Raw genomic sequence first — 125,024 nt, 5'->3', positions numbered from 1 at the left:
ATAGGTAGTCACATATGATATGGACAGAGTTTAAGATCCAGTCTAATGTACTGTGTATTCCCTGTGTGATTACATGTACCATGGGATATTTCATGTGGTGGCTGCTCCCATCAGCCTCTCACAAACTCACAGTAGTGAACTCCCCTCCCACTGTAGGAAACATGTTCACTCTGAAAGGGATCAGCGAAATCCCTCTATGCTTCAAATGTCTTAATGGTGACGATTGTCTCTGTGTGAGTGTGTGTTTCATTAGAAGACGGGAGAGCAGTGGGTATCTTACACACTCAATCGTTATCAATGATGCTTGTTATACATAAAATGTGCTTTTCTATTCTACAACAGCATTCGCTAGAACAGGGTATAAATGTAATCCACTGTTATTATAGTTATGATGATAAAAGTAATAATATGATATGATGATTAACAGCATTTATCTCGTACCATTTATCTATATCAAAGAACACTCAGTCAAAGGCACCCGGCTCTCGAAGTATGTCACTCATCATTTACAAAGTTGCTTTAAAGAAGAAAAAAAAAATTATGATCTTATTATCCAGGGTAGCCTCTTCAGTGTTACTGTTTTTCCAGAGAAGTCTATCATTATTATAACCTCTGAGTAACTGCCTGTGAAGAATTAATTTGCAGGCACAAACCCTTGTTGGTCGTAAAGGAGTCTGCGTGCACCAAGACTACTACACGCACCACTGGTAGCTGGCACTGCAGCCTCTCCCAACAAGGGAGAAGCTACAACACAGGGCCTATGGGACAGTGGTGCATGTGGTAGTCTTGGCGCAAACTCCTTGCGACCAACAAAGGTTTATGCCTGCAAACTAAGGAAGAATGGCCAACATGCCAAAATGGCCACACAAATTTCTATTACTTTCAACCACCAAGAATTCCAGTACACAGTGACCATAATTATGCACAAATCAGTCATGTACTACCAAACTGTAATCCCTTGATCAGTTTCTGACACCACAGTGTGGGTCAGGTATCCTTGATATGTTCTTGTTCTCTTCCGAGCTTGAGCTATTTGGATCATCTCAAGTATTACTTTGTATAACCTCAGATTTGATGCAGTAAATAGATTTTTAAGAAATAAAAGTTATCTGCAAGATGTTGATTCATTACAATATGTATTTTTCTGCCAACAATCTCAGTAGCTTAAAGGGATGGTACAGTTTTGGTGGAGATGAGAATTAGGTTTTTAACTTTTTGCGAGATACCAAGAAAACACTTATGATATAGTACAGAACATACCATTTTAAGAGGAATTCAAAATTTATTTGATGAAAATCGGGTTTGGAATGACTGAAACATCAAAAAACAAAGTAAAACAAAGCGATCCTAATAAAGTGTGGGTCCCGCACTTTATTAGAATCATTCTTTTTTGATATCTCAGCCATTTCAAAACCAATTTTCATCAAATAAACGTTGAATTCCTCATAGAATTACATGCTATTTCACATTTTATCAGAGGTTTCTCATTATATCACCAAAAAATGTTAGAAACCTGAAATTAGGTCTCAACCATAACTGTACAATCCCTTTAAGGTAATTGATCAGCAGTTGATATTTTCACCAACAGTATGATGCCAGGAACGGTTCACAGAATCAAGTTTGTAAAATGCATTGAGATTTCTAACTGTGATTTATTAACCTGTTCCTTGCGGGAACCTGGTATACCAGGTTCCCGTGGGAGCAACCCGTGGGAACCTGGTTTACCAGGTTCCTAAGATGGAGACAAGAGTGCCAGCATTCTTAGCCTAAATTCAGGTTTCTATGTGTTAAAATGCTCAGAAAAGTGGGGAAAAAGATCAGAGTTTATTCTATCAGCATTTGTTCTCCTTCTGTTTGAAAAATGCGTATTTCACAGTATTTTTTACCTTTTTCCTGATTTAGTTTTCGCTTGTTCTGCTGTAAACTCGTACGAACATGTACATAGCGATCAAGGCTGAGATCAGATAGATTTCTGTGTTCGCCGACCCCAGTCACCCCATTCAGGTACCTGGTTTTGTGTAGAACAAAAGATTCTGGGAGCTCATCAGCACACGCTCTATTCATACCTCGCACCTGATTGATATTTCCATTGTTCACTGGCACATGTAGTTGACCCTGGAAAGGGGGATACAATGTACCGCTTGACTGCTTTCACACAGGTGGATTACCAACCTGTCTGCCTCTCTGTCAACGGGCGAAAAGAATCTCGTTTGCGGGCATTAAAGGCACTCAGAGAATTGCGGAAGGAACGGGTTAAGAGAAGGATTGTCTGGAATTGTGTACACTCAAGCTGTTGATATGTTTGTAACTATAAAGACTGTTTATTCGTATATTGGCAAAATGTATAATGTGCATTCTGAGCCGACCTTTTATTACTATGAGAGGATTTTAAAGCCGACACTATTACCTGGGTGTATTTATCTTCCTGAGCAAGTACATGTCAATGCATAGTGGTATAGTGGGTGGCACATTGAACTTTCAGCCGAAATGTGTACGGTTCAAGCCTTGCTGTGACAGTTGCTTTCCTTGATTAAGATCTTTTATTCACAATGCTGCCCTCTACTCAATAATGTCAATAGCTTTGCTGGTACAATTTGGACAACTAACATGTCTTGATGGGGCATTTCAGTCGTTTTGATTATGGCTGCAAATTACATGTACCCACTAAAATACGCCCTGCATTTCAAAAACCATGGTTTGATGTCACAAGTTAGTAAAAAAAAAGAAAGAAAAAGCACTGTATGGAGTACAATATTACAAGAGCTATACATGGTACCAAGTGATGTCATTCAAACCCATTGTATCTATGTGAAACATGAACCTTCATTGTAGCCATATCTAGCAGTAAGCCAACAAAATGTGGTGTATGCCTTTAGAATGGATTGGTGCATACACCAGGGCTAATAAGTGCACATGTAGCGGTAGTCATTTTCATTTGGTACAACAACTGTTATTCATGCAAAGATGTGTCCATGACTCGTAAGAAAAGGCAAAATTATCAAGTGAAAAATTGAATGGTTACAAATAATGTGAATTTGCTTGTATTGATTCGTAAGTTGTGTATTGCTAGATGAGGACATTCCAGGGTTACTACTAGCCTTTTGCACACGCACACGCACACGCACACGCGCACACAGCACACGACCGGCGAGCTCGCTCTCATCCGATCGCCGCGTGCGCGCAAGTCCATGGCGAGCCGCCTTTCCAAAAGGCTAGGTTACTACAAGATACACTTATTGGTACAGTGGAAACGAATTGATATAAAGAGATCTGATATAACAAAATACCCGATATAACAAACTACGGTAATTTCTCTGGTCCCAACAGATTAATTTCCTGTTTTTTTTTGTATTTTATTGACTAACTGATATCTGATATAAAGAACAAAGTGTGTGTCTTGGTCCCAAGGATCTTGTTATACTGAGTTTTCATTTAGGGAAGACCCAGTAGTGGGGAGGCATGGGTGGCCAGATTAAAGGGATGGTACACTATTGGTAGAGATGAGAATTGGGCTTTTAACTTTTTTGCGAGATACCAAGAAAACACTTAGGAAATAGTACAGAGCTTACCATTTTAAGAGGACTTCAAAGTTTATTTGATGAATATCGGGTTTGGAAGGACTAAAACATAAAAAAAACAAAATAAAACAAAGCGATCGTAATAAAGTGTGGGTCCCACACTTATTCGAATCGCTCTGTTTTGGATATCTCAGCCATTTCAAAACCAATTTTCATCAAATAAACATTGAATTTCTCATGGAATTACATGCTCTTTCATATTTCATAACAGGTATCTCATTATCTCACCACAAAATGTTAGAAACCTGAAATTAGGTCACAACCAAAGCTATACGATCCCTTTAAATTGATCTTCATTCGCTTCCCACAGGGGTAAATTTGTAAACCACAAATAGCACCCATCAGCGAATATATGCATTGAAGCATATGCTCCTCGATTAAGGTCGACTTCATTTGAGATACTTCAGCTTTGTGTGAACTTACACAGAGGTCAGTGATAAAGTTGTACATAATTCATTACAGGGATTCTTGAATACATCCAAACCAGGCCAGCCTTCCCTGTCCATGGTAGCCTCATGCTACTCAGTCTTTAAAGGGATGGTATAGTTTTGGTTGAGACCTAATTTCAGGTTTCTAACATTTTGTGGTGAGATAATGAGAAACCTGTTATGAAATATGAAAGAGCATGTAATTCCATGAGGAATTCAATGTTTATTTGATGAAAATTGGTTGTGAAATGGCTGAGATATCCAAAACAGAGCGATTCTATTAAAGTGTGGGACCCACACTTTATTACGATCGCTTTGTTTTATTTTGTTTTTGGATGTTTCAGTCATTCCAAACCCTAATTTCATGAAGTAAACTTTGAATTCCTGTTAAAATGGTATGCTCTGTACTATTTCATAAGTGTTTTCTTGGTATCTCGCAAAAAGTTTAAAGCCCAATTCTCATCTCCACCAATACTGTACTATCCCTTTAAACTCAGAATGGCAGGGTTAAAGAAGCCATCTCAATACAAGTTAAGAAATAGCTCTATGTATTTTTTCTTTCTTTCAATGTATCTACACTGTAATAGGCTGTGAGTAGTAGGCTTTGAACATCACTGAAATTCTTCATCATGAGGCAGTGGCGGATCCAGAGGGGGACGCACCGGGCGCGTGCCCCCTCCTTATTTTTTGTTAAAACAAAAGAAATAATTGAAATGAAAGCTGGAAGTAGCAACAGAAATATTGTTTGCGCCCCCTCTTTATGGAATTCCTGGATCTGCCCCTTTGAGCTAAATGTGTATATACTGTATATAAGAAGCTCTTGAGGTATATACTGCACCTGTGACTGCTCCTCCCCCCCCCTTCTTTCTCTCCCTTACTCTCTCTCTCTCTCTAGTCTCTCTCACATACAGTGTTTATATGATCAAGCTTGTCGATCTTAATGTTGAACCCATAGGGACTTGAGACAATCCATTGAATTTCACGAATTCCAACTTGCACAGTAGGATTAAGTTTACATCAATCTGGGATGAAATTTTCCTTCAATTTCGTCAATTTTTCAACTTATGTGAAGTGTATGTAGGCAATGTTGACTATGAATCTGTCCACTATACCATCATATGCTCAGTGCTTTGTTAACCCATTGAAGACTAGTGGTGAGTATACTGTGGCAGGTGTCTATGGGAAATGTGCTTTGTAGCAAAATCAGTTTCTCGTTAACAGGTTAATGGACTGTCTATATCTCAGACAGGGTCATGACCTTGACTCAGAGGAGGATCAGTGCTGAGAATTTTCTTCCTGTAAAACATTCATTACTACAGAACCTCACATTTCTGTCAATCAATCTATCAATCTGTAGTCAACCTTCCAGCCTACATTTGCTTTCTTCTTTTTCCTTATATCGTTCCTACTCCTTTTGTCCTTAATCATTATTTTCATTTGGCAAAAATTGAACAGAATGACATAATACAATATTGTAAGTTTGTAAGTCAGAATTAAAGAGAGTAGGCCTACTAGAACATGATTGTACTCTCTTTGCCAATTATTTTGTAGGCCACTCCAATAGTGCTACAATTTCAGCAGCTGATGTAGCATGAGATATCACCAAACCAGTCCTGGGTAAATCAGTCTGTCCCATGCTTGGAATCGGTCTCTCCTTTTCTTTCTTTCTTTCTTTTCCCCCTCTGTTTTCCTCATGGTCTGTATGGTATTCCACTGATTTCTAGATTCTGTGTGTTTTGAACACCTCTGAAACAATCTTATCTATCATTTCATCTGTCTTTATCTGCAACAGTTTGCTTCAATGTGCAGTAGATACCCGTCTTTCTAATTTCTCTGTTTTACTGATATTTTGCCGATATCTGTCGTTCATCACACCCCATAAAGATTTGTGTTCATTGTGATATAGCTAATTTGAGAATACAAAATTTCTTTTATACCCATGCCATGTGCCATATTGTGTGTCTACAAGAGGCAACTCATTGAACTGTACCTCATCGCTTGACAGTAATCAAAGTAATATTCCTACTAAATGGAAGAGATATTGCTACCCAATGGCTGTATATGTTAAACAGTCCAGACCTTTATCCGGTGTATCTACTCTTCTGTGCATAATGTTATGGCTCATTAAAAATAAATGGAAGAAGAGTCTATGAATCTCAGTGTTGTACTTGACAGTGACAAACTCCCAAATTATGTAGCATTGATGTTGGTAAAGGAAGAGGGATGGAGTAGGATGCCCCATTGTATGATGTATTGGTCACCAGGGGTGATGATTCTGGTGGTGGTGGTGGTGATGGTGGTGGTGGTGGTATGATGGTAATGATGGTAGAGGTGGTAATGATTGTAAGGGTAATGGTGGTGATGGTGGGGTGATGATGGTGGTGTGATGGTAGTAGTAGTGGTGGTGGTGGTGGTGGTAGTGGGGTGATGATGGTGTGATTCTAGTGATGGTGGTGGTGGTTGTAGAGGTGGTAATGATTGTAAGGGTAATGGTGGTGGTGATGGAGTGATGGTGGTGTGATGGTAGTGATGGTGGTGGTGGGGTGATGGTAGTAGTGGTGGTTGTGGTGGTGGTAGTGGGGTGATGGTGGTGATGTGATGATGGTGGTGATGTGATGGTGGTAGTTGTGATAGTGGTGGTATTGGTGGTGGTGGTGGTGGTGGTGGTGTGGTGTGGTGATGATGGCAATGATGGTAGTACTGTAGTAATTATGGTGGTAATGGTGATGATGGTGGGAGTGGAGGTGAAGATGGTAGTGATACTGATAATACAATCATACAGGTAATTTTGGAAGGTTTATCACAGCCGTACAACATTAGTGATTTGAATTATATTACACTTGTATATACATGTGGGCCATTCTCAGATTAAGTGTTCAATTCCATGTGAGTAAAACCGAAAAATCAACCACAAAGTAATACATTCAAAGATGTGTTTTCGGAAACTTCAAAACCGGTCAAATACGAAACAAAAAGTGGAACATTCTAAATGATGGCCATTCATTGAGTAAAAATGAATTGAAATAGAGCATCATATATGATTTTTGATCACCAATCAGATACGTTACCGCAAATTTACATGTTGTAATGGACTCCTAACTCTGAATTAAATTTATTGTTTTGATCCAATTTCTGTTCAGGAAAAGACATCTGTCCCCCCTAAAGATATTGGGATTTTTCAAGAGGTAAAGATGTTGTCATCCCTTGCTAATTGGTAGAAATTATTTCTGTGTGGTAGGTTGAAATATGCTTTTTGCTGAAATGAAATATAACCTTAAGATTCACTTTGTATTTTTTGCAAATTTCGCTTACAAATAAAGTTTCGAATCCCACAAATCATACAAAGGGAACGATCCGATCTGGAATTTCCACAGGAAACAAATATGAATTGCTTTCCCGGGGAAATAACTATTGAAAAACATCGAATCACCTTTGGTAACGTATCTGGTAAGATATAAGTAATAATTTTAGTTGTGTATGAATTAATAAATATCACCTGTTTAATTATTTACCTCATGAATTGATGTAAAAATGAATAATGTAAGCCCAAATTAACCATTTTAAACATTGTACGTAATATTTAAACTATGAAATGTAGTGGAAAAGAGCCCTAAATGTGAAAGCTGAGTTCTTCATTCACAGAATATTCTCATCTTACGTCTGAATGTATTTATCCATCTGACTATAAATATTCATTAAGTTTTGATGGATAATGCAAACAAGGTTTAAAATATATATTTTTGCAGGCACTTAGAAGGAAGTAGGTACAGTCTCTATGAACTCGATGTGCTAAACAGTTGTTTGACCTATGGTAACGTATTTGGCTCATTCCTTTTAATGAAAATGAATAAATAATTGTTCAACTTATCAATGAATCTTGAGTAGTTCTTCATATTTTGAAAAACACTAGAATAAAAATGCAACAGAACACTGGAACTTTTCTCGGAAGCGTTTCATAAACTACTTTTTACTCTTTCAAAGTTTGGTAACGTATCTGGCGTACCGTAAATGAATCTGTCGGTGAAGTTACAGAGCAATATCTACTGAATATTCTTCATTTGAACATAACTTTAATTTTTTATGGAAGCGTCATTCTATGCAGAATTATTTTATAAACACTTTGTTTTACATAACATTATTTGTCACCGTGGGTGCCCTGAATTATACGTAACGTATCTGCTAAATCTGAAAAGCAAAAAACTGATATGCTGAATCTTAGCTTCGTCTTGTAAAATAAACGTTCAAAGTTGTTGCATAGAATATGAAAGTGGCTGGGTTTTATAGAATAGAACTTTGGAGTTTATGAGCACACAACGATTTGTTTGTAAAACCATTTACAATTTCTTTTCAGCATTTTGATTATGTGGTAACGTATCTGTCGGAAAACTTGGCATTAAGTTGTGAGACACTGACGCACAAAGAAAAATCATGTGGAAGTGTTGCTCTTTTTCACCTCTCTGTCCTTTTGGTGTAAGAATATAATCCTGAGGTCCAACAAAACGAAGCATGTAATGTGTAGGGATGAATTTTGACCAGATTTGATCCCCAGAAAGCACAAGACCAATGAGCAAAATTCGGTCACGTATCTGGGGTAACGTATCTGTGGTAACGTATATGGTCGATCATATTATTATGAGAGCGATATCTACCAAATATTTCTCACTTGTACTAAACTTTAATGTTGAATCGATGCGTCATTCCGAGGAGTAATGTATAATATACAATTTGTTTGATATTGCAATATCTGTCGCCGTGGGTGGCGTGAAAAGTATGTAACGTATCTGTCCAAATAAAAGTGTAGAAAACCGATATTTCAAACATTGTACCGTATTCTCAATAAAGAGCTGTTGCACAAAAAATCTAAGTACTTGCAGTGTATGAAGTATATCCTCAGGGTTTCATATACACAGGGTCATTGCATAGTCTTGTTATTTTCGCAATGCTGTAACACTAAAGAAACTGGTAACGTATCTGGCGGTGAATTTGGCGACAGGTTTCAAAAGGCTATAAAAAAAGAAGTCAATAAAAGTTTTGGAACTTTTTGAGTATTGTGATTAGCACATATGATATGCTCATCGTCCATGAAAATGATATTTGGAAAGTATGTTTGTGGACGGAGAGGAGCAATAAAACATAATTCTGAAATAGCCGGCGACACTGCGTTTTGGGGGTCTTAACGAAGTTTAACAGCAAAATTTTATACAAAAAGGCAGACAACCGCATTTGATCGTGTTTATTTTTAACAAATAAAGTCCTCGTGATATATTATAAACATTTAAATAGTATCTAATAGGTTTCAGGGAACCGCAAACTGTCATGGAATGTCGGCGACACCAAAATTCCGTATTTGAACGCTTTTACTGAGAATGGGCCATGTACAAAATGAACAACAGTGAGAGCATTAGTAAGAGATAACCATGCAAGATACATTTCAAACAGTCTAAAACGTCCAAGGTGATGGTCAAAGGTGTTTGGACTGTGATTGAAGGTACCAAGTGTGGTTAATTAGTACACTAATGCCTACACAAATTGTGTATTACAAGATGTATTTGTGTTGCTTGAAGGTTGCTTGAAGATGTATTTGTTCTATAAAATGATGAAGCAGATCCATTTTATTTGATAGATTATGAGTAGGGGCCTACCCTCATCTCAAAGTCCACACATTACTGGATCTACATCTTCCCAAGGCATTTAAATTCCACAACAGCCTTTGTATGTGTGTGTGTGTGTGTGTGTGTGAATGTACTCATCTATGAAATCTCGCCTGTTAACCATCACAACATGAAAGTGCTATTGATCATTTGTAAGCAATATTACATGATGGGCAAAATAAATGCCTGTATACTCTCGACCAATCACTTGATACGGACCTGCTTCACTTTATAATACTACGTATCCACATGGATACATGAACTTGGCCTTTTGCACGGGCAGCTCGCAATGGACTGGCATATGGCAGGCGGTGGACTCGCACACAGACAGAGATCGGATGGGAGCGAGCTACTATCGCTGCTCGCCATTCGCACGCTGTGTGGGTGTGCTGAAATTATTGCGAGCTGCCTTTGCAAAAGGCTAACATGAAGTTGATGCAGCATCAATGGCTCTGGTTTCACACTGTCACCGATATTCACACACGATATCTTCAGCCTTCTGGGCCCCCTTTCATAAAACTTGTTATCAGTGACAACTGCCACATTTCTATGACAAATTTGCTCTTAGCCAGTCGGATGCAAGAATTTCAGTACCCGGTAGCTTGTAACAACTACTACAACTTGTCACTGATACATGTAACAAGTTTTATGAAACGGGTCCCCGGTCGAATACACAGTAGAAAACAAGGGATAAAAAAATTCCTACAAAATCATATTTCATAATGCTGTTCAGAATTTCGATTCATCTACATACTTGTAACTGTAAAATGAAATCAAAATGAAACAAAATGTACTAGAAGTCAGTTTAAAAAAATACAAGAATGAGGTGGAAAATTCAACTACAGTATGATGGTTGGTGCACCACAGTGGAATGAGTTCACCAAATTAACAGCCAATATATCCAAAGATCAAATGAGTGGAATACTGCACAAGATGTTTCCAAGTAATAAATGGAGAGTTTATTGAACATAATTTGCCACAGTCGCATCAAATAAAATTTGGCAAACCAATCATGCACATGATTTGTCCACTGACAGATCCTTTCCCTCAGGTACCTTTCACACCGAGGCCAACTCTCCCCTCATCTTAAATGATTTCTTGATTATGGGTAAATCTAAAATATAAGTGAATAACTGCCATAGAATTTTATACAGCTTTCAGAAAATCATGGGACCTTTATGACTGACTAAATTTCATTTTACCAACATTCTAGGTTTTGCAATTTTGCATACTTGATCTACTGGGAGGATAAGGATTTTCTAGAATCACATGACAATTTCCCTTCTCGCAAAATTCTTTAGGAATATAAATCACATGAATCCATCACTTGACATTAATGTAAGCACGAATGTCAGTTTCCTCAATTCATAAACTCATTTGATGACTTTTTTTATACAAATTACCAGCTAGCCTAAAATTGAATTGCCCCTTCATGGATTGAGGTGCTAGAAAAATGTCATTTACCAGGGCTTAATTTTCCAATATCCTTGTTAAATGTGGATCGCTCTTTGTAACTACAGCCAACCTTAAGTCTTCCTCGCATAAGTCGAAGTTATTTCTTCAGTCCAAATACATGTAGATTGGACTTGGGCAAAGTTAACAATATCAAAGGGGTGAAGTACTTGGGCAAAGTTGACTGTATCACAGGGGTGAAGTACTTACATAAAGTTGACTGTATTACAGGGGTGAAGTTATCATGTGACATGTGCATAAAAAGAACAAGACAAAAAACAAACAAACAAACAAAAAAACACAAGAAAACTGAGCGCTGGTGTTCATGTTGCCTTCAATACATGATGTGCCAGTACACTTGCACAGGTTTGAGTTGATTAACAAGAATTGAATGTACGCATTAACAGTGGAATGCCACTTTGCAGCACTAGGTTTTTAAAATAATCTGTTTCCAAAGTAAATGAGTGCTTCTGATATCATGAAATACATGTGTGTATATGTCTTATAAAGAGGAAGCATAAACTTAAAATCGCAAATATTCATTTTCTTTTCTTATCTTGTGCCTGATGCAAAAATGTACTTCAATGTACATGAAATGTGTCGGATCATTGCACAGCCCTGCACAAATTTATCTGCAGAGTTTCTTTCAAAAAGAATCTCTCTGACACGCTGCTCAATGATGTTAATGGATGTGGATTCCTATTGGATTGGTAAAAATATTTTTATGACAATCAGCCAATCATGTTGCTGAGATTTAAGACCCATTTTTAAATAAATGTATGACACACATGGACATACAATAGTGTGCATGCCATGGCTGGTGCCAAGTTTTCAAAAGTGTGGGTGTGGGGGGGGGGGGGGGGGGGAGGGTAGTTTATATTTCTGATGCCACTTCCAGGTTTCATCAGTTGACAAGCAAAAAATAAAAATAAAAATAAAAAAATTACAACAACAAACTAACAACTTTTTTGGGTGCCACTTCCAGTGTCAGAAATGTTCATATGCAGATTAGATTAGATTCACATTGGGTACAATTATCACAAGAGCTGCACTGAACAACATTAGTAAACTAGAGAAATATTGAGGGAATGCAAAGGGCAATTAGAAGTATACCTCTTAACATTCATGGACAAAGACATTTGGCCTGGCTATGTGACGGCAACATCCATGCCAGAAATACAGCTGGGGGTCACACAGATGTTTAGCTGAATCCTATCTGTGCAGGGGACTTTGGGACAGTGTGTACAACACCAATATATTCTTTGCCAATTGACATTCACAGCACTATTTTGTGGTTTGCCTTGGACACAATGAATGAGTATATTTGTCTGATTTTGGCTCAAACTTTTTACGGAACCATCACTGATGTTCCCATGCCCTACAAACAGCTCTTTCCCATTAGTTCCCTTTTGAAACATACAAAAAAAAATTACTTAATTTCAGTCATTTTATACATTGAGGAAGCCACGAGAAGAGATGATGTCTGGATGTCTAAAAGATCACACCCATTCCATTTGATGTTTATGCTTTTTCTTCTTTTTCGGCAAGGAAGGGGAAGATTCATCCCTGGTCCTACACACTTCATTTTGCGTAGTCCTTTCAGAATGGTACACTGAACCATTCATGTCATTTGCCAGTGGGCTATGAGTCCGTTTAAGGTTTGTAGGCCTGTTCTGCACCTTGCTCTCAAGAACATCCTCCATATCTCTGGGCGTTCTGATCAGTGCTGCACTTTGGGGACAGTCCATGTCTTTTGCCTTGTTCTTCTTCTTTTTCTTCTTCACCTGATGTGATTCAGCAGTACTCTCTTCTGTCTTAATCTCCAAACTGTGCTCTTTTTCCTCCATCCCGCTTCCTCTCACGCAAAGCTTTGATTCACTTGTCACTGTGTTCTTGCCTTTCCTACAGCTCATAGCAATGTCGTTATCTTCCGGAGAGTCTACCTCTACTTTGATATTCATCAAGATTTTATCACCACCATCCATCTCTCTTTCTTTTCTTTTCTTTTTCTTCTTCTTCTGAATTCCTTCTCCTACCAATTTGCTTCCCTCTTCAACTTTAACATCCCTCTGTTCACTGGCAGAGAGTCGCTCTGTATTGCAGATCTCCTCAGTGTGAGGTTCTACTTTGATTTGTTTAATCCCAATCGCACAATCAGTTCTCTCTGTGTCGGACTTTTCCTTCTCTTTCTTTTTCTTCTTTTTCTTCTTCCTCTTCTCAGCGTCATCATCCATGACTTCTGAGAAGCTTTCTTCTGGGTTGCTGAAGAATCCACTGTCATGTTTCTGCTTCTTGTCCAGAGCAGTGAATGTTTGTCCAACTCCTGCATCCACCTCATCCAAAGGTTCTTCTTTGGGGACTATGACAGGTGGCTTGGAAGAGCCTTGAAGTTCTGGAAACCTACAAAAAAAAAAACAAGACATAATGAAATGCAACACTTTTTTGTCAATGCTCATGAACCATCCAATTTCCGACAAATTACATACAATATACCACTATCATTTCTATTACCTAACAACATCATCTAGTGGGAGTTTCTTTTTCTTTTCATAACAGATAGAGTACAGTGGAAACTCGATATAACGAGATGGTCGGGACCGAGTCATTTTCCTCGTTATAGCCGATATCTCGTTATATCAGTAGGCATAAAAGAAGGCATAAAATAAAGACATTAATTTGCACATGTGGGACTACCCATCATATTTCAATCAATAATGATAACTTGATATTGTGTGTGAGGGAATTACTCACCTTTATGGGTAAGAAGATGTTTTTCGCCAAGGAAATCCAATATCAAGAATGTGTTTCTTATTAATTGTAGATGTTTGAATTTGTAAATTTATATAGCTTGCGATTGTATCAAGATCGTCTGTGGATTGGTATGTGGTTATCGTATGGGTGTGTGTTGTGTGGAAAGCTTGAATATGGTCTGCACAATGCTGTGTGTGTATGTGACACATTCTGTATGTACATTATGACTGCGTGTGTGTGAAGATGGGGAATTCCCTAAGTAGAAGGCCAATCACAGCATCAGATTGCCTCACACCTTCTAAACGTCATGATGATGTCATGTATACATATGGCCGTCCCACCACATTTTCTGCATGTATCAGTGTGCGTGCACACACACACTTCACACGTACAACATGCAGTGCTAGCTGGAGTGCACTGAAGAAAATGATTATGTGTGTACAAGACAGTTTTTGGCGCATCAAGCTTTACAATCTCGGAAGATGATAGCACAGGCGAAGTAAGCTTTACCGAAGGCATTTTGCTTTACCTCGCTATAGCAGGTTTGATTTACTATGTTTTTCTTTGTTTGGAAGTCACAAAATTTATCTCGTTATAGCAGTTATTTCGTTATAGCCGATCTCGCTATAAGAGTAGCATTTTACATAGACTTGTGTGGAAGGAAATTTGGGACCGAGAGAATTTCCTCGTTATAACCGATATCTCGTTATAGCAGTGTTCGTTATACCGAGTTTCCCCTGTAATTATTTACCTCTACACAGTACTGATATCAGAACATGAAGTTTTCCCCCTGCTAAACAGCATGGGCGGATGTGGAGAACACCAAGCTCTTGACATTAAAGTGAGGCAGTCCTCACGAATTTCAAAAAAATATGTCGTTGTTGGTACCTCCAATGAACTACTTTCACCAAAAACAAACTTTCAAATCATCAAATAAGCTCGGAAATTTTGATTGAAAAAATGTGAATCTGCATGATGAATACGCTAATGAGCAAGTCTTGGCGGAGAGTCAGACGTCACCGAGGCACAACTCTTCCCAGCCGTGTTCTGCTTGTCATGCGTACGCTCCCTAGTTATTTATAAATACATGTTTACTATTTATTTTCATATTAATTATAAATAAGCTTGAAATATTTTGTTGGAAATAATAAAACCACATATTGTCACATTTTATTAAAAAAATCAGATATGATCATTTTGAACACTTAAATTGGTTTTCTGAGGCACGGCTGTCAACTTGAGAGTAGGGCATCAATGACGTTGCACCTTTTGGCAGGCTCTTACACGATCGCTTGCAGGAATTATTTTCTAAAAATCGCGTACAGAGACAGTGTTTGCTTTCCACGTGTATAAATTTGTGAAAGGTTCTATTTTTTACTCTTCTTAATTATCATACAGTGAAAATTCTCAGGACTTCCTCCCTTTAAGAACCTCCTGTCGCTTGAACGAACACTAACATACACTTGTATTGCTGGACGGGCATGCACACTCTCCTGTTACTACTCATTATACATACACTGTAGTAGTCTCTTTTGAGACTTATGAAATAAAATACTTCATGTGAATCATGGTATTATTTGTATTGGACTTGAATGCATTTCTGTACCACCAACTTTTCTTGTGTATTTGGGAATTTCCAAGATAAAAGGGTCAATTTCAGGGATGTCTGGTTATTTTCTGTTTCCAATGTGCATTACCCCCTAATACAATACCATCTGTGAGAACACTTTAATGAGAGATAACTTTGCTCCAAAATACTTAAAACAAGCAATTTACCAGAATTTATCCCAAAATCTGATTATGGGGTGAAAATAAGAAACACTAGATTGAAGTACTAACATAATGAAGGTTAAATCATACACATTCATTGAAAATTGTTTGCTTTTCAACTGAATGGCCTGACATTGCTTATAAAATAGAAAAGATAACAGGCCTGATCTACCTTAAATTCTATTGAACACTGTGTTTTTATTCATACCATTTCTAGACTTAGTAGAGAACATACACTTCCTCATGGACTTACAAAACTGACACACTTTTTGTCAGTGCTGCATTACGAACATGTGCAAGTGTTCTTACTATCTACAATGTAACTTGCACAAAAATTTCAATTTTTACAGTTTCTCAAATCACATTCCATGAGAGAGTGTCTCACCTGTCACCAGTAGGCGTGGCCTTGATGGCTGTCAAACCATCTTTAGCCTGGATGTGGGTCACCATGGCCATGACCTTTGACCCACGAGGTAACCTCTTTTCCAGGTCGGGGTCGTGGAGAGGGAAGGAGAGGTTGAACCAGTCATGGACCAAGCAGCTGACATGATCGCCTGCATACTCGTTTACCTGGCACTGCAACAAATCACAGACACTTAAAATTAAGAGAAATGCAACATATTTGAGTTTAAAGGCATGGTATAGTTTTAAGCTGAGTTGGAGCTTCAAGTTTCGAACTTCCTTTTTTTTTTTTCTTTTCTTCTTTTTTTTTTTTTTTTTGGGGGGGGGGTGATATTGAATGAAACCCACTGAAATATCAAAGAGCCTACAATTCTAAGAGGAATTCAAAGTTTATTTCTCGTAAAATGGCTTAGATATCCAAAAAGAGGTCCTTATAAAAGATTAGACACACTTTTATGAGGACCACTTTGTTAACTTTGATTTTTTTTTTTGAATGTCTGCCATTTCAAAACAAATTTTCTTCAAATGAATTTTGAATTCCTTTCAGAATTGCATGCTCTTTTCAGAATTGCATGCTCTTTAATATTTTATTAGAGGTTTCTTATTTTCTTGCAAAAAGTTAAAGTCTGAATCAACAGTTTCTACTAAAACTTTACCTTCCCTTTAATAGTGGCCTCATTTTCTGTGAAATAAATATAACATCAGCATTCTACTGTATGAGATCTTAAGGCTCCATAGACCTACATATTGTGTATCTCAGCTTTAATGCCAGCATGAAACACTTGAAACAGCCCAAATATCAATATGAATGTAGGCAATGGCAAACAAATTGCAAATGAAGTTTAATGGAACAATACTTCAGTTCATACATGTACACAGTGAAAGATAAGACTCTCTATTGAGCAGAGGGAAGTCTGTTTGAATGGAGCATCTCATTTTTGGCTGGTGTATCTCTTTTGAAGGCTTACAGAATTAGAGCTCATGTTTGCCAATACCTCTGCAGCCCTGTCAAAAAATGATTGATGGCGAGATAGACATCATATCCTGCAACAATGATTCATAAATCGCCTTATAAAAAGTTATTTTCAGCCATGTGTTGTGTAGGAAAAAAAGATAAGAACCAATAGTAACTTTGCTGTGAAACAACATGATCTAAACAAGAGTATCATTTCTAGAACAATCGAGAAAATGATTTTCTCTTTTAAGTGTAGTAAGAAGTCACTGTATGAACTGAGAGAGAATTTAAGAAGATTTACATAAAATCCTGAACCATCAGATTTCTTACATTTATCGATTTTGGTGTTCACTTATCATGGTTGAGCACAATGTTGAAAAGAATGAAAGAAAGGACATGATAAGTACATTTAAGAGATGTATTTCCCATAACACTGCAAAACATGTGACACTGATAAACTTGCTTTCTTGCAAAATCATATATATTCAAATATTTATATATTAATTTGTACAATGCTTCATTGAATCTTAAGAATAATCCACTTACCTTCAAAACTGAACCCAACGTTGGTTGGAATACAACAGCTTTGAATGTGACATCAAAGTGAATAAATGGCTGATCATCAAAAATGGAGCCTGTTGACTGCAGCAACTTGAGGTCTGTGTAGGCCAGTGGGATGGCTTGTAGGCTACAGAGCAGAAAGAGAGAGAGAGGGAGAGAGCAGAGGGACAATGATACTATTACTGATGGTACAATGGATCACTACCATACATACTGGCTGGTTTAACCCTAAAAAGACTGGGGGGGGGCCTAAAAGGCCCCCCCCTCGACATTTCGCGCGATTACTCAGCAACACGCAATGCTCTCGCCGCGATGCTCTATGACTTTTTTCTTTCGAGTTTCCCACACATTTTGACACCAAATTTGTGACGCCCAGGGGTACGGTTCTGAAGTTACATAACTCTTTGTACATGCATGTGAGACCGAAAATGGCTCAAAAATGTGATTTTGTGTACAAAGTCAATACAAATTGAGTTTTATCACATGGTTCATATACAATTGTAAATATGCTTATTTTTACTCTCAATGGCTAAAATCAATTTGTTTTTAATAGTAGTATTATGCTTCAAAAAGGGTCTGCCACAAATTTTGCTGAAAAAAACAACAAAAACAAAAGGTCGAAAAAACAGAGAAATACATAAGAAATTCATAAAACAATAAAATAAATAAGAAATTAATTTTGATACCGAATTTTTTTTCAAGTACATTTGCTAAGAATGCTACAAAGAATATCTAGACCAAAAATTAGCACTTTTGGAGCTTTATTTAGTGATTTAGATAAAAAAGTCTGATTTATCGCATAAATTAGCATAATTAATCAAAATAAAATAAAAGAAGACTATTTTGGAAAATTTAAATATACGATCTTGTAGATTACATCACACACTACCATTGTGCAAATTTCCGCGGCGATCGCGCGATCCACGGCTGAGATCTTAAGGGGGGGCCCTTTAGGCCCCCCCCCCCCCCCCCCAGTCTTTTGAGCTACCAAAATAGCCCAGTCTTTTTAGGGTTAATGACAAACATTTCTTCTTTCAATAAAAAGTACAGGCCACCACTGTGCATTATGACTGAGGCATACTAGTGACTGTGCTCTGTGTACTGTTTACTTGGAGTTTACTTGGATGTAGAGACGTAAAGCGTTGCTTATTTGCCCCTCCAGGTTTCACTATCCCTCTGATATGGGCTGTACTTTAGGGGATGGCTGTTCCAGTGTTTCTCAAGGATAGATTTGAATTGATTAACACTTGTTGCTCTGACAGCTGCGTCTGGCAAGGAGTTCCAATTGTTACAACTACGAACAGAGAAGGTTTTTTTTTGTAGCAACATATATTTGGATCTGGGTTTTCTGACTTTCATGCAGTGGCCTCTGGTTCTGGAGCTATCAACCAATTGAAAAAATTTGTGTACATCAAGGTGGTCAATCCTGTTCATGATCTTATAGATTTGTAGAACCTCTGCTCTTTGTCTCCTGTATGCAAGCGTCTCCAAACCCAGGGCTTTCAGTCTGTCTGGATATTCCAGGTGGCAAAGATGTGGAAGTTGACGTGTGGCTCTTTGCTGCACTTTCTCTAACAAATCCTCATCTCTTTTGAACATAGGACACCATACTAAGTTGCAATATTCTAGTGTGGGTCAGATGATAGACTAGTAGAGCTTAAGCCATCCTCTTTCATTCAGGCTAGAAAAGGATCTGTTCAGAATGCCAAGCTTGGTATTGGCTCTTTTGGTTAAAGCACATCAAACAACAATTAAACATGATTATATTTCTTGCCGTCCACAGCAAACTTTCGCATGTTAAACTTTAAAAGTCAACCTCTCACCTCATCAAATTCTAATCCAATAAAGCCAAAGGGACATCAGATATTACAACTTGATCGCATTTCAACTTACACAATACACATACATTTTATAGTCAACCAACACGTTTTACAGTTCATCCATCTGGGTGGGTAGATTTTTTTTTTTCTTCACTTTGTCACATGATCTGATGATAGCAAGATAATATACTGATTGTGTCTTACTTAATTAAATACTGGAATACTATACCTACATAACATTTGGAACTCTATGGATACTTAATTTTGTAAAACAATTAAGTTAACAATAGAATTTAGGTATGCACAGATCAGTCAATTTTACACCTTCTCCTGTAGAAGTGGCTGTGCCCTGCTAATGACCAGCATATGTAATGTAGCAGTAGCATATCCACCCCTAGCCCCGGAGACCGCGCCGCCAGGCGCGGTCCTGGCGGCTTCCCCGCAGATTCGCTTATGTTAGTTCAAGTATTCTGTGCGCTTGTGCAAGTGATTGTGAATTCTGTGAACATCGGTGAGCTGCTTATAAGACATCATTTTGTGCATCACAAGCAATGAAATGCATCAAACAGTCGCCGATGATAGTCATTTAGGTTTCATCGACCCATGTAAGTATTCCTAGTAGTTTCTGTTGAAAAATTAAGAAAATATAGCGCCGCAAAGGCACCCGTTTGTTCAACATGAAGATCTTTTATGGGAGCACGGCGCAGCCGCCACACTGCGTGTGGCGGCTGTTGCAGTTAATCCACCCCATGACAGGTGTGAAAATGGAAAGCCAGAAAGCAGGCAGGCACGGCACTAAAATTAAGTTATTTAAACAAATCTCAGCAGGGCCAGGGGCAGGGTGGCATGGTAGCATCTAGCAATAATAGCGTCTGAGCATATCGTTGACATTATAACTGCCAAGTCATAAATGAGTAAACTGAGTACTTCAGTCACTTCACACGACGTCCATACTGGAATTTTACGAACCTCTCCGAGTATCGCCCTATTTCGCCTTCCAATGTCTCCAACGCTCCCTTCTTCAGACGCCCGAGGTAGCGGGGTGAGAGAGCGAAGTGTCGCTGGGACTGCACAACACGGCAGCCATTCGTGGGATCCTTCGTCAATTTTACGACCTTCTTGAAGATACCAAATAAGCTGGCGTTATTCATGTCGAGTCCTGAATCAGTCAAATACTCTGAAATTCTGGCATCCCTTTCCTAGACTTTACTGATGTGGACAGAACAGAATTTACAGAGAAAAATAGTAAAAAAAATCCCACAATTCTCCTCATGGCGCACCTCGGTACAACACGCGTGCGTGCATCGCGTGAACGTCACCGATCGTCTACACATCCTATACGGTGTGTTCATGTGTGCCGCGTTGTGCACTGCTTGCTCTCAATGCACACCATACCTACATGCAACGACTAGCTCAAAGCTAGCAAACTGGCTAGTTTGGCCTATTATCAGGCCGCAAGAGGTTTTTAAGTTGCTTTCAAAGCAAAAATCGTTACTTATAAGATTTTTTGACGGCTTAATAAGCTTTATTTTAGCTATGTTACTCATGATTTATCATTAAGAGAAAGATTTTTTGCAATACATGAAAAATTGTAGGCCAGAATTAAATTTTGCTGATACAGTTCATCTTAAGCGCCTGTCAAAAGACTAGCTTCTCCGGCGTTAGGTTCGGCTCCAGGCAAGGCTAGTTTAATTGTTGTACTGACCCCTGAATACGAGGGATTTTCATCATGAAGTAAAGCTTGTCGTGTAGGCCCCCCAAGTCACGTCAGTGCTTCAGTCACACCCGTGCTCCCATTGTCAACAGTAGTAGTTCTTTTAAATTCAGTCATCTTTGACTTTGTCATTTCTACAATGTTAGTAAACGTTTGCAACATGTCGCGTATATATTCCAGGCTATTTCTAGCCACTTCTGCGTGTTCTAGACGACAGGGTCGCAACATTTACAGCATGTCCACGGTCTGTCGTAAATCGCCGGTATTAGGACCAGGCCTGATGTACGAGATATGCCCCGCATCACCACGGTGCCCCGCGGCCCCGGCCGCGTACAGGTATGGCATGGCGGGTAGCGGTAGCGGGTGCAGCAGGTGTATCGTTACGTTGATAGAGGGGGAAAAGAGGGGAAAGCTAAAAAGAAGTCTCTTGTACTCAAACACAATTGTGTTGAAAAAAAAAAAAGCCTGTTAAGTGTAGATTATATTTGTCAAAGAATAAATCCTCTGACACTGCACTGATGTACTGAAAGTGCACTCAAATCTTCCTGTGTCGTGATTGTGCTGATAATGACAGAAATAGAAAGTCTAACTTAGACTTTTACTTTAGAGCCTAACTGTTAGTGTTAACTGTTATTGCTGTTGTTAATTAATCATTGCCATTAGCATAATGATTATTCATCATGGCAGCCATGCACAAGGTTCAGACTATTATCAAAATGCAATCCGAATCATCATTTTAAGGGTCAATAAATAATAATAATGCATAATTACTTGTATAGGCGCTTACTGGTGCATGGTGTTTCTTAACTATACACAGCCCAGTCGCTGTACATGGTACGTCTCTATAGCGTAGTGACAGCGTCTGGTCGGGCTAGGTGTTTCTAAGCGCACTGGCGCCATTCATACAAAAAGACTAGAAAACGAAATAGCATTAGGACAATTCAAAACCAAAATAACAGTAACAAAAGTAGTTTTATTATGATAATCAATGGACGCTGATTCAAATAGTTTGTATTCTCATAACTTCCAGCACTTTTCTTATCTGTTTTTCCTGTAAATTACATTATCTTCCAGGACCAGTCTTCCCATCAGGACTCTGGCATCCTCCCCAGGCATTCCTGTGGAATGGACGAAGCTGATGAAACAGTTCCAGGAGAACAAATTGGAAGAAACCGATCTCGTGAAATCCTACATCAACAAGGACCTGGGCTATGGGGAATTCAACAAATTTGGTAGAGATGCTTACAAACTGTAATTTGTATTGAAAATACTACTTTATATGGCTCTTTTACAATGGATTATCGAAACCATCACAGATTTTTGTTTTGGCAGATGTGGCTTTCTTGTAATAATCAATGTCATATTCTTTCTTGCAGTCTTTCAAAATGCAATTCCAAACCATTTTGAAGTTTGCACTAATTAAGTGCATCGGAGAAATTGTCATGGTTGCATCAAAATTAGACCTTAATTACAACTCAAGAACTAAATGGATTTTTATATTTTCCCATAATTCACAATTCTTCCTCAGCTGACCACTAAATCTAACTCCAGGCCTACATTATGAGAACAATATGGTTGAAATGAACTTTCTTTTATATAGGGTAAGAGAGAGGGATTGATAAAACATGGAAAAGAAAGACAACTGTCTCTCAAAGTGCATGCATGTATGCATGATTACTGTGGTGGATGTGTATATTGTACATTTACAAGCTTTATGATAGAAACGGTACTTGAATAAGGCTGAGATTGTAGCAAGTGCTAAGATGCTAATCCTACAGTTACATTTTGATTTGAAGACTTTTAGCAGGAGTTGGCTCCAGCATACAGCTTGTTTACAGGTCAAAAAATAGATAACTACATATGGTGTGACAAATTACATTTGTACCATAAAAGTTATATCAGTTTTGCTTGTAATCAAATGCACTATGATCAAGGGCCATAACAAACGATAGGCTTAATTAAACAGAAAATGTTTATTAGACATTGTATTTTTAACCTTCCCAGCAAATATTTACATCCCACTCTGTGTAAGGCTACAGGTGTATTAAAAGAGACATGTCTACCCACATTGGCCCGAATTCACGAAGGTGGTACGAAAGAAACCATGGTTTAAACCATGGACAAAAAGCATGGAGCGCCAAGTGTCGCATGGAATATTTCGTTACGAAATCAGTCATTTCGTCGATGAAATGATTATTTTGTAACGACATGACAACATTTTGTCCACGAAATGATAATTTCGTTAACGAAATGGTCATTTTGTCGACGAAAGGAACAATTTCGTAACGAAATACTCCATGCGACACTTGGGGTTCCATGGTTTTTGTCCATGGTTTAAACCATGGTTTCATTTGTACCACCTTCGTGAATTCGGGCCATTAAGTTTCTCTGGAAAAAAAATAATAAAAGAATGCACAAAGAATAACAGACTTTGTGGCAAGGGGAAGGGTCCCTCAGAAATAAAAAGAAAAAAAGAAGGAACATGTACTTTCTTGTTTCTCTTGTTCATAGGTAAAATCAACCCATGGTGCATGGCAGATTACTTTGAGGGCAGTTTGAACTTGTTCGATGTAGAATTCGAGGAGGCCTCCGTCTTTGCACGCAACACTGTGATGAACTTCGCACAAGGTCTGGAGAGGAGACTACACCTTGATCACGCCCTCAAGTTCAATGCCAGGATCAGCTTTCTTGGGAAGAGCACTGTATGCTGGGATACACAGTGTGTAGATCCGGACACCAATGAAGAGCTAGCTACATACACCATTCAGATGGTGACAGTGGACATGAAAGTGCGACGACCTGCTCCCTATGCCCACCATCTGAAACATTTTTGTCCAACAAACGTACGGGAAGCCCCACCAAAAGGCTTTGACCTGGAGTTCAAGCCAGAGAATGCTTACAAACATTCCTTCATCGTCAACTGGAGTGACACCGATTTCAACTCGCACCTCAATCAAGCAGACATGCTGCGAATGTGTATGGATTGTGGGAGCTTTGCCTCCATAGAGGGCGCCCTTTCAGCCTTCAGCCAGGAGCTGGTCGCGTATGACCTCAAACGCTGCTCTATTATGTTCATGCGAGAAGCTCGTCCTGGTCAGGAGGTAGTAGTGGAGTGCTACGAGACGGAAGGTCGCCCTCTTGAGCTTAACTTTACATTCTCTAAGAAGGGAAACCTTATTACCGCGGTGCAGTTAGAGTTTTATGATGGAGATTCTGGGTCTGGTCAGTAAAGATTAGAGATTACAGTCCTTCCATACTGATTTATGTGTGCATGATAAAAGGTCAGTGTATTTGTACCAATCATGCCTTAGGACATGTCTTCTTAGAACTATTGAAAGATGCTACAGATAACCTTGCTTAAGTTGACCTTGCATAAGTAGAATAAATGCCCGAGTCGAAGGTCTTTTCAAGTCCTCTGTTCTTCATATTCTGTTGGTTTTAATCCCTCGTAAGTCAAATTTCTCTAAGTCTAAGAGCTCTATTTCTCCATTCTAAATAGATTTGACTCGGGCAAGGTTGACTGTACTTCACCCTGAAATGCAGAAATATTATGTTTCATTTATCAACTCAACAGCAGTGCAATCATTTTAAGTGTTCAAACATTTCATTTGATGAAGTTTATGAATGTTCTAAAGGCATGTCATATATGATTCTGTATGTGCAAAATGTAATGCCTATGAGAGAATTGTCAACCTATGGTGTTGGAATTAGCCGTTGGCTAATTGTGAAGTGCATAATGTAGAACAGGGAAGCTGAAACATGGTCAAATCTTGCACTCTTGACAACTCTGTTGTAGCATTTTCTGTCACGAACATTGCATCAATTTACAGAGCCAGAAACGTATCCTAATCGGTTTATAATAAACACCATGATTGGCTGAAATATGGGATTCAATATGAAGTAAGGTGCAATTGAATCCTGATATTCTCATGAAGTTGGATATTATGTCACTTTTAATGCAGTATGTACATGTATTGAGATATATGTTTGAAAAATCTAAAGGGCTGAAATGAGAAATTTCTGCAATAACTTTGTGGAGCAATTGTGGGCTAATCTTTGAGTCAAGAGATTTCCCAAGGGTTTGTTTGTTTGTTTGTTTGTTTGTTTATTTGTTTAATGTTATCAGCAGATTCAGCAAGAATTGTAACATGTAGTGCTAAGGATCTATGTTGGCTGTGTCGATGACACGTACAATGTACATACAGCTGATTAATGCATACAGATAATGATTCTACCTGTATTAGCCTCTATGAGAGGGCCAAAAAGGTTTTACATGCATATTTGAATACATTGTATACAATTTGAAAGGCATAATTTTCCATTTGCAGATGAAACAAATCCCAGTAGTAGTACTTTAAAATTATTATAAGTGATAAATTTTGAGTAAAAAAATTTGAATCGGTTAAATCGTTGTTCTAAGTATTGTTACATACAAAATGTGAACAATAGTTATAATAAAAATGTTTCCAGACTAAACCGTCTACAGTTACGGTTTGTTGAGAAAAAATACAGATATCTCCTTATATAGTAGGCTTTATTGCAAAATTTTATATTGTGTAGGATGTTCTGTGGTACAACACACCTACACATATGCATTAAATGTCATATCTTGAAAAATGAATTAAGAATTTTAGATCATTGTTCCCAAAGGTACACAGGGCCTTTAACTTTTTTTTTTTTTTTTGTACAATATTTGGTGTACATGTATAAAAAGATACTAAATTCATTCGTTACACAAAGGTTTAATTGCAGAATAATTTTATCCATTTCACTCACATAAAGATCCCACTTCACTACCTTACCAAGAGTCACATGAATTGATCTATGTAGTCCAACCCACACCACAAAAATGGGCAGGCATAATGCTGACCTCTGCATGGCTGTTCAGAATAAATGAAATATCACAGTTGGGCTTTTGTGTGATGTAAAATAAAATATTACTCTGAGATGGTAGATCAACACTGAACTTTAGCCATCTGCGACTTGGCAGCAGCCTAGCTATGCAAAATAGATCTGTTGTACACATGTGAATGACCAATGAGGTCATAAATGACAAAGTACATGTACATGTATACCTTCATGTTATTTGTATAATATGATCCGCACAAGCCTTATTCCTGGAGCCCGTTTCATAAAACTTGTCATCAGTGACAAGTTGTCATAGATGTGACAAGCTACTGAAATCCTCGCATCTGATTGGCTGAGAGCAAATTTGTCATAGAAATGTGGCAGTTGTAGGTTTTGCCTGTTGGGATCCTCTTTGTGATCATAATTTGAGAAAGTGAGCACTCACTATCTGTTAAAAGGGAATCTGTTGTAGCATTTGATTTTTGTTTCATTATGAGATACAACTCATTGTGAAGATGAAGTACAGAATGTATGATTCTTTGTTTTCCTGATGATCTTTACAAGGGATTTGTATACAAATGATGCACAGGATAGAGTGCGTTAGTGGAGGCGTAGCGCACTCGAGGGTATTTACAATTGTGAAACATGCACGAGGCGAAGCAGAGTGCATGTTGCACTACATTGTAAATACCCGAGAGTGAGCTACATCTCCACTAACGCCACGAAATAATCCTGTGCATCATTTGTTTTATAAAATGGGTCGAAAACTAACAGCATTTTTCACGTACCTTTGTGGGTCAATACCAGTCAGCTACATGTAGCACTCGAGAGAGAGAGTCGAGTCAAGCACGTTGCACTCAGAATTCCTGCACAGTACTTTACGTATAAGAGCCACATAATAATTATGCACACAAGAAAGGCCGGCCGGCAGCCGGGCAATCCTGTTTACAGGATTGACAGCGCGTATAGTATAGCGCGCGACGCACTTGTAACAACTGATTGCGTGCGCACTGGTACTGCAGTGCAATGGTACTAAAGTAATCAAAGCCCACGTGACTCATTTCAGCGCTTCCTATTGGCTACGTTCTTGAACCCATTTTATAAATTTCAATAACAGTCATGTCGAGTGTGTGAGTAGAATACAGTTATGTACATTGTAGTTGCATGTACACACATGTACACACATACACAAAGGAGGAAAAAGACTTTATTGACGGTGCAAGTGCGCCATTTGCTGCATATTTCATTTTGCATTTTATTTGTACATTGTATTTTCATCTTGGCTGCAAGGGAGTGTTAATAATCCTTCCCAAATATGAAGCCGTAAAACAGGTCTGTGTTGTTTCTGCATATGATGCAGCTGTTTCAGTCTTGTTTATGTTCCTTCTGTCATGTATTCTACCATAGTCCTATCCTCATGAAATTTGTGATACACTGTATCATTTCTGAAATATTGTTTTATTGCAGCAAGATGTTTATCTGAAATAGATTGAAATAAATCTGTGTAAATGTGAATGAAAAGTTTACATGTTTGAATCAGTGTTTTCTCCTCTTTAATGTTGACATACTAAAAGATGAATGAGAGCCAATGGGTTAATAATGAATATTTTCACTAAACTGTGCCATCCCATATTCAGCACAAACTTTGCAGTGATTTAAAGATTCAATGACTGTGATGTTTACAGTTTACAAGGAATCTCTGCATGTGTGTAAATGTTTGTGTGATTGTGTGTGTGAGTATGAATGTTTGTGTATGTGTGGTTATATGGGAATACATGTACATAGAAATACACTTACAGGAGAAGAAACAATTTTTGCTCTCTTGAAGGAAAAGGTATCGATCTTAAGGGAGCAATAAAGGTGCAAAAAAGGCAGCCACAAAGCTAACTTGGAAGTGAAGCGTACTGTATAAGTTTAAATGTGGTAAGTGGTATGTCATAATTTGATAGAATTTCAATAGAATAACAAAACTTTCTTTACGACTTAGATGTAGATTTAACATTATGGTTGTGCATGTGTATCATGAATTATATAACTATGCACGTTCTTGTAATACAAAAGTACATTAACTTAATGACAAGTGATGGATATTATAGAACACAAAATGCTATACTTTGTACATGTACACACATGTGGTTAATTTATAAGGACTTTGACTAAACACTGAACTAAAGAAGTTACTGAATCTTCCTTGGTGTAGGATTTTGCCGTTGTTTCTTTGTCCATTTGCAATTTCACATTCTCAACCTGAGCTGGTTCGAAGTTATGGTAAGACCCAAGACAAATTGTCACGGCACGGTACATATACATGTACTAATACTGTACTGGAAATACATGCATCCTAAATCACTGTCTCACTGCAAGTATGTGAGAAGCAATTAAGAAAGAAAAATATCCACCAAACATTTACTGGACCTAAAGATTGTCACAGAGACTCTCTGGGCACACTGTAGCAGAAGAAAATAAGAAAAAATTTATGCATTGCAACATATATCAGTTCGCTTTCATACACGTACATCAGGCCTTTGGAAGAAGTAAGAGTCACATTTTTTTATTGCTTTAATTCATATTCAGTAAGACAATACGCAGCAATAACATTTAGGGCTATGAAGTGTTTTTTTTTATTTACCATTTTTCTCTTTTTTCTGACAATGAAATGAGGAAAGTTCATTGTATATGATCAAAGCCTTCATTTAGCGCGACTCAGAATTTTATCCTTTTGTATTGCTTTTCAAAACTGCCATAGATGCGTGTAGCTGCCTGATCAGCTGTCGTCAATGGTCGACTAGATCAGGGGGGCGTTTCATCAACGAGTTCGTCAGAGTTTTCACCGACGAATTTGCTATCAGCCAATCAGACCAAGGATTTCATTAGCTTTTGACAGTTGTCAGTATAAATCCTTGCGTCTGATTGGCTGATAGCAAATTCGTCGGTGAAAACTCCGACGAACTCGTTGATGAAACGCCCCCCTGTACAGTAAGAGCACTACATGAAGTCGGCGTTACGTGTGAAGCCAGCTGACCAAATACAGTACAGTGTATAGCAGCTCGAGATTCGACTCGGTGTGTACACGTCCGAAAATGACTCGTCATCAAAGAAATTGCACCGCTGGGACTGTATATACTTATCATGAAAGACAGAAAGATGCAGGTATGCTTCATATTTATAGATTAAGGTTACGAATAGTCGAGTCATATTCTATGGGACGTCATAGTTAAGTTTCAGGGCCCTATTTTGCTTACTCGTTTCCGACGACACTAATGGCAAAAGAGATTAATAGTCCCTCGTATTGCATTGTGTGTAGGTTTATTGAATCATTAAATTTACGTCTGGACGGACATTACCATAGAGTTACCGAGTCACATATTACCGAAGTTTCATTTTGGGGGGTAATGAAGGAAAATGTGAAAAAACAACATTTGTGGCAGAAACCAAACTAGGTTTTGAAAGCTATTGTTATTTTCACTAATCACAGACTAACACTAACAGTGACTAACAGAGTCATGACACAGGCCTCAGCTCAGGCACCCACCACAGGTTTATCCTCAGGACCTCAGGCTCAGACCTCTAATGCGGTTAGTCTAGACCAGTCTCTATTTAAAACCCAAACGGCAAACGTTATATTTCAACCATACTAACGCTACATGATAACACTAACGATAGACCTATAGTAACACTTTAACTGGAGAAGGGTTTCTAAAAATAAATCTAATTTTAAATTTACTAGTTATAGAGTCTAGGTCTACTCTTCTACGGTTCTAGATCTAGATCTAGAGTAGCATTGTTAGGTTAGGCCAAGTAAAAAAAGAAACCAGTTTCTCGTCCTCGCGCGCATCGATTTTGGCCGCCGCGTCGATTTTTTTACTATTTACTATTTTCAAAATGGCGCTGAAAATACCAAGAAATTCATAATTCTCGTCCCAGCCCGCTCCCCGCCCGCATCGATTTTCAGTTGCCGCATTGACTTTTTTGATATTTTACTATTTTTTCGGCCGCCGAAAAAAAAATCGACAATTCACCTGCCAATCGTGATGTCTCATTTCTAATTACGCCTTGCGTCCTCTACTTTATAGCTGTAGTACAGCTGTAGCTTCTGTAGTGCGTATGTAATAACGCATGCACTGCGAGCTCGGCAAGAAGGAATGACCCACAAAGCAGTTGAACTGTAATTGGATGGGCGCGGGCGGGCGCGGCCTGGGCTGTGATGTACAGCGCACTCGGTACGTCGTGGTGTAGACAGGACGTTGAGCACCTTCTGTACATTTTTCTCGTGCTGTTGCCCGCTTCATGTGCTGCTAGATTGATTGCGCAATGTAACCACATATTAGTCATAGAGGAGACCAGCCAGCCAGCATAGCATGCGCGCGTTCTGGAGCTGGAAAAAAAAAAATCGTGGAGTGCAGTGATGGAGAGAACCGATCTCAAGCGCACGTGTGCACAGCGAACGGCTTTAGTACCAGGGCCCCGTTTTATCAAAAGATAAAATCAATTTTAATTTTCCTTACTACACAGTCTGCCATAGACTTACAGTTGAAATCGACTTCATAATCAATTCTAACTCTTCATAAAACGGGGCCCAGAGCTGCCAAATTAGTATTCAGCAGCTCCAAAATTCGTATTTTTCCACCAGAATTCGTATTTTTTCAATCTCCCTCTTTTTGCTGTTTTGAATTAAACTCGTCGACTTATGAGGCCTACAGGCTCTAAACATAACGTTATGACACATGCCGAAGCATCGAGCTGGTCACCAGCACGATAAAGATGCCAAACTACGCAATGTTCAGCGTTGATTGATTGCTTTCTCGCAGTGAATGTGTACAAGTGCAAGTATGTACCTCCAAAAACTTGCTGGGATGATTATGGAAGCTTCCACTATCTAGCAGGGGACGTAGAATGCTTTCATCTTCTCAAGAGAGCTTCTTTGTGAGCGGATGCGATACCGGTACTCTGTTCCGTGTTTCCAATTATCGTTTACTATGAAAACATAATCACGCGTTGTTTTCAGGCTTTTTTCATTTCATTGGATTTTAAACATCAGTCTTTTCCGAAGTATTCCAATTCCTTTTCCCCGGACTGGAATCGGAAAGTCTGCTATAACGATGATCGCAAAATGCCGCGCTGTGTGTGGAAGCGCCGATGTGCAAACATGTGGCTTCACTTTCAAGTTTAAAGGAATGCGCCATGTGCTCCTGCCTATAAGAGGTTACTGCAAGTTCGATGAATCGAATGCGCCGTAGCTGAGCTGAGCTGAGTGGCCTATTTACGGTAAACATGCAGTTTACGTTCGATACGAAGAAATCATTACGTCTTTCACGAGGGAAAAACTCACAAAACAAACAAACAAAATACACCCACAAACGAATGTTAATAGCCAAAACTTTGAAAAGTAATAAGCAGTTTTGATGAGCGTGAACTGAAATTGTCATTACACGTTGTATTTTGCTGTTTATATCACTGCTGCTTCTTGGTAGCACTGTAATGATGGCCATGGAAGAAATGAAGGGAGAATGTGACTTACCTGCACAGGTACATGTTTTACTACATTTATGTAGTTTTGGTATACAATAATTCATCATCCAAATGATGAGTGATTATCAAATGTCTTTTTAGAACATGAAGAAACATCTTTAAATGTTTAATGCTATAATGCCACATCAGTATCATTTTGACATCCATCTGCAATAACCTGTACAAGCCAGTTTCCAGTTGAATGTGCTACAATTGTACTGTGAAGAACTATACATACCAGCTGTGTGGACTCAAAAAGTCACAAACACAAATGATAAATAAAGCAGTGTTTTGAATATCATGGAATTAATTTCAGTCGTACATTTGTTGAAAGACATGTTTTATACCTGTTTCAATTAATAGCACAATACATCAGAATTGCAAGTACACTGGTATCAGAAATGCCAGTATTAAGATGGTCATTTTCCCCTTGACATCTGTAGTGGAAAGAAAAAGCAAATGTATTTCTGCATGCATGAAGTTTCGTTTCAAGTATGGTACATAATATATATATTTGTTTGAAAATGCACAGAGTGCAGGCAAGACATACACTTGGGACCTGGTCTCTCATAACACAGCTACTAGAGTGCTATTTCATTTCATAAATTGGATATAGAAAATAGTAAACCCCTCTCTCGTTACCTTTCTCAGAATTACCGGACGAGAAACACATATTACTTACATTTTGACAATCCTCGAAAAAATAGTAAGATATCAAATAGTAAGGACCTCCCTCATCGCCTTACTCAAAAAACCCGGACGAGAAACTGCTTTCTTTTTTTACTTGGCCTTAGACCTAGCTATTCAGTATTCTATCTAACGTTAGTCTAACGTCATTACGATAGATCTAGTCTCCTTTCTCGCTAACAACATTGTCATTGTCATTGGTCATTGAGAATAGTATTTCCTTCAATATGCTGTAGAGGTCGATACTATGTTTAATCATTTGATGGCTTCTGAGGTGAGATATTGGCATATTGCGATTGTCCTGCAACACTTCCCCAGCGGTTTTGCGTAAAACACAAGCTGTTTAATTTACTCTATGCAAATGAGGCTTCAAGGTCATTTTTAGTATGCTCTTGCGTTGGTGAATTAATTAAACCATTATTGCCACACCTGTACACAGCCCTGCCGACATGGTCAATGTACACAAGTCTCAGCCACTGTGGTCAATGGTACCGGTAGTCTTGGCGCATGGGGATGCCATGCGAAGGCGAAGCAGGGCATCTGGTCGGGCTAATAGCAGTACAAAGTAATACTAGTATATCCATATTGCTGTGTTCCGGATCTTTTCTGTATCATTTGGTGCACTGTTAGATATACAGTTTTGTATGTTGGGGAAAAAATCGAGATCACTGTCACTTGTGACTCACGTAAAATCCATAGCTACGTACAGTAGTGTAAAGCAGTACGCAGTCCAGTGTATCGGTTTTCGTGCTGCATGAAACAGTTGAAGCACATTGCAGGGTTCGTCTCTCGCCCACTCACCACCCTGCAGACCAACAACCGAACCCTGTTGCTCTGCGCCAAACCTGACAACGCTGATTGGCTAAGCATGCGCTAATCAGTAAGATCTAGAGAACGCATGCGCAGGAGGATGATCTAGTTGTGCATATCCAGTATTTTCTCTTAAATTTGGTTGTCTTTTTGATCTGATTTTCACCTAAACTACTAATTGCACAAACGTGAAACTTTGCAAGTAGTGAGTTTGGTGTATACAGACTAGCAATATGTTAATCAAATGCATATTCATGGACTTGTGTCTGGAAATTGTAACCTTTTCCCACTGTCGACTCAAACAGAGAAATACACATATCTCGAAAGATACATCATTTTTTTCACCTAAAAATCATATGAAGGAAGATACATTGTATACCGGTATCCATATTAGATATGTGTGAAGTTTCAAGGGATTTGGTGGTAAAATAAGGGAGATACGAGGAGGTGACTTTTTGAGATTTGTTTTGTCCTTCACTCCAAACGGTGCTTCGATGACTGTTACAAATTCAAAAGCTTAGGCCCCTTCTCGCAGAGTTAATTGCACCGTATCGCCGGGCCTGTGTACTGTAGTTATTCTGGACTCGACTAGACTTAACCCAGAGTGCTCCTTCACACAGTAGAATACTTCACGTTCGGGCAGTCGCAGTTAGACTAGATGCAGATTCTAGTCTTGACCAAAAGATTGGTCTGTATGAGCTATCTACTAGTATCTGGTCATCGGGAATATGTTCCACAGAGACTGCATCTGTCTTCACAAAATCCCCTCAGAGCGATACCGTCAGAAAAATAAAGACTCCTCCAGACAGACAGATCTTTCTGTCTATCTCTAATCTAGGACTAGACATTTTGTCTCTAACCTAGTCTTTGTTAGGCTGCCACTGTACCGATCAGTGCTTTGACTAAACTGTAAATTCCTTCCAACAATCCTATTTAGAACATAGATAGATACCTAGTGTAGAAGTCTCTAGGGCCAGGGTTCTACGTGCATAAAGTACATTTGTATTTATAATAAAGTAGCAGTACTTAGCCTAGTCATAACATGTACTGAGCTGAGCCTGATGAGGGCTAGTGACTCATTAATGAGGCTAATTAGTAATATAGAGTTCTAGCTACAGCTACCGCCGGCCGCCCATCGTAGGCCTGCAGTTGTACAAGTAAATTACCAAAAAGTCATTGTCAGTTAAGACTGTGTAGGTACAGAGAGTAGCTTGTTAGGCCCTATTATTATTCTGCTGTGTGAGGCAAGGGGTACAAAAAGGGCCAGGGGTAAACAAGAGTGAAACATCAGTAGTCAAACTTAAAGAGCACCAGGCAGATGGACCGTGCCTGAATCACATGAGAATGACCAAAGTGAAAGAATATTATTCAGAGGGGTGAAGGTTCAGGTGTGAGTTTCTTCAGTTTGTCTCCATCTACAAATTGAATTTGTTAAGATCGCAACTGCTGATCTGTAAATTGACAAACATGTTAGAAAAAAAGGAACCAGTAGTTTAAAGGACAAGTTCACCTTCATAAACACAAGGATTGAGAGAATGTAGCAATATTAGTAGAACACATCGTTGAAAGTTTGAGGAAAATCGGACAATCCGTTCAAAAGTTATGAATTTTTGAAGTTTTTGTGCAGTAACCGCTGGATGAGAAGACTACTGCAGTGTGTAATGTCACATGCGTACAACAATATAAGGACAATATAAAGAGAATTTCACAAAATATCGTCTTTTGAAAAAAGTACACATTCCCTTGACTCGTTACCGACATATGTTATGGGTAATATTATTCCCCCTGCCTTTAGAAAGCGGCAAGTCAAGTGCTCTTTTATTATGCGAAAAAAAGTGAAAATATGTTGAATTTTCTTTACATTTTCTTTATACGGTTGTACGCATATGACATTACAAGCTGTAGTAGTCTCCTCACCCAGCGGCTCCAACACAAAAATTTTAAAAATTCATAACTTTTGCATCGATTGTCCAATTTTCCTCAAACTTTCACTGATGTGTTCTACTAATATTGCTGCATTCTCTCAATCCTTATGTTTATGAAGGTGAACTTGTCCTTTAAGATCGCAACTGCTGATCTGTAAATTGACAAACATGTCGGAAAAAGGAACCAGTGGTTTAAAGTCATGCACTTCTTTTTCTCTCTCTTGCAGCTGCATCTGGGTATGGTACAAACAAAGCCAGACTTGGGAAAGATTCGGAGAAAGACTTTGACTGCTGTTGTTTGACCCTTCAACCTTGCAAGAATCCTGTCATCACGTAAGTTGAGATTCCTACTTTGCTAGCATTGCATGTCCCACAGAGAATCCAGTTTAAAGGCTTCAATAATCACAAGCTCTCCAACTATCTAATGAGGGGCAAGTCCAAGATAACGCGCACGTTACGTATGGGACATTCAGAGACTTTTATGACCTGAAAAATAGTGTTAATGGCCTTTGATCATATTGAACTTCATCATGGTGATTGATATCTAGAAGAAGTATAATCATGTAAAAAATTGGAAAAAATGACCTTGACAATTATATTCTAGAAGAGAAAATATGTGCCGTTACGTATGGGACCAGAAAAATTTTGTTTTTTTGAACATTTTTTTCAACCTCAAACTCTCTGAAAGTATATCATTCTACAACTTGTAACTCACTGTGATGAAAGTCACAACACTCAAGATTATCACAGGTAAGTTTCATGTCATTAGGCAAAAAGCTCTAATGACAGGTTCTAATCAAAGACAGACATGACGTGTTACGTATGGGACAGTTACGTATGGGACAGTTTGTCCCCCATTCATTTAGTGTGTGAAGAACCATGTTTATGGGTATTTTGCATAATTATTGAAGTAAAATCAGTTGAAACTACTCAAATACCGATCCAGATTGTCAAGGAAACAATATTCCTCAAATATTCACCATCATAATCATATTCAATCATATTTTTATATTTTCATGACCAACCTGGGTATGCATGCCCTTTGTCCCCCATTCGTTTAGTGTGTGGGGAACCATGTTTATGGGTATTTTGCAAAATAATTTTGCAAAATACCCATAAACAAATTTTTGCATAATTATTGAGGTGGAATCAGTTGAAATTACTCAAATACTGATCCAGATTGACAAGGGAACAATATTCCCCAGATATTTACCATCATAATCACATTCAATCATATTCTATATATGACCAACCTGAGTATGTATGCCCTATTTTTATCAGGATAGTTACTACTGAAAAAATTGAATAGTTTAATAAAGTGTTTACTTCCATTGATGAAGGGCAGTTTGCCATTTAGTTTCAATGAAAAACAACTTGACACAAGAAATATTAAGTTTAATAAATAAGCAATACCTGCTGCGTGGAACCCCAGTGATCGAGGAGATATATGATGGCTGTCTAGCAGTCAGGTCATTGATTCGAGTCACACCTCAGTATGTATTGTATACCCATGAATTTTGTTGTGGCTACTACTGAAAACTGAATAAGGACAATTTGTGTATCACTTGCAATAAAAAAAAAATCATTTTACTTTTTATTTTTTTTTCTATATATATCACAACCATTTCAAATTGGATCTCCATCACATAAACTTTGAATTCCTCTAGTCTTAGGATTTTATGCTCTTAAGTAATTCAGTAATTGGTTTCCAATCATCTCTTTAAATGTTGAAAACTGAATCCCCATTTCTACAAAAAACTATACCATCCCTTTAATGTTGATTTTTCATTGTGTATTTTGCCATTTTCCCCTCCCCCTTTCTGAAAATTGTTCAGTCAAGTTCATGTATTGTTTCAAGTGTCTATAACTCAAAAAGTAGCTACAATGTTGGGATGCTTTCTTCAGGATGATAGACCATTTGTGTACTGAGAGACCTTCCCAGCTTGCTACATGCATTCACATGCAATATGTATGAGGATGTCCCATACGTAACGCATTTTTCCCATACGTAACATTATTTTAATGCCTAATAAAAAATATTTCTTTTACTTTTTTTTCTTTTTTCTCTGGTATTTGATTTCTCTAAACAATAAATTAGAACTTTCCAAAAGGGCATTAAAATAACCATAGCAATTTCAGAAAAAACCTAAAAAAATGACCTCATTTTGTTACGTATGGGACATCTCATGATAGGACACGAGCTAATTTGCATAATCATTTGCATAATCCCTAAATTTTCATACAAAGTTAAACTATGTGATGAACTTCTTATGTCCACATATTAATCAAATATCATTTGCTTTCCTTTGAATTAATATGAATTTTTATAAATGTCCCATACGTAACGCTGTGTTTCACATTTATGCAAATGAAGCCCTTGAAATTTGCATAAATTTACATAATTTCATTTTTTCCTCCATGGAAATCAAAACTTCAACTCATAAGCTTCAAAATGATACCAAACATGTCAACATTGAGCATAGATGAAATTTTGCCTTCTGAGGGGACCTTATCTTGGACTTGCCCATAGGTTGATTTGAGAAGGACTTTTACTGTTTGAACGTTGAGATTAGTCTCAGATTACCTTTTGTATTACCAAGTGCATTTGTAAGTTACAGAACTTATTTTGGTTACATCACATATTTCCTTAATTGACTGTAGCTTTGATCTCGGCCACAGATGCAGAAAAGATGAAATTTCTCCAAGACAATATTTCACAGTCATATAAACATTAACAAAATTATTTGGTACCAATGTGCTTATTTTGAGATGGAGATAAGATCATGAGTCCAACACCCCCACATCTGGGTTTAGCTCTCTTGAATTTTCTGCATGTGCACATTCACAGTACATTTTGTAGCAAAACTGTGTCAAGTAATATCAAGTGAAAAGTAATGTTAATAATGATAATGATGACAGTAATTGCGGAGTCTTCGAATGTGCTGTGTCTGTCAAGCAATGGTTACGATTTAATTTCTCTTTTGCAGGCAAGATGGATATTTGTATGACAAGGAGGCAATCCTGGAATACATGCTGTTGAAGAAGAAAGAGATCCAACATCAGCTGAAAGAATATCAAAAACAGTGCAAGAAGCTTGAGGTACAACCTTTATCACATGTGACTCTGGGAAACTTTCCTGTAAATTTGTGCAAAAGATTGTAAGACAATGACAGATGGGATATCTTTGTATTCTTATCATTTGTCCATGTCCTTCATCATGACTATAAATCTTCAAAGTGTATCATTTCTAGGATTTTACAATGTATGCAGTTAATACTTACTATGTTGATATTTATGTGTGTGTAAAAATATCAAAACACTAGGGGCACATGTTGAATGTCACTGTATAACACTCACCATGAAAATCACTATCAAAACTTTGGTACCTGAAGTATTCTGTGCTTTATATACAAACTGCAATGCTCACTGAAGGAAAACTTTTAATTTTGATTATGAAATTCAGAAAGGACTTAGCCAGACCTTTGCCCATTCAGACAAATTATGATATTTCAGAGTGTGCACTTTGAAAATTTTCATTTCGTAATCTAGTAAGTGTTTACTTCTGAGGTATGGCATATATACTATGCCTCCTGATCCTTGTATGGTGTAAAGTCGAGATGCATTTCATTACAATGTATGTAGCTTGACTCTGAGAAATCTCTGACTTTGAAAGACTTTGAGGCTGAGCATCAAGAAAAGAGAGACTTGTCTCTTTGTTTTTTCATATGATGTGACCCTGCTTCACAAAACCTACAGAAATTCGCCAGACATGGATTTTTAGTTGAGGACAGGTTCTGAAAAATCAGACTCAAAGCTTTAAAATGATGTATAACTCAATTCATTTGGACTCCCCTAACCTACCTAAATACGGGAAAGAAAGCACATACTCTGGAAAGTGAGAAGTGAGAAAAGAGGCTGTGAAGTACACGGTCTATTCAAGCGCTTAATCTTTACCAAGCCGTGCAAGCTGTGCAATGAATGGGACGAAACACAGGATGTAAACCACCGGAGCAACAACAATGAAGGGATTATCAGATTAAGCTGAAATTAACACATTCTGTCCATGATTAATGCCAAGTTCTTTCAAAGCAGTAGCATTAATCCTTTCAAAAGTTATTAGACTTGAAAGTGAGGAGTGTGCAAAGGATATAAAAAAATGAAAAGGGGCCTCTAAGACATACCTGATCATTCTACTCCCCCCCCCCAAAAAAAAAAAAAAAAAAAAAAATGGTTGTAGAAAAACTGCTAAAAACACACTTTCCCAGTCATGTTATGATCCCAAACTAAAGAATAATGTAGAAAAAGGATAGCTCTCTCAGAAAATATGAAAAACTCAAGATTGACTCGGTTGACCCATTTCACCTTTTTTGAGTCCTCACATAAAAATCAAGGGGTGCGACTTTTCATTGGTTTTGTGATGCACGGTCACATATGTCAGTTGTTGGAGAACATTCTATTAATATGTTGCACAATTTTGACATATTTTAGACTATGTAGAAGATAAATTTGTGATTTTCTTTCCTGATAGAAAGAAGAGGAGGACAGCAAGAAGAATGAGCATGAGAAGAGAGTCAGGGCCTTTGTTGAGTCAGGTAAGAGCAGGCCGGTTGAGGTCTAGCTGTCTAGACACTGTAGAAAGCTCGGTGGTTCAATCCTCAGCGTAACTACAGTGCACTCCCGTTATAACGAAATGCTCGGGACCGGCAGTTTTCTTTCGTTGTAACGAAATTTCGTTATAACCGAACAAATACAATATATAACGAAAACAAGGAAGCCAAGCATATATGACATTCTGTTTGTTGAATACTCGTCATACACTGGAAAGCTATGTGAACAATAAAACAAATAGTTAATCAATTTCAGATTATTGTATTACAATAACGCAAGTTCTCCTCGGAAACTGTGGGTGACACACCAAGCGAAGACACAGTGATGTGACGCGTTCGCCCATGCAGAGACGCTTTAAATGCCTTTTTCCGCTACGTATTTTCGAAAGCAATCAGCATTTCGTTATAACGGAGCACATTTCTTTTGTTTTTCTTTGTCAGTGGTGCTCGGAAAAAACTTCGTTATATCGAAAATTTCGCTATAACCGTGTTCGTTATAAGCGAATTTTGTACCATAGACTTTATTGACGATAATTTTGGGACCAGAAGTTTTACTTCGTTATAATGAAATTTCGTTATAACCGTGTTCGTTGTAACGGGAGTGCACTGTACAATGTATTCATGCTAGGGTCATGATGATTGAGTTTTTGTGCATGAAGATGCTTTAGAATTGTCATCGGTATTATAGAGAGCAATAGTGGTCAGTGATCATAACCCAAAGAGCTTATTGTCGCTGAAATGACAAGACCCTGTATCTGAAATATTGGTGAAAATGACCTTTTTTAAATTAGTGGTCAGATAATCAGTTAAGTCATGTCCTGTCCAAATCCTAGCTGTCTTACCTAAAAAATGAGGCCACCATGGCATGTCAAAGGAATACATGTCCATCCCATTGGATACAGTGCTTTGGCTGCTATGATTTTTTGCGCTCCTGAACATTTGACATTTTGTAGATACAAGGTCTTGTCACCCCAGTGACGTTATATTATGAGTGGGTACTAGAGCGCGAAGTGTGCACATGCCCTGTACAATTGCTTTGTAAGTGCAAGAGAGCAGCCATGCAGTAGGCTCACCCCTCATGCTAACACGCTAGCAAATGAGCAACCGAGGAGCAGCCAAATGAAGAAATGCATGCTAGCGTTAAAGTTCAAAAGTTCAAATACATGCTGTAAAAATGTTACTTGTCCACCATTACTATAAAGTGGATAACATGGCCGCCTCCATGGAATCACAGACGCCATCGCATAGTTCACCCTATAGTGGTGGTGAGAAAAAAAACTCATCCTTGTGGGTAAACTGATGTTTTCTCAGTGGATATGTGTTCAGGAGATGAATGATTTGTTTCAGTTCTGTTCAATTCAGTTTGATTTGATAAAATATCCATGGGAGATTTCAGCATAGATTAAGCAAGATTCATTTATTCAGTATTCAACTTTACCCTTTGATTCTCCACTCTTCAAGCTAGAATCAAATAAATTTGTGACAACGCAAGGAATAAGTCCCTGTCCTACCCTGTCGAAATACTAACCCAACAATTTGCTGAGGTGTGAATTCTCTTAATTTTGTCTCATTTATAGAGGGAAATTGAAAAAGATTCACACCTCAACCTTCAATCCTCTGATTAATATTCTAATGCCTACATAATGTTTTACCCCTGTATGTCCAGAGAGTAACATCATCAGCAGCCCTCCCTCTGCCAAGCGTGCAAGGATGGAAGCGCCCTCTACGTCCAATGGTGCCAGCTCTGTGTCCAACATGGAAGGAGGGAAGCACAAGGAGCTTCCAAGCTTTTGGATCCCAGAACACACCCCAGACGCCAAACCAACCCTGGTTAAGAAACCAGTCAGTATTAACCTCCTCCCTTCCTCAATTTTATGATTCTTGAATCCAGTTGTTTTTATTGCGACTAATCAACAAATTTCCCTTCACTAATGTTCATGAGCACTGATTATTTTGTGTTCTAGAGTAATGGCCATGATAAAAATCATGGGCATACATTCTCCCCGTGGGATTCGAGCCTACGACCTTGTGATTGCTAGAGAGGCGTCATATATCCACTAGACTACCAAGCTTCTGCAAGATTGCAAGTGATTATTCTGATCCACTATAGCAGCGGGTACTGCGTACAGAATTCAAAATATCATGATTCTTGCGTCAAGTTTGTATGCCCATGAGTTTTATCTTACCTGGGTACTCTCAGCACTGATTAATCAGTGTTCTTTTACGTCGATGAAGGGTAATTTGTCGATCGGTTGTAATGCTCCCTTCTTGCATTACAAGTGTGACTGGAATCTCTCCCTCACTCTCTATCTCAAAACAGTGCTTTTTGTGTTTAATGACCCTCTGTCATGAAAAAGAATGTCTCCATTACACTGTAAAAGTGGAAATTTTTGCAGTGTTGAAATTTTCACACATTTTGCGCATCCAGAAACTAGCACGAAAATAAAAGCATGCGAATATTTCTGCTTGCCATATGCTCCTGTACTTACTGTCTTGATTTTGCGGAATTAAAAACACACGAAACTCTTCTTACCAGGCCGAGCGCGAAAAATTAGTCGTGCAAAAATATCCACTTTTACAGTATGTAGCCATGGAATTCTTCTGTAATACCACTAAAATAATTGCACTTAGCTGTGTAGTTGTGTTGCTCCACATTGATCTCTTTCTCAGACGGTCCCTTAAAAGTTTGTTTCAATCAGTATTAACTGATTTCATGGAATTACTCCTGTATTTATTGTCATCAATAAATTTTGTTAATTGAGAGGTATATGATATGTACTTATGCAGCTTCATACCTTATTGTGTTTGTTTAAAAAAAAACAAACTAATGTATCAGCTGACTTGCTTCGTAAGCTGATTGGCGCATGTTCTAAAATCTACCTCCAGGAAATATAGAATTAAGTCCTTGTCACAATATTTGCATCACAATTGCCTTGAAGTAGGACCTATCCTATTGCATTGCTGAAGTTTTGTTTAGTAGATCAAATGCTTTCAGTTGCCAAGGCAATAAAAAAAGAAATAGAATAATTTGTTCTGTTATTTCTAAAGAAGAGACTTTTCTATGTCAGATATTATTATTATCATTTTCTTCTTTCTTTTTTCAATGTGAACATTTCTCATTCTGAGCTTCCACAGGATATAAGTGTACTGTTGATCTCTTTTGCTAAAAGCAATCTGTAAAAGGTCTTTTTGTAAGAGTGGAGTGTTAAAGGTCCTGTTTACCTTTGGGAGCAGTGATTTAGAAATGTTCAAGATATCACATTTGATGCATATGTGTAAGTCAGTTGTATCACAAAACATCCTGCCATATAAGAATTTTGCAATAAAACCTAAACTGTAAGGAGATATCACTATTGTTCTCAATAAACCGTAACTGCAGATGGTTTAGTCTGGAAACATTTTTATTATAACCATTGTTCACATTTTGTATGCTTAGCAATACTCAACATTGATAATACTAATTCAACATTTTACATCGGTTGTTTCTATCCCTAACACCCGTTGAAGATGAGTCCTGAGTATACTCGGGCAGGTGTCTATGGGAAACGCGTGTTGTAGGAAAATCATTCCATCCTCAACCGGTTAATGAACCTATCCATTATTCTCCCTACTAGGATAAGACAGTGTACTGCCCGATGAGTAAGAAGCCGCTAACCATCAAGTCTCTCATCCCAGTCTCCTTCACACTGGTGGACAAGAAGGACAGTAAGCCCCTGGTGGCCAAGGAAGTCCGCTACATGTGTGCGGTCACTCACGATGTCCTCTCTAACTCCACGCCCTGTGCCCTCTTAAAGCCAAGGTACCTTATCTGCTCCTTCACCTGTTTCTCCATTCCCAAAGTCCATCAAGTTTTCATGGTGCCCTCTTAAAACAAACATATCCTTAGGCAAGAAAAAATAGATAGAATAAACAAATAATGATAATAATACATAGAAAATGTTGTGTTGGAGTAACAGACCACTAAAAAAACAGGATTTGTTTTGTGTGTTTTATTTATTTATTTTTTGTTGTTGGAACAAGCATGTTCTGTAAATGAATTCTATTGAGCAAGATAAGAAGCAATGTGGGCATATATATATCGCCCAAACAAATGGTATTGGGGGTGTTAAAAAAAAAAGAGAGAGATTAAAGAAAAACACTTTATAAAAGCACATATCTTATAGCGAGAGACTGTCTGCAACTGATAAAAAAAAAATCAAGAAAAGACAAAGGGTTGAGGATATTATTAGGGTGAGAGAGGGGTTACCGGTACACTTATGTATACGATATATATATATATATTTTTTTTTTTTTTTTTTTGGGGGGGGGGGGGGGGAGGGGCCTTATCTGCTCTTTTACCATCCTTTCTTTTTAATTCCTTTCCTTTGCATTCATGACATGGTAACTTGCCTCAAGATTGCCTCTCTTTGTAGTCTTGATTTTTCTGCCAGTATAGTAGCATTCAAATCTGTCACACTACCAGTTGGCAATGTCTACACAGCTCTTGATGATATTAGATAGAAAGAAGACAGTTAAGTGCCACATATGTTTTAAAAACTTTAGAAAGAAGGAATTTTGTTCAATATTACTTCATTGACCCATTCTCCTACATGAAGAGAGAATTTTTCCTTGCAGAAAAAAAAGTGCTTTGTGAGAGTGTTGATCAGCAAATCAGCAAACTTTTGAAATGCAAATAATTTTGTTTTTCTTCCTTGCTGTAGTGGAAAGGTGGTTACCATGGAGTGTGTTAACAAGCTGATCAAGAAAGATATGACAGATCCGTTCACTGGAGACACATTGGAGGAAAGTGATATCATTGAATTTAAGAGGGTGAGTGATTTGATCATTTGATAAATCATCTTTGATACAGTGCACTTCTGTTATAACGAACACTGTTATAACATAATTCTGGTTACAACGAAGTAAAATTTTAGGCTGCAACATTTCCCATTCTATGTTTTTAATTGTTTTTTGGTTCGGTTATAACAAAATTTTCTATATAACGACAGAAAGCGGCCGGTCTCGAGGACTTGGTTATAACGGGATTCCACTGTATTCTGTCTTTATCTTACTTATGTATGTGAGGAGTGTATGGTTATAATACTTTGATGGAATGACTGAAAGTTTTGTTTCTTTTTGCCCAGTGTTGATACTTTCTTTGTTATGCATATTTTAACTATGTATCTTGTGTATAAAGTAGTGTCAAAGAATGTTTCTTTTCTTTTTCTTTTAGAGGGCAGGTGGGATACCTATGTTTGAGTTGATGTTTTCATTTGCTTAATTCATGCATATGTATTATACGTACGATGTATACTTTCCTCCTTACTTAAAAAAAATACATAAATTGATATTACACTGGTTCTTATGATGGATAGATTTCAGAAAAAGTAGATTTTACAAGAACCAGAGAATCATAGACTTCATTGATGTCAGCGTGTCTCATTCTTGTAATTTGCATGTCATATGAATCTTCATATGAAATATTGTTTATCAGATTATACATAAATGCATTCCTCCATGTTTTTGTTTGCCTTTGATAGGGAGGAACTGGCTATGCTAGTACTGGAGCTAAAGCAGCGACTAAAGCGAGACCAGTCATGATGGCATCGTAGTCTAACAGGTTACAGGGACTGCAGAGTCCCTGTAACAGGTTACAGGGACTGCAGAGTACCTGTAACAGGTTACAGGGACTGCAGAGTACCTGTAACAGGTTACAGGGACTGCAGAGTACCTGTAACAGGTTACAGGGACTGCAGAGTACCGATCCAGGAGGGCATTTCTCACTATATGTCTGCATGTTATCTCGACCCTGAGATGGCAAAACAACATATGAAGAGTTTGTTCGCAAAAACCGATCAGTCTATTTTTGAAGGTTTTGAAATTCCGTCTCTGTCATAAAGTACAAAATAATACCTTTGAAATGATATGGTGGTCACTACATATAAAGGTACATTTTCAACGTTATGGTCAAAAGAAGCAAAAATTTTCCTATTATTCTCTTTATTTTTCGTGACCTTTAATCGCAAATATCTCCATTTGGCAAATATGGACTTATCGGTTTTTGCGAACAAACTCTTCATGATATCGACATCCAACATCATTTCCGTAAATCGAGTTTGAAGTTTCGCAAACCTATAGCTCTTTTTCTGCTTTTGTTAAACACTTCATATCTTACCGTAGAAGGACCAACGATATCAGTAATACAGTGAATGGAAATTGATATCACTAGACCCTTAATTTTTGGAGTAATTTGCATTTAATCAAAACATATGTTGTTTTGCCGTCTCAACATAACCACGCTAGAGACATTGCTACAGCAAAACAACTAAGTTTTGATCACTGGCGTACGTATAATGTCCAACAGTGTCAATATGCGTGTGCTTCTGCATGTGCTGCATAAACAATGTAGATGGCAAAACAACACTTTGCATGTAGATACTTTGTTTTGCCAAGTCCATGCCCGACATGTGTTGAGCAGGAACAAGCGTATCGCCGCTTAAGTTGTTTTGCAAAAAAAATTTGAACAAATCCGACTGGTAGGGGGCGTCATGTCCCAGTAATGGAATGGGTTCTGCGCAAGAGTTAGATTTTACTAAAATAAGCTCAAATGAATTGACCAGTACGGGTGAAATTGACAGTCAGGCGAAATATTGTTTCCAATATCACATGTTCAACGCATGTCATGTTAAAGGACAAGTTCACCTTCATAGACATCATGGGTTGAGTGAATGCAGCAATATTAGTAGAACACATCAGTGAGAGTTTGAACAAAATCAGACAATCCGTTAAAAATTTATGAATTTTTGAAGTTTCTGCTCAGTCACGGCTGGATGAAAAGACTACTATAGCTTGTGATGTCACATGAGTACAACGATATAAAGAAAGAATAAAGAAAATTCAACATATTTCCATTTTTCTCGCATAACAAAAGAACACTCGACTTCTCTCTTTCAGAAGGCAGGGGGAATAATATTATCCTTAACATACGTCAGTAGCAAGTCGAAGAAATGTGCACTTTATTCAAAAAGAAAGGTTTTGTGAAATTCTCTTTTTATTTTCCTTATATAGTTGTACGCATGTGACATCACACACTGTAGTAGTCTTCTCTTCCAGCAGTGACTGCGCAGATACTTAAAATATTTGTAACTATTGAACGGATTGTCCAATTTTCCTCAAACTTTCACTAATGTGTTCTACTAATATTGCTGCATTCTCTAAATCCTTATGTATATGAAGGTGGACTTGTCCTTTAAACGTTGGAAATGACTTACTTTGCTTCTAAACCCTTTGAAAACTACCGGTAGCCCTGTCTATACTTGTTATGTACGTGTAATTTAAGTACATTAATACAACAATGAAGATACTAAAGAAATCACGTGTGATACTTTCAAGTGCGGTTCCAAAGCAACTTTTATTATGCAAAGCGCATGCGCAGCTCTACAGTGTGTGTGTGTCTAATAGTCTACGTTTGCATACACAACATTTCCCCCCCCCCACCTTAGTTTTAAAACACCTTACAACATTCATCTCCAGCCTCTTTAAATTCTTTAAAATTATGTAATAGCTTATTACTTAATCCAGTTTCCTCATAACAAAATGTGGTCTTTAACACCATGTAATGCAACAACTCAATAATCATATTATCTTCAATTTCAATACCCTGCCAACAAATTTTTTTTTTCAAATCTTGCTTTGAATTTCCATTCCCAAAAAGTGTTTACATATACTGTATCATGAATTTTGTAACAAACGTTTCATGAATTAATCACAACAACTTAAATTAATGAAGTGTTATAAGCCCAATCAAAAACAGTTAACCAATTTTGAAACTTCCAAAACAAACATTTCAAAACATTATTTTTGGTTGTATCAAATGACGAGTATGGATGTGTACATTGCTCTTGTAATCATTTCCCAGTCCAATCGGTCAAAATCTGTAGTAGTCTGGTTTTCTCCGCTCTCGTCGTGGATATGTCTTCCTGTTGCCATTGGTGGAGACAACGCGATTGACATCAACTTCGTTTGCGAGAATTTCGCGGGGGTTGACCGGTTCATCGCGAACATCGTCCGCGTCATCACTGAGATCGTTGTCGATGGGCGTATCCTCGAATGTAGGACCCGCTACGTCGCTTGCTCGTTTGTCGTGCTGCGATGAATGACGACTCTCGACCTCGAAGCTGGTAAACACGACGCTTCCACTGGTGTGTAGTACCTTTGATGACGACATCGACCGTGTACGACACGGGCCCCGACCGTTTGATTATCTGGCCAGGTACCCACTTGCTCCCTTGCCCGTAATTCCGTGCTAACACGTCTTCCTCTATTGCAAATTCATGCAGAGCTCGTGATTTGTATGAAGCGTTCTGTGCTAGCTGGTTTTTCTCCACGGTTGCGATGCGTGTACGCAGTTTGCGATGAATGAGTAATTCTGCTGGCGATTGCATCATGGTCATTTGTGGCGTCGTGCGATAGCTCAGCAGGAATCGCATTACGCGTGTGTGTAGTGGTCCACTCATCTTGCGAAGGGCGGTTTTCACTGTCTGCACTGCTCGTTCCACAAGGCTATTCGTTGCTGGGTGGTATGGTGCACTCCTCTTGTGGCAGATCGCGTTCATCTTCAGGAACGTGGCAAATTCATCGCTCATGAAACAGGGCCCGTTGTCCGAAAAGTGTATGTGGGAGACCATGTGTCGCGAACACTTGTCTCAACTTTTCGATTGTAGCTTCGCTTGTCGCCATTGTGGTGATTTGGACATCTATCCATTTCGAATACGAATTGACGATCACGAGAAGCATCTTCCCTTGTACCGGACTGGCGTAGTCAACATGTTTTCGCAACCACGGTTTGCGTGGGTACTCCCATTGGAGTGGAGGTGTTTTTGGAGGTTGACGTTGGTGTGCCTGGCATTCCACACATGATTGTTTGGACTTTACGCTCCAAATCCGTATTGATTCGAGGCAACCACACGTGACTTTGTGCTCTCGCTTTCATACGAACGATCCCGGGGTGGGCATCGTGTAGCTCATCCATCATTTGGGCGCGATACTTTGGGGGCAGCACGACTCTAGCTCCCCATAACACGATTTCTTCGTGTATGCTTAACTCATCTTTCCTATTCAAATAGGGGGCGTACTCTACCTCTCTCAATTCACGATCATTCAGCCATCCATGCAAGATGAAATTCCGAACTCGCGATAGGACCGCATCCTTATCGGTCATCGTGCGTACGCGTGACGCCGTTACCGGTGATTTCTCCATCGCATCCATGAGAAATATGACGTCGCCTGGGACGGGTTGGTCTGCGATGGTCTCATTCACTGGTAGTCGACTGAGGGCGTCGGTGTTTGCGTTCTTTTCCCCCACCTTGTACGATATGCGATAGTTGTACGCCGCTAGTGTGATGGCCCAACGCTGTACCCGAGGGGAGGCCATATGTGGGATCGCTTTCCTCTCCCCGAACAACCCCAGCTGGGGCTTGTGATCCGTGACGATGTGGAACTGTTGACCATACAGATATTGGTGAAAACACTTCACTCCAAAAACCACAGCTAAACCCTCTTTATCCAATTGAGAATAATGGTGTTCCGCCTGGCTGAGAGTGCGCGATGCAAATCGGATGGGCTTCTCAGAACCATCAGCCATCCTGTGCGCAAGCACGCCGCCAACGCCGTATGGGCTGGCATCACAAGCCAGAGCCAATTGCTCACTTGGGTCATAGTGTGTTAAAACCTCTGTTGATTTCAGGAGCTCTTTGGCACGTGTGAACACAGCTTCTTGCTCCTCATTCCACTGCCAGCTCGCATCCTTCCGCAACAACTGATGTAGGGGTTCCAATGTTGGTGCGAGGTCAGGCAAGAACTTCCCATTATAGTTCAGCATGCCCAAAAAAGGCTTCAGTTCTTTAACATTGCTAGGTGCCGGTGCCTGGTTGATAGCCCTTTGTCATCTGTAGGGCGTAGACTGTCAGCCGCCGTGATTGTATTACCCAAGCAATCCACCTTGTCAACGAGAAACACACATTTCTCTCTCTTCAGGCGTAGTTCTGCACGTTGGAGAGTGGATAGAACACGCTCGAGATTTCTCAAATGTTCCTCTACTTTCTGTCCCGTGATGAGCAAGTCATCCAGATACACCGCCACTCCGGAAAGTCCCGCCAGCAACGATTCCATCGTTCGCTGGAACACTGATGGCGCTGTCGATACGCCAAACAGTAGACGCTTGTAGCGGAAGAGTCCCCTGTGAGTGTTTATCGTGACCAGCTGTCCGGATTTCTCTGCTAGGACCAGTTGTTGGTAGGCATGGCTGAGATCCAATTTTGTAAAAAGCCGTCCATTGGCAAGTCGTGCAAACAACTTCTCCACCCAGGGAATCTGATATGTGTCAGAACGCGCGGCTGAGTTGATTGTGGTTTTGTAATCGCCACAAACACAGATAGACCCATCTCCCTTCATAATTGAGACTATGGGAGCCATCCACTTCGAGTAGTGCACCGGTTCAATAATGTCTTCTGCCAGAAGTCGATCAAGCTCACGATCGAGTCGGTCTCGAGGTGCAAATGGGACTGGGCGCGCTTTGACAAATTTCGGTGTAGCATCCTGGTCGATATCCAGCTCCGCTTCTACACCACAGAGCGTCCCTAGCTCAGGTGTGAACAGTCCCTCGTAGCCAGCGAGCAGCTTCTTAACTCGATCACTGCTAGTGAGGAGATTTATCTCCCTCCAGTCCAGTCTGATAAGGAGCAGCCAGTCTCGTCCCATGAGACTCAGTCCTGACCCCTTAGCAACGATGAGACTCAGCTTCCTCGTCTGGTTGCCATGCTGCTCTATTGCGTCACACTTGCCTACAATTTCCATGCTGTCACCAGTATACGTGCGGAGAACAGTGCTGGAATTCCGTAGAGCAGGTCTTTCGTGCATTTTCCACTGCGTCCCCCACGTAGTCTCGCTTATCAGGCTCACTGCATGATCCTCGTCGCCACATTTGTTGTTATGTACGTGTAATTTAAGTACATTATACAACAATGAAGACACTAAAGAAATCATGTGTGATACTTTCAAGTGCGGTTCCAAAGCAACTTTTATTACGCAAAAAGCATGCGCGGCTTTACAGTGGTGTGTCTAATAGTCTTCGTTTCTATAGACCGATTCAATTTCGATGACATATTCACCTACCGCCGCTAGCGGCGCTATAACGGTCGCCATAACTGGGGGCCAACGGGGGCTTCCGCGAGCTAGCTAACCAGCGAGTTGCACTTGCAGCTAGCAGCCTAGATAGCGTACCCATCGCGCATAGTTAGCCGGGCCTGGCCGCTGCGCCGCGGCCGGCGACCGCCGGCGCCGCGCTAATATTGTGATTGCTTACTCACTGTGTAAAAGTCATTCAGCGGCTTTTAATGCCCTTCTTTTGGACAAATTGAGTGATTCAGACATATTGATTTACTTTGAAAGCTTCAACGGAAGGATCAGAAAAACACATCGTGCAGTCGTTGGGTGCACAAATAACAGAAAAAATGGAAATGGAAGCTACACGGCAGTGTGTGAAATTCAGACACCGCTGACGCATGATAAATTAAGGCGAAATTAAAGACAATTAAGTGAAATACAACGGTATAAAAATGCACAGATTTTGAAACAAACTATGTCTACTAGATTCTCTATCTAATTAGGTTATCACTGCATATTCGTAAAATATGTTGTTCATCTTAGAAGACAAGTTTAGATCAAAGATCAAAGAATTTGATAATTCACTGATTTATTATTTTTTTTTTTTACAAATCCTTGGTGTCCTACTTGCCAAAGTTAGAATACACTTCCTGGCTAGACTTTATTATTATGACAAACATTTTACAGCCTACACTACAGCTAAATAAATGTTTCAAGATGCGTTAAATTCTTATATTGTTTGCACTTCTTCAATGTTCAGCACTGAATTAACCATAGGCCTATTCAATTTTGGCCTGGAACTCTGAATTTGACTTTTGATAAAGTGATACTTATGAATATTAAACCATGGATGGTGGCAAACATCCGTTTCATAATCATACTAAGAAAGTATGATTTAAAAATCACTTTTGTAGATTATGATATTAGGCGTTAGCGTGATGTTATGCAAGGTTACTTAGACCTAAAACAGTAGAGGTTTTGGTTGTAGACATCAGGCGACGTAGTCGTTACGTACAGGCATATTATACGGCCTAGGAACGCCTAGATTCATATTCCGTTTGGTTTGCTTAGTTAGGCTTGCCTGAAGTTATCGACAACCGTCGTGTAGGGTTCTAGAAGTCAGTTTTAATAGGTCTAGATCTAGTCTGGACTCTTGCCTAGATTTCTAGACAAGATCTAACGTTAGACAGATTGTACCCTGCTGCCCCGACACTCCCGAGTAAAGCCTAGCCTGCCCTAAAAAGGTTAAGTTAACTGATAGCTTGCAAGTTATTGCGCCATATCTAGCTCAAGATTCTTATTCATTATTTGTATTTAATTATATCAGTTAACTTGTCAACAGCCTAGGCTTATTAGCAAGACGTCTGCCTGCGCCTTGCAATAATTCTCCCCAGCGGTTTTTATTCTCTTCCACAAAGAATCCACGGAGCTTACACGCGAGTACCCAAGTCATCGCCAAAGAAATAGTCTACAAACATTCACGGATCGTACCGATATTTACCTTGAAATTCAAGTTTTGGCTACAGCCGTATGTCATCTACCCTGATTCGCTCATAGTCGGTATAAGTTGTTTAATTTAATTTATTTTTAATTAGCTAGCGAAAAAAAAAACGTAGACTCTAGTTGTCACAAAGCCAGATGCGTCGATCGCTGCCAGCGCCAGAGATAGCTAGCTGGCCGGCTGGCGCCGGGTGGTAAAAGCACTGGCTGCCGCTGGCACCCTTGCTACGCACGCAGGGCGCTTGCCGACCCAGCCTGTTTGGCCCCCAGTTATGGCGTCGCCTTAAGAGGGCGCACTTCCATGAACAGTCGCTTGAATCGGTCTATACACAACAATACTCATGCATGTGTCTATGGGAAATGTGTGTTACAGCAAAAGCAGCACATCCTCAATGGCTTAAAGTGGGATAGACTTCTCATCTCATCACTGTGGTTGTCAATCACAAACTTAGAGGGGTTGTATAGTTTTGGCTGAGACCTAACTTCAGGTTTCTAACAATTTTTGGTGAATTAATGAGAGACCTCATATGGAGCATGTAATTCTATATAAAGAGGAATTCAATGTTTATTTGATGAAAATTGGTTTTGAAATGGCCGAGATCTCAAAAACAGAGGGATCCTAATAAAAGGTGGGACCCACCTTTTATTACGATTGCGTTGTTTTACTTTGTTTTTGGATGTCTCAGCCATCCCAAAATTTTCATCAAATAAACTTTGAATTCCTCTTAGAATGGTATGCTCTGTACTATTTCATGAAAGTGGTTTCTTGGTATCGTGCAAAAAGTTAAAGCCCAATTCTCATCTGCACTGATACTATACCCTCCCTTTAACCAATTGCAAAGTTGTCGTACAAGTCACAATATTATGTAAGTACATGTGTTGCATGAGGTACAGCTTGTTACTGATGCAATGATGCAAAGTTTTGCTGTTGCTGGTAACAGTCTTAATGATGCATACTTTATTAAGATCTATCTTTTCTTGCTAGACAAGTGATCATTGATTGTGAAAAACTTTCAGATATGAAAATCAGTTTAGTGTTTGATAGTGTACTGACAAATTATCTGCTATAGTAGAAGGCTGTAACTTTAGCATCTATATCAGATTCCTCATCATAGAGATACTTGGTCTTTTTACTATGATGTGCACAAGGCCCCAGCTGAGGAGAATTAAATGGATTAACAAATTATCTGTCAAAAGTGCAGGATATTTGAAAGCTTGGAAATCAGCCTTCTTTTATCCTATATTTCTCTTTGCATGTGTGATATTATTTCAAAATGAATGCATCTCAAACTTTTGATATTATCCAGGCAGGCAAGCATCTACTCCAACACTGGTATGGTTTTTATGGTGTCTGTGTGTGTCTGTGCACTGTCTTATGTGCGTATCCACAAATTTATGGAGATATAGGGGAATCTTGTTGCAATGAGGACCTATAGACCATAACAATTGCCTTGTTATATCAGGATACAAATCAAAGAAATGTAAAGAGTTCGGACCTACAAAATTACTCTGTTATAAGAGGGTTTTGTTACATCTGGGGGGTGTTTCATCAACTTAGTCAGTGCTGACAAATTGTCAGTCTCTGACAATAACCATAGTGACAGTCAGTGACCAGAGCATCTCAGCCAATCAAAACCAAGGATTTTGCTGAAATTGTCAGAGACTGACAACTTGTCAGTGCTGACTAAGTTGATGAAACACCCCACAGACCTCTTTATACAAACTAGCAAGGTTATCCACTCTAGTCCTCTGTAAATGTGAATGATGTTATGATCTGAGAAGGAAATACCGTCAACCTTGCTCAAGTCGACCTCGCGTAAGTCAAATAATCACCTATAAATGAAAGGTCTTTTCAAGTCCTATACTCTTTATGTTCTATTGATTTTAATTCCTCAAAATTGAGTCGAAGTTCTTTCTTCAGTCCAAATAGATTTAACTTAGGCGAGGTTGACTGTAGTGGCATTCAATAGTTAATAATTACAAATCATTCACATAGGTCTTGATGTCATTCGTAGTGTTATCTGTAGACATTTTATGGTGTATCAGATGTGAAATTCATGTGTTTATGTAAATATGTATTTATGTAAATAAATGTAAATTTTATTGGCAATGAAATTATTAGTTGTATTCTGTTGTTTTATATTGATCTGCGCACAAGTATCTAACTCTCATTGACAATTCAGTATTGTGTAGTCATGAGGTCGTAGATAGTCTTCAAAAGAGTTAGGTTCTTATGTGCACTTCCATGAAATGTTTGAGGTGTCTTAAATGCAGTGTTAAAAGAACAAACAACATCATTTTGGTGCAATTAAGTTACAAGTTGATGAATAGTTGATTATGGAGTTTTCTTCTTTTCTTCTTTTCTTTCATATCTACATGTGTCCGGTTTTTTGATTGATTTCAAGTTGTGAATCTTATTGCATTTTGTATTTTATGTTTGTTTCAATTCAATTACACAAATGATTATAAATGATTACACATATTTACATCACAATATTTGTTAGGGATCATTTTCAATAAGCCTACTTTGTGCTTCTCATGATTCTGCCACTATCATATTTGACACCATGTATTTTTGTTTGTTTGTTTTTAATGCAAAGTTTGTAAACCAATTATGAAAGTGGAAATAATTGAAATGAAATGAAATGAAATTGAAAAGTTGGCTGAACAAAAAGGATAACTGTTCACGACATCATGTCCAGCTGGGAGATACAGCTGTAACATGCAGTGTATCTGGATTACAGACTCATACAGTCATCATTCTTTTTAAAAAAAAGTGAAATACCGGTACAGATTATGACAGTGACTGAAACATATCTCTCTTTAAAAAAAAAAGAGAATATATATATATATATATATATATATATATATATATATAGTCATCAAAATATGAAAGTTCTGCGTCGGTGTGTAATGAATAGATATCAAGAGTAGAAACAGTCGTATAAACACCGTAGGAGCCAAAAAATTGGACTGACATTTTGGTCAAAGACCTTTATCAATTTCTTTGACCGAAAGGTCAGTCCAATTTTCTGGCTCCTGCTGTGTTTATACGACTGTTTCTACTCTTGGTATATGTATATATATATATATATATATATATATATATATAGTGTCTGTGTGTGTGTGTGTGTGTGTGTGTGTGTGTGTGTGTGTGTGTGTGTGTGTGTGTGTGTGTGTGTGTGTGTGTGTGTGTAAAACCTTTGAAATGCGATCCTACATTGAGTAACTACAATAAGTATGAAGGTAGATTTCAGGGGTCTCTTGATCCTTTTTATGTCATTTACTAAGTTGCTAATGAAGTCAATTCTTCTCTCCCAATCAAAATTTTGCAGTTTGCTGAGATTTTTACTTACATCCATTTCTGGTCTAAACTGGACAAGGAGTTTTGTGTACCGGTATGTAGGAAAGGCTAATTGATTTACACTCTAGTTACTCTGCACGTTGCCTCGTGTACAGGTAGACAGTCATTTCAAAATTAGCAACTTATGTACCATGGAGGCCTAATGCTTTTGTAGGCCTATACTTTCTTTGATAGCTTTTTTGACAAAAAACAAGAAATAAACAAAATCTATCTACTTATTTTGTAGGTAAATTTAAATATATATATATATATATATATATATATATATATATATATATATATATATATATATATATATATATACATACATATATATATATATATACGCTCAGCAAAAAAAGTAAGTTCCCCCCTAACATTTTTGGATGTATCTCAAAAAGTATTTTACGGATTTTCATAATTTAAACGGGAATGGATAGGGAATTTCATTACTCATAACATGAATGGCATATCATTGCCACCAGATATTATTATTGGTGTAAAAAAACGCATTTTATGTCAAAAAGCATGGGAAAAAAGTTGCACTTCAGGCTATATGAAGCATATTGTATACATTTCCTATGTAAGTTAGCAAATGACCTTTTTAAATTGTGCAATTCTCAGGAATTTCCTCAGGTACAATGTGCTTCCCTATTAAACTGATGTTATGCATACTTTTTAAACAATAGCCTTTTCAATATGAAAATGTTGGTAGAAGCCATGTGATTTGTAATTCCAATCAGGGTTGATCACATTAATGTGCCTATGGCCATTTTGCATCATGCGCTCAAGTTGTAGATCAGTTTGTTGAGGGAAATGGCATCGAACGTATGGAGTGGCCTGCAAGATCCCCTGACTGTAATCCAGAAGAGAATCTTTGGGATGTCATTAAGCGGAAAGCGAGCAAGAAGGTGAAAGATGACACTTCACTGCAAGAATTTAAGCGCATCTTGCAGAGAGCATGGGCCAATATTGAGCAGTGCCAAGTAAACTTTAGTTAACAGTATGAGGAAGAGATGCCGGCTGGTCATTGAAGCGGATGGTGGACATATCAACTATCAAATACTTCACTGTATGCTCATGGCAAGAAAGAGATAGAGAAATATGCAATCAACCATGCTTAAATGTTCAGAATCATGAGTGATTGTTTGATTATTAGTGTAAAAGTCATTGCAAATCACTAAAGTGCAACTTTTTTTTTTCCATGCATTTTGACATAAAATGCATTTTTTCACACCAATAATGATATCTGGTGGCAATGATTTGCCACTCATGTTATGAGTACCAATAAAATTCCTTATCCATTTCCGTTTGAATTATGAAAATCGGTAAAACACTTTTTGAGATATATCCAAAAATGCTAGGGCAAACTTACTTTTTTTGCTGAGTGTATATATACATATACAGTCAAACCTGTCTATAGCGGCCATCCAAGGGAGACGGAAAAAGTGGCCGTTATAGACAGGTGGCCGCTATAGACAGGTAATCCAACTGTGTGTGCATTGCTTACATGTACATGTATCATCGTTGTATCCTTACATGTACATGTGTGTGTGTGTACGTATGCATACACCGTGTAGTGTGTTTCATGCATTTAACCATGCCGGTGTATATGAAATTGTTGCATAGTAGCATGTTTATTGTCGTGAAAAATCGTGCATTATTATGACTGAATGAGGGATGAATGCAGCGGTGGCGATCACTGAACGTTGCCCGCACGGCTACCGAACAGAAAAACACGCTGAATTATCGGCTTGGCTACGGCTCCATTGGGTTTTTGGCCGCTATAGACAGGTTAATATCTCCCGCGGGAAACAAACTTTGTGGCCGCTGGCCGCGTTAGAGAGGTGGCCGCTATACACAGGGTCTTTAACAGGGCTTTTCTCTCGGGGGGATTTTGCAGTGGCCGCTATAGACAGGTGGCCGCTATAGACAGGTGGCCGCTAAGGCAGGTTTGACTGTATATATATGAGTATATATATATATATATATATATATATATATATATATATATATATATACATATATATATACAAATACAAATACATATATGAAGAATTTTATTGCATAACGAGCTAACTCCATTCTTGTTAAGTTGAAGTATTTGTGATTAAAGCTGCTAAAACAAAGAAAATAATAAGAAAATACAGGATATCTTTTATCATAACTTCTAGAATATTCCTTGTTATGTTACAAGTGAGGTATTACTGGAAAGGTTTAATCTTGCTCTATCTGATGATGGACTTACTTTGAAATGTTATGTTTGAAAATGGCGCTAAACCCATTTTCCAATAAAACTGTTCATATAGATGTAAATATACATATACATATATATATACATATACATATACATATACATATACATATACATATACATATACATATACATATACATTGTGTAATATACATATACATGTTATACATATATGAAGAGTTTGTTTGCAAAATCCGATAAGTCCATTTTGAAGATTTTGAAGTACGGTCTCTGTCATAAAGTACAAAATAATCCCTTTTAAATGATATATTGGTCACTACATATAAAGGTAAATTTTTGAAGTTATGGTAAAAAGAAGCAAAATTTTTCTTATTATTCTCTTTATTTTTCTTGACCTTTAATCGCAAATATATCTCCATTTGGCAAATATGGACTTGTTGGTTTTTGCGAACAAACTCTTCATATATATATATACATATACATTTACATATATATACATATACATATACATTTACATATATATACATACACATATATATATATACATACATTTCAAAGTAAGTTCATCATCAGATAGAGCAATAACAAATAAGCCAACTCCATTCTTGTTAAGTTGAGATATTTGTGATTAAAGCTGCTAAAAACAAAGAAAATGATAAGAAAATACAGGATATTATCATAACTTCTAGAATATTCCTTGTTATGGCACAATGTAAGTGAGGTATTACTGGAGGTTTATTTCTTCTTGCCGTTCAACTAAGAGCTTTGAAAAGAGGAAGAAGAAGAAAAAAATAATAATAAGAAGAAGAATATATAAAATCAAAATGCAAAATATATAAATATAAAATGTATAAAATCAATATACAAGTTGAATGGCAAGAAGAAATCACTTAGCTGAAATATTCAAACAGAGTCAACAAAAGAAACACAGCCCCTATTATAGTGTGCAGGGATCAAAAAACTTTAGGAGACTCCTACAGGGGATACATTGAGAAGAGATTGTAATTACACACGGAAACAGACGGCTAGGAACCAGACAAACCACCAACACATAAACACCTAGCACACCTCCATTGCAGCTACCCTGAGAGACCCACAGGCAATTTATGGCTATCTGCACAACCATCATGTACACGACTCGTAATTATGCATGCAAATGCAAGAATTCATGGGAATGTATTATTATTCAAAGTCAAAATATCAAACTGAGCTCATGATTAATAAATTCATGTATAGAATGGCACAAAACAGGGGCGGCACAGCCATGGGGGCCGTGGGGGCTTGGGCCCCCACACTTTTTGTGCACCATATAAAGGAATACATAAGGGTGTCATCACTTTGGGCCCCCACACTTTTTTCAACCCGGAAGTATGTAAGAGGCACTAAAATGGGAGGGGAGAGAATGAGCTGAGGACCTTTTTTTTTTTTTTTTTTTTTTTTTTTTTTTTTTTTTTTTTTTTTGCTTGTTAGCTCATGAAACCTGGAAGTGGGCCCCCACACTTTAATTTGAAAACAGTGCGCCGGCCCTGCAATAGGCCCTACGGTGTATTTATTGAAATTTTGAAAAGGTCAAAGGAAACTGAACATGCTATCAGTACATCGATCACTGTACAGTGTACTAAAATCATGAAATGAATTTAAAAACATGCAAGTTGTATGTGTCCAAACTGTTTAAACTGAGGATATGTTCTTTTGGACCCATTTTTTTTTTTTTTTTTTTTGGGGGGGGGGGGGAGAATGTTAGTTTCTGTTTGCTAATGTTTCAACTCAAACAGACCAGATTTTGAACAGATCTTGAAGGAGGAGAAACGAAATTAAGAGTTTTATTGTAAAACGAGCAATCCACTTTTGTATTTAACTTTTTATATTTGTGATAAAAACTGCTAAAATTAAAGGGAATAATAAGGAAATACAGGGTATTTGTAATCACTAGTTATGTTACAAGTGAGGTATTACTGGAAATGTTTTATTTTGCTCTATCTGATGATGGACTTACTTTGAAATGTTTAAAAATGGCAATTTTGCAATAAAACTCTTCAAATGCAGCAGAAATCAAACTGTAAGAGTTTAGCTATACAGACAAAGTTGAAGTACAATAGAAAGTTAAAAAAAGGAAGAAACGAATGGGTTTTCTACCATCAGATTATTTAGGTTATTACAGACACACGGTCAGTCCATGAGGATCAACACTTTCCATGTACCTACATTGTAAAGTCAATAACTATAGAGGGAGACAGACCTATCGCATGCTATTCATCTGCTTGTGAACTAAAATCTGAAGTCAGCCAGCAATTTCAAATCTTCACTGAGATGCGGCATAATCTATGACTTGTGAACGTACGGAGGGAAAAAGAACAGAGGATTATTTCAGATGCACGCCCCCATGCACTCAATCGATACGGCGCGGCGGCGCGCCAGTGGGAAGCCTCGGGCAATGGTCGGTGCAGCCACTCGTGTAAAGAGTGTGTGTGTACTATCGAAGAACGCGAGCTCGCACCCCATACCCCAATGTGGGTGTATGTTATGCGGAAGATCCATGGGTTGTATGTACGGAAGGTTAGCTGTCAAGGTACGAACTCCACGATGAGTAATTAGATCGGATTGTTTACAGTCTTACCATTTATTTTAATCAAAATCTCTCCATCATGGCGGAGAGGCTAAGGACAGAAGAGTTGCCTGCTCCATGGAAGTATGCTGTCACGTCCGATGGACGTGTTTTCTTTATAAAGTAAGTGGAAATTGGTTTCGTTTCTGGTTGTAGAATTTACTCCGTTTGTGTATGTAACGGGTTAGACCAGTCTTGCAGTTGAAGCATTACTACTCATTACTGTACTATACGCGGCTACCTACCCCACGGCCCACAGGCACAGCCGACGTGACGCGAACAGCTCAATCCCTATAATCCGTGCCTTTTACTTCTGACGGTTCATCTACCAGCAATGTGGTTAACTAAGTGTATGGATTCTAATGTAGTGCACATAGATGTCTAGGCTATCCTGGGTTTTAGGGGTCTAAATTATGATGCGATACATGGGTGTTTGTGATTGATGACTAAATTATGTATCTCTGTCTGTAGATGTGATGCACTGCCCACTGCACTGGTGACAGTAGTGAGAGTGAGAATGATGCTGGTGAAAGACAGAGTCGTGTACGAGATTTGAGACTCTTGGGATGATCGATCTAACTTGACAAGACACTTTTGTATACATGTACAAAATTGTACTACAGCCTCAGGTTCTAGATCCAGGTTTTCTCTTTCACTTCTGACTGCTCGCACTCTTCCTTCGCTTCAAGCTGCATTGATTAGCATCTTTCAGAAAGTACAAGTTGCAGGGTTCTAATCAACTGCGACCAGCCCCAACACGCAGTGTTGGGGCTGCGCATTGTAGCAGACATGATCATGACAGGCGAAGCATAGCGCCTAAATATCAATATGAAATCGCAAAAATTCTGTAATATGAAGACTTACAGGTGAAGTTATAATGTTGAAGACTGACTGCGTTCAACTTTTGGTTCTGCCAATATTCCATTTCTGCTCGAATTGATGAGTTAAATACGACTCGGTCGAGAGGAACTTGGGAGAACGACATCTTATACCGTCAATGGATTTGAAATTTGTGCGCATGCCCTGGCCGTCAATTCATCTGTACAGCTGTAGCTTTATGGCAAGGCCGTATCATACTGTTGTGGCAAACCCTCTCGCTGTATATTGCGTTGCTTTCTGGGTGGGTGCGCGCGCGCAGGCCTTGTCAGAAGGCTAAAAGCATTGCGACTCCACCAGCACATGAATATTTACGTGCGCAGTGTACTGCGTACTGATTTCGAAAATGGTGAATGGGATGGGGAGCTAGGAGATGGACCTGTAAAAAAAAAACGTTTTTTCAAGATCATTGGACCAGTGTGAACAAGAACAAGGTGAACGGATGGTAGGAATTAGATAAGAATCTTATGTATACTATAAAAGTAAGTTTTTTTCTAGTGAAATTTGAAACTTACGGAGGCGCGAAAATCTGTGACAGACTGTGTATGTTTTTCAAGCTTACCGATATACATTGTAGCACTCTATTGTCTCAGGACGCTCCCACAGTGTGTAACTGTGTATACGGAGCGTCCCGGGGTTAGGTTCTAATATGAGTTAAACTTAGTTAACCTTTTTAAATTACTATTTATAAGTATTACCCTTGTCAAGCCCGGCCTTGCCACCTTGGTATGTCTCCATTCTCTGTCACAATGATTTGCTTGCCTTTCATGTGCAAAATCAGCCATGAATTATTATGAACCATATGTGTATATTTCTGTAAGTGATTAGACATGCAGAAACAATAAAATGAATTAAAATGAAATGTACATTTTATTTCATGTCATCCTTATGTGGCTACAACAGCTAGTGTAGAATTGTGATTGCACTCTGATGATATACAGACTTCGTGAGCATTTGACTCTAGATTTACGGTAGTCGATGAGATGAGAAACTGTTGTCCTCCACAGCCAAAATACCGTAGGCAGTGGATCAATGAGTGAAAAACTACACCACAGTAATAACTGTACACAGGGCTCCTGTCGCTGTACACAATGCGACAGGGCTGTACCAGAAGGGATCCAAAACACAAAGTGACGCATGTCGATCGCATTGAGTTTTGATTCATGACATCATTTGTCACCTCAGACTCATTGATTGAGGACAATCTTCATTTTTACTTCATTTCTTATCATCGATATTGACATTTTACACAGTGCACAACTTACTGAAAATGAAGATTTAATGCAGTGTGTGCACGCGGTAGATCAGACTTCTTCGCACGGCCATATTTAACAAATCAGGAGCGTGATCGGAGCTGCACTTTCAAAGGTCACACTGTCGACCATGCCATGCACACTCAAGCAGCACATGCCACAGAACTTTACATTGTATGTGTGCATACACCTGAAGTTCTGTGTCTTTAATGAGTCAGAGGTGGCAAAAATGATGTCATGAATCAAAACTCAACGCGATCGACATGTGTCACTTTGTGTTGTGGATCCCTCCTGGTACAGCGCTGTCACGTTGTGTACAGTGACAGGGCTGTGCAAAGTTATCACAGTGAAAGACCATCACATTAAAAACCAGTAGACCTCCGAGTGAAAGAGCCTCTAGATTCATTTTTTGGTGTTACTAACTGATGTCAGTATGTAACTATGGACTGACCCCCACTGGTCCCAGTCTTAGTGGTTTGTTCAAGTAATTGAAGCTATTTTAGGGGAATGTTAGACTCCTTTAAAAAAAAAATGTAAACAATGATTTAATCACAAGACCTGAGGTTGTATCAATGCATGTATTATAACAACATTAAAGACGATGTATCATTCAAAACTTGGCCAGTTACTTGCATGCCATCAACAAACAATTACAAAATAAAACAATTTAAACAAAGTGAAAGTTTAGTTCAAATGCAATATACAGCAAGAACATGATGCAGGCTTCATTGCTGTATCAACACTGTCAACAAAATGTTTTACACAGAGGTGATGTTCAAGCAATGACTCGTCTTACCTTCCTATATGATTCTTACTCATTTTGATCTTTTTTTTTAAAGGATTAGATTGGGCTTATTGGAATAAATTATGTCAGTTGAATGTATAAAGCCTGTACACAAACACACACCAGAAAGAATGCTTTTCAAAAATCAACCTTTGTATCATGATGCAAAATGTGATATTCCTGTGTATGATGATGAAAATAAAATAAATTGCAAAGTACATGTATGAGATCCTGATAGTGATGCAAAAAATTGGGTCCTCTTATTAAAATTTATCATAGTTGTGGAACCTTTTTGATGATTTGCCACATGCAATGCATCAGCATGATATGGCAATGCTTGGTAGAATTCAGTTAAATGCTATTATTCATAGCCAAACATTACTAATACTATTAAAGGACAAGTTCACCTTCATAAACATAAGGATTGAGAAAATGCAACAATATTAGTAGAACACATCAGTGAAAGTTTGAGGAAAATTGGACAATCGATGCAAAAGTTATGAATTTTTAAAATTCTTGTGTTGGAACCGCTGGATGAGGAGACTACTACAGCTTGTGAGTCATATGCATACAACAGTATAAAGAAAATGTAAAAGAAAATTCAACATATTTTCACTTTTTCGCATAATAAAAGAGCACTTGACTTGCCTCTTTCTAAAGGCAGGGGGAATAATATTACCCATAACATCTGTCGGTAACGAGTCAGGGGAATGTGTACTTTTTTCAAAAGATGGAATTTTGTGAAATTCTCTTTATATTTTCCTTATATATTGTTGTACGCATGTGACATCTAAGTTATTCATACACTGCAGTAGTCTTCTCATCCAGCGGTTACTGCACAAAAACTTCAAAAATTCATAACTTTTGAACGGATTGTCTGATCTTCCTCAAACTTTCAATGATGTGTTCTACTAATATTGCCACATTCTCTCAATCCTTATGTTTATGAAGGTGAACTTGTCCTTTAAAGGAAAAGTCCATCCTGATATCATGTTTGTATGAAAACAGAAAAATCAGAGAAGTAGATTAGCAGGGTGGTTGACGAGGGGTTTTAGCATGTCGCTGCAACATGCTAAAATTTTTGTGCAACATCCTCAAAAGCCAGCAACATGCTATGCAACATCCTAAAGAATTTGCAACAAGCTCAAAGTAAAAGTATTCAAAAATGTGCAAAACATGTGCATAACATAAGAAACATCAGACTACCTGGTACTTAGATATTTGTGTGCAAAACATGAGAGAGAATATTGAATGTAAGCAGCACAAAGAGAAATAAGCAGCAAAATATTGCATACTACGTACTCATTGTGTGCGCTCCGCGCATATTCAATTTCTGCAATATTCTCAGATTCTGAGCTTGCAACATGCTCAAATTTCAAGTTGTGGACCACCCTGGATTAGTTAAAATTTTGGGAACAAATGCAAAAAGAAATTCACCCCACTGTTCAAACTTACCACTCTGAGCCTCGATGAGGGCGGGGAGGTGACACCTCCCTGGTGAGAGTGATCTTGGAAACTCAAGTCATTGTCTTGGCATATGTGCATTTTGGAAAGCTTTAGTGCTGAGCTTGCAGCATACATCGTACATTGCAATAAAAAGAAAGAAGATGAAAACAAAAAAGACAGTTCTATGTGTTTGGGCCTTTTATGCTGAAAGGTAGCGCCTTAAACATGGAATGTGTAGCTACAGCTGTACATTGTATTAGTGACAGAATTGTTGAATTCTGTTTCTGGTTGTTGTAGCATCATTGGATAACATGATTTCATTAAAGGACAAATCAATCCTAAAAATCAGTTTGTGGCATTAGAAGCAGAAAATCAGGGGAACAGGACAATAAAAGTTTGAACAAATTCTGGTAAAAGCTGAAAAATGTATGGGTTTTGAAGATGTGATCAATCAAACATGAAATGACAATTCTGTGATGTCTTGTACGAGCTGTACCCCACCCCCCATTGCTTCATATTATAGAATACAAAAGTTTCATTTTCCCATCAAGTAATGTAAATTGTACACACACCCTTATTCTAAGTCTTTTTTTCCGTAAACCCCCTGCATATAATAATAATAATAATAATTGTTTTGGATATAAACTCCTAATTTTATTGTCCAAGAATGGAAATTCATTTTGCCCAATTGATCGTGGGCCCGGCAGCCACTGAGCAGCGCCAGATCGACGTTGCTCTAACCTTTTCAACTGTTGAACGGCAAAGAAGGTAGCAGCAACTCCCATCTTTTAACGTCTTTTGGTATGACGCGGCCGGGGTTTGAACCCACGACCTCCCGATTGTGAGGGCAGCCGCTCTACTCACTAAGCCAACACATCGGTACCAGTACATTCCGTCATCAATAAAGAAAGATGGAGAGAGGGGGAATGAGAAGGAGAGAGATTTTATGGAATTTTACGAAGAGTGCATATGAGTAGAAGATGAGCTCACATACTACATTTAAAGGAGTTGCCAATTTGTGCTTGATTCATCATTCACTTTTAAGAAAATAATAAATTTTTCAGTTTTGATCAGAATTTGCCTATTAAAATTGTCCCTCTCCTGTTCCTCTCTTTTTTTTTTTCTGCTTCTCTTCACACAAGCTAATTTTAAATGTAGTTATTCTCTTTAATCAAGTAATGAACTGCATTTAAATCACTCGGTTTTGATTTCCCATTTACGAATGTTACAGCGATGAGTCGAGGCTGACAACATGGGTTCACCCAGTGACTGGTGTACCAGTGGCATCAGGATATGATGACAGAGAAGGTGAGAGGAAATCATTCATTCTTCACTTTTTGATTGCTTTGCATCCACACAAACAGTTCATCATCCATTTAATTGAAATAAAAACAAATAGCGTTTATAGCTTGTGAATGGATCTTCATATATGTGTTTAGTATAGCTACTTTAAGTTTGGTCATGATAATTCTATAGCGAAGTTGATATTGTCCATCCGATTATAAAGTAATTTTCCCAAAATGTCAGCAGCCAGTTGTTTGAAGGCTGTGGAAGCTTTAGGACTCTAGATGGTCTCTGGTGCTATTTTGTCATGGTACAATAATTTTTGAATTTTTTGCACTTACTTTTGGCTATTGCAAATTCTAAAACCCGCAAAATATTTTCACAATTTTATCTGCACATTTGCAAATTCTGAAACCCGCAAAAATATCTTCACAATTTTATCTGCACATTTTGAATGGGTTGACAATTGCACAGTGCAAATTCAGAATATGTTTTTGAGCTGCCCAATGCAAAAAATTAATTGCGCGAAAATATCAAGAGTTTATGGTATGTCATAGCTTGTGTGCAGGATTGAGAATTAACCCTGTATCTGAAAGGTATGACACCAGTAAATGAATTCCCCCTTTTTCAAAGAAAAAACATGAATTTTATCTCCAAGTACAAGAAAAAATAAAGAGAAAATCTGGGAAATTTAGGTATTGGACATTCTACAGTACTGTACCTTAAAATCATTGATAACAAATCTCGTACAAATAATGCTATCTGTTCAAGGTAAACATAATAGCATTTTTGTCTGACTAATCACACCAGTGGATGTAAGTTTGTGCACAGTTGTAGCATACAAATGTAGTACACACTTGTTCAATACTGAACCAAGATATAAGGTAGATGTACGTCAACAGTCTTGGTGTTAATAATGGCAATCTTGTAAGCTTAGAGGAGTGGAGTGGACAGGAGAAAAGGTTTGATCTCCATTGTAAAAGTTTGTTTCAATGCTGAATAGCAGTGATTGGCATTGTGACGGCAGTCTGTGGAATGCAAGATCAAACCTGACTCACTGGACACGAGTAAAACCAAGCTTAACCCTCAGAATACCTGGCGCAATGGACTTATTGTGAGACATTGAGGAAAAGAGGGAGCGAGGGGTTAACCAAGGTTGTAAAATCGGATCTGGACAAATAGTTGCAGCTGTTCTTTGTTGCCCGGGGAGCTTTATCTCCAAAGCATTGACGATAAGCTCTTTTATAGGATTTAGCACTGTGACTTGAAGAGGATCCATCTACGCTTGAGTGTGACAACAATCAGAGGATATCTTTTGTGTCTCTCTATTCTGCTTTGGATGTTTGCCTCCTTGGAAAGTGATTTACTATTGTTAACTCACAGTGAAGATGCTATTGGGGAGTGGCATAAAGAATGTGTTTTACAAGATTTTGACCCTTCCTTGGAGTATAAGTTTTACAGAGGTGAAGATTTTTTACTTGCAAGACATCCCAGGGGATCCATGGGAAATCTTCTTTCTTCCAAGGAAATTGTGACCACTGTCTCGAAGTGATGAATCCTGGTAATAGGAACCTTCAGATAGAAATGGAAAGAATTGTTCTTCCATTACCGAGTTTATCATTATCTGATATTTAAACGTAAACAAGAAACGTGACTGAAAAATGTAAAGTTTTGATGGTAAACACAAGAAACAAATGTAGACAAAGATATAACAAACCCCGTGACCAACTTTTAATGTCAGTATACAGCCTACAGTAGAATTGATTTTGCTATATTCTCACACATTGTTTGAAATACATGCATGAGTATTACTCTAAAAGTGGAAATTTTCGCGGTGTTGAAATTTTTGCGCATTTTGCGCAACCAGAAACTAGCGCGAAAATAAAAGCTCGCAAATATTTTTGCTTGCCATAATATTCCTGTGCACGATGTCTTGATTCCGCAGAATTAAAAACAGGCGAAACTCTTCTGACCCGATCAAACGCGAAAAATTAGTCGCGCGAAAATAGACACTTTTACAGTACCGGGTAAATTAAAAATGATGTTGCTATTTTCTTTACACATTGTTTACATGAGTATTAGGAAAAAGATGGATATGTAGAAACTCTCATAGTTGGTATTAGATGACAGTTGGAGCTACATGTAATCACAAGAAAATTTTTACACAGAACAAGCTGTGATTTTTTTTTTCTGGTACCTCTAGAGCATTGTGAGATGCTTTGCTCAGTTTACACCAAATCTCGCAAACTTCTGTACCCTAGAGAGTGAAACATAGTGCTATATAAACTAATTTGATTCCCTTTTTAAATGTTATATTAAAATTAACTCCTGTCAGTATTCTGTAAATAATGATTTAAGGGAAAAAAGATTATAAAATCCAGACAGACTTTGTATTTCAAGATGAAGGAGGCTTTAGGGCTTCAATCCCCTAAGGACTATCACAGGCTATAAATGAATGGTTCTGCCTTTTGGATGCAAAGTAGAATTTGTAGCCATTTCTAATTTTACTCTGAATGAATCAATAGATGGATTTGAGGATCAAGATTCACAATGTATCAGGCACTCACCTGTGGACTAATTCAGTCTTTAAAGATAGAAGCTCTCTGAACAGACAAGCTTACTCATCGTCAAATTCCATCCACATGTTTAGCATCTTTAATCCATCAGTAAAACGTTTTCTCTCACTACTGTGTTGTTATTATTTATATTTTGTTTTCACAGAAATTTCAATAACATATGAATGGCTGAAATTATGACATATTCTTCATTTGGCAACACATTTAAGAACATGAGACCTCCTGTTTCTTCCTCAAATTGACAAGTTTTTGTAAATTCTCTTTATTTTGTGAAGAGTTAATGAATTTAACCAGTTCCATAGATGTTCCTCCCAATTGTAAGAATAATAGTTTCCCAGTAAAATGCAGAGAGTTGCCAATGGATACAGGCTGATAATTTCTTCAACAAAATTATCCCAAGACTTTGTGGGCCATGTGTCTTTAAAATCTTGTACGACTTACAATTTACGTGGAAACTTCAGGTGTTCATATATACTTGCAAGATGTGAGTTTTTTTTATTTCTCTATAATGGCAGTATACGAGAAGTGAAATGTTGAACCAGGACCTCAACTGTGATTTGTGAGAGCTGACTGCATGTTACATTCTTCTCTCTCTCCTAACAGATCTTCCCCGTGGGTGGCAAGAGGACGTAACTCCCGATGGACAAGTCTACTTTGTCAAGTAAGTTGAATGTTCCCAGAAATCTTCACAGTTGTAAACTGTCTCAACTTACTGTCACTTTCCTAAACTCAATATAGTATTTTGTTTGTTTGTTTGTTTTTGATAACACACTGTATATGCTATATATTTCGTGGGGTTTTATTTTCGCGAATTTCGCGAGTCGGGAGCTATTCGCGAAATTAACAACACGCGAAAATATTACCTTCCAAAATGAATCCCTTGCCTTGATGATATGAACATTTCAGTACTAGTATACCATGTCACGGCTTACCGAACAAACCATACTGGCTAAGCTTGTTTACGCACGTCCACGTCTACTTACGAATACTGTAGAGAGCCAATCCATTATCGCAAGGGGACCACTCGTCAGAAATCTAGCGCAATGGACTTAACCACTTCAAAAATGTTGAATTCTAACTTAACTGTTACTAGTTCACAGAGTTTGGCAAGTCTTTTTCATGCAGTGTATAACTAGTGTCATTCTTATTTGCTAGTAAGTTGAAAATTCACACTTTCTTTGCCACTTCATATTTTCTCTAGTCCCCCAATCGCGAATTTAACCACTCGCGAAAATGTGTGACAGCGGCAATTCGCAAAAATTTATGTACGCGAAAATTATAGCGAATACAGTAGATTGTGTTTAATTTTCCTTTCCATGAATTAGCTCTGTAAACAGATAAAATCATCCCACTTCGCAAACTGCAAAGTAGCTACATTTAAAATCTATGATAGAATTTCAGCAATCTCATCCAGCAGTAATGCCTGAGGACCTGCTTGTGTCTACTCATGTACGCTGAAAGAAAACTTGTTGACTCGCAGTCTATCTGAACTCGATGAAGCCCATCTCACTTTCAGTCAGTAGTTACGTTCAGACGACAAGCCTTAACCTCGAGGTTAGAGCGTGTAGTTAGGGACCATGAAGACGCACTCGTACAAATTGTAGTTAACTAACCTCGAGGTTTGCTCGATGTTAAGAGCCACGAGAAATCTTATGGTTAGCGCTCTAGCCACAAGCCGCGGCAGGGGTCGCACTTAACTTTTTTTTTTCACTAGCCAGGCGGACTACTTAGAATCAATTTTGACACTGAAGCAATATTTTGGCTAGCCAGACGGACTAGCAACTTCAGAATTTTACGATTTTTAGCTAGTCCGACGTGATTTCGGGTGGCCAATGGCCAGCGGACCATCGCCAATTTCGAACCCTGCGCGGGGGTCCCCTCTCGTAGTTAAGCACCGAGTGGACACAAAAATCAACGCACTCAAAGGGACAGGAATTTAACCTTGAGGTTTCGTATCCTCGAGGTTAAGATTCGTCCGTGTGGACACACGTTGTAGTTAGGGGGCAAGAGCTTAACCTCGAGGTTTCCTAACCTCGAGGTTAGGGCCTGTCGTCTGAACATAACTAGTTACACCCAGTTTGGCTAATCCACACCACCATCATAGTCTAATTAGATTAATAAAAAGGAGGAAAGTCATTCAGACTGATTTACCAACATGATTTCCTGCTTTGCTGCTCGGAGACCAGGGAGGTGGAAATCTTTCTTTCCACCTCCCTGTTGGAGACTGATGCATGATAATGTAGTGTGCGTGGTTTTCTCATCAGGGAATTCTCGCATCCTTAAACATGACAACCCATCATATTCTCATCAAGCATTTGCTACTAGTTGATTGATGGGCATGGTACCTATGTGTGGTCGAAGTCGTTGAAATTGTTATGTTGTGCAGGCTGAAAGGGTGTTCATACTAACCAAAGAGCTTGTTTACTGATATCTCTAGAAACATGTTTTACATGGTGTATGCTGTTATCAAGGTATTTTTGGAAGTCTATCAAACTTGGATCATGACTCTACAAAGCACTTTTCTGAATTTGATTCTGGATTTGCATTTGCAGTTTGAACAATATGACCTCCACAACAAATTTGAGAAGGAGTAACCTGGCTATATTGACCTTGCTGTCAGGCATACAAAAATGCATTATACTCAATTGTATCAAGATTTGCATGTTTGATTAACAGTGTTTAAAGTTTGTGATACAAATGTTGTATGTATACATTTTATTTATTTATTTATTCAGATTTCTTTACCCAGGGTAGCCCCATCAGTGGTTTAAACACTGTTATCCTAGGGGGCCCTGCAACAGAATGACAAAATATAACAGTTCAACAAACACAAAATAACAAATCAAGGACATTCCTTTTTACATCATAACATCAACACAATATCAATACTCTATATAAATGAAGAGATTCAAAATTAATCCTTGACAATAATAATACACAAACTCATATTATTTGAGAAAAAAAAATATACCTTAACATTAAACAGGAATATAAAAAATACCCGAATTCTACCCCAAGTTAGATATGTATGCTCTTACGACGTATAACATTGTTTGCAGTTAGGATCAAAACTCTCAGTAACTGACAATGCTGTGAAATAATTTCAGAAATTGATAACAAAGCGCTTTTTTGAGTGGATATGTACATGTGTAAGTGTGAAACCCTCTCTGAGTCCCATCCATGGAACTAATCATAATGGTGGATTAAACACAGATGTTGTGGTGCTTTTAATAGCTCGTCCTACTGTACTTATACCTCATGATTGCAATGGATGGTGACAAATGTTCTAGTCACTCCAAAGCCCCAGGGAGCGGAAAAATCAAACTCAATTTTCTCGGTCCATCACCAGCTGCTTGAATGAAATCTGATGGACTTAGCATATGCCTGATAGTTTGGCTCAAATTACCTCACCAGCTGACTCCATTGGTTTCTTGCAAGCGTAGTTATGAGCATTTGCTTGGATTATCATACCGCTTACATTTCAAACTCACACCTCCCTGCCTGCCATTGATCTACAATGAATGTACAGCATTTCCCTCTTTCCTCTTATCCCTCCCCTCCAAGCCAGTTTGATCTTTGTATTAAACTCAGTCAATGGATCCATGCCAAAGAATACTAGTGAGGTGTAGAATTATGTGTACTGATTAGTCTTTATACAAAGGCACTTCAAATTGTACCCTGGCAACAAGTAAAGACCAATGTCATAGACCAAGTCTCTGAATAGATTGATCCTAGGACCGCAATGTAAAGCAAGAATAGTGAAAAGAGAATCTCAAATGATCTTAGTGTAAAATATGAAATCAGTCTATTAAAAGGTAAGTAAATTACACAATTCCAATGCAATGCACTGTACATCTAGCCAAAAGTTCATCTGTACTGGTAAAGAAGTCAAACATGTACATGTAGACATTAAATTTTTGATATGTGTTGTACTGAGCTGAAAATGCTGGTACAGTGTATTCAGGTGATTGCTATAAATTGTAGTGCAATTCCATTCCTGAATTTATATGCATACTTTATGTAATTTATGACATGCCAAGCATTTGTCAGCCAGCATTGATAAAATCTGCATTGTGTGAAATGATGATTCATATTCTTTTTATGCGGCATAGGAGAAATATTTCCTCTTGTTGCCATACTGCCAGTGTGCAATGAAAACATTGCTAGAATTTAATATTGTGCTGAAGTGATATATGCCAAACACACACTTTGCTGTGAGTGGGTGTGTGTTTGTTTGGTGTGTAAATGACATATAATGAGAATAGGAATACTTGTTTGTAACTCTTTTTTTGTCCCCGCCGAACAAGTTCGAGCAGGGGACTATGAAACGGGCTCCGTACGTGTGTGTGTCCGTGTGTCCGTCCGTGTGTGCGTCCGTGTGTGATCAAAATCTTCAATTTGCTACTTCTCTGTCATTTATGAGCCAATTTTGATTCTGTTTGCTTTATATGATAGCACTACATGGGAGCTTTGAAACTTCTACACAGGATTTCAGTCGTGACCTTTGACCTTGACCGTTGACCTATATTGTACATTTTGCTACAAAATGCTACTCCTTCGCCATTTCTAACCCGATTTCGATTCCGTTTGCTTTATGTGATGGCACTAGGTGAGGGCTTCAAAACTTCTACACGGAATTTTGACCTTTGACTTCTTTGACCTTTGACCTTGGTTTTTAACCTGTATTGTACATTTTGCTACAAAATGCTACTCCTTCGCCATTTCTAACCCGATTTCGATTCCGTTTGCTTTATGTGATGGCACTAGGTGAGGGCTTCAAAACTTGTACACAGAAGTTTGACCTTTGACTTCTTTGACCTTTGACCTTGATTTTTTGACCTATATTGTACATTTTGCTACAAAATGCTACTCCTTCGCCATTTCTAACCCGATTTCGATTCCGTTTGCTTTATGTGATGGCACTAGGTGAGGGCTTCAAAACTTCTACACAGAATTTTGACCTTTGACTTCTTTGACCTTTGACCTTGATTTTTGACCTGTATTGTTCATTTTGCTACAAAATGCTACTCCTTCGCCATTTCTAACCCGATTTCACTTCCGTTTGCTTTATGTGCCGGCACTAGGTGAGGGCTTCAAAACTTCTACACAGAATTTTGACCTTTGACTTCTTTGACCTTTGACCTTGATTTTTTACCTATATTGTACATTTTGCTACTAAATGCTACTTCCGGCGGGGACATATATTACGCACCGCGTAATTTCTACTTTTCCTTGTTTTTAATGTGTCATATGAAATACAAAATTTGAGATGTCACGTTTTGAACCTCACTTTCATACTGCTAGGCAAGACTTTTTCCATTTTTTCCATTTTTAATATTTACTTTGTATCTGACCCTCAGATTAGATATCGTGATAATTCCAAATATTTAGCAGCCAAAAAAACAAAACAAAAAAAAAACCCACATAATTTCCATTCATAACATCAATCCAACCTTTTGGCCTCTAATATTAGAATTCATGCATGTGACTGTTAATGCTTTGATGTTGTGATTTTGGCATGATATTGCCTATGACTAATACCAAATCACAGTAATATAATTTCCTTATTATACCCCCGCCAAACGAAGTTTGAAGGGGGTATATAGGAATCAGCGGACGGTCGGGCGGTCGGTCGGGCGGTCTGTCGGTCGGGCGGTCGGTCGGGCGGTCGGGCGGTCGGTCCGTTGCAAATCTTGCGTCGCGAACTACTTCCTCAGTTTTCAACCGATTCCCATAAAACTTGGCACAGATGTGTGCCTTGGGTTGTAGATGTGCAAGACGTATTTTTTGACAGTACCCAAAAGTACGTTGCCATGGTAACGGCATATTATGGGCAAAAATGGGTACAAATCTTGCGTCGCGAACTCCTCCCACAGTTTTTGATCAATTTTTATGAAATTAGGTACAGATGTTCATCTGAATATGTTAATGTGCAAGACACATATTTCCGCAGTGGCAAAAAGTGCATTGCCATGGTAACGGCATGTTATTGGTAAAATATAGGGCAAAATGCTTCATGGCAAAACTGCTTCATCAGTGTTCTTCCAATTCTCATGGAATTCATATTGAATGTTTGTCTTAGGATATAGGTCAGCATGACACATTTCTTGACAGTGACAAAAAGTATGTTGCCATGGTAACAGCTCACATATTATGAGCCAAAATGATGGAAAATTTTGTGTTGCAAACTACTTCCTCAGTTTTTGCCCAATTTCCATGAAACTTGGTACAGATGTGTGCCTTTGGTTGTAGATGTGCAAGACGCATTTTTTGACAGTACCCGAAAGTACGTTGCCATGGTAACGGCATATTAATGGCAGAAGATCAAGGAAAGATCTTGTGGATTTAACTACTTCCTCAGTTTTTTGACCAAAGCTTATGAAATGTGGCACACACCTTGATCTTGGTGGGAAGATGTGGAAGACATATTTTTCGGACGTGTCGGAAGCTGCGTTGCCATGGTAACGGCATATAAATGGCAGAAGATCAAGGAAAGATCTTGCGGATTGAACTACTTCCTCTGTATTCGACTGAAGCTCATGAAATGTGGCACACACATTGGTCTTGGTGGGAAGATGTGCAAGACATATTTTTTGGACATGTCGGAAGCTGCGTTGCCATGGTAACGGCATATTAATGATGGAAGATCAAGGAAAGATCTTGTGGATTGAACTACTTCCTCAGTTTTTTTTGACAAAAGCTTATGAAATGTGGCACACACAATAGTCTTGGTGGGAAGATGTGCAAGACATATTTTTCGGACGTGTCGAAAGCTGCATTGCCATGGTAACGGCATTTGAATGGCAGAAGATCAAGGAAAGATCATTCCTTGGGTAAGACTGTCGTCACGGGGCGGGGGTATTAATCACCTTAAGTGATATTTCTAGTTTATCAGTTTTGCCTTCTTTTAATACTATTGTTGATTCTACTTTTCTCTCCTGCTCCTTCTTCTTATAAAATCTCTTGTGCAGCAATGAAAGTTTGCTTCTAGTTTACACTAGTGGGCCTATAGATTGAACCAGCTACAGGTATAAGATCTTCATTGTAAAATTGTCTTTGAATCTTCACATGTCAAAAAGAGAAACATTCTAATCAATTTAATGACCAGATCAACAATCATAAGCTTCTGTCTCAAGTCTCAAGACTAAAAACGTGGCTTTTGTTTTCACAAACTTTGTAAGGCGACTGATGTTCATGAAATGAACAACATGCAAAAATATTGTGCCTTATATCACACAAATGCAATCTGTATATTAATTTGTATTGCCCATTTGGAAGGTGTGGGATATCGGAGACTCCAACTCTCCCGCTTTCGATGGGAAACCTCCTGCCAAAAGCCCATTTTCGCAAAATCTCCTGTTCTCCAGCAGCTTGAGATTTAATTTCTCCCACCCTGGCTCTGTGTCTCCCGCTTATAAAGATGTATTTTCTCCCTTTTGAAATGATATGTTACTTTATAGTGCCATTGTATGTTGAAAAATAAGCCTGAGATACAATGTTACACAAGAGATCAACTACAGTAGAATCCTAGAGCTTCCAGAGCCCAAGCGGGCCCTGGACCCTGGCTGCAAGGGACTTCGTGCACATCAAGTTGGAGTCTCCAGTTTGCTAGGGATTTCAGGTGGGAGAATATCCAGATCAGAAGGCACTTGGGGTTTGAGTGTCTGGGATACAATGTATTCCTGACATAATTACTTTTTCGAATGGGATAGGCTACTTCTTCAGCATTCTGGTACTGAATAGTGTAGTTATCAATCATTAGTTCAACCACCAAGCTCGTCTTTCAAGTCATGATTTTTGAAATTTCTACAATCTAAGTTCACAAAAAATAAAGTGTGCAGAAATAATTTTCCCTGCCAATGTATGTATATATATGATGCCAGCTTGCCTGATTTACGATGTTCCTGAAAATGAACTTCTCCCTCTTGGTGGGGTTGGTAAATATAACATTTCAAAGAATGCGTCTCTCTGCCCCAATCCGTGGGTGGAACAAGGAGCTCTCCACACAGACTGGGAGAGTCATAGCAGGGTCAAAGGTCAAGTTTTGTACACAATATCTCAGATTTTTAGTCCAAGAGCACTGGGCTGTGATGGAGATTGATTGACGATGATATTTTTTTCCCCTTCTTTTTATGTCAATGAGAGTAGTCTCTGAACATCAGCCCCTTTTCGATGTTACATTGTATGACTGTGAAAACAAATTTCCACCAATAGTTTTTATTTTCTCTTCAGAATTTTTCATTAGTTTTATTACGTAGAAGATCATCATTGGAGGTATTGCCTATTGCAAATTAAGCACTCTTCCTGTCCCTACAAGTTACAGAGCACACGACCGGGACTTTATAGTCGCATAGTGTACCTACCTCTTAACTTCAAGCAAGAACTAAATTAAGTGAAAATAGATTATTTGTTCATTGGATGAATGAATGAGAGCATTGTCTTGAAGTGATGGCATATTAAAGCTAAAGATCGAGAAGATTGTGATGTCAAAATCGTGTTGTTGCAATCCATTTTTTTTTTCTTGGGGGGGGGGGGGGAGGAATTCGTGCAAATGCATACCACAGAGTAAAAACAAGGGATGAATTGAATCACACTTAAAAAAATTGCAGATTTTCATTTGTTATCAATATGTGTGGAGATGAAGTAATATCAGCAGAGAATAGTGTGATATTACATTGAATTCATAAATAGGCCAACAGAGAGATTGCTATTAAAAGCTGAAAACCTGACTTTCAATTCAGAATTTTAAAATTTTATTCTCAATTCTTTCTCCAAAATGTCAGTTAATGACAGGAATATTTGGCACCTCTGGCCTGCATGATACCACTACACAGTAATGACTTAATGGGACTACTGCTCAGCCCTACTTTGATTTATAAAAGGAAGCAAATTCATGACAAATTTCCCAAATCATATAATTTATAAAGGTTGGGTCACATTTGACTTTGAAATAGGTTCATAACAAAAACTCAATCTACTGAAATTATGATTTGTTACAAAGACATCATACCATAGGTAGCATACACGTACATTGTATTTCAATTCATCAAGACCTCATTTTTTCTTCGAATTTTGTGTTGATCAAAACAAACGGGTTAAGACATTAGAACAGGATTTGAAACGAGTTGAAAAAAGAAAAGAAACAAAAATACTAGATCCTTTCATGTGCACAATTGCAGGGCCTACTAAGTTGCAAATGTTTTATTTTCACCTATAGAAGATAACCTTTTATTGCTTGCCACATTTTTGTTGTGATGAGATCTCACTCAACTCACCATCTAATGTTCTATTTTCCTTTATAAAATGACATTACAATTTTATACAAATTGCTGGAGAGTTCCCTTTATACTCATAGTATTTCATCTCAATCGTAGTATTTTCACAAACAAGTATTGACAGGTAGTGCAGGGGTGTTTGTGACCGCAGTGCTCATCCTGTACTCTGCCTTTTATCATTTTATTTTTATCTGCTCAGTGAGGCAAAATATATTATTCACAAATGACTTCCACCATGAAAAGAAGATGTCAAGAATAAAGCAGGTATTGACTGCTTTGTGTTTGTAGGTCAAATAAGTGTCAGGCACGCTACCCACACAAGACTGGAAGACAATTAGAAATCTCTGATTGAACTCGCCTGACTTTTTTTTTGTGTGTGTGTGTAGGGGAAAAGAATTCAGGAATAAACCAGCTCACAGAACTTTACAATCTGACCGAGTATGATCAGGTAAAGGTCATTGTAGACCTCCTTATGAACTTTTCTTGTAACTGAGGTATAAAACTGGATAGGTCTTCATTAAAACTGAATGTACCCGGTATTTCATCAAATAAATTGTTATACATGTACACGTATGACCAAGATGCATGTTGAAATGTACAGATGAGTGTGTGTTCTTTTCAACCAAATTCACAAAAACATTCATTAAGCATATTACATGTAGAGGTAAGAATAACCACTTTCTACTTGGCTGTTTTTCAATTGCTGTTAATGATTATTCCATTTTTGTAAAGTCTTTTGGTGCTGAGGTCATTTGCAATTGTACAGACCATTGCTATTAATTGAAATGTGTTATTGTAAAGAGGGAAGTCTAGAAAGAACTCAAACAGAATGTAGAAACAAAAATGTCGTGAGAGGCACTGTCTAAAAATTGTCAAGTCTGACCTTTGTGACCTCTGACCTTTAATTCTCATGTGTCAGGGAACTTGTTTGTCTGAAGGTATTGAATATCCATGTAAAATCAACACTACTTTCTTTTTTTTTTAAGATTTGAGTTGCAAGTTATTGAGCTCCTGGAAGCGAATATGGGCATTTAACCTGTTGAGGACGGGTTGATTGGCTACAACACGCATTTCCCATAGATACCTGCCCAAGTAGTATACATACCACGCTCCGGACTCGTCTTCATGGGGTTAATATTTTGTACAAATGTCTTGACAAAAGTGATTTACTGCAAACAAGTGCACAACGGTAGTGTAAATGTATTGCCACAGAATACTCTTTGTTAGGGTCTAAGTAAAACTGGCCATAGTCTTGAAATGAGGCCAAGGCAACCTTGGCTGTAGACAAGGCTTGTAACAATGCTGAACCCTTTACCATCATCATAGGACAGATTGCAGACAGCAGACGGCTTGTTCCTTCATTCATACCATCACCATGGCGACACAGCATGGGCTCTGGACCTCAGGAGAAATCAAGTTCATGATTTTGAAACTAGATCATTATATTCATCGTTCTGTTTATCACTCTTGGGACCACTTTTACTGGGGCCAGTGGAAAATCTTATAAATTGAAGTCGTTTACCGTGAGGTATAAAATTGATTTGGTTTTCATTGACTTTGTGGAAGGCAATTTTCAGTTTTGTTTGATACACACATACTGGTACACAGGAGACTCCAGCCATGGTGCACTTGGGGACTAGTCTTCAAATGGTATTAAAAGATAGGAGCTACTTCATTATTGCAAACTATGCTTTATAATAGATCTGTGTGATTTGTCGCATTGTCCATTGCTTTTTAAATGCATTAATCATATGTTGGTGAACCATATTATAATTTGGGTACTGCTTCCCTACTCTTCTTTTTTAGCTAATGAAAGATTTTAGTTTCTGATGTAAAGCTGTGTTCATGCTGCTATTCAAATTGATTGTCAATTTCACTTATCTATTTACTTCATCATGTAATAAACTATTAAAGGAACAGATATGGGATTCCACATGACAGGCATTGTAGATTCAGTCAGATGTGGATTCTTTCACAAGATGTTGACATAAACTTCAACCCCAAACTTTTTAAAGTTCTTAAAGGACAAGTTCACCTTCATATACATGTGGATTAAGTGAAGGCAACAATATTGGTAGAACACATCAGTGAAAGTTTTGGGAAAATCGGACAATCCGTTTAAAAGTTATGAATTTTTGAAATATCTGTGCAGTCACTGCTGGAGGAGAAGACTACTACAGTTTATGATGTCACATGCGTACAACGATATAAGGAAAATAAAAAGAGAATTTCACAAAACTTGACTTTTTGAACAAAGTGCACATTTTCTTCGACTTCTTACTGACTTATGTTAGGGGTAATATTTTTCCCCCTGACTTCTGAAAGAGAGAAGTCAAGTGTTCTTTTATTATGTGAGAATAGGGAGAATATCTTGAATTTTCTTTATGCTTTCTTTATAGAGTTGTACTCATATGACATCACAAGCTATAGCAGTCTTCTCATCCAGCCGTGACTGAGCAGAAACTTCAAAAATTCATAACTTTTTAACGGATTGTCCGATTTTGCTCAAACTCTCATTGATGTGTTCTACTAATATTGCTGCATTCACTCAACCCACATGTCTATGAAGGTGAACTTGTCCTTTAAAATGCTGAAATCTGAAGTTTGTTAGCCATAGCTTCACATCAATAGTTTCCCAGCCAGTCAGTGAGATCCTCTCTATCAAATCATTTAGACTATTACTATTAAATTTATCAGAAAAAGCTTGTAGCATTCAAAGAGAATTAATCAAATACTGGTCAGTGTATTACATACTCTCATGTGTACCTCATTGCTGAACAACCAAGTTTATGCCAAGAATCAGCAGCAACCATGTGTATATTACAGGGCTGCCAACTATGAGTGACAGTTTGGCGTGAGACACTGCGAGGGAGCGGAGCGACCTCCTGGCTAGCGCCTGGCGGCCTGCTGTGCGGCCGTATACGTATGTACTACGTACACAGTCAGTGTATGTAAAGCGATGCAAAGCACACGTTATAGCCATGCATACATGTACTGCAATTTGCCAAAAGTTCAAGCTACGCTCACAAGTAGAAACCAATTGTAATCCAATAGCTCGTCTTTGGCGCGAACCGAAAACGATTATATAATTATTGGCTAAGCTTTACACCCGCGCGGGAAAATCTCGAAATTTTGGGCTTGGGCATATCGATATTCAGAATATCAGAGAATTTAGAGATTTATTTTTGTAGTCATGTACATTTCATTTTGGGGGTTTAGCGTGAGATTTCGTTTATCAGAGTGAGACAGTCAAAATTGGTTGAATTGCGTGAGTCTCACGCTCAATGCGTGAGAGTTGGCAGCCCTGATATTATATTTTTGAAGCTCTCCATTTGTAAAATGTGTGCTTGTGCACTTTGTCTGTTGTGTGCTGTAATGTGTATTTATTGTTCTTGAGTACTGTTATTATGATTACATTGCATTGAGAAAGATTCTGTTGGGTGCTACACTTTGTACATGAAGTTCAACTGTTATCCTTACACCAGTTTATTCATGAGTACATTTATAATGTACAATGTAAGTAGCATCATCGAGACATCACTGTGTATCAGCCTTCCCTCATGAGGACCAGATAACCTCACCTTTCACCCAGGACATGACTTGAAACATTACTCCAGCCTGAGCAAAGATATCAAAGGCGTGGGAGTCTCTCTATGTGATTTCATGTAAATAATGTAACTCAAAACTTGGCATGGGAGATCAAGTGTTCTCCACCCCTGTAAAATTGTCTGGAAGTGTACATGAAATTGCACCGTTGCTGTTTTCTATGTTATTAAAAGAAAATGGGCAAAGACAATTGGTAACAGTCTCCCAAAAGCTTTATAAATTCAGTGTGATTTTGATTAGAGCTATCATACAATGTATAAAGATAATTGCTGTTTTTACTTTTCACTCTGTCATTCTTGCTACCACTGTGTAGAACATCAGATGTTTTACTGGGTTTAGTTTAGATTGTCTGATTTGATTTAACCCTTCAGGGGTATGTGACTCATTGGAGCACATACAAACAATAGCACTAGGTGTTTTACAAGCTGACAAGAATATAGAGATGATATTGCCTAACAAACCTGATTTTGATGTTTATGAAACATGAAAATAATGAATTGTGAGGATGTGTATGTTTTGAGTGAGTGAAGTAAATTATGATTTGCATCCACTTGGTTTGTGTGGAGGCAGAGAGAAAAGTGTGTGTAGTGGACTGTAAAATTGAGGAGGGTGTTCACAAGTACAATGTGTACTACAATGTGTAGACCCCTGTTGTAGGAAACATGGTAACTGTGTAATTGATTGTAGCTGTGCAATCAAAGGCAACTACCATAACAACACTGTATTCCAATTTCCAGAGCCAATCATACTGTAGCTAAGAAATCACTCATGGTTACCACTGATTCAGGGTGGTCCACGAGGGGTTTTAGCATGTTGCTGCAACATGCTAAAATTCTTGTGCAACATCCTCAAAAGCCAGCAACATGCTGTGCAACATCCTCAAGAATTTGAAACAAGCTCAAAACAAAATGTAAGCAAACATGTGAAAAACATACAAAGAAAATCAAACTACTTGGTAGTTTGTGTGCAAAACATGAGAGAGAACATTGAATGTAAGCAGCACAATAAGCCGCGAAATATTGCGTACTACGTGCTCACGATACATATATAAATTTCTGCAATATTCTCAGATTCTGAGCTTGCAATGTGCTCAAATTTCAAGTTGTGGACCACACTGTGATTTCATAGTTACCATTATTGTTACTAAGTTAGGATATTATCAGCCTTCGATAGGACCCTCGTCTTGTCTGTGAAAAGAGAGGCTGAGTTTTAATATTCTTCTTCATATGTTTGAAACACATTTTAACACCCACTATCAAAACACATTTGCAAAGTTGTCCCACTTCCAGATCGCTTTTCTCAAGCTGTAGCATTTATCATCTCTATCACGAGACAAAGGCAGGCAGCTCTTCATTGTGCTGCTTGATTCTAGGAGCAGAGGTTATGAAGTTGACATGGGTCGGTTTGTGAGCTATAAACATGTTTCAGGGCGACTTCGCGTATAAAACTTATCAACTCAACAGAAACGCATTTCTGGCTGAAATGTTTTAGATCACACTTCTAATGGCATTTCATACAGAAAGGAGTTTCTATAACCCCATAATCAAAACAGCTTTGTGTTTATCAACTGCCTAAATCTCCCTAAAAGTCATCAGGAAACCTTAATTCTGTGCAAGAAACGAGTTGATAAATGTTCCCAGAGATGCATCTAGGCTCTGTCTAATGCAGAGTCCTACAGGATTTCAGGTGATACTGGGATAGAGGCAGCCCCACACAACAGGGGGTAACTTGCTTGATGGATGGCCCAATTCACAGCTCTGGAATGCATGGCATATCTCACACTGAGGGGGTTCACACCTGAAAAAAGAACTTGTTTGTGTGGTGTTTGGAAACAAATTTCGCACAAATTGGGAAGTTTGAAGGCAAACGATCATTGCATTCGTGCTGAACGTATTTACCAAATGTGCTTTTCTATCCCTTGTTGACCAGCTATTATATAAGTGACATCATTACATACAATCTATATTCTTGTACAGTATATCCCCAAAAAATTACAATTGGATTTTTGCATTGATAACTGCCAATATGATTTAACTACGAGGTCCAAATGCTATTCTAGGGTCTAAAAATATAACATCTTTACTATATTGCAGAAAACCCCATTCAATTTGGTTAGTGGTCACAGAGAAATGTGGATTGGTCTGCTGCATGTCATGTGTCTGATTCTTCCAAGTTTAACACTTGTACTGTGTGAACACAATGGACAGAGCTTTGAGGGAAGGGATTCCTAACATGCTCTACAAAAACCCTCATTTCTCTTTGACAACTGAAGTAAATCGGGTAGGGTTTTCTGTAAGATGTGGGTAATGAGTTATAGTTTCAGACCCTGAAATTTTAGATTGATTCACTATTTTTAAAGTTATCATTGTGGAGGATCCCGTTGTAATTTTTTTTTCGACATATAATGGGAAAAGGCCTTCTTGACAGTGATGCCATAAAACTTCTGTGTGTTCTGAGTGCTGGTACAGAACAGAAAACCCCATAGTGCTCAGTCTGCACACTGTACAAAGTCCTTGGCATGGAAAGGGTCAAATAGAATCCTACACACATGTAGGTATTCGGTGCGTCTGTCATTCCGTTGTTGACTTCAACTGTCGCTGACAAACGTGTTTTTATTTTAGCGTGTCAGCCTTGTGTCAGACAGAGCCAGTGACACCATTCTCTCCTCACTCTGAACTGATTCACTCGCCGCAAAGATCACGTATTGTGTGCTCCGTATATTTCACAGTGGAGAAAAAGCATTTGTATGTCTATGGAGTGTTTTGTATTAAAGAGAGAACTGGCAGCCATGAAATCAGTTCTATAACCCTCATGGTTGATTTGTCACTCCTGACCCTGAAGCAAAGTGCCTTTTTTCCACTTTTTTTTTTTTGTCCTTTTCGCACTTTGTGGTTTGAGCAGTTAGTTGGCTTGAAAGACTAGTTATTTTCACACATTTCAGGCATTGAATTATAAAGTGAAGATGCTCGGTGGCCTATAGGTTATAACCTATAAACTGTGGCCTTTCTGATGATGCAGTGTTAAAAAATCACATTTGATCAATTGACAGTATCCAATTTCACATACAATTGTATCATTTATAAACTGGATATATGAACTGTATGTTTAAAAAAAAAGTTTTAGAGTGCAAATGTGTGAACTTGTGAAGTAATAAAAAGCTGTCTGAGGATGTCATTAGTACTGCAAATACAATATAAAAGAAAAGGAAATAGTGTGCCACCACCCACACACACTCGCAGTATTTGTAAACTCATTTGTATTCCATTGTGTACATGTGAGGAAGTCAATGTAATTTACAGCATGAATGAATGAAAAGAAAGGAATGCACATTCCATACAATAGGAGTGAACAAAGGCACATGCTGAACATTCATACCTTTGTTTGCAATATTATCAAGAAATCACCCCCAAAAAGAAAAAAAAGAATGAAACAGTCATTTTCTTAATATCTTCAAATATTGGAATTTTGGTAGTTGTTTTTATTTGCCGTCCTCAACTGTAAGAAAACTACAACACCCCCCCCCCCACCCCTTGATTTCTGACTCTCCCTTCGATATACAATGTAAACATAGGTGATTTTTTTTGCAGGCATAATGTCAACAGAATATAATAGTCTTTCAGAATTGGTTAGCGTACGATGGTGTCTTTTTAACCACATGGACAATAAAAATGTTGCTTTCAGTGTGGATGGTAGACATCATTTGTTTGCTTCCTTGCCTGAGAATACAATGACTCAAGTTCACGAAGGTGGTACAGTTTTTGTCCATGGTTTAAACCATGGACAAAGACCATAGTTTTGTATGGGGTGCCAAGTGTCGCATGGCCCATTTCTTTATGAAATCAGTGATTTCATTAATGAAATGTTCATTTTGTTACGAAATGTTGTCATTTTCTTACGAAATAAGTGATCATTTCGTAATGAAATGGGCCATGCAGCACTTGGCGCCTCATACAAAACTACGGTCTTTGTCCATGGTTTAAACCATGGACAAAAATTAGACCACCTTCGTGAATTCGGGCCAATGATTTTATGAATGGGGCATCATATAAAACACCCCTTCTCCACCTGAAATACTGTCTGGAAGAGCTGAGTGTTTTCATTGTCTCTTATTACCCAACAAAGAATTTGTATGACTGGTGTCCTCAGTGATGTAAACCTGTCTCTTCTTTTTTGTCTGTCTGTTTGTTTGTTTGTAGTCACTACAGCGAGATGACAACTTTCAGCAACCCAGTGACCGGCCGGTCAGAGATGGACACTGACCCTCAGGATACTCCTCAAATGTGAGTTTTTTGCCCCAAACTCACAGCATGCTGGCTGTGTTTCTAACAGAACAGTAATATTTTGTATCTTTATACAGCTATAAGAAAGGAAGTGTTTCAAGACAATGCTCCTATTATCACATTTTTGTGACCAAAATACAAACACATGAAAAGTCTCTGTCATTTTTGGGTGTCAGTTTCTTCAAAATATTGCTGTGGGATAAAATTTTTAATAATTTAAGTCTTAATGCCTAATTTCTGTACTTTTGATGGTGACAAGGGAAATCTGACACTACTTTATAGTGATATCTAGTTCAAAGTTTCAGTTTGAAACACTCTGTGATATTCAGACAGACATGCTTCAGGCAGATAAGCTTTTATTTTTGCATTTTGATCATTCACTAAGTATTTACACATCTCTCTTTTCCCCCTTCTGTACTGTGCTGTTTGAAAAATAAAGATTTTGTGGTCTTTCAAAAAAAGAAGAAGCAAAAATAAAAAGTCAAGCAAAAAAGAGACTTTAGATGGGAAGGAATATTTTATATAATATATATATTTTTTAGATATAGTTAATCCAGGACATACAAAACAGTAGGGTTCAGTGACTACCAGTAAACATCCTTAAAAAAAAAAGGCAACACAAAACACATTAAAAACCACAGATCCGTGAGCAAGTACCGGTAAGCAATGTTGCAAAGTAGCTTTTATAGTAACAGAAATATACAGTTCCTCTTTTTCTAAAACATCAGCTCCTAGGTAATCTTGTTTTCCTCTATCAAAAGAAAAGATTAAAAGTAAACAAGGAAACAAAAAAGTTCTATGCATTGCAGAACTCGACACACAGCTGATTGGTGTGGAAGCAAAGATGCATAACGTTCCCTTAAACAGAAATCTCTTGAGCAAACATTGTATGCTTAATGACAGCCAATTAATATCTGAACTCGCATTTTAAGCAAACAAGGCCCTACCCTCCACTCTGTAGATAGTACATGTAGTTTAGTATCCCACTCTAAAGGCTCCACAGCTCTTTGTACAGTGTCTTGTGTCTGGGAGACATCTTTCACCTTTCTTCGGGAGTATGGTAGAGCACAGGAAAAGTTTTTGTGGAAGCTATTAACACAGAGATTTTTGCAATCCATGTGGATCATTTATTAGGATATTACCCCAACACATCTGGCTTCTAAATCTGTGGATAATCTTTGTGTATTGACAGGTAAGACTTAAGTCTCTTTGTATGGAATTTGGTCTGACTCACAGTTGCAGTATTTGTCTTCTTTGCTGTACAACAAGACAGAAAAAAAAGGAAGTACAAATCTTATTGTGTATATGAACGTAGCAATGGCTTTTGAGTGAGAACCAATGGTATTGCGCTGTGACATTTTAGAATATGAATGTACATGATTATTATGATATTACCATTATATTTCCTATTTTCCTTTATCAATGGAATTTTGTGATGATATATTGGAGTCAGAATTGCAAGCATCCTCGTGTATATTACGCCCTTCATCATAAGTAAATCATTAGATACTTTATAGATGCGATATCTGCTAGCAAATGGGGTCACACTGCAATTTTTATTATTCACGTAATAAGCAGAACAAACAAATAACTAAAAACTTCGACTCAAACCTAGTTTTAGCTCACAATATTAGTACATGTACCAAGGCTTTTGCCCTGTGTTGCAAGCCTGTGTAATTGTACCCTCAGTAGAAGGTTATACAGTGGTACAGGTCAAACTGAAGTTTATAACTATCAAAGGATTCATGCAGTTATAGAGTAAACTATTTTCTAGAGTAGAGTACTGTAAAACGAGGAATTTTTGCGTACATTTCAATTTCGCGAATTTCGCGAGCGCCAAAATTCGCGAAATTAAAATGCACGCGAAAGCTTTTGTCTACACTACATGCATTGAATGCCAGTAGCAATTCGCGAAAATTTCATGCCACGAAAAAGGCTGTGGGCTCCAATTCGCGAAAATTTCATGCCGCGAATATATCATGTTTTACAGTATTGATTTCTTTGAGTGCCTCCAGACAGGTGTTTCCAGTTGATATGAGGCAGAACATTGATGTTCAGTACTAGGTTCTATTATGAATGCAGAAGGAATGTTGTGCCCTGTTGGATACAATGTACACCGTTAGTACATAATGTACAAGTACAGTGTATGTACTTGTAGAAGGTCGTAAGTCAAGCAGAAGTAAGTCCCCTTGTGATGTAGACCGCCATTCTGCTTTTTTGAAAGCAGTGACTATGCGCTATTTTGCAGCGTAAACCCCCTACAGGGCTATGCATTGTCCTGCCTGAGGTGTACCCTTGTACCGGGCAAGCTTGCTGAGCCCAGTACACCTGTTACACTTGGAGTGGTAGAGATGTGATTCAGCCTTAAAGGGAAGATAAACCCCAGGAACAATGTGCATTGAGTGAAAGCATCAACATTAGTAGAACACATCAGTGAAAGTTTGAAGAAAATCGGACAATCGATGCAAAAGTTATGAATTTTTAAAGTTTTGGTGTTGGAACCGCTGGATGAGGAGACTACTAGAGGTTATGACGTATGAGTGGACAACAATACCAAGAAAATATAAAGAAAATACTACAAAAATCCATTTTTCACGAAAATTACAAATTCCATCAACTTGATATTGACATAATGTTAAGGGTAGCAATATTCCCCCTGCTTTCTGAAAGCGGTTGGTCCACTGCTCTTTCATAATTCTAGAAAAGTGAATTTTTGTTGAATTTCCTGTATGTTTTCTTTGTATTGTTGTCCACTCATACGTCATATCCTCTAGTAGTCTCCTCATCCAGTGGTTCCAACACCAAAACTTTAAAAATTCATAACTTTTGCATCGATTGTCCGATTTTCCTCAAACTTTCACTGATGTGTTCTACTAATGTTGCTGCTTTCACTCAATCCACATTGCTCTTTGGGTTTACCTTCCCTTTAACCCATTGAGGACAGGCTGATATTGCTATGACATACATTTCCCATAGACACCTGCCATAGTATTCTTGGGTCTAGTCTTCTACAGGTTAAAGATAACAGCATTAAAAAAGTATCATACGTTTTGAAACAAGAAAGGAATCATTCAAAATATTGAAACTGCTTTCACATTGGAAGTGTGTTGGGTGATATTGCAATATATAGAATTCATACATGTAGTGTCCTGGTATCTTTCTGAATTACATGTGTACAAGGCAATTTCAGGCCACCAGTAGAGTATAAAAATTTGAGGAAATACATGTATGAGGATCAGTGAGCACTATATAAGTATGTATTACTCTTATGGTACATTATCATCTTGAACCAAAATTGGCTATTCTTTGTGGATACAAGGCACCATTTGCAAAAGAGAACACATGTCTACAATGTACATTATAGATCAAGGTCTGGTAGATCTAGAACTACAGGTTTTTATGGTCTCAACCCCCCCCCCCCCAACAACCAACTTTTGATTGCTTCCAAAGGTCTCAAAAATCAAACTTTGAATACCGTCCTTGTTTACTCTTTACGACTATCTGTGCTTGAAGTGTTTCTACTGTCTTTTGAAGGTGACGGATTATTTGTTTTCTGATAATTCATTCACTAGCCACTGATGGGACAGGCATACACATGCCCTAGCTATAAACAGTAATTTAATGAGTTGTTCAGCTTGTAAACATTGGCAATTATGTAAAATAATTTAAACCAAAAGAGTTATTTTTCATGACGGCAGTCAGGAACATTTTTTATTTGTTCATTCAGTGAATAGTGTTGTAAAGTAAATTTGATGCTTGAGAAAACTCCATAACTTCTGAATTTTGAATGGTACATTGAGTACGTTGTAGATATACATGCCTTGTGTGTTGGCTGTAACCTTGTCTATGCTTGAGATCTTTACTGCAGCTGAAATTTAACCATTGAGCCTTGTTTATAGTTAACAAGCATCATGAATGTTATATTATTCACAAAGTAATGATCGATATCTACACAGTATGCAAATTTTTTGGGAGTGATGTTAATTTGTTTTTAGTCATACCCCCCTTGAAATCATGCATACTCAGAACAGCACAATGGATGTTGAGATACACCTGTATGACATCCAAGTAGAATTCATCCTACATCTTGTACACTGTTTGTGTCTGATCAAATTATGTGTAGTACTGCAATGGAATTACTAAAGAGCAAGAGCTTGAATAAAAGCAGTTGTAATCTATAGCTGCTGCAGATAAAGATGTGCAGATGATGCAAAGTTTCCAGCAATACTGTTTTTGAAAGTTCAGTTGTGTATCCACTCACTAATTCTCTTTCCCTGAATGAAGTAAAGTGAAAATATGCATGATTATTCTGATATTATATGGTGCATACACAATAATGTTGAAAGATGCATACCGGTTCAACATAACTGAGAAAAAAAAGGCACTATTTTTTTCATAGTGTCTAGTTCTTCATTGAATGTCTGTTGTGTTTTCTGTACAGGCTGTCTCCTAGCAACCACCAAGGCCCCACCCCATCTTCAACCTATCCCCACACTCCTCAGAGTCCCACCCCCGTTGCCAAGCCCAGCTTCAAGAAGCGCACCATCCCCAAACACGAGGCCCCTAAGGTGAAGCGACGGGAGGGGGCGGTGGTCTCTAAGGACGGCTGGCTGTATAAGAAGGACAGTGGCCCTCTTGGGGTGTGGAGAAAACGCTGGTGTGTTGTGTCCGACTTCTGCCTCTTTTACTACAAGGGTGAGTGTCCATGAATTATTAAAGGACATGTTCACCTTCATAGACATGTGAGTTGAGTGAATGCAGCAATATTAGTAGAGCACATCAGTGAGAGTTTGAGGAAAATCGGACAATCCGTTCAAAAGTTATGAATTTTTGAAGTTTCTGCTCAGTCACGGCTGGATGAAAAGACTACTATAGCTTGTGATGTCACATGAGTACAACGATATAAAGAAAGAATAAAGAAAATTCAACATATTTTCATTTTTCTCGCATAACAAAAGAACACTCGACTTCTCTCTTTCAGAAGGCAGGGGGAATGATAATTACCCTTAACATACGTCAGTAGCAAGTCGAAGAAATGTGCACTTTATTCAAAAAGTAAAGTTTTGTGAAATTCTCTTTTTATTTTCCTTATATCGTTGTACGCATGTGACATCATACACTGTAGTAGTCTTCTCCTCCAGCAGTGACTGCGCAGATACTTAAAATATTCGTAACTTTTGAACGGATTGTCCAATTTTCCTCAAACTTTCACTGATGTGTTCTACTAATATTGCTGCATTCTCTCAATCCTTATGTCTATGAAGGTGGACTTGTCCTTTAAAGTCTGGTAAATAAACGGATGATCATTAGGAAGAGCTTAAGATGTGAAACTTGACATTGAATTCCTCTTATAGTTATTAGAGCAAATCTGTCTTTAGACCCATCCTCAGTGGGAGATATTGTACAATTGGCTTGTAAATCTGCTGCATGAAACTAGTTCGTCTGACTCAAGAAATACAGGTCATATTTCATATATATGTGATTATGAATAGTATGTTGAGTAGATGTCGTGTGACAAAAGTTATGATTTTTCACTGATGAGCGTTATCAATAAAAAGCACAACAGCAAACTTCATGTGTACATGTACTTTAGAAAAAGTGGAATCTGAACTGCAATCAATTTTACAAGGGGCTTTTGGCACAGTTGGCCCTAGCAACTCTTATTGTAGTATCTCGACTTTGTATTGGAAATGTGGAAATCTATGTCTTTTCTTCCCTTTTCTCCCCCTTCCCTCCTTCAAGAGGCTTGGTCTGTTCTCTAACATTCATTACTTAAAGGTCTTGTTTACCTTTGGGAGTGCCAGTGATTTAAAAAAATGTTCAAGATATCACTTTTGATGCATATGTGTAGGTCAGTTGTATCACAAAACATCTTACCACAATTTTTTTTTTTTGCAATAAAGCCTAAAATATAAGGAGATTTATCACTATTTATCTCATTAAAATATAAGTGTAGGAGGTTTAGTCTGGAAACATTTTTATTATTGTTCACATTTTGTATAACTAACAATACTTAGCATTGATTATACTGGTTCAAATTTTTACATTGATTGTTTCTATCCCTAACCCAACATTTTTAGAACTATTTTGAAGCACTAATGCTGGATTTTTGTTTCATCTCTAAACCCTAGGTGACAATGAAGTTAACCAGGCAGGGACGGTGATGCTCCCAAGCTATGCCATCAAACCTGTGGAGCCAAGCGATAAAATCACAAGAAAATTTGCCTTCAAGGTGAGAACTGACTTCTGTGCTGAAGTTTTTCAGACACACTGTTAAAAAGAAGAAATTCACCTAAATCTGATTATGTTTTCTGTAATTTAATCATTGATTTGTTTATTTTATTATTATTATTCTTTGTAGGTGAAATTGTGTCAGGACTTTACCAAGATCTTCTTAGGGATATTCCTACAGTACATTTCAGGCATAACAAGGAACAGTTTGTGCTAAATAAATGTATCATTAGCTTTATGTGATAAGATTGACAGAGAAATTACAGAGCTTTGTTAGGTTTGAAATGATAAAAAAACTTTGAATGAATTTCTCCAGGAAGCTCTCCTGAGTAGCTAGAGGGAACTACTGTCAGTAACTCCAATCTTCAAGCTCATAGCATCATCATTGTTTAATAGTTGATCACACTGAATATGTTACACTGTTAACAGCTATGTAATGACAAATTCATTACTGGAATCCATGAATGAAGGTTAGATTGCTTCCTTCTCTTTATAGGTTGAAGATTAGTGGTAACCTAAGGTTTACTTGTCTTTCCATCATTGAAGTCAATATATTGATATTGACATAATGATCATCTCCACCACAAAGCTGGTTATCAATTATATTTTTACTGATGATGATTCTTTGTAAATCAAATCTGTGTTACTGTATTTATGGGATCCCTATATGAACAAGCTTCTATTGTGTCCTGTTGGTGATTCTTCCACTACCATGTGTATGTACATTGTTTGTATGACCAGTGTTGTTTTTTATGCTTAAATGTGGAAATAAATTAAATTCAGTTTTGATCAATCCCGATTCTTTTTTCCTTTGCAATGATACAGTTCTCCATCTCTGTCACAAAGTCTGGCTTCCCGAAGAAATTGCTCTTGTAATCACTGCCTCATATCGCTTTTCTTTCCCCAGTGTGAACACAGTAATATGCGAACATACTACTTTGCAGCAGAATCAGGAGACCTCATGCAGCAGTGGATTGAAGCTTTGAATAGCGCCTCACAGGTGCAGCTGGACAGAGGCTACGGGTGAGTTCAGACCTGTCTTCCACCTGCTTTGGCACACTGTTTTGATATTTGACAAATTTTGTATAAATTGAAAATTACACCTGGAGTCAAGATAGCATTGTCATACATATATGTATGTTGAAACTGAGCTGGTTTTAGGAATAAAGTGATTTCAAAAGTATTCCATAAATTTCTTGATTTCACTCTTTTTAATTCTTACATCTTTTTCAAGTTGCCATAAGATGAAATGAATCATGCGTGGGGAATACACCAAGTCTCCATGAATTTGTTATTGATACTATCCACCAATCCTGAAATTCTTCCCAATAACTCAAATATTCTGGCTCTAGAATCTACAGATAGAGAATGACAAACAGACTGTGTGTGTATACTATATTGTAGAAATACTTCTAGGATCTCCTACCACCTGTTGTATCTATTGGTCCCTGCCTACCCCCTTCTCACCTCTCCTCAATCCACCATTAAGGTACCTGTTTCCTTCAAAGGGGTGCACTCCTGCCATCAGAGTTCAACATTTATATTCCAACTCTCATAGACTCAAAGAAATAAGAAATTTGAGCAGACAGACCCCCCCCCCCCCCGAAAAAAAAGGATTAGGAAAAAGAATGAGAATAGACGAAACAATGTGGAGGTAGCATGCGCCATGAGTCATTGGAGTAAAATGGATTGCCATATCAGTTGAAAATTGTTATTAAAAAAAAAAACGAATTCTGCATACAATATAATTATACTTGGTGTTTAGACAGTCCATTGCAATCAAAAAATAATTGTTCAAAGTCCTGTCTGTTATCATATGAGATAGTGATCACTTAATGAGAGAGATTCAATAACGTCTCCTAATTACTAGTATGGAAATGTGAATATAATGAAATAATCACGACAACAGCAACGATATCAAGTGAACTTTGAGCATCAACATCGCCTGTTTCGTTCTTTTATTGCCCTCTTATACCTCCTCCATAACACATGAGGAGAATAGTACTGAAGCAAATTTTTAACATAACACATAAAACTATTCTTGAGTTTAATCTCTTATTAGAGTACAATTTGTATGCTGACTGTAAGAATTGAACCTTAAATGTTCTGAAGTTTGGAGAGATTACTCATAGAAGCCAGCAAGAGCATTCAATCAGTCAACCAACCAACCAACAAACCAACCAACTATGTATGTTCAGAATTGGTTACTGTTTGCTTAATGTGTTCTTTCTTCAATTTCTGCTTCTATGACAGAGACGAACAAGATGAGATGGAGTGGGGAGGTGGTCAAGTACGTAGTCCTCGCTCCCTGAGAAGAAACGAACGTCCAGTCGACGCCCCTGGCTACCCCAACAGCTCCTCCCCACCCAGACCCGAGGGCCACGCCCACCGCTCTGAAAGTCCCCCTCAGAAGCGGGGATGGGGCAACTATGAGACGGTGATGTTTGACAATCCCAACCCTGGCCCCGGGGGTGATGCAGAGATGAGGAACGGAGTCGGACCTGACAGGTTAGTTACCTCCTCATCCCCTGGCATGGTTCCATGACCTTTGCTCCTACGACAACTCCTCCCATGAAATATCTGCATGCTAAGCCAAACATACTTTCTAACTACAAACATAACCCTAACTTAATCCCAATCTTCACATCAAACTAAACCTAAAACCTGATCATAATCCTAACCCTAAGTCCTTGGAGAAAATAAGACCGGAACAACTGTCGCAGGAGCAAATATTGTGTCACCCCCAGCACAGTTATTTTAGATCGATTTTTGTCTATTATCAATTTTTTGCACTCCACCTATTTTGATACTTTCATGTAGTAAAAGGTAAGGTGTGATTTTTTTCTTTCTCATTAAAGCTGAGATTTAAAATGTACTTTTCATGATTTCACATCTAAATAAGATGCAAAATTATCAAAGTCTACTTAGAAGTATGTTTAATGTGTTTGATGTCTTTTTATTTTTTTTAAAATCTCTACCAAAATAGATCCTACCTTCACCAGTCATCCAGAGAGTCATGGGAAGGTTCCCAGCCACGTGGTTACCATGACGACACATCCTTCTCCTCCAGCCTGGAGGAGCGACGGTCCGGACAGAACAGTCACCTGTCACCCCCGAGATCACCCAGCATGCACAGCGCGTCTTCCCATGATAGGAGCTATGGCACAGGTGGGAGTTTAAGGAGTGGTCTCTATATTATAAAACATTTAAAAAGAATCTGAAGTAATAAGATTTATGTCTTCTTGTGGTTAAATATTTTTTAGATTTGTTCATATACACGTATATCTCCATCGTTGCCTTCTCCTTTTCACCTTAAAGGGATCATATAGTTTTCGTTGAGACCAAATTTCAGGTTTCTGACATTTTTTGGTGAGATAATGAGAAACATCTTGTGAAACATGAAAGAGCATGTGATTCTATGAGGAATTCAACATTCATTTGATGAAAATTGTTTTTTTAATTGGCTGACATATCCAAAAAAGAGCAATTGTAATGAAGTGTGGGACCTACACGTTATTACGATCACTTTGTTTTACTTTGTTTTTGGATGTTTCAGTCCTTCCAAACCCGATTTTCATGAAAATAAACTTTGAATTCCTCCTAAAATGGTATTCTCCATGCCATATCATAAGTGTTTTCTTGGTATCTCGCAAAAAATTAAAAGCCCATTCTCATCTCCACCAATACTGTACCATCCCTTTTATTAATACAGCTGTATGTAATTTACTCTTTATGACCCCCTGTGCCTCCAAATAGGTCACTGGATCGATGGCGCATTTTAAATGCTGTTACAGCAGTTGTAATGTGCCGTCGATCCAGTGATAATACAGTATTATTATTATTATCATTAATGTCACATCACCAGTTGAATACACATACATAGGCTTGTTTCAAGTTATGCTCGTTTGTCAGTGAAACAATTTCCCAACCGCAGTAGTGCTAACAATGATTGTTAGTCTTGAGTTATGAGTATTTCCTCTACTCTGTGTCTTACATACCTTTTCCCAAATACTTGTTGCCAATAAAGTGAGATTTTAGTTTAGGGGTTATACTCTTTCTGCATCGATGCATTTATTGAACTTTACCCCAGGAGTACTGATACTAGTCCATGGTCTCATACTGAGACTAGCAGTTGTGTTGCATTTTCTCCAAATTCCTGGCTTATGTACAGCACAATATTACCAATTGTACAGAATAGAAGATTGTGGAGAACCCATATGACAAATGTGAAAAATGTCATTGCGATATATCTGGGATAAAACAGTTTTAACGCTTGAGTTTAATCATATCTTCGTATAGAAAGCTAATTGGTTTCTATTAGAGCAAAGTCTCTTGGTTCTGTATTAATGAGAGAATGAGATCCCAAGATGTCAGCTTATTTGAAGACATTCCTGTTCTATAGATGGATTTGGATCTCTACTGGATGAAGGAAAGCAGTTTGAGAGAAGCATATTTTCCTTGCTTGTTAGATGGTTGCCAGATATGCCTCAGAATAAGAAATATTTCAGTCACTTGCAAGAATGTCTAGCAAATTTGTAATCATGCTATTGTTACGACCAAAATCACTCCGAGAATGATCGCACAAAAGAAACAATCAACTGATGTTCAGGCGGTTTATTAACAGTGATATTGTGGGTACAGACTGGTAATCAGCATCACATCAGTACAACAATGATCAATAGAAACAGTTATAAATCGGTAGTAGAATCACTTACACGTATTAAATAATCCTTTGAAAGTGTCCAAATACGATGTTCGATGCACAGACGAATGATCCTTGACGCACCGATGAATGATTCCTCCGACGTAACTCCAGAGGCGCAGGTTACGATAGTCCACGGTATAGATCCGGGATAAAATCCACAATATATGTCCACGGCGAAACGTGCAGATTCCAAACGATGTGACGACCACGTCCAATTGATGCGTTGAATGATGATTCACTTAATATTGTCCAGCTAGGAATCCAGCCCGTCACAGCTTTTCCGTAGTAATGTCCATTGACACAAAAATGGTGTCTATCCCCAATGAAGGCAAATTAATTATCTGCAGGCAAAATGTCTCCCAGGCCTTATCTCCACAGACATAACAGGTCAGCAGGTAACACAGGACTGACTATAACAAGTCGCTTCAGAGCCAGAAGTGACGTAACTCTCAGAGCAGAGGTGTTGGGTACTCTGCCTACTGCAGAATTTCTCTAGCTTATATACTATCTATTCACCCCTTCTAGCACATTCTATAACTCTCTCCAACCTACTAGTCAGTCTAAGTTCCAGGAAACCTGGATGACTCACTGCCTAACTATGTACAAAACATCACTGCCAAGAATAACTACCAATCACATTGGGCTACAGGGACAGTGCCTCACTCAGCCAAATATGTTAGCACTTCCCAGAACTTTCTGGAATGGGTGAAATCATTCTAGATTGAGTGAGCTATAATGTATTTCCTGTTACATGCATGTACTGTATAGCTACATTGTATACCACCTAGAAAATTCTCCACTTATCTGGTCAGCCTGTATGTACTATATCTATACCACATAGAATGTTCTCCATTAATCTGGTCAACCTGTGTACATACACATTAAAACAGCCATGCATACAGTATATCATACTGTACATAACTACTAGTGTGTACATTTGTGACACCATCCCCCATGGGAAAAAGAAAGCCTTGCTGTAGCAAGGGTTTCTTTTACCTTCACAATTTCTCATTGTTATTTACAACGAATGTGAGGTAAAGTCCAAGTCAAGCAACAATAATCACATACTATCACATGCCTTTTGGATAGCTATATTAATTCCATGTTCTCTTTTCATGGATACTATTTACAATGATATTGCTTGGATTCTCGGAGCTTATACAATCATATCAAAATGTTTTGCACACATTAATGAATATGCTTAACACATACACTGGAAATGATATGCGGTGAAAACTTTTCACCTTTGATACTCTCTTCATGTTACACTCTTGACAGAGCGTCGGCAATTACATTGTTTTTACCTGCCACATGTTTGATTTTGAGTGCATATGGCTGCGTCATCATGCTCCATCTGAACAACCTGTTGTTCTTCATTTTGAACCGGTCTAAAAAGACCAAGGGGTTGTGGTCAGTATAGACCGTGATCTCCCCTTTGCTATTTGTCAAGTACACTTCGTATTGCTGGAGGGCAAGGATGAGACTTAGAGCCTCCTTCTCAATTGTGGAGTACTTCTTCTGGTATGCATTCAGTTTTTTGGAGAAGTAGCTAACTGGTCGTTCAGTGCCTTCTTCATCTTCTTGGAGCAAAACCGCTCCCACTCCTACATCGCTAGCATCTATTGCCACCTTGAATGGCTTTGCGAAGTCAGGAGCTGCCAAAACAGGCTCATTAGCAAGGACTGCCTTTAGTTTCTCGAAGGCTCTTTGACACTCATCAGTCCAGGTGTACTTTGCCTTGCCCTTCAGCAGGTTTGTTAGGGGGGTGACTACAGTGCTGAAATTCGGTACAAATTTCCTGTAGAAACCAGCCATGCCCAGAAATCTGAGCAGCTCCTTCTTGGATTCGGGGATGGGAAAGCCTAGTATAGCCTCTACCTTGGCTTCTCTTGGCAATACTTGTCCCTGACCGACTACATGCCCGAGGTACACCACTTTGGCCTTTGCAAATTCACTCTTTGCCAGATTAATCACCAATCCGGCCTCCCTGAGTCGATCAAAAAGTTGCCGCAAGTGTGTAATGTGCTCCTCCCACGTGTCACTGTACACTAGGATATCATCAATGTATACTACACAATTGTCAAGTCCGGCAATGATTTGGTTTGTCAGCCGTTGGAAGGTGGCCGGAGCATTTTTCATGCCGAATGGCATTACTTTGCATTGGAACAAGCCATCTGGTGTAGCAAAGGCAGAAATCTCTCTGGCTTTGTCGGTCAAGGGCACCTGCCAGTATCCCTTCAGAAGGTCTATTTTACTGACATATGCAGAATTTCTGACCCTGTCAATGCAGTCTTCTAGTCTGGGAATGGGGAAAGAGTCTGTTTTCGTCACGGCATTCACCTTTCTGTAATCTATACAGAATCTTTGAGACCCATCTGGTTTGGGCACCATGACGATTGGGGAGCTCCAACTGCTTTTACTCGGTTCTATTATGTCATTGTCTAGCATGTATTGAACCTCTTCCCTTACTTTTTGCAGTTTGCTCGGATTTAGTCTGTAAGGGTTTTGCTTGATAGGGTCAGCATCTCCTACATCAACATCATGTACAGCCAGAGGGGTGCAGCCTGGTTTGTCCTTACACAATTCTTCGTACTCATGTAACAGACTAGTCACATCTTTCCTCTGATTTTCAGGTAGGTAGTTCAGTGCCTCATCTACTTTCCCTAACATCTCTGAGTTAGACAACCTGGCACTAGAGGGCTCACTTCCATTCTCATCTCGAGCTTCTCCCTCTTCATCTACTTCTTCTTCTACCACCTGGGTTACACCTACTGGCTGACTAGCCTTTCTCTCATAGTACTCTTTCAGCATGTTTACATGACACACCCTCTGATCTTTGCGTCTGTCTGGCGTACTGATCACATAGTTCACATCATTGAGTTTCTTTTTGACATAGTACGGGCCACTGAACTTGGCTTTCAGTGGTTCACCTTGTATGGGCAGCAGTACAAGAACTTTGTCACCTGGGTTGAAAGTTCGAGCTTTGGCAATTTTGTCCGCCTTTCTCTTCATAGAGTCTTGTGACACTTTCAAGTGTTCCCTAGCTACCTCACAAGCCTTTGAAAGCCTTTCACGAAACTTTGACACGTAGTCAAGTAGGTGGACCTCATCATCCTCAGTCATGAATTTCTCTTTGATGAGCTTCAGTGGGCCCCTAACTTCATGACCGTACACCAACTCAAATGGGCTGAAACCCGTCGACTCATTTGGGGAGTCCCTCGTTGCGAACAGCAGGAAAGGGATGCCTTTATCCCAATCCTCGGGATACTCCTCACAGAATGCCCTAATCATTGTCTTTAGGGTCTGGTGGTAGCGCTCCAACGCACCTTGGGATTGGGGATGATAAGCTGACGACTTCAGCTGCTTCACACCCAAACGATACATCACCTCTTGAAATATGCCTGACATGAAATTTGACCCTTGGTCAGACTGCACTTCCTTGGGCAACCCATACCTAGTGAAAAACTGCACTAGAGCATCTACCACAGTCTTAGCAGTGATATTTCTCAATGGGATAGCCTCTGGAAACCGTGTAGACATATCCATGATTGTCAAGAGGTACTTATGACCCGACCTAGTCCTAGGCAAAGGTCCAACACAGTCAACTAGAACCCGACTGAATGGTTCTTCAAACGCAGGTATCGGAATCAATGGCGCCGGCTTCACTGAATGCTGTGGTTTACCAGCCACCTGACATGTGTGACAAGTCTTGCAAAACTCAGCCACATCCACATTCAACCCTGGCCAATAGAAATGCCTCATGATCCGATCCTTTGTCTTTCTGACGCCTAAATGGCCGCCAACAGGTAACTCGTGAGCAATCCTCAAGATCTCACCGCGGTAACTAGGAGGGACAACAACTTGACGGACCACCGTCCAATCCTCATCAGCTGGCCTATGGGGAGGTCTCCACTTCCTCATCAAAATGCCATCTTTGACATAATAGCACTCAGGGACCTTTTCAGCCTCAGCCTCAGAACACGCCGTCTGAGACAAGCCTTTCAACTCAGAGTCTGCCTGCTGTGCTTCAACCAAGGAAGACTTGCTAAACAGCCCATCACTGTTAGCCTCGGAGCCTAATACAGCAACCCCATCATTCAAATCCTTGAAAAAGGTTTCTGCCAACCAAACACCGGAATTCTCCTCCACATCAACAGAATCCGCATCATCTTGAACAGCTCTACGAGCCTGAGACCTAGTCACAACACAATCTGGGAAAATCCCAGGAAACTCCTCCTGCAACTGCTCAGTTTCAGCAACCACCACTGGTTTATCCGAAACAACTGGAGACACAACCACCTTATCCCCAGCCAAGTCATTCCCCAACAAAAAGTCAATGCCTGCCATGGGCAACTCAGGAACAACTCCAACAGTCACAGGACCAGAAACTAGGTCACACTTCAAATCCACTCTATACAGTGGCACTGACATATAACTGCCATCAACAGTCTGAATCAAGACTTTTGCATTCACTGCACTATCTGGTGGAAAAGTCATACCACCATCCACCATCAATGACTGAGAGGCCCCCGTATCCCGCAGGATGACCACTGGCTTACCTGCCTCACCAGAAGTACATGGGGTCACCTCACCATCAAACAAGAAGCTACGATAGCTCTCATCCACCTGCTTCAGCCTATCTTTGAATTTGGGAGATTGACTTTCAACGGCCTGTGTTTCACTGAACGGGACACTGTTTTCGGATAGGACACTTTTTGACATGACAAATCCCATGTCCTTCTTTGTTTTGTTTTGCAACTTCCAACACTGTGACTTTACATGCCCTGTCTTGTTACAGTGAAAACATTTGATGACATTTGCACTTGTACTGGACCCTTTGTCAGATTGAGGCTTTGGTGCCGATGAAGTTTCAGAACTCGTGCCTTTTTCAGGACCAGCATTCTTTGGATTGCTCGACTGAATTTTGTCTCTCTTATTTCCAGAGAAATTCCTGAAAGGTGGTCTGTTGTCATTTCTGTGGGTCAGCTCATACTCATCAGCCATCAAGGCTGCTTTATGCAAACGTGTCACTTTGTGATCATCGAAATGTGACCTCACACTGAAAGCAACACTCTTTTTGAATTCTTCCAAGAGAACAACCTCACGTAGGTTATCAAAGTCCTGATCCACTTTCAGGGATCTGTACCACCTATCAAACATCATTTCTTTTTCACGAGCAAACTCAACATGTGTCTTGCCTGGTCTGCGGTACGAATTTCTGAACTTGTGTCTGTACGCCTCTGGCACCAACTCATAAGCATTCAACACTGCTTTCTTGACTGTAGCATAGTCACGTGATTGCTCTTCAGAGAGAGATGAGTACACATCAGCTGCTTTGCCGACAAACACACTTTGAAGGAGCAAGGGCCAAAATTCCTGTGGCCAGTTCAAACTGTTAGCCACCTTCTCAAATGACACAAAATATGCATCAACTCTGTTTTCTTCAAACTTTGGCACCAATCGAATGTTCTTGGCCAAATCAAAATCAGAGGGAGCCCTTTCACGATTTCCAACAGTTTGTGCATGAGTCAATTCCATCTCACGCAATTTCAGTTGTTGCTCCACTTCAAGTTTCTTCATTTCCATTCTTTCCTTCACTTCCAGTTCTAATCTCATCTTCTCTTTCTCCATTTCCATTTGCAATTTAGCAAGCTCAAGCCGTGTTTGATCTGAAATTTGAGCTTGATCTGGAGTGACAATTTCTTCTTTGAGCTCCATGTGACCAGCTACTAAGTCAAGAATCTCTGCCTTTCTTGCACCTTGTGGAACATCTACACTTAAATGCTGTGCAATAGCAGTCAAATCACATTTGCGTAACCTTTGCAAATCTTTGAGGGACAAATCTGTCCTCTGAACAAATGCCTGAACATCCATTGTACTGATTGACATTGTTACAATGTATTACACACAATATACAATTGAACAATCAACTCAACCGGTATTTTGTCTGTACCAATATTCTGGATTCCGGAACGTTCCAAATTCTAAGTTTTGGCTTTAAAATTCACTTCCCGGACAAGCCCCCAATTTTGTTACGACCAAAATCACTCCGAGAATGATCGCACAAAAGAAACAATCAACTGATGTTCAGGCGGTTTATTAACAGTGATATTGTGGGTACAGACTGGTAATCAGCATCACATCAGTACAACAATGATCAATAGAAACAGTTATAAATCGGTAGTAGAATCACTTACACGTATTAAATAATCCTTTGAAAGTGTCCAAATACGATGTTCGATGCACAGACGAATGATCCTTGACGCACCGATGAATGATTCCTCCGACGTAACTCCAGAGGCGCAGGTTACGATAGTCCACGGTATAGATCCGGGATAAAATCCACAATATATGTCCACGGCGAAACGTGCAGATTCCAAACGATGTGACGACCACGTCCAATTGATGCGTTGAATGATGATTCACTTAATATTGTCCAGCTAGGAATCCAGCCCGTCACAGCTTTTCCGTAGTAATGTCCATTGACACAAAAATGGTGTCTATCCCCAATGAAGGCAAATTAATTATCTGCAGGCAAAATGTCTCCCAGGCCTTATCTCCACAGACATAACAGGTCAGCAGGTAACACAGGACTGACTATAACAAGTCGCTTCAGAGCCAGAAGTGACGTAACTCTCAGAGCAGAGGTGTTGGGTACTCTGCCTACTGCAGAATTTCTCTAGCTTATATACTATCTATTCACCCCTTCTAGCACATTCTATAACTCTCTCCAACCTACTAGTCAGTCTAAGTTCCAGGAAACCTGGATGACTCACTGCCTAACTATGTACAAAACATCACTGCCAAGAATAACTACCAATCACATTGGGCTACAGGGACAGTGCCTCACTCAGCCAAATATGTTAGCACTTCCCAGAACTTTCTGGAATGGGTGAAATCATTCTAGATTGAGTGAGCTATAATGTATTTCCTGTTACATGCATGTACTGTATAGCTACATTGTATACCACCTAGAAAATTCTCCACTTATCTGGTCAGCCTGTATGTACTATATCTATACCACATAGAATGTTCTCCATTAATCTGGTCAACCTGTGTACATACACATTAAAACAGCCATGCATACAGTATATCATACTGTACATAACTACTAGTGTGTACATTTGTGACACTATGACACAGCATCTACAACCTTTCCTATTTCAGACAAGCCAAGGGACATCCCAGGCTATAACTACGTGGACATCGCTGACATCAAGGAGAGGAAACGAAGCCAGCGAGATTCGTCCTCTCGATATACCTCACAGTCTTCACACCCCGATGACGAGTCGTTTCGCTCTCGGGAACGTCCTCCCGCATCCAGACCTGAGGGTCACCTTGACAATGGACGGCTGGTACAGAGGAATGGACATGTTGAGATGGACGGTCAGCGAAGTGATGGAATGGACCCAAATCAGGTGAGAGCAACATTACAAGGAAGAAACCACAGGAGCGATGGACATTAGTATTTTCCCATTACTGTAAAGCAAGAAATATTCACGGCATGAAAATGATCACAAATTGCCACTGGCATCCAATGCATTATAGTGTAGATAAGAACTTCCATGAGCATTTTAATTCAGCGAATCTTGCCTCCCGCAAAATATGCGAAATTAAAATTTTGTTTTACTGTATAAAGAGAGAAATGTGTCTTATTTCTGCAGTATTTGCTTTGTCCATCAAGACATGAAGCAACGAGCATATAAAGTCACCAAGTTATCTGCCACTTGATAAGGTTTCAAACAGAAAAGGTTTATATACAGGCTTGAACAGATCTGCAAGAATTAAATGCAAGTTAACTCTAGAATTGCAGTTACCCATCAAGTGCAGCTTAGTGGGTTTTTTCCTGTTTTAAGATTCAGTGGGTCATCCAATTACATCATACCGGAAAAAAACTTACTGGCGTATGGCCATGCAAGAATTTACTAGAAGAATTTTACTTTCACATGGTTCAATGATGGAAATGAATATGGAAATTATGCCTGTTAGATAAAATACTCATACATGGCAATCAGCCAGTTAGGTTACAGAGATTCTGAGACCCATTGTATGATATACATGGTGATGATCTGTGCCATTCAGTATTTGTTTACACATGAGCCTTTGTTAGAGAATCAAGCCTGTCTGAGAGTTTTTGGAAGATTTGTAAAAGAAGTCCACAAAACAAAAAGATTCAAAGTCAGCTTTCTTTTGGCGGCGATGCTGCTGGTCATTGTACTTTCTGTAAAACGTGACATTTTCGCGAATTGGAGCCAATGCCCTTTTTAGTGGCATGAAATTTTCGTAAGTTGCCTCTAACATTCAGTGCATATATTGTAGACATAAACTTCTGAGTGCATTTTAATCTCACAAATTATGGCTGTCGCGAATTTCGCAAAAATAAAATGCACGCGAACATTCCTCGTTTTCCAGTAGATTGATGACATATCGTCATTGATTCAGATACTGATACATACATGTAGATAGCATGATATCAATTTCCAGCTTTTAACTACTGAAAAGTGAGTAATTTTCGTGATTGGAGCCAACGGCCTGATTCGCGGCATGAAATTTTAATGAATTGCTACTGGTCAATGTATTAACGTGTAGACAAGAACTTTCCCATGCATTTTAATTTTGCGAATCTTGGCTCTCGTGACATCCATGAAATGAAAATGCACACAAAAATTTGTGCTTTTACAGTAACTTCACTGTTAGGTTTTTCGTCTCTTCTGTAGAGAAATGTGGTTAATACATTAACTCATATTCAGTCATTCTTTGTGATATTCTGAGTAGTATTTTCTCTCTGTCTTGTAACATCCTCTTTGAAATTTCTTGTCATTCTGATCACATTTGTGTTTTCCTGTATTGCTTTCTGATTTCCCCTGACAGAGACCTTACACTCAGGATGCCCCTAAGCACCCAGCACAGGACCAATGGTCAGATCCCAACAATCCTATGAACTATGACCCAGAGGTCGTGTGGGGTCAAGGGCCAAATAGATTGCCCCGAAATGCACACCGGTCCGACAGTCGAAGATCAGATGCCAGTCAGAGGTAAGACTAGGATCACTATTTTACATCTTTTAATTGACAAAATATTGTTTTCCAAGTGTATGCTATCTTTTAATCAAATACCTTTTGATTGAATCAAATAAGTGATTGCATTATACGAATGAGCACTAAAAAGCTCACTCTATTTAGCTGCATGCATTCTACATGAAAGCCCTGCTAGAAATTAGATCTAGTACTTGATTGAACGGATATAGTGTTTCTGCATACTTTGATGGAACATACCATTTCAGAGTTTTAAGCAAAGCAGGCACTATATTAACCAGTTGAAGACTACTGTAGTTCCAAGTATTCACGGTCAGGTGTGTATGGAAAATGCATGTTATAGCAAAATCAGGTCACCCTCAATGAGCTAAAGAAATGCTAAACACTGTGACACCCACAAGAAGTGTCAAACCTGGTGAACAAAGCATCTTGCAGGAGTCCTTGTATTCAAACACTTCTGAAGATTTTAAAGGTGCAGTTGTAGGATGTAGACTGACAGGATGTGATACCTTGACCCCTGACCTTTGCCCTCCACAGGTCCATCTCGGAGCCAAGTCACCAGCGAGGTCTCGCCCCCATGGAGGAGGTTCCCATCACAAGAGTGAGCACCGAGAGGCTCCAACAATCAGCCAGACCTGAGTCATACCGAGGGGCACCGCCAACTAGAGGTAGGGAACCTTCCATGCACGACCACATGGCCCCTCAGCATGCTAGAATGCCGCCCCAGCATGGAAGGGTACCCTCAGAGCATGGTAGGGTACCGTCTGAGCATGGAAGGGTTCCACCAGAGCATGGAAGGGTACCATCTGAGCATGGAAGGGTACCATCTGAGCATGGAAGAATACCATCTGAGCATGGAAGGGTACCATCTGAATACAGGAGAGGACCACCTGATCAGGGCAGGCCAGCTCATCCACAGTATGGTAGGGTACCCTCCCAGCATGGCAGGGCACCACAAGACTATGGCAGGGGGCCACCTCCCCACCAAGGTAGGCCACCACCAGAGCAGGGCCGAGTGATGGGGCGGGGCCCTCCTCAGCGGGGGCGCATGCCACACCCCCAGGAGAGAATGCCGGTCCAGCAGACAAGAGCACCGCAAGAGCACGGCAGGCCACCTAGCCAGCAGGGACGTGGACCTCCTATGCGCAACAGGGGACCACCGCCAGACAATAGGGGGCGCTCTCCGGGCAGTAGGACGCCCTCTACGAGCAGCAACATGTCAAGAGACACCCAGAGAATGAGCAGATCGCGGAGTCGGGATCGCTCGATGATTGGTATGATGCATCTTGGATTAAACTAACACTCACTAATGACTTCATCAAATTCCTCTCTTCTTTTTGACCAATCATATCATTTGAATGATTGCTTTTAACACATGTATATCTTTTAAAGCAGGTTTGACACACAGTATGTCATATCAATTCACCTGCATGGTTTCATTCTTTAACTGGTATGCTATGCTATGTGTGTTAGATAATCCTATTTCAGTGAATATACAGGGCACACTAACACATTTTATCTACTCCGACGACCAGTTTGTCGGACCAAGAAGTATCTATTTTTTCCTTTTTTTACTGGTCATTCTTGAGAAAGTTCCTGGTCTGACAGTGAATTTTACTGGTAAGGGACTGTTGGACCAGTGCCAGAGTGCAGTGTTGGGATATATATTCATAAATACACATTTAATACAAACTCTTGACATATTTGATTTCAACAAATTTTAGGTGAGATATCTTTTGTGTCACTATGGCCCCCTTCTGGTTCGTACACGCAGTATGGCTGTTTTAGCATGACAATCTTTGCATGTTATGTTCGAATTGGTGGATTTAGGATATTTGTGTAGTCAAACATGGAGCAATAATATTTTGATTCAAGTGAAAAAGGTTGTTAAATGCTGTGCTGACTGCTTGGGCTATAGGACTTTGCAATAAGAGATATTTCTAACTGATATTTTTAGAATTAATTACATAGTAGCTAGATCATTGCGCGAGATGGTTCTTCATAGCATAGCATGTGTACTGTGCAATCAAATAGCTTGGTTTGATACCCATTGAGTCTAGCTGAGCAATGCTTAGTGTAATCATGCTGTCCAATCTAGTCAGAGGCAAAAACACTTTGTCCCTTGGATAGGACATTAAATATAGGACCTGTATGTGAAGGAATCAAGACTAATGCATGTAAAAGATCCCCCTCCATTCATTCATCGCCAGTTGCAGTTTCAAGCCGCGGAAAAGGTCATTGGCTCCAATTCACAAAAACTTCATGCTGCGAATGTTTCTAGTTTCTAGTAATTGATAGTGAAAATGTAATGTCTTGTCTTGATTCACAGAGGGCGACACAACGGACATCGCCCCGAGTCGGCGATCCCAGAGTGGGTCCATCTCTTCCAGCCAGCAGCAACTCAACCGTAACGACACCCTTAGGCGCCAGGAATTGGAGAAGGACGACAACGTGGCACCGCTGCAACCAATTGGTGCTAGGCAGGTCAGTGCACTATCTCATGGAATTGAAGATTTTAAATGCAAAAGGGAATAAGTGCCATTTGAAAAGAAAGGATATTGTGGGAAAGACACAAGTATGAAAGAAGGTGGCGAGATAGCTCAGTCAGTAGTGTATGTGCCTTGCGAACGAATGGCTTGGGTTGGAAGCCCAGTGAGTCCCTGTGAGCAATGTTGAGTGTAATCATACTGTCCTCCTCTAGTAAGAGGCACAAACACTCTGTTCTGGGGGGTAGGACATAAAATGGAGGTCCTGTGCGTGTCACAACCCACGTACATAGCCATAGAAATATCCTGTTTCATTTATTCATCACAAAGGGCAGGGTGTATGAAGTGGTGAAGTGGTCTGCCCCATATACAAAAATTGCTCACTAACTGTGGCTGCCTGGGTTCCTCAGTGGCAGATCCAGAGGGGGGCGCACCGGGCGTGCGCCCCCTTTATTTTTCGTTACAAATAAAAGAAATAAAAAGAAAAAAAAATGAAATGAAACCTGGAAGTGGAACCAGAAATATTTGTTGTGCCTCCCCCCCCCCCCCTTTACCCAATTCCTGGATCCGCCCCGGTTCCTGGAGGATATTGAGCAATATTCTGGGAGAAGAGTAAGAAGCAAAAGACGAACCCAGCATGCAGGATTCAAACTCAGAATCTCAGAACTCCTAGTTATCAGAGTGAAGTGCTTTTCTGTGTACCCTTTTTAGTTTTCTCTCCATGTCAGTGGCATCCGCTGCCAAATGATTTGCTTCAAAGCTATCCAGCCATCCGTCTCGCTACAAATTGCCACTGTTCATAGATCAAACATTTAAAGTTTGACCCAAACTGGCTCTTAAAAAATGTTGGCAACCCATCTTTTATGATCTGTGGTTCACTTCCTGCATGTACTGACAAATTTCCTACAAATACTGACAAATACAGGTGATGTCTTTTGTGTGAATTCTTCAAATTTGAGCGCACTACCAGTGACAGACATCTCCCCAGTCAACCTTATCAAATTACCAACTTTTGAGATTTTATAGAGTAAAAGTTCATAAAGTTAGTTGACCTTACCATGACCTGTGCATGGTGAACTTTGAACTGCAAATCATATACACCCACATCATCTGAACATGTCAACAGCTAACCATCAAGCAGCCCTTAATTCTTAATTGCTCTGTGTCTTGTGATTTTGATTTTTTTAGTACAACTAACTTTTCACCAACTTCTTTCATTCATGCCAAATCTTTGATCCTTCCTGTGCATAATTTGATGGAAGTGATTTTTGAAAATAGGATCTTTTTTTTTGTCGTTGTCTTCTTGTCTGTATAGGGTGCTCCTAAAACAGGTCGTTACCGTATGTGGCAGCAGAAAACTCAACAGTTCGTTGACCTCTCCACTGGAATCAGACTCAGACTGAGCATAGCTGCAGGGGATCTCATCGGAAAGTCAGTAAGTGAATGTAGTCAGGGATCATCTGAAATTTTTTTTTTTTTTTTTTTTTTTGCATAGCATAGATGTGAGAACATAGCATAGATGCAAGAACTCTGAGCTGCCTTTAAGCAATCTAGTTTGTAAAGAGGGATTGTTGTGATTCGTTCTTTCAAAAGCAACTTGCCAGGCATGAGCGTCTAATAGTATTACAATTTTTGTCTTTTTTTTAAATCTTCAACTGACAATAAATGATGGTATCCCAGAAGTAAGTGGCTGTAACAAAGTTGCTAATAAAAACCCCAGGAGGAATCCGTAAAGTGTTGATCAAGCAAATGAGAAGCCCAATGTTTCACTTTCATATTCTGTATTGTAAAATTGTCTTGTGAACTAACCCATCAAACACTCACTGTGTGTATATTATCGTTCCCCCAGCCAGTTAAGTTTTGGTCTTTTTAGACCGTAGGCATAGAGTGCATTTGTGCCATGAAACTGTCGGGAATTGGAAATTGGAACCAACAGGAACTTCAGTGAATTGCCCTTGGCATTCAATGTATTGTGTAGACAAACACTTTCCAGGCGACACTTACACATGCATTTTACTTTCGCGAATCTTGGCTTCTCGCAAAATTCGCGAAAATTTCATGCAAACAAAAATTTGTGGTTTTACGGAAGGGTCTGTATATGTGTAGTCCCATGCACTGAAATCTGTGTCTCGTATCTGAAATGCAGCATGAGGAGTTAGTGCTGTTCCTGATCCAGCTAAGACGTGACAAGGCAAACCTCCAGGAGTGGCTGGCAATGATTGACAATGAGTTGTCTCTCATCAAAGACCGAAGCAGTTCATCAGCCAGCCAGGCCAGACTAAGACCAAGGTGAGTTACACTGTAATGTCGTATGATTAGAATGGAATCAAGGTTGAAGACGTCAGAAGATAGGAAGAGTTTTTATCGCCCAACAAGTTAACTTCCTTTTTGCCAATTTGAGATATTTGGTATTAAAGCTGCTAAAGAAAGTGAATGCAAAGAGGTCCAAAAGTGTACAGTACCAGCTGTTGACATGAGAACAATGTGCATAACGCACATGTAATAATACAAAAAGCCGATTCTCTTTGTTGGGGACATCTATATGTAGCACAAGCTCTTGAGGTGAATGACCTGATACGTGTGGCTACTCTATCTGACCCCAGTCCAAAAATAACTTGTGAAGTAGGCTACAAAAAAAACAAGGAATTTTCGCGTGCATTTTAAGTTTGCGAGCGCCAACATCAGCGAAATTAAAGTGTAAGTGAAAGTTCTTGCCTACACAATATGCATTGGATGCCAGTGGCAATTCGCAAGAATTTAATGCCGCCAGAAAGGCTGTCGGCTCCAATTCGCAAAATTTTCATGCCGCAAATATATCATGTTTTACAGTATCTCCACGTAGTGGTGGAACGCTCCTAATGTGACATGGTATGGTATGTTTGGTTTACTTTTGAGTGCTCAAACACAGCCATACATTGCAAAAATCTCCATTTGAACCTACATTTGTAACCATGACCTTTTGGCCTTTGTGGCTGTCACACACTAGCTATTCAGTGAGGGAAAGCCTGTCTCTGAAATAAATCAAAACTTTCCAACTTTGATTAACGTCCTGTCATGTCGATTGATCCTCTGTCAGGCGCAGTGACTCGATGAGGCGGAGTGTGGCGGATGTGGAGGAGGATGAGCCAGAGTACTACCAGGAGATGGTACAGGAGAGGGAGGAGGTGGCTAGGGAACTGGACATCAGCTCTCCTCTCATCAACCTTGTGGATAACCTGGTTAGGATGGGCAGTTTGTATGGAGGGGACAATCACATGATAGCCCAGGAGTTCTATGGGGTGAGTTTGACCTACCAAGGAAATGATGCACAAAAGATGATGGTTTGATGGTTCCAATGCTCGCAGGGTTGTAAAATATGTAAGAGTGCAGTTTGCATGATCAAGAAAGGAGTTAAGCGTTTTATGTGTACTGCAAAACAGTTTAGTTTCTGTGTAGTTTGAAGATTTGTTTTCCTGCCTTTTCCTGCCTGTTCCGTCCCAGCTTTCGTTCTTGTCCTTGTCATAGTCCTTTCTCTCTGTTTGCTTCGCCTGACGTCATGATATCAAAATTTTCATACATGCGAGTCGTTGACGGATCTTGAGATGCCCTCACCTTCTAGAGAAATTCACAAAATTCACAAAAATTGTATTGCTTACTTGTCTATTTATTCAAAAACATTGGTATTATCATAATTGTATCCATGTTTTGTTGAAACTTATGTGATTCAATGTTTCTTAAGATATTATGTACTCTTGTAAACTTTATGTATATTGCTTTGTATTACTTTATGTGGAATAAAATCACTCGAATTGAATTGAATTGAAGGTCTTCAAACCATTCAAACAACACAGTTTTAGTGTCATGACCGCATACATATCAGAAACCCAATCGATGTCATTTAATTTGTGCAAAACTAATATTTTCCATTGAAGCAAAGTATTTATCCTCAAGTAGACACACATTAGCTGTACAAATTGATGTCAAGAGTTTATTCTCCATACTGCTCAAATATTTTGTTTAAATACATATTATACCAAATTATCATTGCCATAGATATTATTTTGTTTTATTCTAAACTTCTTGGATTCCAAACATCACCCTGTTTGGATTGGTGTATGTTCCATTATGCCCTCAGAGTAATACATAATGTTGTTTTGTGTGGTTCTAGGACAAGGCAAAGAAGGGTCTGCCCTACAGCCCGCCCAAGAAACTGATTGAGTTTTCCAGGAGACTTGAGGAGGAGAAACTAGTGCAGAACCTTGAGGCAGACCTCAAGCAGCTGGAAACTACAGAAGACATTGAGCTCCAGGTAAGGATAAAATCTGTCCTTTATTAATCAGCTCTCTTTAGCATAAAGGAAATGAAACTTTCTTTTTTAGAGATATTTCAGGAGGACAAACTTGAATTCGAAGGAAGCTTCATAGAGGAACAATTATTTTCACTCAAACCAAGTCTATTTCTACTGTTTTGTTTCACAGAACCAAAGTCTTTCTTTATCTGAAAGAGACACGTAAATCAGAAGTAAACATAAAAAAAAAGAAAAATCATTTTTTGCACTTGGAGAGGAATAAATGTCGTTTTCAGTCATCTTCTTGATATGAACACTTTTGCATGCAATGGATACTAATGGCAAAAGAAATGCAAAAGGGCATTACTAATTTGAATCATGAGAATACAGGAAAATTATTAGAATTATTAAATCTAATCCCATACACATGCAATACTTTGTAGATCACTTTTTTATATAATAGTTACAACGGGTCATAATTAGAGCTTGTACTTCAGAATATTTTGACTGATTGCAACCAGGGAATTGCGAAGTTTAGAAGTTGGGTTTGGATTGAAAGTATGGTTTTGATAATAGGTGTTTCAAATACTATGTGCAAGACAAAATGGAAGTATACGATGAAGTGAAGTTGATATGAATTAGCAGCAAAAAGATAAGAGATGATACAAAGGGAATTAAGTGGAGAGTATTAAGCCTTAGGGTATGGTGTGTGTAGTGACTTTCCCTCATGACTTGCCATCTTTTTTTCTACTTCCAGGAAAAGATTGATCAGTTACGTGAACTGGACAAGAAGTTACAGGAGATATCATCCAGGGTCAACGTCCTCAGGAATGAAAAGGTAAAATGGAAAGGAAAACTGTGTTACGAGAAACTTGTCTGAATGTGATAGCTGTATTATCTTCGTTTTCCCCCCTCTCTCTGCAAATGGAGGGTCATACTTGTGGGGGATTACTGAGATTGTGTGAGAAGGAGCGAGCATCCACACTTCATCCAATGGCATTGTAATAGATTCTTGAAAGATAAACTGTCAGTGGAAAATGTTAAATCTGCAAGCTGCCTTGAACATATCCCTGCTGATTTGTTTAGACTTTCACCGTCAAGTGCTAGTAGCAAAGTCCAGTAATTCAAGGGGGTAAGTTAATCCGTTGAAGATGAGTCCCGACCATACTCGGGCAGGTGTCTATGGGAAATGCGTGTTATAGCAAATTCAGCTTGTCCTAAACGGGCTGTTTAGGACAAGGAATTTGGAGGAATTTGGACTTGTATTCAAGGCCCTCTTTTTGCCTCCGGCTGATGACTGGACTCCATTTTACCCAATAACCCTTTGGTCACTACTCTTGCTATTCTTACATCAAGAGGATCTTTGCCAAAAACTAGCTCTAGCCACACCAGATTTTGCCTTTAACCATGACAAGCCTCTTATCAAGAACCACAATATCAACCACCACCACAACAACAGCAACATCAACAACATGATCATCATCATCAACAACAACAGCAGCAACAACAACAACAACAGCAGCAACAACAACAGCATCAACAACACCACCACCACCAACAACAGCAATATCACGACCACCACCACCACCACCACAACAACAGCAACTTCAACAACAACATCAACATCAACAGCAACAGCAACAACATCATCAACAACAAAGAGAACAACATCATCATCAACAACAACAGCAACAAGAATAACAACAAGAATAACAATAAGACTGAGTGCTTTGTCTGTATATCTGTCTGTCTATCTCCCTGTCTGTCTCCCAGGATAAGATTGAGAACACGCTGGAGAGACTTGAGCAGCAGATCAGTCAGGAGTGGGAGGACCAGGAGACGGTTGCTAGGGTGGAGGAGCAGCAGAGACAGCTGGAGAGACAGCTGACCCGGGTCAGGTCACAGCTAGCTCAGGGCACAAAGGTCAGGGGTCAACTTTACATTCCAATATTTCTCTGCCCTGACGTTGAAGCTAGTTCTTCATTCTGTTCAAATTCTTGATTTTGTGTATTTCTGTCAGATGTAGCTGGTCATAGCTTACGGAAACATAAATTTTCAAGGCTGTCATAAAATTTATTGTGTTGGATATGAAGAAATGTTTACAGCAACAAGATTTGAATTACTAGATAGTTAGTAAGACTGTATGAAAAGCAGTGAACATAAAAATATTTCTGCATTGAATTCAAAGTAATGCGAATGAAAGTAATTCATTCATTTTCTTCTCTCAACAAATATATTGAATCAATATCTCACTGCATATCTTGCACTGGATCTTACAACATGTACATTTAATTCTTTTGTTTGAAGTGAGAAACGTCTTAATTTATATCAAACACCAGCTGTTTGGTGCAATCTGGGTTAATTATTACAGATAAGTGAAAAGAAAAGACAGCTTCATGAATAGTATTCATTATCTAACTGATCAGTAAATTTTGTCACCTTTGATTTTGATCTACATACATGTATATGACTGCAGTGAGATGTCTGGTGTTAAGTGTTCAATTGGCATTTGGTTTATGATATTTGGTATTTTGGGTATGATATTTGGTATTTGGTGTATGATATTTTGTGGTTGGTATATGATATTTGGTGTTTGATGTATGATATTTAGTATTTGGTGTATGACATTCAGTGCCTGGTGTCTGATATTTGGTGTTTGGTGTATAATATTTGGTGTTTTGTGTATGACACCAGGAGCTGGAAGAGATCACAGCAGAGAATGGGCGTATTGAACACGAGGTTGCCTTGATGAGATCAGGCATGGAAGGCATGGAGGATATCAGCAGGGAAAAGGTCAGTCAAAGGTCATCCCTAGTCTCCTAAAACAGCCATTCTTTTAAATATTTCTTTGTTTATTTTTATTTTTTTTAAACTACATGTTGAGTACATGAAATCTGATTCATTCAGTCTAGCAGAAAAGTATGCAACACCAAGCCAGAAATAACTTTAATGCACAGATGAAGACAGTGTAAGTGTAAACCAGTGAGAGAGTTTTACGACATTGACATCATGAACTCATCAATTTTGTGTACATAGTTGTACCTGACATAAATGCTTCATGAAAACATATTACACTGTAGACTTATTTGCCTTTCTCAATTTTGTCCAGTTTTGATAAAATTTAAAACCTTGTGATTGATTGATTTCACTTGATGCTTTTAATGATGCCAACTTCACATAGTAGATTGTTACTTTAACCCGTCAGGAGACTTTCATTAGAAAACTGTTGTGCTCTGCCTTTGATGCTGGTAGCCATGACGATATAGAAAGTTTGGACTGTTTGAAGGCTAGGTTAGACGTGTCACTTTCTTCTTTACAGTCTGCGGATTCAGTGAAGGAGAAGTTACAGATGGAGAGGGAGGTGTCCCACGTTCAGTCCGTCATGAACGGTTTGGAGAGACAACGCACAGCGTTGGCCAATCAGATGGACACGCTGCGCCGCACGCAGGCCAAAGGTGATAATGAGGAGGATAGTGGGTGGAGTGGTGCGTCATCATTGGGTAAGGGAGCGGTGGGTGTGCTTGTCATGGGTGGCATGCTGGCTGCATGGTAGAGAAAGGATCACCAGTCTCTGTGTGCTGCTAACATGGATGAATTGCCTTTACCATACTAACACTGCAGCAAGCTGGATGTGGGAATCTCTTGTGGCTTGTATACTGCTGTGTAGTGTCTAAGTATTTTTTTTTATTTTTATTATTATTTTTTTTTTAGTAGAAAAATCATCTTTGTGTGGGACCTTGCTTATTAACCTTGCCACTAATAGTCTGCTAACATGTCTTTGGAACCAGAAAGAATGAAAAGTGAAGTAGTTTTTGTGAAAGTCAAAATTCATGTATTACGATTGTACTCATTTCTTACTATTTGCATCGCATAAATTTCAAGTTTTTGCAAGTTCAAATCTACATCGCAGCATCGTTTGTGTCATATTCTACTAAGCGCAGTATACTGTACATACAATTGAAAATATTACTACAATGTACCTTGACTTTTGATAATTTTTGCTTTGCTTCTGTGGTATTGCGTTAGATATTTCCTATGGTGCTGCGTAATAGAAGTGACGACTTGAGTCAGTTGCTTCTTCTAACATGGGTGTAGATTAGGCACCTTTATCCACTTTGGCCCGAATTCATGAAGGTGGTACAAATTAATCCATGGTTTAAACCATGGACAAAAACCATGGAGCGCCAATTGTCAAATGGAATATTTCGTTACGAAATCAGTCATTTCGTCGATGAAATGATTTTTTTGTAACGACATGACAACATTTTGTAACTAAATGAACATTTCCTCCACGGTACGGTCATTTTGTCGATGAAATGATCCAATTTTGTAACGAAATATTCCGTGCGACACTTGGCGCTCCATGGTTTTTGTCCATGGTTTTAACCATGGTTTCATTTGTACCACCTTCGTGATTTCGGGCCTTTATGTTTAATTTCACCTGGTGAATTTGGCTACTAATACCAAACTTTGGCTTGCCTTGGTCACACTTTATGCTTATTTTGGATACCAAGACTATTTGCTGGCAGTGAGATGTAACCTGCCTTACGCTTGCATGCTGTGAAAAGATGCTTTTGAAATGAATTTTGATGAATCATCAGCATTACTGAGTAGGTACAGGCATTTTCTTTCTTTGGATTTGCTTGTTAAAAGGGGCCATGAAGTGTATTTGATTGAATTGTGTATACTAGGGAATCACAGGGACATACATTGTATGTTCAATAAATTGCAGAATAAATTTCACAGAAATATCTAGCAATGTTTGAGAATAGTCTTGACATGCTGGTATGTGTCATCCTTACCACTTTTGAGTAACAGCTGTCCATTTATTTGGTTGAAGATATGCACCTTCAGAGCCCTGTTTTATGAAGAGATAAAATTGATTATAAAGTTGATTTCTATTATAAGTCTATGGCAGCCTGTGTGTTAAGGTAATTCAAATCGATCTTATCTTTTGATAAAACAGCGCCCTGTAATGATTTAGTTTTTCCAATGGTAAAAACAGGTCATTTTAGAGCTTATTTCTAGAAATTTCCAATTTGCAGATTTTGTGGTTGTTTTCTTTCCAAAGAGCCAAGCGCTGAAAGCTGTGCTTACATTCAATTAAATGAATTCTGTTTAAATTGATTTGATTATCAAAAATGTCTTACTGTTTATCATAGTGGACATTATCTGTCAAAGTATGTAGATAACCATGCTGATGTTGGAGTTTTAAAATTGTGTTACTGCCAGGATCACCAGGACGGGTTGTCCAGCGGAAGTCCTCAAGGGAAGCACTCCTCTCCGGCCCTTACGCAGTGACCGATCTGGACACTCTGAAGACAGTGGACATTGATAGCCTGACCACAATACCGTCCACTCCTGACCGCTTGGATTCCACACCTCCGGGGGACAGCAAGATGTCCTATCTGGATCCACAGACTGACCGCCTGGGTGCTATGGGCCAGGTGATTAGTCCTGGAGTGTATGCCACTGGTTCCAGTCGCTATGGCAACCAGGGCCAGGGCGGAGATCCTCGATCTGGTGTGCCACAGCCAAGGTACGGGGACTCGTTTCGAGACCAGTCTGACAAACTCTACCCCAACGAGGCTCCAGCGGGGTTCAATGAGCACTCCAATCAGAGCTGGGATGGTAGGGAGGGTAGTCATGGATACGGGGGTGGGGCAGAACACTATGACAGGAACGTCGGTGATAGTAGCATGAATGTGGATAATCGTGCCGATGAGTCCAGTGTCAGACAAGACCCTGGTATGCAGGCTTCCTTTGACATACCACCCTTTGATGATGTGATGGGATCCAATGATGTCTCCCTGGACCATATGAGGGTCCCATCAAGGCACTCCGACGTACACCAGGGTCCAGGATCCTCACCAATGGAACAAAACCTGGTCCATGCCGAGTATACAGCTCCAGTCCTCAGTCCGCCGTCCTTCTCAGCACCCCTCCAGCAGCCCGAAGGGAAGGGATCAGGGAGATCCTTCATGTCAACAGACTTGGATACGGGTGAGAAGTACCCAGAGACTGGGCAGGAGATGGAGAGGGACCTGGAACCAGTCAGAACCAGCTATGAAGAGACCATCCAGGAACCAGTGCCACACCCGTTTGATCAGGAGGAGAGCTTTAAGAGTCAGGTGAGGGCGTCCTCCAAGCTTCATCCTCCCGTCTCCCACGGAGTAAGATACAACATACTTTTCAATGTACGATAAAACACAATATTTTCGCAGCATGAAGTTTTCGCGAATTAGAGCCCTACGGCCTTTTTTGTGGCATGAATTTTTGCGAGTTGCCTCTAACATTCAATGCGAATAGTATAGACAAGAACTTTCCCATGCATTTTAATTTCGCGAATCTTGACTCCTGCGAAATTCGCGAAATTAAAAGGCACGCGAATGGTCCTCGTTTTACAGTGTGATGTGTGATGTGAAAACCACAAGGCATATAAACCTGTGGAAAATATGAACACAGAACTCTCTATGTTCTTGTCATCAATTTCTGTCAAATTTTGTTCTATCATATGGTGGTTGCTGTTCTGCCATAAACGTTGCTGGGAAGCACTTTAGAGAGGAAGCTACATGTATGCTTAGAGAGTAGGGTTAGGGTTGTGATATTAATGCATTGTCTTCTGTATTCTGTTTTCATTATCTTGTTCTCCTTTTTCATGCTCTCATTCTGCCAGTACTTTTTTTCTCCTTTCCATTTCTCTCTCTTCTGCCCTCATAATCTCATTCTTACCGTTCATCTTTTTTTTCTTTTCTCCTCTTCAGTTCTCTTCTCCTTCCCTTCCTTTTTTCGTATCTCTTCCTTTTTCTTTCCATGATCTCCTATTATTCTTGGTAGTTTTGTTAGTATATGTGATGTTTTACATAATTCAAGTCATGATAGTCTTTGCAAAGTATTAACACTGTTGTCTTCGTGTGTCTGTCAACAGGAAGAGGAAATACCTACCTCACCTCTGAAGTCACCTGAATTGACCTCTGACCTCACGCCTGTTGGACTGTTCCATTACACCTCCCTCTCACCAAAGGGGTTTGACGACCCGCCCCCAAAGAAGCATTCTCCAAAGCAGCTCTTGGAGCTGCAGTCTTCAGCTCCTCAACCAAACTATGCAACACAGTCGCCACAAAGCTTTGCTCATCCTGCCCCTCCCAAGGACTTTAACACCCAGCCACCCCCATCCTCACAAATGAGACAGTCCTATCCTGATGGCAAGTACTATGCTTCGCCATCTCCGGCCAGTTCCATGACCAATGTGGCAGGGGTGCCCAGCCAGAAGGAGGAGCAGAGGCCTGTACAGTATGATGGAGGTCAGTGGGATGCATACAATGGACAACCTCAGTGGGATTATGGTTACCATGGCAACACCTACCAGCCCACACCCTCTGAGTCATCCTATTTGTCGGAAGACAGCAAAATGCCGAAAGAACGCAAGACCTCCCTCTATGGACCAACTCCATTTAGAAAAGGTATGATATGAGGACAGGTAGTCATTTCAGAAAAAGCATGGTACTTCAGTATGACATAGACAATGTGTGAATACGTTTTGTGTCAAGAATTACATGTACTTTCTTCAAAGAGAAAGTTGTGTAGGATACAAATTTACAGGAATATATGATATCTGTGAAAATCATAGTGAACCGTGATAATCAAATATCAATGACCAAGTGTTGAGTGCAATGATTTTTGAGCTGTTTAATATCGCAAATTTCGCGAGCCCTAAGATTCGCGAAATTAAAATGCACGCGAAAGTTCTTGTCTACACTATATGCATTGAATGCCAGCGGCAATACGCAAAAAAATTTCATGCCGCGAAAAAGGCCGTCAGCTCAAATTCCCGAAAATTTCATGCCGTGAATTTATCATGTTTTACAGTAGTCCATGTTGACACCATATTTCACCAGCTCAGAATTGATAACAGAGGGATCTTGAGAAGACTGTCAATAAGTCTTTGTGCCAGAGAACATGCCTTCCAATGTTGGTATGTAACCATTTATCATCTTTTCTTGCTCCTCCCAGCTTTCGTTGACTCCGACAACAGTTCGGTAAGAAGTTTCTCGTCCGTCAGCGGTGTTCAGAGGAGGAGGAAACCAGGTCTGGATGAAGAGAAGAAGAATCGACGCAAATCAGCATCAGTGAGTTTATCTTTATCTCTTTCCCTCTGATGCACAAATGTGATGTGACCGGGAATACAAATGAATGTTGCAAAAGGAGCCATCTTCAAAAAACTTGTTACTCTAGCAAAGACAAGTTTTGTGAAAGACTTACACTAAATATTTGTGGTAGATGAAAGATGATGAATTGCTGGAACCCTCAAAATTTGCCGTGGGGCACTGTGAAAATTTTGTTTAGCAAAGCCATTCTGTGCATTGTGTTACTGTTAAAGTGATCAGCTTTTGTTTTCCTTGGTGTAAGATATCTAGGAGACAAACGTTTACTCAAGTAAAGTATGCAGGGAATGTAATAAGAATGATAACCTAACATTTGTGTGTACACATTGCTTCATTATTTATGCGCCCAAGAATCAGAAACGACAAGTTGGTGGGTATAAATTTACACTGAATTCTCATCTTCAGTAGCAAAAGCCTTTTGAAATTAGGAAAATGTTCACATTTTTCTTGATTATCTGTGTTTGTCAAACTTGTTCCAGGAGCGTCTGCTAAACAGCCAACCCCCCACAGAGTCGTACCGAGAGGCGTTCTCTGATACTGAGATGGACGCACCACCAGTCATGGCCATCAAGCCTGGCAAATCTCCTGCTGTAAGTTTGTCCTCCACCACCACCACCTGTTGCATGTTTGATGGAATGTAGAGAAAACTTCCTACAGGCATGATATTCTGGAGATTTAAATCTGATTTCAGATTTTTTGTTTCTCAAGTCTGTAACACATTGTTACACAAAAATCACCTGACAATTTTGATTTCTAATTTTAAAAAAAAAACCTGTTATATCATCCCTGTTATTATCAGAGATGCTAAGATCCTAAAATGTTCACAGAGTTTTTTACCAGTTGGTTTACCTTAGAGGAAAGGACACATGATATATAAAGTTGGAAGTAGTGATCTCATTGGCATACATTATGGAGGAGTAAATTAACCAAAGCAGGCATTCTAGAAATTTGCTCACGAGGTGAAATTGAAACCAATTAGTCATTCAAATGACAGTCGTGATGTTTGTGCCACCCCGAGGGACATATCGTCACTGGGGTGACAAGACCTCGTATCTACAAAATGTCAAATGTTCAGGAGAGCCAAAAAACATGGCGGCCAAAGCACTATACCAAATGGGATAGTCTTTCCTTTGACATGCCATGGTGGCTTCATTTTTGGAGTAAGACAGTTGGGAGTTGGATAGGACATCACTTAACCAATTATCTGATCATTAATCCAAAAAAGTAATTTTCAACAAAATTGCAGATACAAGGTCTTTTCACCCCAGCGACGAATTTGCTTTTTCTTGATATAAGGGGGGCTTTTATCCAGGATTCAAGCCTACATTGCTTCTTTGGCAATATTGGCTTTGCAGCTCATAGAAAGTGATTTGCTTTTTGGTGTTTGTGTGTATGTATCAACAATTAGATCGCACACAGCTTTGCTTGATATGTGCAGGGAACTTTATACATACACTAATGGATAATGAATGTCTATCATCTGTAGGAGCCTTATTCTGAATCTTGTATCCAATCGGATAAAAGTTTTATCAGATTCATCTACATAAACCTGTATCACACATTGTAAAACATGTGTCTCTTGGTACCACAAATATATCTGTGATAGATGAAAATGATACATGTACAATGATCTGATGGTGATGTCAGGCGGATTCTAAACTTGATGTTTTGATATTTATCCATGCATGGATTGATCCCCACCCATGCTTGCTTCATTGCAGCCAGCATTATTTTATTTATATTTAATCTGTATGATATTGTGATTTATTAATACTAACCTCACACCTTATTCAAGCTCAGACCGGTTTAACCCTTTGAGGACAGGCCAAATTTTCTACAACACACATTTCCCATAGACCTGTGTCTCAGTATACTTGGTACTCGTCCTCAACGGGTTAATAATGGAATAGATGTAGCTCATCAATCATCTAATGAAATCTCTCCCTCACTTGTTTGTTTTTCCCCTGCCACTGCCCCGCCCCGCCCCCTCTCCTACCAATGTGTCATGGGTGTGAACCTGCTTGACCCACTATAGTCCCAGCTAAAGAGAAGACCCAGCGCCTCTCAGCGTCTCATACGATCAGCCCGGGCCAAGTCCCTGCCCGGCAACCTAAGCATCCCTTCCACTGATGATGTTGTAAAGCCAGATCCTCACCAGTACCCCCACTCAGAGTCCTTCTCCAACCCCAGCTCAGAACCTTACCCACACCAAGAAGCCTTCCCACACCCCGATCCAGAATCATACCCTGTCTCAGAACCACACCCTTTTGTAGAACCACACCCGGTCCCAGAACCACACCCTTTTGTAGAACCACACCCGGTCCTAGAACCACACCATCAGCTCCCCCTGGAGTCTCAACCCCCATCGCTGCATCCCGATTCACATCCCCACCACCCTGCCCTCTCGCGGTCAGCGTCCCTCCCTCCCCAGTCCCCCTCATCCCAGAATGACGGGGAGCAAGCCCTCATGCATCAGAAGCGAATCTACACCCTGGACGGCCCGATCAGTTACCGACCCACCTCGGTGTGGGAAAAGGCATGCACCTCCTCTTGTATTTGTTTGGCTTTCACTGTGTGCATTCCTGGGCTGTGCCTTCACTCCCTTCTCACATCTCTTGCATGTGCTAAACAACCTGAGGCCTCTTCAAACCACTCACAATGCAAACAGCGCCCTCTACAGATCATTCTTTGGCATCCAAGAACTTGTCGCATGTTAACTCATTTCACACCGGAAATAAAAGTTAAATGCTTTGCTCCACCTTCCATGCGACTATAAACATATTGATTAATTATAAACAAATTAATTTTCACCTTTCCATGGGATTATGAACAGAATCGTTCCCAAAGAGATCTACATATTTCCATGTGATTATAAACAGATTCATGCCCAAGTTAATCTTTCCTCATTGTTTTGGGGATTCCTTTCCTTGCAGGTAATGGGCAGCTGGTAGTTTATGCTACATCTCATGATATGCTTAATCCTGAAGAGTGACTGAAAATTAGATAATAATCATTCTCAGAGTGTAAAAGAAGCTTGATTGATAAATTCTAACCTTTTTAGTCCTGGCAGAAAGTTAAAATGAAATTTGAAGACATGCCATTCTATTTGGTATGCAATGTAGTCATGTAAATCATTTTAAAGAAATTTTGGTAGGAATTTAGATAGCTTGCCAAAATAGGCAGCAGCCTTTACTTCCTTGGAAATTTACCAATCACAGATTGGTAAGAGTCGATACTGTATAAGCTGTTATTTTCGCGAGGGTTTAATTTTCATGAATTTCATGAATCACGGTTAGATCATGAATTTAGCAACATGCAAAAATGTCTCCATGCGCTAGGGTAATAGTGCATTTACGTTAGCATCGGTGTTAATGCGCAAAAACCACATCTCGCGAAAACATCTGTGACCTCCTCATTCACAAAAATATCTGTACGTGAAAATAACAACATACAATATGACACACCACAGTGTTTCTCATCTCTCTGTGTATGAGATGGGAATCTTGTGAATACCTTTGAAGCATCTACATCTCTGTAATCCATGCTGTGCAAGCAGTCTTGTCTTATCACATTTTCACATGAATTGTGCTATATGCTGTGCTTGCTTTACAGGATTAACCAAGCTTTAGCACTGACTGGCGTTGTGTTGGAGGGAATTCATTGACACATTGCATGCAGTGAAAATAAAAGTCTCTCTGTTGTGCTCACTATGGCTGTCTTCTCATCCAGTCATTTTTTTTTAATTCTCTCACTCTTTCTTCCAATTTTACTGTTGATCTTTCTTGTTCTCCTGCTATAAACTGGACTAACCATCCAAGAATAAGTCTGGTGGTATTTAAACACCAGATCATAGTCAGTGTACAATGTATACACATGGAGTGTGCACATTGTGTAATGACTGTGGGGGCACAGTGTTTAAGGAGTGTAGGTGCACATTGTGTATTAAAGGAGTATAAATGCACAGCACAGTGTGTAAGGCCCATACTAGGACTCACATCAAAATCCATCTGACATTCCAAACAAAAGGTTGCCCTTTGAGTTTTAAGAGGGTTAATCAACAGCGCAAAGCATCATCTATCATCATTTGTGGAGCTCTTACCCAGACTTTTCAAATTCAAGTCTATAAATTCCAACCTTGATGTAGTGGTGTGCTCATCTTCTTTTGAGATAAAGTCTTTCATAGAAAGTGAAAGCTCTGAAGTCGTCAGTAATAGTTGCTGTGGGGTTTCATATTCATATTGAATTCTTGAACCAGTTACATACCAAATATGTCAGGTAGTTGATTTACTGCATTATGAACTCATTAGAGAAAAATAAAATTACAAACATGCTTTATATTTCTCTTGTTAAACAAGGAACTGTTGAAATGTAACAGATGCATGTATATTGTTAATTATGTTAGAGAAATTTAGTAGGAGTAGTAACATTTATAATGGTAAATAATGAAACACACATAGATACGTAATATTCTTCCTGTCTTGTT

The 125,024-nt window shown here is 39.0% G+C and overlaps 4 protein-coding genes across 4 annotated transcripts; 3 read left to right on the top strand and 1 right to left on the bottom strand.

The window, feature by feature from the left end:
- Nucleotides 1-12,608: 12,608 nt before the first annotated feature.
- Nucleotides 12,609-20,519, bottom strand: LOC139726031 (uncharacterized). The gene is made up of 4 exons (XM_071637113.1): nucleotides 20,338-20,519; nucleotides 17,534-17,675; nucleotides 16,016-16,206; nucleotides 12,609-13,509 (listed from the first exon to the last, which is right to left on the bottom strand). Exons 1-4 carry the CDS (start codon nucleotides 20,517-20,519, stop codon nucleotides 12,609-12,611), a joined length of 1,416 nt encoding a protein of 471 aa, XP_071493214.1.
- A 633-nt stretch (nucleotides 20,520-21,152) lies between these two features.
- LOC139726030 (uncharacterized) lies at nucleotides 21,153-24,312 on the top strand. The gene is made up of 3 exons (XM_071637112.1): nucleotides 21,153-21,418; nucleotides 22,157-22,314; nucleotides 23,594-24,312. Exons 1-3 carry the CDS (start codon nucleotides 21,222-21,224, stop codon nucleotides 24,310-24,312), a joined length of 1,074 nt encoding a protein of 357 aa, XP_071493213.1. The 5' UTR covers nucleotides 21,153-21,221.
- A 4,698-nt stretch (nucleotides 24,313-29,010) lies between these two features.
- On the top strand, nucleotides 29,011-45,165 carry LOC139726049 (nitric oxide synthase-interacting protein-like). The gene is made up of 8 exons (XM_071637132.1): nucleotides 29,011-29,080; nucleotides 35,088-35,193; nucleotides 37,848-37,959; nucleotides 39,389-39,452; nucleotides 41,134-41,309; nucleotides 43,082-43,266; nucleotides 44,168-44,276; nucleotides 44,987-45,165. Exons 1-8 carry the CDS (start codon nucleotides 29,011-29,013, stop codon nucleotides 45,056-45,058), a joined length of 894 nt encoding a protein of 297 aa, XP_071493233.1. The 3' UTR covers nucleotides 45,059-45,165.
- A 15,031-nt stretch (nucleotides 45,166-60,196) lies between these two features.
- On the top strand, nucleotides 60,197-120,535 carry LOC139726029 (uncharacterized). Its single transcript, XM_071637111.1, has 24 exons — nucleotides 60,197-60,395; nucleotides 65,863-65,939; nucleotides 69,095-69,152; nucleotides 85,569-85,652; nucleotides 90,094-90,347; nucleotides 91,784-91,884; nucleotides 92,791-92,906; nucleotides 94,137-94,391; nucleotides 94,870-95,051; nucleotides 103,756-104,006; nucleotides 105,460-105,623; nucleotides 106,161-106,897; nucleotides 107,953-108,107; nucleotides 109,425-109,544; nucleotides 110,256-110,398; nucleotides 111,186-111,387; nucleotides 112,257-112,397; nucleotides 113,134-113,214; nucleotides 114,150-114,299; nucleotides 115,071-115,169; nucleotides 115,696-115,831; nucleotides 117,609-118,507; nucleotides 119,305-119,839; nucleotides 120,390-120,535. Exons 1-24 carry the CDS (start codon nucleotides 60,313-60,315, stop codon nucleotides 120,533-120,535), a joined length of 5,169 nt encoding a protein of 1,722 aa, XP_071493212.1. The 5' UTR covers nucleotides 60,197-60,312.
- Nucleotides 120,536-125,024: the final 4,489 nt, after the last annotated feature.

Source organism: Diadema antillarum, unplaced genomic scaffold (genome assembly GCF_040938485.1).
Source record: "Diadema antillarum isolate AM-2024a unplaced genomic scaffold, OU_Dant_1.0 seq00000076_RagTag, whole genome shotgun sequence".
Classification (NCBI taxonomy): Eukaryota; Metazoa; Echinodermata; class Echinoidea; order Diadematoida; family Diadematidae; genus Diadema; species Diadema antillarum.
This window is presented reverse-complemented; position numbering and strand designations above follow the sequence as displayed.

Coding starts and splice junctions, on each gene's coding strand:
- LOC139726029 (XM_071637111.1), top strand. CDS start 60,313: ATGGCGGAGAGGCTAAGGACAGAAGAGTTGCCTGCTCCATGGAAGTAT. Junction 90,348..91,783: donor CTGCCTCTTTTACTACAAGG/GTGAGTGTCCAT, acceptor TCTAAACCCTAG/GTGACAATGAAGTTAACCAG. Junction 114,300..115,070: donor AGCTAGCTCAGGGCACAAAG/GTCAGGGGTCAA, acceptor GTATGACACCAG/GAGCTGGAAGAGATCACAGC.
- LOC139726031 (XM_071637113.1), bottom strand. CDS start 20,519: ATGAATAACGCCAGCTTATTTGGTATCTTCAAGAAGGTCGTAAAATTG. Junction 16,207..17,533: donor CGTTGGGTTCAGTTTTGAAG/GTAAGTGGATTA, acceptor GATTTGTTGCAG/TGCCAGGTAAACGAGTATGC. Junction 13,510..16,015: donor GCCACGCCTACTGGTGACAG/GTGAGACACTCT, acceptor TTTTTTTTGTAG/GTTTCCAGAACTTCAAGGCT.
- LOC139726049 (XM_071637132.1), top strand. CDS start 29,011: ATGACTCGTCATCAAAGAAATTGCACCGCTGGGACTGTATATACTTAT. Junction 37,960..39,388: donor AACAGTGCAAGAAGCTTGAG/GTACAACCTTTA, acceptor CTTTCCTGATAG/AAAGAAGAGGAGGACAGCAA. Junction 44,277..44,986: donor ATATCATTGAATTTAAGAGG/GTGAGTGATTTG, acceptor TGCCTTTGATAG/GGAGGAACTGGCTATGCTAG.
- LOC139726030 (XM_071637112.1), top strand. CDS start 21,222: ATGTTAGTAAACGTTTGCAACATGTCGCGTATATATTCCAGGCTATTT. Junction 21,419..22,156: donor GCGGCCCCGGCCGCGTACAG/GTATGGCATGGC, acceptor ATTATCTTCCAG/GACCAGTCTTCCCATCAGGA. Junction 22,315..23,593: donor TGGGGAATTCAACAAATTTG/GTAGAGATGCTT, acceptor TCTTGTTCATAG/GTAAAATCAACCCATGGTGC.